This window comes from Harpegnathos saltator, unplaced genomic scaffold, assembly GCF_003227715.2.
Source record: "Harpegnathos saltator strain DR-91 unplaced genomic scaffold, Hsal_v8.6 scaffold169, whole genome shotgun sequence".
Taxonomy (NCBI): Eukaryota; Metazoa; Arthropoda; class Insecta; order Hymenoptera; family Formicidae; genus Harpegnathos; species Harpegnathos saltator.
The window spans coordinates 1-105,000 of record NW_020229949.1 but is presented as its reverse complement, the minus strand read 5'-3'; the positions used below and the strand labels follow the sequence as shown (position 1 = coordinate 105,000).

The 105,000-nt window shown below is 45.9% G+C and overlaps 7 protein-coding genes across 20 annotated transcripts; 2 read left to right on the top strand and 5 right to left on the bottom strand.

Moving 5' to 3' along the window:
• Positions 1 to 5,180: 5,180 nt before the first annotated feature.
• On the bottom strand, positions 5,181 to 11,538 carry LOC105182498 (E3 ubiquitin-protein ligase RNF13). Of its 7 annotated transcripts, none has more exons than XM_019841066.2 (9): positions 10,988 to 11,538; positions 9,636 to 9,990; positions 9,332 to 9,524; positions 9,005 to 9,216; positions 8,692 to 8,875; positions 8,291 to 8,361; positions 7,808 to 7,895; positions 7,498 to 7,701; positions 5,181 to 7,216 (listed from the first exon to the last, which is right to left on the bottom strand). In XM_019841066.2, the coding sequence occupies exons 2-9, from the start codon at positions 9,813 to 9,815 to the stop codon at positions 7,023 to 7,025; spliced, it is 1,326 nt and encodes a 441-aa protein (XP_019696625.1). In that variant the 5' UTR covers positions 9,816 to 9,990; positions 10,988 to 11,538; the 3' UTR covers positions 5,181 to 7,022. The 7 variants fall into 7 exon arrangements, with proteins under 7 accessions (XP_019696625.1, XP_019696630.1, XP_011138262.1 ...); XM_019841071.2 differs by having other exon boundaries at positions 9,636 to 9,985; XM_011139960.3 differs by having other exon boundaries at positions 8,692 to 8,866; positions 10,988 to 11,537.
• A 399-nt stretch (positions 11,539 to 11,937) lies between these two features.
• LOC105182497 (histone-lysine N-methyltransferase, H3 lysine-4 specific) lies at positions 11,938 to 18,297 on the bottom strand. 4 transcript variants are annotated; one of them, XM_019841060.2, is made up of 6 exons: positions 18,046 to 18,297; positions 17,843 to 17,962; positions 13,974 to 15,865; positions 13,675 to 13,845; positions 13,401 to 13,544; positions 11,938 to 13,321 (listed from the first exon to the last, which is right to left on the bottom strand). In XM_019841060.2, the coding sequence occupies exons 3-6, from the start codon at positions 15,849 to 15,851 to the stop codon at positions 13,163 to 13,165; spliced, it is 2,352 nt and encodes a 783-aa protein (XP_019696619.1). In that variant the 5' UTR covers positions 15,852 to 15,865; positions 17,843 to 17,962; positions 18,046 to 18,297; the 3' UTR covers positions 11,938 to 13,162. The 4 variants fall into 4 exon arrangements, with proteins under 4 accessions (XP_019696619.1, XP_011138260.1, XP_011138259.1 ...); XM_011139958.3 differs by lacking the exon at positions 17,843 to 17,962 and adding an exon at positions 17,591 to 17,794; XM_011139957.3 differs by lacking the exon at positions 17,843 to 17,962.
• LOC105182506 (phosphatidate cytidylyltransferase, mitochondrial) lies at positions 16,294 to 17,415 on the bottom strand. Its single transcript, XM_011139982.1, has one exon. The coding sequence runs from the start codon at positions 17,413 to 17,415 to the stop codon at positions 16,294 to 16,296; it is 1,122 nt and encodes a 373-aa protein (XP_011138284.1).
• A 464-nt stretch (positions 18,298 to 18,761) lies between the features above and the next one.
• CSN6 (COP9 signalosome subunit 6) lies at positions 18,762 to 21,018 on the top strand. Of its 2 annotated transcripts, XM_011139954.3 has the most exons (7): positions 18,762 to 18,778; positions 18,862 to 19,122; positions 19,197 to 19,646; positions 19,960 to 20,243; positions 20,333 to 20,498; positions 20,575 to 20,768; positions 20,852 to 21,018. In XM_011139954.3, the coding sequence occupies exons 3-7, from the start codon at positions 19,385 to 19,387 to the stop codon at positions 20,990 to 20,992; spliced, it is 1,047 nt and encodes a 348-aa protein (XP_011138256.1). In that variant the 5' UTR covers positions 18,762 to 18,778; positions 18,862 to 19,122; positions 19,197 to 19,384; the 3' UTR covers positions 20,993 to 21,018. The 2 variants fall into 2 exon arrangements, with proteins under 2 accessions (XP_011138256.1, XP_019696620.1); XM_019841061.2 differs by lacking the exon at positions 18,762 to 18,778 and having other exon boundaries at positions 18,813 to 19,122.
• Positions 21,019 to 22,135: 1,117 nt separating this feature from the next.
• Positions 22,136 to 31,940, bottom strand: LOC105182495 (uncharacterized). 4 transcript variants are annotated; one of them, XM_011139949.3, is made up of 15 exons: positions 31,338 to 31,940; positions 29,885 to 30,022; positions 29,550 to 29,746; positions 29,298 to 29,439; positions 29,084 to 29,180; positions 28,667 to 28,861; positions 27,331 to 27,483; positions 26,954 to 27,221; positions 26,465 to 26,749; positions 26,170 to 26,377; positions 25,696 to 25,883; positions 25,322 to 25,620; positions 24,473 to 24,730; positions 23,542 to 23,724; positions 22,136 to 23,051 (listed from the first exon to the last, which is right to left on the bottom strand). In XM_011139949.3, exons 2-15 carry the CDS (start codon positions 30,013 to 30,015, stop codon positions 22,893 to 22,895), a joined length of 2,763 nt encoding a protein of 920 aa, XP_011138251.1. In that variant the 5' UTR covers positions 30,016 to 30,022; positions 31,338 to 31,940; the 3' UTR covers positions 22,136 to 22,892. The 4 variants fall into 4 exon arrangements, with proteins under 4 accessions (XP_011138251.1, XP_025152885.1, XP_011138253.1 ...); XM_025297100.1 differs by having other exon boundaries at positions 26,465 to 26,713; XM_011139951.3 differs by having other exon boundaries at positions 26,969 to 27,221.
• A 3,403-nt stretch (positions 31,941 to 35,343) lies between these two features.
• Positions 35,344 to 85,270, top strand: jbug (filamin-type immunoglobulin domains fbug). Its single transcript, XM_025297079.1, has 40 exons — positions 35,344 to 35,603; positions 43,711 to 44,090; positions 52,048 to 52,172; positions 52,826 to 52,956; positions 53,603 to 53,816; positions 53,900 to 54,017; positions 54,911 to 55,098; positions 55,366 to 55,521; positions 55,764 to 55,905; positions 56,544 to 56,749; positions 57,138 to 58,719; positions 58,815 to 58,950; positions 59,278 to 59,357; positions 59,431 to 59,598; positions 74,487 to 74,633; positions 74,728 to 74,955; positions 75,040 to 75,354; positions 75,468 to 75,686; positions 75,788 to 76,108; positions 77,844 to 78,065; positions 78,167 to 78,354; positions 78,648 to 78,852; positions 78,951 to 79,088; positions 79,181 to 79,354; positions 79,446 to 79,753; positions 79,859 to 80,087; positions 80,177 to 80,305; positions 80,510 to 80,725; positions 80,816 to 80,992; positions 81,123 to 81,362; positions 81,468 to 81,611; positions 82,216 to 82,374; positions 82,463 to 82,611; positions 82,700 to 82,886; positions 83,335 to 83,597; positions 83,687 to 83,858; positions 83,939 to 84,157; positions 84,368 to 84,564; positions 84,652 to 84,954; positions 85,086 to 85,270. The coding sequence occupies exons 2-40, from the start codon at positions 43,721 to 43,723 to the stop codon at positions 85,152 to 85,154; spliced, it is 8,934 nt and encodes a 2,977-aa protein (XP_025152864.1). The 5' UTR covers positions 35,344 to 35,603; positions 43,711 to 43,720; the 3' UTR covers positions 85,155 to 85,270.
• Positions 85,271 to 85,400: 130 nt separating this feature from the next.
• On the bottom strand, positions 85,401 to 89,800 carry LOC105182493 (ribosome biogenesis protein BMS1 homolog). The gene is given in 7 exon segments (XM_083287581.1): positions 85,401 to 86,358; positions 86,360 to 86,745; positions 86,748 to 87,436; positions 87,472 to 87,933; positions 87,936 to 88,280; positions 88,283 to 88,383; positions 88,725 to 89,800. Coding segments are annotated over 7 exon segments (3,783 nt in total). The 5' UTR covers positions 89,603 to 89,800; the 3' UTR covers positions 85,401 to 85,436.
• Between the last annotated feature and the right edge of the window lie 15,200 nt (positions 89,801 to 105,000).

Sequence of the window (105,000 nt, the reverse complement as noted above, 5' to 3'; positions counted from 1 at the left end):
TACTCTCCCCATCGCTCTCACCCCCGCGGGAAGAGATTTGCAGGGCGGATTCTTTCCACTCGTGGACACGAAAGTCGCGCCACCTGCGTCCTCGTCCTTGCGCCCGGTGGCGATGCGCGGTCCCCTTCTCCAGAGGTACCGACAACGGCATCGAGCAACGGGGGTGGTCCGCTTGACGTATGGTTTATCATCGAGAGTGCGATCATCGTCGCGACATCCCGCGCTCTATGTTCACCCCAAGCAGCTCCCTTCGTCGGGCTGGCGAGCGAGACTCGTCGACGGTGATGACCATCGACGACCACAGGCTGGGCGTTATCGCGCAGGTCGCCATCTTCGTTCTCGCGCCGCTCCCCGTCCGGGGACGAGCGGCGGCTTCGAGCGCTTTCATCCCCCCGACCCTTCCATTCCGCACCCCGTATCCTGCGCCCCTCTTCAATCCCTATTTACCCCGCGTGATCCTTCTCTCTCTCCCACCTCCAAAGATGCTCACCCCTTTCCGCTCGTCGCCTCTTTCTCGTCGCCCCACGGCTCTCTCTCTCTCTCTCTCTCTCTCTCTCTGTCTCTCCTGCGGCGAGTCCTACCTCTTTTGTACCCCGAATCGCACTAACCCCCCGTCATCCTCTCTCTCTCTTTCTCATTCTCCACCCTTCTCTCTCCCTCCCTCTCTCTCTCTCTCTCTCTCTCCCTCTCTCGTTCTTTCCCCTCGATCTCTCCCCCTACGAGCTCCCGCCTACCCTCGGCGCATACGGCGCTACACACACGATCGTCTTCCGCTCCACGCGAACGCTGATTCTTCTACCCACCCTGCCACCCTCTGTCATCCCCCCCGACACCCGAAACCCGCCTCCGCGGAGAGCTCTTCGCCAGCCTCCGTCTTCTTCCCAGTGACTTCCCCGCCGCCCCCTCTTCTTCTTTATCATCCCCGCGTCTCGTTCATCCTCTTCTCGCTCGCGTCCCCGGTGCCGACGAACGCGTTGCTCTCCGAAAAAAAGAGAGGAGAGAAACCGAGAGACCGAGTACGATCCTCGACTCTCGCGCGGCGCAGTATGGATTTGTGCTCGTTCCGAGATTCGAGCGACCGTCCGAACGACCCGAATATATCGGCGGCGGCGGCGGCGGCGGCGGCGGCGGTGGGGTGGTGGCGGCGGCGGCGGCGGCGGCGGCGGCGGCGGCGGTGGCGGCGGCGGTGGAGATGGCGGTGGTGGTGGCGGCAACGGCGGCGGCGGTGACGGCCACGACCGCTCGCCGCGGCGTGCGTTATATACGCTTCGACTTCGATCGGCGTCGACGAGGTCGAGAGGCCGAGTCGAATCGAGATAGCGCGCGCGCGCGCGCGAGAAAGAGAGAGAGAGAGAGAAAGGGAGGGAGGGAGAGAGAGCCAGGAGCTGTGGGAGATCGAGTCGCGCACAGTCTGGGGCTGACGACGCATTCGTCTCGTCTCGACTCGACTTCCGATAGCGAGGAATGATGACGATGCCTCGCACCAGCTCTCTTCTTCAGGGTGCTCTAGAATGATAGAGCTGTCGTTTTAGTGTAGCCTTCCTAGCGATAGACAAAGAATTTCCGCGAAGGCAGCACGAACGAGCGCGCGCGCGCGCGATAACGCTTATCGGCAGGGGGAGAGTGGGTGGGCATCGCCGATTCGGCGATAATAATCAACTGAAATCGTTTGGTCCTTGAGAGAGTCGCGGTGTTCGGGATTGTTGTAGAACGGAACAAGGACGCAGAAAGAAGTTGATGGAGATAAAAGACATTATAGGAGGGATAAGGACGTTATAGGAGGTCCTGTTGCTCTGATGACTGCTTTTCTATATATCCTACATACATAAGAGCGAGGCTAGTCGTGGGGAACTTCTCGCGGGAATTTGGGACGTTTTTATCATCGTTATCGTAATTTCAAGCTGAGAGGTCTGTTCGAAATGAATCAATTTGCCCAACAATTTATTCATTTCCGTCAGCTACAATTTCGTCAGGTACGACGACGTTTGCTTCTCCGCGAAAGCTCTCACTGCGCACGGAGCGTCTCGCGTGTACTTCGAAATTCATCAGTCGAAGACCAGTTTCACCGTGTTCACGAAGCTCGAGGTAAAAGGGTTGCAGCTGAGTGAGATATTTCCACTTACATCCGCCGTGTCTGGCGATACTGACCACCGGACGGAGAGCGAAATCAGTCTCCGAATCCTCTCTCGCGTACGCGCCCTGCCGCGAAAACAGCTGTCCCGTCTGGCTATTTAAATTCCGCAGAGCAGCTGAGAGAGAAAAAGCGAGAAGGAAGCAAGGGAGGATGATACGCTGCGGTGTTCAACAGGAGTCGGGGGATTCAAACGACATCCCGAGCGCGTCTCGCAGGACCGTCTGTTTTACCATCTCTGGTCCAGGCGAAGCCTGAAACCGAAATCAACGGTGCATGCGAGAATTCTTCATACATAAATTCATTATTCATTCATTGCTCATTCAAACAATGCGATCAAGCACGCGAAGAGACACGGGACGCAAAATCGACAGAGTCGCAGAGCTGTCGATTTAGTCTCCCGAGAAACGCGCGACGATCCCGCAAATGATTCTGAATCATTAACGGACAGGTTGCGGCATCCTTCAGTTTGCACATCTCGGCACATCGAGCGCTTCACAAGAGGCCGCGAAGACTACGTCTGAAAAGGATGGCCCGTGCCACAGGCATTTAATCTTCCTCCAGCTTCATTCCTGTTGGAGAAAGCCAGACGAAGATGGAACGTCTGCTCAGGCGGAGGAGAACATCATGATGATACGAAGGAAAAATACCGATAAACGTTCACTCTTTGATCATGATGCAATCATCTTCCTGTCGCTTAGCTATCATCCTGACGTAATCGTTGTTTTTTATTCCGCCTGGATGTAGACAGTGGAAGAGAGAGAGAGAGAGAGAGAGAGAGAGAGAGAGAGAGAGAGAGAGAGAGAGAGAGAGAGAGAGAGAGAGACGCAGCGCTGTCCCTGAAAGCTGTCCTTTTATAAAAATGCTACGGCATACGCGTTCTGATCATCACCGGGTCGCGAGATCCTCTTCTTGGAGAAGCCCGGAGGCTACAACCTCAGCGGGCCCAGAGCGCAGGTAGTCGGTCTTGGGACAGCCTGCGCAGCGAAGCCCGATGCGGCCGCACGCACACACGCACTAATACACGCGCCAGCGACGGCACCTCGTCGGCGGCCACGTTGCGTGCGCGTGACCTGTATTCTCCCGTCAGTATCTCAAGGTGGAAATGGGGCTCGCGCATGACCGTGAGCGAAGAGAAATTTTCGCGAATCGATAATACGCGACCAGCTGTAGCGACGGGTTAGTCACGCGGACAGCTTGCCCGTCTCGTTGTTGCTCGGTCCATCCGCGGCCAACCCCCAAAAGCACCCCATCCTCCTACGTCCACCTCCGCTACTCTCCTCCTCCTCTTCCTCCTTCATCTCCTCCTTCTCCCCCTCCCGTTAGAGCTTTTTGGCACGCCGCACCGCACACGATTCACGAGAGAAATCGCGATACACGTACTCCGCCGGCGCTTCGAGTGCGCCCGTCCCCGTTACATAAGCGATACATCATCTCGAGTACATGTACAGGGTGCCACGGAGAGAGCCGCGTATGCCAGTGGGATTTGATCCCGGGGGAAGGGGGTTAGGTTGGGATCTCCGGACGTTTTTCGCTCGATGTAAATGCTCGCGAGACGTTTATTCTCCTCCATCCCCGTCGTCGTTCCGCGTCGTTACGATCCAGCGAGAAGCCAGGATAAACTCGCCGGGTGATGAGAGAATTCACGCGATCGTGGTCTCAATCGTCGGCGAACGCGACCGCTACGCTCCGCTTATAAAGGCTACAGGGGGACCAGGGGGAGAAAAAGTAGAAGAAGGGGGTGGCGGAGGAGGAGGAGGAGGACGATGAGGACTACAACGTGTCGAGAGGCCGACGTGTGTGATGGAGGAAGGGAGTACGAGTCGTTAGAGGGTCGCATCGGGGTTGCTGCGATAGCGAAGGTGGAGAGGACGACCTCCCTCGCCACGGCGGTGGCGGCGGTGGTGGCCCAGTGGTAGTGGTGGCGATGGCGGTGGCGGTGGAGTGGCCCAGGGAGCGAACTGGCAAAACAGCACAGCCGTCTCTTACCGCCGTGAACGTGTGTACATATTTGCAGGCGGCGGTGGTGGCGGCGACGACGGCAAGGACGCCAACTCCGAGCGGCATTGTGCCGTCACGTGCGGCCACTCCGCGCCGTCCCCCGGCTGCAAAATGTAGAATTAGCCTCACACTACTAGTGCTCCTTCTGCTTCGACGTAGTCGTGTTAGCCAGTCGCGTGGTCCTCCTCCACCTCCGCTTTCTCCCTCCTGTCGCCGATACTGCGCCGTCTTCAGATCTTCGGTTGATTCTCTCTCTCTCTCTCTCTCTCTCTCTCTCTCTCTCTCTCTCTCTCTCTCTCTCTCTCTCTCTCTCTCTCTCTCTCTCTCTCTCTCTCTCTCTCTCTCTCTCTCTCTCTCTCTCTCTCTCTCTCTCTCTCTCTCTCTCTCCCTCTCTCCCTCTCTTCATTCCTCTCGTTGGGTTCATGAGCAAGTCCAATTCGCGAGAGGAACGTTCAGTCGGTCATACGTGGTGACGTTTGCGTAGACAACACGATGCGGCCGAAATCGAAAGAGGTGTCGAGTTCTTAGTTTCAATAGAGAACAGGGATCGTCAATGTCCTCTCGGCTCCTTCTGCGTGGCCTCATTATTTCGAAGATTCTCCCTCGAGCCCTTGTCTTCTACCTCTTCTTCTTCTTCTTCTTCTTGTCTTTATAAACTCGCACGTCCTCGTGTAAGATCCTCGATTCTCTCGCTTCACAATCCTTACATTTTATTGGGCTTTCTTAGGTGCGAAGGTAGTTTCAGAGATTGCCGCGTTTGTTCCTTGTTCTGCCGTTTCGTGAATTTTACTTTGATCGAGCTTATTGGTCGAATGATGAATTTTCTGACCTCGACTCTTCTCGGGCTTCTCTTGAGCATACTTGATGTGACGTGTATTTGGATTCTTCCTGTCTTGCTCCTGGATCCATAACACTCCTTGAGACCTCACGGATGAAAACTTTTCGACCTTGTATAGTCGCGCATGATCCGCAGACACATCATTCCGCGGGTCGTTCGTCACAACGAGTGACCAGGAGATGTGCGAGTCTTATATGGTAGAATAGAAAATATAAATACGTTTTATTTTTATTAGTGTTACATCTATTGTTAAACGATAAGATAATAGCAAATACTTGTGTCCCGATTTGACGATTATAAAAACAAATAAAAATATTTTTCGCGTACCGCGCTTATACAATAGAATCCTCCGCGATGCTATTTACATATCTTTTTACACGCAATCCTACCATGTTTAGCCGTCGCCCTGCGCGTTGCTCTTCATACATCTGATGTGTCGAAGCATTATACTTCCATTTTTCGCGAAATTAAATTGCATGCATGCTCACGTGTGTCTAGAGTTATGAGCAACAAGGTTCGCCGTTCGCCGTTCGCCGTTCGATATGTTCTCGCGGCTCTCATCAATGTCTTCGGACGAGCAGATCTATGCACTTTACGATAAGGTACGAACGGAGCCATGAGCGTCAGCGCCGATGGCTGAGTTTGTTTGATTGAGATGATGTGTGCGATCGCTTTTCGTTAAAACTTCGTGCCAACTTCGTAGTCCCTTCGGCGTTGTTCTGTCACGATTAAAAGTCGAATGGAAATGTCACTCACTGACAGCGAAATTTACGTACGATAATTGTCGACACGTCGCGTATTGTATACAGCCCATTTTATAAGTACTATTCTACCTTTTTTTTTATATATATATAAAACGGTACACAGTGGTAGTAGTATATAGTAGTAGTTCAATAGTATACTTTGGATATAACAGTAAACCTTTCGTAAAACTTAACACTAAAGATTCAACTTGATCAACTTAGTGTCTAAACTTGCGAGTACTTATACCTAAAACATTCACATCTCGGTGCGGCCATCCGCTGCAGCAACGAACGATTGCGCCTTAAGATATCCTACGTCCTGCACTCGAGAGGAATTCTGTGTAGATTTTTGGTCTCTTGATTGTTATATATATTAACAAATAATATTTACAGAGCCGATATATGTAGCCAACAAAGTCACGTTCGTCACACACACTTTGCGATATCACCCAGCGCTCGTCACATGCCGCGCAAACGTAATCGCTGTAAAACTGACTCATAGGTCTATGCATCCTATATCGTGCTTAATGCGGTTTTGTAACTAAACGACGAAGAAAAGAAAAGAAAAGAAAGGAAAACATAATCTCAAGTAAACTTTCAACTTTGTGAAGCGCAAAAATCAAATAGGCCGTGTGGTTCTTAAGCTAAGTATACAAAATAACATAGGTCTTTAAACGGTGAACTAGTGCTCGCAGTCTTACCTACGTAATAACTGAAAACGGTTTCGATCAGGTGTTTGGATGAAAAATCGAGCAGTGACGTACCATCACTGATTGACCTTTTAAGCCGAATCGATGTGTTAAACAACACATCGATTCGCTCTATCTCATCGCAGTATGCTCGTTTTCATATCTCGCGGTTCGATTTTAAAACAAAAGATGGATGTTTTTCTCGAAAGATCTCGAAAGATTTTATTGTCGCGATCGCGACAATAAAAGAGAAAGATCATCGACGATTCGTAACACGTAACAGTCACTGTATGCATCATTCGTCGCAGGACGAAACACGGAAAACAAAAAACAAGAAACGCTGATGCGACATAACGCGTAAATTCGCCGGGTATGCGTTGTTACACCAGACGCAACGTATTACACATCAGCGTGAAGAAATATTTGGCATTAAAGCAAAGTCGTAATAGCGTTATTTGAGAGAAGAAATATGGTGACTCGCGTACGTTAAAAATACTACCTACTTTCGGATTATCCATCCTCATTGTGTGCTTGTCACTTCTATTTAACGTCCACCGACCCGGCAAGACACGCACGGCCTGTAACGTGCAATGCGACGGTCGCAGGTGATGCTGTTGCCATTACGTAACAACGTCGTTCCTGCTGGCATTGGCGGTCGGCATTACGATCGTGTAATCGGGATCCGACGTCGTGGAGTTTAGCGCAGCCCTCGTGTTTCGTGCCGGTCCGATTTGTATAACAGGCGTCGGGTACTCTTGAACGTCAGCGTATAAATTGTTATCGCTGACCGAGCGTTCCAGTTCCTGTGGCTCGCCTAAACAGATCGAACAGGGTGGATAAAGATAGATGGGCAGACAGATAGATAGATAGATAGATAGATAGATAGATAGATAGATAGATAGATAGATAGATAGATAGATAGATAGATAGATAGATAGATAGATAGATAAATAGAGAGAGAGAGAGAGAGAGAGAGAGAGAGAGAGAGAGAGAGAGAGAGAGAGAGATCGATGAGAGAGGAGGAAGAGAGACATTGTGCAGATTTGTCGTACGGCGCATGCGAAACACGCGAGCGAAATTAATGCTGGATCTCACCGTTTATGCTGTGGGTATCGGATACCATAAAAGCGGTGCCGCTGGATGGTTCACCGGCGCTCGTACTAACCCGGTCGTCGGTAGCAAAGGACTGTTCGGAATCGGAGCTATTAACGCTAGAGTTACTATCCTGCCTGTTCTGGGATCTCCTGGCCCTGTTGAAGGGATTCTCCCTCTGTCGCGCGAACGTTCCGCCTTGCGTGCCTGGAAGAACAGTTTGATGGTCACGTAACGTTGTAAATCGCGACACGGACGGTTAGCGTCGATTGTTCGACGTTTTCACTACTTATCCGAGAACATTCGCACGCACCGTGATGACCGTCGCGAATCAGAGGTGTCGTGTCATCGGCGTCTGAATCACTCTCGTCGGTCACCACCTGCTCATCAGCCGTAAAAACCTGCGAGATATGGTAGGAGAGAGTAAGTGTCTTTGTGAGACTAGATCGTCAGGCTTTATTCTCAACAATCTTCGAGCGAGCGAATCTTTTCTCTGCACGGCACGCAGGTCTTACGATACAGCAAACCCCGCATAACTCTGCGCGAAAGTCACGACAGGCCTCGCCTGTACCGCACCATCACCCCGTGTAATGCATACTTAAATACTGAATTTGTACAATCTTAAGAGAATCCGTGCGTTTCTGTTTCGATGAACAACGCATCTTGGATCTCTGTATAAAGTTTTTGTAGCGCATTATATCACATGTAACGAGGAGAACACTTCCCTCGCGTTATATACAGGGGTTTACTGTACTGCTACAAACTCGGAAATAGTCTGCAGTAACCGCCAACGAACCTTTCTCTTGCAGACGGGGCATACTCTTCGATTTTTCGTCAACCATGGGTCGATACACTTTGAATGATAAGCTGAAAGGTTCAACGCACCATTATTAGCAACTGGATAATCCCGCCGGCTGAACCAAATATTCTCATTTTAATAATTCGCCGTTAGTCAACACGCGCGGCGATTGTTTTACTTTCCATCTGCCGAAATATCTCAATTATATTTTTAGACTGTTAAACGTCCAACATCTCTCCAGACATTGTAAGATGTCACAAGCACATCATAATAAATTAGCAGAGAACAATGTTGTATCGCTCGCGCCTATTGCGGCATCATCAATCTCGATGTTGTCCGGTGACAACACGAGATTGATAGATTTGAGAATGACTTATTTTAGGCGGTTACGCGCGTACCATGTGCACACGGTAAAACTCGCAATTTCTCTCCCTCCACATAATCGTCCAAGCAAATAGCACATGTCTCGTACGGATCGCCCTTTGTGTACTTGTGTGTCGGGATCTTCTTCAAGCTGGAACTAGGTAGCCTATGCCGCCGTTGTCGTCTTCTGTCCTTTATGCATCTGACAATCTGCACAGCCCGTAAACCATCGAACGATCGAACGATCAATACAAAAATCGGCGGAACGTTAGGCGCGCGCGCGCGCGCGAACGAGAGAGAGAGAGAGAGAGAGAGAGAGAAATCTTGAGCGTCTTAAATGCAACTTACCATAAAAATAAGCATGACTAGAAAACATATCCCAACAACAATGGCAAAAGGTAGGAGCAGGTGTGTATTAATATTGAACGGCAGATCATCGTTAATTAATACAAAATACTGCTGGTTGTATAAATAATTTTCCTTGATGACTATTCCCGTGACGTCACTGACAAACACAGACGGTATCGCAATTCCTATGGTATTCTTGGCTGACATGGGCTCTGAAAGTGAAGCGGAATGAACGTTCTGTCTACTCCGCTTTCTACCACGGGTAGATTGCAATCTATGTGACACTGCAATCACGTTACACTAACGTCAAGACACACGGCTGCTTACCCAATTCATTGCTGTTGACATTGTGTATAATAGCAGCATCGTATCCAGCTCTCTGCGCCATTCGAACTTTTATCTCAAAGCTACAGTTGTAACGTCGTATTAAAACTATCCAATTACTATTGTTACTGATATTAGTTGGCGGACCCTGTATCTCATGGCACGCATTAGGAGGGTCGGAATAGACCACCATGCCCTGGTACAACGGACACAAGAGAGAAAATCATGAGTGCACGTGTATAAAGGAATTCGTTGGAAATGGTCGTAGCAGAAGGAGGCAAAAAGAAGTTTCAAAGGGGCAACGTACTTTAATCCCATCGGCCGGTATTGAACCTCCGAACTTGGCGGGCATGTCTCGAAACTCCTCCTCGATCTGGTGTCTCGCCTCCGCGGAGAACACCAGGATATCCGCGCGGCTGTACGCAGCGCCCAGGACCAGGCAAAGAAGCCATTGCAAGACCTGATGGTTCACGCAACACTGTCGCATCTTGAATCACTCGGAGAACGTCCACCCTTGGCGTCAACTTCAATCGCGTCGCACACAGCTTTCTCTCAGCTGGCTCATTATACAATCGGCGGATCTACTTTGCGGATATCGCAGGGGGTGCGTCCGAAGTAGACAGAAAGTACATCGCGTAGCGAGGCGCAGCGGGGGGGCTACTCTGCGACAAACAAAATACATTCCACTTGCACACGACCGTCGTGACGATATATATCTACGTACTGTACATTCAAGTAAAACTCTTCACCGCAGCGTATCCGCCGCGCAATCAACTTAGTCATACGTTCGAGACACACAGGCGGGGCACGGGACGCGCAGTAATTTACAGCGCGCATCTGATAACAGAGATAAACAAACAAGCTAGCCTAATGAAAGCAGTCTGCTCCACGCGATCCCAAAGTACCGTCTCGCTCTCTCTCGCGCGCGCGCACACACACTCGCAATCTCGTGTCACACACACACACACACACACACACACACGTTTACCGTACGGTATCTGACCGACTGACTAGTCTCGAGAGACAAAGCGACTTGATCGCGATGCACGAGCGACTGCGAACAATCGTAGTTTTCAAGGTCCACGTCGTTTATTAGCACAGCGATGAAAACCTCGGCCTGATAGCAGCAGTTAATCCGGCGCCGTGGAAGGACGGAGACGGAGAGCGACAAAGAGAGAGAGAGAGAGAGAGAGAGAGAAAGAGAGAGAGAGAGAGACAGACAGACAGACAGACAGACAGGCAGATGATGAAACGCGTAGAAACACCTGTTGTCGCCGCGAGGAACGGCGGATTCCTTCCGCGCGCGCGATAATTTGCTCGCTCGCGAGTCAAGTCGAAGCCGAGCCGAGCCGAGTCGAATCTCCACGGGTGTGGACCTTTGCTCGTTCTCTCTTTTTCTTCCTCTCTCTCTCTCTCTCTCTTTCTCCCCTCCCCCCCCCTCTCTACCTCTCTTGAACAAGAAACGAGATATCCTCGGCATTTTAATTAAAATGACGCGCGCTATATCATATCACGCGCGTGAGACGCGATGATTTCTCGCGAATCTTTGACGCGGTTGTATCGCGTTGACCGATTATCTCGGCAACGACGTGTTACGCATTATTACAGAGTCGCGTAATTTCGGCTCTCACTCGCACAGACAACAATGTCGATACGTACCGAAAGCCGAAAGTGCTCACGATTGTCGGTTCACGCGCTACCATTAGTCGGCCCGTGTCGCGTACGCTCTTTAGCCGGCCATTAATGCACTAACGAGGCGCCGACTCCTCGAGGAGCGCTCCTCTCCTTCCAGCCGTCCGCGTCCGTGTCCGCCCAAGCCACGACGTTCGCTGCTCCGGAAGGAAGCACGCCGGATGTGCCTCTTCCGCGTGATGCGGCCGCTACTCGCGTCGTGCCTCACGACGATAAAGCCCAAGAGAGCAGCCACATTCACGATGTGCCGGACGTCATGACCGTGTACGTCGGTATTACTTTCTTCGAGGTTAGGTGCGTCTTATTTGGACGTCGACCGCTTCGGACGATCGGCTGACGGAATCCCCGTGGGAGCGACGTCGGGTGTATCGGCGGATGCGTCCGTGGAAATCAGTGCGGCTTCGCGGGCGTCTACGACGTTCGCAAGGACGAATTTCGCGGAAAATCTTCAACGTCGACCTGTCAGCCGCTGCCAGCCGTCACACACTTGGACACGCGGGAAGTGCGTAACGCGAAAGAGAGAGAGAGAGAGAGAGAGAGGGACATGCGCGCATGCGCGGACGGGGTCGATTTAATTTTTAAATGGCTCGACGTTCAAACACCGTAAAAGATCAGACTGCTGAGATTTTGAACGGTTCAAGATACTGAAATTTCCCGGTGAAGAACGAGTGCGGTAACGTGCGAGAAATATTCAAGTTCAATTGGAGTCGATCTTCAAATTATACGTGTAACTTTCATTTTGGAACTTTCATATCTTATAATTCGAATCTTTCCATTTTGTCTTGGAATTTAACTTTGAATGGGGAACATTATACACAGTGTTCGTATCTTACAAAAGGATAAGATGATTTAATCTATATAATTTCGAATAGTTCTCACACATATACACAAATTTAACATTACACTTTTACTCTTGCTACAGTTTACGTTTTGTATTCAGATCCAATTGACGTATCGAGAAGGATAATACTATAATATTCGGGACAAAGAGGGACAAACATACACAGTCGGTATTAATTGACATATTCGATCTTTATGTATCGAAATGCAATCAAGTATGCATAATTTCGTGGCGAAATTATGCCCAAATATTGCATGGTATAAATCGTAAGGATAGTTCCTCCCACGTGATGCGAAACATGAAAGCGTAAACGGGTATCAGCGATATCATTTCGTCTCACGCTTAAGAGTACCGTGACCTTATGATCACGCTTGCATTCGCAATGTAATGTGTCTCATGAGGTACGTGTGTACGTACGTTCTGTGCTAAGTAGTATATTACACTATTTTGTACTTGTCTCGCTTAGAAAATACGTGCGACGAACGAATACAACAAGCGGCGTGTCTACTTAACACTCGCACGCGGAAATTGGCCGTACCATCGTTGTGTTGCTGTCATCATTACGTTACGTTACTATCGGTTTTACAGTACAATCACAAGAAGAACGCTATATATACATATGTGTTGCGTGAATGCTATTTATAAAAGATACAATCGTCTGAATCGTGACACACATGTCGCGTCGCGTCGTGTCGCGTGTTACAAAAGACGACTTTATAAGAAAGAGATAATGAGAGATGTTAGGAAAGTTTCATCTAAAACAATACGCTCGGCTCGTGCTTGATACATATATATATATATACATATATATATATATATCTAGATAAATTTACATCAGTACAAGGTGTCCCTGATTACGACTTCGCGCTTCTCCTCGAGAAACCGCGAGAAAACGTCGCGCATTTTAAGAAAGTAAAATCCCGCGCCCGAAACCGCGGCCGTTCGCAAAGATCCGGATCTCGCCGATCAAGAAATAAAATTTCGCGCGCGCATACGATCAGTAGTAGGGTGTCGTGTTAAATTATACGTAGATCACGGTAAAAAAGTATGAATGTAACTAGGCTAAAGTACGTATTCTCCCCCCCCCTCCCCCCGCTCCGTTCTTTCTCTCTCTAAAACATTTACGTAAGACTCTTATTCAATACAAATAAAGAGATAACAGAACTCGCTCCGATTCAAGGCACCAATCTGTACGATGTCGAATATCGATTCGACATCCGCCAATTTCTGAACGCGCTCATCAGCGCAAGAATTCAGCTGCGCGATGTCGCAATTGTCAGGCCGTTTCACGCGGCGAACGTTCAGATTTGTCCGCGTGAGAATCTGTCGTCGAGCATCCGCGCTTTCATGAGAATAGTCTTTTTCTGCGCCTGATCGAGACGATTGACCTGCAGGTCGATGTCTCTGTCGAACGGCCTCCTCGTTGATCCTCCGCTCAACTTCGCCTCCTTCTCCTCATTCTAAAAGGCAAGGAAGGTGTTGTACTATCTTTCGGTATAATCGACGATCGCGCGCGCAGAGGGTGAAGTGCCGACTCACCCTTTTTCTCCTGGCCATTTTGCTTTGGTGCATCTCCAACAGAGACTTTTCGCGCTTGGTGCTCTTGTCCGAGTCCCTCTTGTGACATTCTTTCGCGCGTCTCTTGTCCGACTCCTCCGTACTGCTGCTAAATCTTCTCCGCTCCTGCGCGGAGAACATCACAGAGGCTCAACATTAGCGTCGTCACGTGTGAAGTGAAGTGCTGAAGGATGCGCGCATGAAGCCAGCACGTCCAGCTTCTGCGCTGAATTCCTGACACACCGGGCATACTCACCGAGTCCCTTTGCTTCTGAACTTTCTGCGCGGGCGTGTCGGTCCAACACGATCTATCCGACATATCCGGGCCGTCTCTAATGCGGAACTTGCGTGGGCCCAATCCTAAGTTGGCAGCCTGCGCCGGCGGCAACTCGGTCATCCACTCCTCGCGTTTGTTTCCGACGTCGACCTGAAACACGATCGTTTCCCTCTCTCATCAGTAACACACCCTCGCGTTCTTCCTCTCTTTCTCCCTAGATTTTTTCTCTTTCTCTCCCTCCCAGTCCAAGACCGTCGAAAGCAAGTGCATCGTTTTACCTCCTCCGAGTAGCCTTCGTGCCTGATTCTGCGCGCCCTCAGGTCCAACTGCTCGTGCACGCGGCTGTTCCTCAGGGCCGGATGATCTTCGGGCAAGGGGCCTATCGCGCAGTCGTCGTCGGATTCCGCGTGAAACGTCTCACGCGATGTCTTCTTCAAGCTGTCGGGCAGCACGGGCCCGATAATCTTCTCAGGCGACTTGTCGCACGTTCGTTGTAACAGATGCGGTGGCAGTGCTGGCCCGAAAGCCATGTCCACCACGTCCTCCGCGGCTTCTTTCGGATCATCCGCTCGAGACTCGACGGCACTCTTCGTCTTGTCGCTCGGCGGTAAGCAAGGTCCGACGAGAACCCTCCTCTCGCCGTTATCCACCACACCGTCGTGGTTATCGTCGACGATCGACGTCGTGTTCCTCCGCGACTTGCGATGGTGATTGCTGTCGACACGCCTCGAGGACGACGTCTCGAGTTGCTCGTCGTCAAGCGTTATTTCCGGTATCGGCAGCGGACCGTATATCGAGCTACTTCGCTTCGCGCCTCTCTCGAGAGATCGCGTTTCATCCGAGACGGCAGCGGGGTGTCGCGAGCGTCTCTCTCTCGAGCTTGAACGTTCCGCGTCGCTGTTGTTGTCAGCGAGCGTCGTTCTTTCCTGTCTCGAGCGGCGCTCGAGCCTCTCTCTCGCGGAGTAGTCCGCGCGCGTGTCTCCCGATTTCTCGGCTATCGTCTCGAACGGGACTAGTGAGGAATCTGAAACGGCACTATGATTATTATTACTCGGCCCGGACGCCGGATCGCCGCAGTCCTTGTCGTCGTCGTCGCCGTCCTCGTCGTGGTTCCTCATTTTTACCTGGTGCCTCTCCTGCCGCTCTTCCGCTCGCGCTCGCTTCTTCGGCGGCTCGCGACTCTCGGAGCGATCTCCAGCAGAGTCGTGCTCTCGCATCGGTTTGCTCTCACGGTGACGCAACGGCAAGGCGCGGCACCGCGAGTCCGGGGCGTCGGACGTGTTCTCGTCGGTCTCAGACAGCACGTCGAACTGCGACAGGTCCAGCTCCCTGCAGTCTTGAACGTCCGACGGCGACTCTTTCTTCATGTCCTCGCTCGCGTCGAGACGAATGAGCGTCGAACGACTCTCCGAGCTCCGGCTACACGCCCGCTCGACGCTCTTGGACGAGTAGTCCTTGGAATTCTGCGACTTGTTCTCCTTCACCGACAACTTCCTCGCGGAGTCCGTGGTCTTACCGTGGTCTTCTCGAGACCGCTCGCCGCTCGAGGACTTGAGCTTGCTCGACTGATGAGACCGTTCTCGGCTCCTGTCTCGCGAACGATGCTTGTGCCTGTCGCGAGCCCGGTGCTTGTCGCCCGACGACGACGAGCCTCGCAGCAGTTCGTCCTGGTTCTTCTCGTACGAGTGTTCACGCGATCGTTGCACTCGATGGACGCTCCGATCCCTGTCCGACTGTCGTTTCGAATCCCGCGACCTCTCCCTGGTGTCCCCGCCGCCGCCGCCACAGCAGTGCCTGGGGCCACGGTCGTTCCCGGTGGACGCGTCCCTGTGTAAATTCTTACCGCCCGAGTCCTCTTGCCGCGAGCCACTCCGCGACTCGTGCTGCGACTTCGTGTGCTTGATCAAGTGCCTGAGATCCTTGTCGTCAGTCTTCCTGGTGCTCTCGTACTTGGAGCGCTCCTTCCGCTCGCGATAATGCCTGCTGCTGCTGTCGTCGCGTTGCGACGACTTGTGCTTCGACTTCTTCTTCGGCGACTTTGTCGTCCGGCTGGTCGTGTCCACGGGCGCGACCGGGTCCTTGCGCGTAGCCTCGAAGCGAAACCGCCGGCCCTCATCGCTGTCTTGGCTCTCCGAGTCGGAATCCATCGGTGTCATAATCCGAGCGGTCGCTGAAAACACGACAGAGCTGTGAGCTTCGGGGACTTTTCACCGAACGCGAATATACTTTGTTTTTTTTTTTTTATTTTTGGCAAACGCGACCGGTACGTGAGACTCTCGTGAGGTATCTCTGCGATTTCTAGAACATCGGATAGAGCATAGACTCATGGACAACCGTTCACTCGACGCTTCCTCATCTGGAGACCTCTCAACGAAAGAAAAGCAAAAAGTGAGTCTAATTAGCGCGAGTGGCCGCGCGCGAGTTACACTTACAATGAATGCGTTACACCCTTGAGAATAAGGAGAAACCATTCACTTTATTACTTCTTTTTTTTTTCCCTTTTGCAATACAAGCGTTATGAGAATTTACATGTGAATGTGTATACGTGTCGGGGTGTGTTGAAAATTCACTCTAGGAAGAACGACGGAGACGGTGTAACTACTCGACGCGCTTTTCGGCCCCTTTCGTCTCGGTCTTCTTCACGACCGCCTCGACGATGTTATCGATTTGACTCGAGTTCCGTCGTTGACTAGGCAGGGTGCACTGGTCGGACACGTTCGATCGTAACATCTTAACTATCTTGGCGCCGCTGTACTTAACGGATTTCGTGAGGCCCGCCGTCACGATTCCCTTGAGACTCTGCGTCACACTCGACCGCCAGACGATATCTTTCAGGCACTGCTCCAATATGTCGCAGCATTCCGGGTCGTGCGCGATAGCCCGCAGGCAATCCTCCGTGTCCCGCAACCTCGGACCATAAGACCATGCCTTGATCAGTCTGACTTGCGGCATGCGCGGCAAGTGGTTCAGGTGGTGGACCTTTGTCACCGGGCTGGTGTCCTGGCGACACGTGACCGCCATATTGTCCAATTTCGGTATGTCTACGTAGTTGTCAAAGTGCCTCAGCACCGGCTCGTACAGCTGCTTGAAGTGCTGCAGCTGCGGCAGCACAATGTTGTTGATCTTGTCCTTGTTCTCGCCGAAGATCATGCGGAAGTCACCGTGGTAGGACAGCCCGGTGATCTTCCGGAAGAAGTCGATCTCTGTAAAGTGCTCAGGCAGCAACAACAGGGCAGCGTGCACGGCCGAGTGCAGATTCTGCACCAGAGCAGTGCGCAATTGGGAACTCTCGTCGGGTTCCACCAGCACCTTCACGGGCTTGTGCAGTCGACCCGACAGGTACAAGTGGTTCCAGTCCAGAAGATCCTCCACCAGCAAGACCTCAGAGATCACTCCGTACTTAATGAGCTGTCCCTGATTGGTTCTGATCAGAGTGTTGTAATATATGCCAGCACCCGATTTTTCTTGCATCTTAGTAATCGCTTTCTCACCGAGGAATCTCATCGGTTGGGCGTAATGCCTGGGATTTTTCTGCAGGTTCTCAGCGTGCCACTTGCTAGCGTCACGCACAACGAATATGAGATCCAGCATATTCTCGCTGTTGCTGTTGTCGGTCTGTTTGAACACACCCGACCCATAGGCGAAGCAAAACTTTATGTTGGCGGGGAACTCTCGGAGAAGGTGCCTCAACGGAGACACTACAGCAATTTTCGTCAGCATTTCCGACCGCTCGGGAGTCTCTAATTCGTGTTGGCTTATTAGGAAGGCAGGTAGCCTTACTTCCGTACAGTCTCTACAGTCCAAATTTTTAATTTTGACTCGAACGCGTCGGGGGGATTCGCTGAAAGGCGCGCTTTTACAATCGTAAGAGTACGGTTGTCGTTACGATTCGCACCATGAGGAAGCTCAGGGGCTCGCGATGTGGTCGTGAACGGTGTGCGAGGGCGATCGACAATCCGTGAGAGCAGCCTTCACATGCGTCCCTCGTCGACGTGGAGTCCCCGTGCGATGACTCACGAACGACTTTGCGCCTGCGAGATCACGAATCGTCAGCGAGACCAACGACCGCGCGCTCTCCCGATGCGATCGCCCGCCTAACCTAGAAACGCAGTTGAAGTAAATGTACCTCTATCACGAGTTTACTCACTTGGAGGAGAAGAGGAGGATGATTTCTTTCGTGCCGACGAGAGAAGTATGAGCTGCCGAGCTTGGTCGGAGCACCATGCGAGTCACGAGCGAGCAAACACGTGAAAAAACACGATCAATTCTACAAATACGCTCTCGTTGACATATGTGTCTCGGTCACACACGACGGCTTGAAAATGATCCACGCTAAGCCATTCTTCTTACCTCGACGATTCGCTGACTCGCTCTCGAATGCATTCACGGTCACTCTCGCGCAATCTGGGGGAAATGGTCCTCGGTCGCCAAGATAAAGTGCGTCGGATGTCTCGCTAAACAGGATCAAACGAAAAGTGTGACTATGTATATATAAGTCGAGTGTGAGATTTGCGACAAAGCGAAGCGAGTTATCCTTCGGGTCGCGCCGCGCGTGATGCGTGATTCCATGTGAATCCTTCTCGTGGACTGTTCGAGGTACAGTGTCGCCACATGAAAAAATTAAAAGTTCCTATAATTGATCCCTAATTAAGCAAAAAATTCCTCAATTTTCCAAATTTGACTCTAATGTGCATTTAAACCTTAGAGTATACAGACACAAAAGGAGGAGTAGCTTATTTCTCCCGTAATACAAAAAGTGAAACAAGCATCTGTGCGAGAGAGAATAATATTGATTCCTATTTGTCATCTGGAAAAATGAGGACTCGTCTGCCTTGTCGTCGAGTCGTATCACAGGACAAAGCTTCTCGATTTGTCGGTAAGAAGGTGGCGGCTCGTAACGGAGACTTGGAAACTACACGTTGAAATAGAGATCAACCCGTTAGACCCGTTATTCTATGTTAGTTCTGAAACTTCCGCTACGGGTCGCCACTGTTTTCACCGAGCGAACGGGGAGTACGACTTGATGGCAAGTGAAACGGCTTATTATTTTCCCCTTTTATTTAGCAATATTATGCAGAAACGCGTGAGTTAGGCTTTTCATTTTCACCCGCTACGACTTCGTGGTGTTTTAAATGACTTTTTTTTATTTTTAAATAATGCGTCAAGGTATCAAGAGTCAGAGAGGTTTTTATTTCCGAGTAGCATGATTCAAGGACGCATATATTCTTTGGCGGCATGACCGAACAACATGTCGGATCAACTTCATCTTCGCTCGTTAACGAGGAGGAGTGAACGTTTTACGGATCTGTCGCACAAACAGGAGTCATACGAGCGGTACAATTTATTAACGAAATCGGCTAAAGTATCGACATTTTTATAGAATTATCGACATAAAGATCAGCCGAATTTAAAAGAGTCACCGAGAAGGTAAAGCATCGATCCTGTGGCAAAAAAGGAAGAGTCGAACATCGATTCAACGGTCGATCATTGTCCATTTTCAGAGGAGACGCTTGTCATTTCGTGCTGATTGTCCAGGTCGACAGGTGCACGACGAAGGTGTTGACTCAAAGAAAAAACTGCACTGTCAGTCGTTACGTCTAGCCCCCCTCTTCTGGGTCTGCTCGAACGGAGGAGTCGGCCAAGTCCGCGGTAAACGAACGAACGACAGTAACGACGGCTGGCAGACGACATGGAGGTCGACGAAAACAACGCAACCAACTCCAATAATAAGGAGACCCCGGTAACAGCCTCCGGGGAAACGCCGATGGAGATCGACGAGGATACTTCTGAGAGGAACCCTGCTATGTCTGCGACCCCTACGAGCGCGATCAAGGTCATGGCATCCTCTGGCACCGTTGGCTCGGTGTCCATCAGTCTGCATCCGTTAGTAATCATGAACATCAGCGAGCACTGGACTAGGCTCAGGGCTCAGGAAGGCACTGACCAGTTGGGTAAGATCTCACGAATCTTGTTTAAACATCTTTCACTAAAGCTACTCATGACCTCAATATATAATCAGTACTTTATCTCAATATGATCATCATTTGTTATATTTAGCAAGAACAGTCAGCACATATACATATATATATATATATATGAGACTGATGGTGATAAGCAGGACGATTGCTTGTGTCAAAATTCAGACTATATAGTATCTGAGACAATAATACATTTAAATCATAATGTGGTCAAGTTTCTAGGAACAAAAGTTCCTAACAATATTTGGTATTGTTTAATTTGTGATAAAATTGTTGATATTTTTAGTATACGGCGCTCTGATTGGTAAGCAGAAGGGTCGTAACATAGAAATAATGAATTCCTTTGAATTGGTGTTCACTTGCATCGGCGATGATGTGATAATTGATAAAGATTACTACAATACAAAGGAGGAGCAATTCAAGCAAGTCTTTAGCGATATGGACTTTTTGGGCTGGTACACTACCGGCGATATGCCCAACGAGAGAGACATCAGAGTGCACAAGCAGCTCTGTGAAATAAATGAAAGCCCTGTGTTCCTGAAGTTAGATCCAAGACCGAAGAATACAGATGTAAGTTCAGTAATAATGTGTATCTGGTTGAAGGTAAGGTTGTCTTTGTTAATTGCACCTGAGGTAATTTTTTACTTGATTGTTTACAGCAATTGTCGGTTTCCATGTACGAATCAGTAATCGACCTAGTCGGTGGTCAAGCCACCATGTTATTTGTTCCATTAACTTATACATTAGCCACTGAGGAAGCTGAGAGAATCGGTGTCGATCATGTCGCAAGGATGTGTAACATTGATCAGGGTGAAAGTTCATTAGGTAATTTTAACAACAAATACTTGTGTATTTTTACAAAGTAGCAAGATCAGGGTATGAACCGAATGTTGCATTTCAGTGGCGGAACATTTAACAGCACAACACAGCGCTATCAAAATGTTGCACTCAAGAGTGAAACTTGTCTTGAGATATATGCAGGCTGTGCAGAATGGAGAGTTGAAAGGAAACCATGAAGTACTTCGAGCGGCTTGTTCCTTAAGTCATCGACTGCCTGTTCTAAATAATCCAAAATTTAGAGCTGACTTTTATAATGTCAGTATAATGATAGTTTTGAAAAAATATAGTCGGTTTATCGTAACAATGATCTATAATTTATTTCTTCTTTTCTGTTTCAGCAATGCAACGATTTCAGTTTGATGACGTATCTCGGTATCATAACTAAGGGCTGTAATAATATAAATCAGTTTGTAAACAAATTTAATATCTTGTACGATAGGCAAGGCGTGGGGCGGCGTCTACGAAGCCTCTTCTTCTGATATGTGAATACAATCTGTTGTTTTTATACGCGTCTTTTTTTACTTTCTAGATAAGTACCGAGCTCAGGATTTAATGAGAGAAATTACACATACACACACACATATACACACAGCCAACTTAATCGCGAGGTAGTTTGAATACTACTTTAGATAATGTATCGAGCATAACAATAAAACTAAAGAAGTAACAAAAATTCCGCAGCAATCACTTGAAATAGAATGTAACAAGGAATACGATCGGAATAACCACGAGAAGCATTCGTTTTCTCGTCAGCAATATTGTTCGGAAATAATATTTATTGAATGCTAACTTATACACACATATATATATATATATATATATACAGATGGTATGTTTAAGATATTTCTAATTAATAATAACGTGTGATATTAATAAAAGGAAAAACTGTGATGCGTGTTGCAAGATACGTTTTGTTTTGTGTTGTGAGTTTGCTTTTAAATTTAGTCGAATCGTAAGAAATATAGAAAAAGATATAATTTGTATGCACATCGAAAGAAAATGAATCACGATGGACAGGAAGATCTCAAACAGAAGCAAAATTTCATCTGCTTTTTTTGTGACATAAATTTATTAATATATACTCTACGTATATATATATACTTTTTCTGCACATATATAGTGTGCATATATATATATATATATATATATACATACATATATATATATATATAGATTGAAACATTCCTATCATTACTTAGAATGTGATAGAATGGGATAAAACTTCTCATTGAGAATGAGAAGTTTATCTGGAGTATATATAAGTCGTAAAACAAATACTTTCACATGTTTCGCTTTAATAATGGAAGACCTCATTTCTCTTTAATTGATTTACACACTAGCAAACATATTCCACATTAGGTCGTGCCACCCATTCTTCATATCCGAATTTGCGGTTTTATATAGAAGCAGTTTACATGTATATGTTTTATTTTTATAAAAAGTGTGATTTATGCATATATATATATACATTAATATTTTATTAGAAAATACTACTAAAACTTTTTTCTCTAAAAATCTATTCGCATATTACGTATATATATTTTTTTGACTTAAAATATATAGCGACTTATATATATATATATATATATATATATATATATATATAAATAAATATTTATTGTACAAAATATAGTTTAATATATTGTGCCTCAGTAATTATTGCATGTAACTGCGTCCAGTTACTCGTTTCGTATATAAAGTAAAATCAGAATTGACCTCTCGTACATACACCGACTAGACCGTTATCGCGCAGAAATTATAAAGAACTTCTCACGCTCTCTCACCATGACAATGATATTAACCGACAACTGAACTTCCGGTATTATAGTATATAATCTCCGTCGCCCATCGCTTGTTGGAGGAACGCGGGAGCGATTCTAGGCGTGCGAATCGCATCGACAGACAAACGCTTCTACATTTATAGTCTAGAAAATATCGCAGCGACACTACGCTAGCGTCTCTCTATTTGATATATTGCCTTGTACGATGAATTGTGCAAGTTTACCTGATATCATTTTGATATGCTAGACGAGTAAACAGTACAAACAAAAGAATGACTGCAGAGAGAGAGAGAGAGAGAGGGAGAGGGGAAGACTCTCCCTCTCCGTCTTTCTACGAAAACAAGGCTCTCTAAAGACTCGATATCTGTTATGAGTAATCGTTTAAACTCGTTTATATAACACGTTTCATCTAAAGCTACGCTTGTACGAGTTAGAATAGTTTCCTCGATTCTGCGTCGCTACAGTTAAATACCCGTTCTGTTTTTGTGTTTCTCCCCGCGAAGGAGATACATTGTGATATACATTGTTAGGTTCGCAATAGGCCGTCCTCGATCATAGTAGCCAGCATGTCCACCAGAACGGACAGCATCGTGTCGGGCTAAGGACTCGGCTTATCCATGCCGATTATCTCCTCGAAGAGGCTGTTTTTGCCCTCGACTCGCTCCTCGATCGCCTGCACGGCGAACCTGAGAGTCGCGGCCGCCAGGTCACCCACTGACCAACGTCTGTCCATCAGAACTCTGCTCACGGTGTCCAGCTGGAATGTCAGCGTCGATTACTGAACGACTGCACGCTGTTCAACTCTCAAACAGCGAGTGTCTGTACACCAACACGCACACACAGTAACATTTTGTACTTTTATTTATATGGGAAAACACTTATTGTTTCTTTCACACGGGATTTAACTAGAATTGAGATGAAAAGACTAGCAGAGAAATGCTTATCGCTCGTTTGGTTAGCTCGTCGGTTGATATCTTGGAGAGGAACCCTCCAATGATATCCATGGAACAATTGATATATCAATAATATTGTTGGGAATTTATCAATCAGACAGCACTGAATATCCAGAATGTACTGGAGAATACTTTAGGACACCCTGAGTACAGACTTCAAGGTCAGGACTCAGGATGTCTTGTGCTGTGGGTGTTTCGGTTGTTGAGGGATCACAATTATCCGTGGAGTAATCAGATTCTCAATATCGATTCGCGAACAACGGGCGTTAAGCAGCTGCTAACATTGTTTCTCACCTTAGACAGACTGGCGTTGCCCGAAGTGTAGTAGATCAGTCTGGGCGCGCCCGCCAACGAGCATGCGAGCCACTGGATGACCAACTTGAGCTGCGGGTCACCCTTCAATCTAGTCCCGCATCCCCAGTTACCGGTAGCCACCGGCAGCATCCCTCCGCCTTGAGGACTGTTCTCGCGCGGCAACTACGCACACAGGTAACGCGTGATCTGTAAACGATTATCTCGCCCCTACACGTCGCTACGTGTATTCTCTCCCTGATATACACAGGGAACACTGCGGTTAGTAAAGACGACGAGATATTTCGAATCGTCGCTGGCGATGCGATTATCGAACGGTATTAAAGTCGACAGAGGAGAAGCTGAGCCACATGTTATTTCTGTTTTAGTCTCGCACGAAGGAAGGACACCGGGTGGACACCGCGTCGCAGTCAGCCCGAAGAGAGCGACCCGAACGGCGGCGGTTAACATCGAGAAGAACGAAGAAGCGCGAGACATGAGCGCGGAGAGAATTGTCAAAGTCGAGCGGGCCGAAAGACAGGCAACAAGATGTGTAGTGTATAAAGATGATTAGTCGCGAGGATCTTGAAATGTGTCAGATGAGAGACAAGCTGATACCACTCGTCCGGCATGCACCGAGTCGAAGAAAGAAGGAAAGAGCGGTCATCGCAGCGGTGAGAGTCTCGCAGCGGAGGGAACAATTCTCAAGTCTCGAAGAGCATGTTCACATCCGACAGACGCGGAGACATTCCAGAAAATCGGACACTCGGGTGCTCTCTTTCTCTCCCTCTCTCCCCCCTCTCGTCCTTCGAGCTCCTCTCTCAGATACAGATGACAGCGGCGGAGAAAGAAGAGAACAGGAAAAAAAAACACAGTCGCCGCCTCATGCAATCGCGATTACACGTGATATATACGGGTGAAGTTTCAGAATCACCTCGGCACCGAGTGCACCCGGAGCGCATTTCGCGCTCGCCGCTCGGCTCGAGGCGTCGACGAGGCTCGACGCGTTCGCGCCGGGAGCCGCCGGTCCCGGCGGGCACAGGAGGACGGTGGTCTGATCATCGACCAATGTTTGGAACACTTCCGACGTGAGCGTAACGGCCCAAAGTTTCCTACGTTGGGAGTCCCTCGCCTCTCTTACCGTGTCGCACGAGGCGTCCTCGTAGCGATCTACACCCTCCGACTCAGACACCTGTATAATATAGCATGTCGCGCCTGTAGTCTCAGAGACTCAGAATCCCGGCGTTCGTTTCGTTCGCCGATTAGCCCGCGTTTTGAGAGACCAGTTTTGCTTCGTTTTTGCTAGCTCTCTCGAGCGAAGCCACCCGGGTTGTCTCTCATTCCATCTTAATACGCGCTACGAGTGCTCGAGGATATCTGTTCGCGTGTATTGACGAGGAAACGCTCGTCAACGCTCGTCAACGCTTTAGTAAGCGAGTAAAGCGTGCAAGTGAAGACTATTGACTCGCTTGTCATTTTCTGGCTCCGGAAAAGTAAGCAACCGGAAGGGAAGCAACGAATTCGTCACGTGTTACCGCCTATTGTCATATTTTGAAGCGCATATCTAATTATCGTTGAGCGATTGAAAATAAGCGAGACTCTCTCCGGCTCTCTTCAAGAGTCTCTCCACTTTGTGCTTTTCCAGAGTCAGGAAATGATACCTCGAGCGCGAATGGTTCGCCGCGAATTGAGAGCTCAGTATCTCCCTCTAATTCAGCCGTTCTGTCGCCGTGAGACACGCCGTGAGCTGACGCTTCCATAAGAATCTGCTGAATGTCCTTACTGATTGCTGCCTTCGGTTCTTTTGGCGAGCGAGCTCCAGGCTGAGACTCCTCACGGCCAATGCCAGCTTGTGCCGTTGATTCACGTCGTTGGAGTCAATGAACGGCTGAGGCTCTCCTTCCTGGACCGGCACACCGGCGAACGACTCGCTCAGGGCACGTTTGAGGAGCGAACCGGCGAATCGCACCACCGCTCGGTCCCTCGCGTCCAGCTCCCGACCGCCGCTCTCGTCCGCCACTATCGGGTCCTCCAGCCACTTGGACAGCTGCTCGTAGACCTCCTCCAGCTCGGAGCAGAAATCTACAAGGTTCGGCCGTAAGTTCCCTCTGTTGCGATTAACTCGAGAGCGCGAGCGCCGCTCGCTCGAATACTCGCCGGAGTTGTACTCCGTGCTGAAGCTGTATTTGCTGCTCGCACTTGTGTCCTTCCGCTGAAACATAGGCCCCTGACTCTGCCGGAACCGGCCGAGCCACTTTTGCTCGGCCTCCAAGGATTCCTTCAGAAACTCCTCGTCCACCGTCTCGTCGCGAAGGACGAAGCCCCTCGAGCCCCCTCTCTTCACCCTGCAACACGTCGCGCTCATTGGTAAAATCCAGTTTCGATGACGACCGCAAGTAAGTGTCGTAAGGAAGAGAGGAAGGACATCCTTATTGTTTTAGTCCGGAAAATCGGGATCAAGCGATAAGAATGTCCAGAATCAACACTTTGATCTCACAGAATTTATCCCATATGATGAAACGCGTTACAAAAGTGCACGTTATTCAGGAATCGTTTGATTTGCGAGAGGATAACGCGAGCGTCCTCGCGAATCCCGCAAAGGGGGACTCCTTTAGTACTCGACCGACTCACTTGATGTCCTGATCGCAGACGTGGCTACCGCTGACGCTGATGCCCACTGCGTAGCTGCTCTCGCCGGACGAGGTGTTGGAAGAAGTCGCGCCAGTCGCCGTGCTCTCCCGCTTCAGGGCGTCCTTCAGCCGCTGCGCGAAGGTCCCTCGCCTCTCGGGTGTGTCCAGCTGTGCGCTGTAACGTTTCGTTAATTTGTGCTCCTCCTCCCCTGAAAAGTGTTTATCTCGTGAACGTATTTGCTTTCAGCGCGAGACGTATTTTGCTTTTCACCGTACAAAACGCGCGTGTGCCGCACCGGGTTCCTCGTCGATGGTCTCCTTAGCGCTGTGGAAGCTGTCGGTGCTCTGGCTGTTGCAGCTGCTGTAGACCGACATCTGGCCGAGGGACTGGCGCGTCACCGGCAGCACTTCGCCGCTCGAGCCTAGCACGATGAAGCGATTCCTGCGGTTGTTGGTGCAGCTCGCGTCCTTGCACATCTTGTGCGGGCTCGGCGGTCTCATCGATTTACCGTTAGGCCTGCTGCGCGTCTCCTGCGTCGCGCCGTCTAATTTGCCGCAGTCGTCGCGCGGGGGTTGCTTGTCTGTTTACCGGATGGGAAAGAAGGAAGAAGAAGAGAGAGAGAGAGAGAGAAAGAAAAAATGGAGGTAATATACAATATCACAAGACGAGCGTGCGAAATGTAGCTCGAGCGAATCACACGTGAGTCGCACGAGTCTCTCTCTCTCTCTCTTTCTCTCTCTCTCTCTCTCTCTCTCTCTCTGTCCTCTTCCGCGTTATTCCCCACCTTTCTTGATATTACCGTAGACTTTGTCCTCGCCCTCCGTTTCCGGCGGCGTACTGCTAAAGCTTTCGCCGATTGGCGATAGTCTACGTGAACCTAGGCCGATCTCCGCCTCCGAGTCCGTCTTGATCGGATCCGTAGGGCTGCTGGGTACGTGCCGCTGACGGAAACCCAGCAGCGACTTGTTCATCTCGCGCAAAATGTTGTCCTCCTCGAACTGCGTCAGCGGTAACTGCGAGTAGTCCTCAGGGTCTATGCAGCAGACCGTGACCTGCGCTCGGGAAACTGTACGATTGTTCACCCCTCTCGTTTTCCAAGCGTGTCGCCGACGCGAACGGCACATGGCTCCGTCGCGCACACGCGCGCACGCGGCTACTCACCACGTTCGGCTTCGGGATACCCTCGAAGATCGCCTTGTGCCGCGGATCGTTTATCCTCGACATGTGCCTCACACCTTCGACTATCAGTACTTCGTTGTCTTCTAAGGCCTCGACGGACAATATCGCGGCGAGCATCTCGGGATGCGTCGCCACCTGAGAGAAGTTATTTATTTTATGCTTTAATCTTATTCTCTCTTATATTAAAATCTTATCTCATAATTATTTTATTCATCTACTTATTTTTTTATTTATTTGTTTATTTATATTGGTCAGAGGGGGGGCGATTTCGCGCAATTTCCTCGTCGGCAGAATACGAAAGAAACGATGAGATAAAAGAAAGAGGAAAAGAACGTAATCGAACAATCATATTTAATTTTAGATTCTTCAAAGAGGAAAAGCGAAGCTAAAGTAGAACGGACGATCCACGAAGCCACCGAGTAGCGTCGTAGCTGTAGAAATAGATGATTAAACGTTCTATCAATTTCCATGTTGATCATAAACGCAGCGCGCAGGACAGAGAGGTAGTTATCCATCTCCACTTTCGTCCTTCCAACCTTTTATACACTAAGGGCCGGCTTTTCAATCGTGATTTAAACTAAAGATTATCTGATCCTTCCTTGATCCACAAACCTAGTTTTACATCTTGTGTGTTTTTCAAGCATACGCTGAAGACAGTTTAGATAAACTTTTGTTGTTCTTAAGTTGGCAACGAAAAGTTATCGCTGTGCGGGTCACTTTTAGACACGTGGAGATTTAATTTTAATATGAGTGCAGTCTAGAGCACTCACACAATGTGGAAATCTCGCAATATTGTAAAACTTTTCTTGCAGTCTTTGAATATCTTCTTCTGTATTCAAAAATTTTACATATGCAGATCTAAGTTGAGCAATTGCCCTTGAAATTTTATTAATTACTTTGCTGGCTACATTTTTATGAACACTAATAAAATCACCTACGCTTATCAAGATCCATTAGCATAAAATTTTAATGTTAGTAATGTCATTTCATACATACTAAAAAAGCCTGATTTCTGAAAAAAATAAAAAGATACAATATAAATAAATTTTATATTATTCGTATAATATTCATTATAAACACCATATTTTGCAACTAGTTAATTAGATAAAACTAATATAATTGAAAAATATTCTATGTGTCATTTAATTTATATGACATATATCAACATTACAGTAAAGTACAGTACATAACATTTCAGTTGGTGATTGAACAGTCTAATGCTTTTGAACAGAATTTGAACTTCGATCGACTAAGTTTAAACCATTATTGAAAAACCGGCCCACAGTCACACATCTAAATGTTTATGATGATTGCTTACATGCACAGTTTCCTGCGTGACATCCCCATCGAGCACTCCACCGCCGATTCTAGCGTTCGCAAAGCAAACCTGCAGCATCTTCGACTCCGTCTCCATCCTCTCCAACCGTCCCTCGTGGCGTATCGTTAACGGACACAGAGGTACGTTACTTTCCAACCAATCCTCGATAGTCAACCATTGTTTGGACGTCATCACCTGCGAATTGCAGGCACTGAGATACCGTTGACTCGATCGAGGGCGTTTTCCGCGCGATACCGAAATCCAAATTCGCTCGATCGCGAAAAAACGTACGGAGTTTCGATAAGTAACTCAGAGTAACGCGCGACTACTATCGGACGAAAATTCGACAAGATTTCTCGTCGTAGCGATTATTAGAAATTAACTGTTGAAATTAAAGCGTCGAATCATCACGAGTACCTGTCTGGAAATTATCAGGCGGCCATCGAGCGCATGCTCCGTCTCGAGATAATTGTAATAGTGAAAGATGCTTTTGAGCTTAGCTCTCTGTGCGTTTCTGGAAAAGGAGAAAGTACGAAAACTTGCGACTTCTTGCTTCCTCTTATTCCTCTTTCTTATACGCATTCGCTAGGCTTTCCCCTTGAGTATTCGGTCCAATCGATAAGCTACTCACTTGTGAAGGTGTCTGAAGAAATTGGTGAAATTGAAGTCGCGCAACGTGGGGTGGGTTTTGGTGGTTCTCTTGGGGTACGTCGAGAAGAACGCGTTCGCTATTAAGGAGGAGACGAAGGCGTAACTGTACTCGACGCTATCACCTGCGCGACAAATAAACAAACTCTCGAGTACACGTTGATTGCGCGATTCTTCGGGACATCTCGCGACATCTCGCCGCGGAACTTGTCCGGGGAATCTCGCAGAGGCTAACCTTGCTGCTGTAAGCTAAAGTGTAAACCTTGCGGCGGTTTCGTAGTTCTCAGAGCCTTCGCCCTCTCCACCATCCGCGGTATTGTCTTCGTGAACACCTGCTCCCTCTCCGCGAGCTCGAGATCTTTGTCTAGGAAGCTCGCCAGTTCAGCGAACAGGTCGGGGTCCTGCACGTCTTCCTCGGGATCGAGGCTTATGCTGAAGAGATTCAAACAATTATTCCTCCATCAAAAAAATGCCAGAGCACAGATCGCGCCGATCTGTCCTGTCATCTCGCTGCAAAGTAACTTGCAACTCCACAACAACGATGACAGATAACGCGGCCTGATAACGTACTTGCACATGTCATGTAGCCGTTGCATCGCGTCTATCAGTTCCTCGGACTTCCTGGCTGCGGCGGCCTTGTCCAGCTGCTTCACTACGGCCGGCCACCAGGGCAAGTCGCACGGTAACATCACGAGAGCCATCGTGAACCTGCGGAGCAAGCGTGCAGAGATGTTTCGTGTTTCCGAAGAATTCAAGTGGCGGTCGAACCTGCTCGCGAAGCGCGCGTCGCGTCGGTTTATCGCGAGGAAAGCCGAGGAATAGCCGGTGTGACGAGCGATTTTTGATGCATTCAGTCCGAGCGAACCGAAGAGCACTTTGAAAGCTCGCTGATCGATTTGAATTTATAGTTGGCGTGATATGTCAAAGATATGGACGCGTGATGGACGTGCCGAAGTGGCGCGATCGTAAAATAAATCCAATCGGAGGAGCCTAATCATTCTCTCCCCCGCCCCCCTCCTCTCTCTCTTTCTCTCTCTCCTGCCCATAAATCGTGGGTCGCGGTACGTTCGCGTACATCACGACACACAACTGAGACTCGCTCGTCCCGATCGCTACTACTTTGCAATCTGTTGATCGTCGGAGTCCACGCGGTTGATCGAATCGAAATGAATGCGTTGTCAATCGTATTAGCGATTATTATCCTCCGGTAATGTCTTTAGATTATACGGACAGTTATTACCTCTGGATAATAAATTGCGACCTATCATTGGAGTGACCGATCGAACGAGTCGAACGAACGCGTTATCGATGTCGCAGAGACGATTCTTATCTCTAATAACATTTTCGGATCGCGTCGAGGGTTAACGTCTTCGTATAACGATTGTTAACGCAATCAGTATTACTGATCGCGTGGAATCTCTCGGTGGAATGTCCAAGTTGCCAATCTTTGAATCACTTCAGATTCTTCACGGTCCCGGATTGGACTTTAATTACTAAAGTTCTCTATGCTCGATTCAGGTCGCGGTCTTTTGGATTTGACTTGGGAATCTCGATTCAACATCGTCCAAGTTTCAAAGTTCGAATCTTCGCTGCTAATATATCTCGGCGGCGAGATCTACTTGGAAGCCGGGGATATGGCCTATAACAGATTGTTCACAGAGTGACCGAGAGACCGGCGAACCGCGACTCGTCGAGTCTTTCGACGTCGATCCAACGACAAGAGTTCCGCTTCTCGCGAGTCGAACGTTATTCGCATTCGTATTCCCTCCCTCGGGGAGACACTCAGTCTATACACGCAGGCGCAGGCCGGAGGGTTGGCTGGTTAGTAACCTCGTCGCACACGCGAATATAATTAGTCTCTCTTTAAGAGCCGGGGAGGGAATCCACCGGTCTGGCCATGAACGGTACGACGAATGTAAGACGACGACGACGACAACGACGACGACGACGACGACGGAGAAGAACAAACAAGCAGCTGGATCCGCTTCTGCGGATCTCCAGCTCGCTCCGTTTATATAATCACCTCTTTCCGCCTTTGTCTCCCGCGACCTCGTCGGGTCAGCTGACGCGTGAACGGAGTCACGTCTTGCGTTCCGTCGCGACGATGCCGCGCACAATCACCGGCGACGATCCCAGCAGCCGGATACCCTCGAGACGCCGGCACATAGTCGAGGCACGACGAATCTCGCACTCCTAAACCGCCGGTACCCCGATGACCACCCCGAAGAACCTCCAACTCGGCTGCCGTTCACCCTGGAGGACTCGAGAGCGCAGCCTCCTCTTACGACAGCGCCGCGAGTTCTCGAGCAAAATCCTCAAGCCGGAGACTCTGTCGCCTCTCGGTAGCCGTCGTGACGCCTCGTCGACGTCTCCTGTCGTCCGACGGCTGTCGTCGTCCTCCTGCACCTCCTCCTGCCGATCCTGCCCCGGTCCTCCCCTCTCCGGCTTGCTCGTCGTCCACCGTCCGACCCGGCGCATTTACGCGATCTCCGCGAATTCCCCAGGTTCCCCGGAGAGCGAGTCCGAGGTAGTTCCGAGCGAACGACGCGCTGCTCCTCGCGTGCTTCGCGTCGTGCCTCTCTCTCTCTCTCTCTCTCTCTCTCTCTCTCTCTCTCTCTCTCTCTCTCTCGCCGGCTCGATTGATCGTCCGGAGCGCGCGCGGAAGGGTCGCGCGCGCGAGGAGTAGCCAGCCAGCCAGCCGTTTACTACTACCGGCCGCGAGACTACTATCCGTTACTACTGCCGCGCCGCCTCGCCGTTCGTAACCACTGCCACAGCCACCCACTCTCGCCCCCTCGAGCACCCTCCCCTCGCGCACCCTCGGCCAGCCTGAGGCTGTCCTCGCGCTCTCGGCGCGGCTTGCGCGGCTGGCACCCGCTATTTATAGAGCGCGGCGCCGGCGCCCTGCCAAACCCTATATAGAAACTGATACGGTGCGTAAGTCAAAAAGCAAGTGACCGAGCCACCCTGGCCGGAGACGATCGGTCGGGGAAACGCCGGAGACGGAGAAAGCCCGCACACCCGTCGCGCGCCGGCCACGCGTCCCTCGTCGTGGCCGACCTTTGTTTGCGCGAGCGGCCGCTCGCGCTTCTCGGAGCTTTCCCGCGACAAGTTGAGAGCAAGCGGCGAGCGTGCGCGAAACGTCCGAGACGTTTCGCATGGCTCTCTCTCTCTCTCTCTCTCTCTCTCTCTCTCTCTCCTTCGTCTACGCCGCACGTAAACTATTTTAGATCCCCGTCCGGCTCTCCGTGACTAGACGAGTTTTTCTCGGATATGATGCACCGTCCGCGAAGTCGACTTCTTTAAGCCTGGGAACGCGATCAATCATCGATCGGTGTATTTCGGTTCCTCTCATGCTCGTCCTCTCCGGATATTTTTTAGCATTCTGGACTGGAAGTCCTGGTTGACTTTCCTCGAGGAGACGCGGTGCGTCGCGGGTCAGTTAACTTTCCGAAATAAACGCTCCCGCGCGAGGCGAATCGCGAGCCGCATCCGAGGGTCGCGCGTGTGATCGTATAGTCATGAATGATTGTGACATTTATCAGAAAAGTGATTGTACGAAACGAACATGTATGCGATATAAGCGGGGTGGGCCCGATTTAGCACAGGACGACGACGACGACGACGAATCGACTGGCCTCATTAGAGCCGAGGGATACGGCAGATGTACGGGATGTCACAGGAACCGTCTTGAAGACGACTTGAAGGGTCCAAGTACCCGAGAGCCCCGAATCTTCAAAGCTCATCGGTGCGGACGAGAGCTGCTGTACCTACTGATGGTAGGTCGCAGAGAGACAAACTCACAATCAGGTACTCGAGATAAAGATAAACAGGAGACACTCTCGTTGTCTCGGCTCTCTCTTCGGCGCGCGACGCGACGCGACGCGTAGCGGCGGCGCGGTTTGAAAGGCGGTGTAGAGCGGCGCGATCAGCGCGCTTCCATTAGCCGGGGATCAATCTTCGCGAAATGACGTGTACGACGCGTTGACTTGGCGAGAAAAGCCAGTAACACGATACTAAACTCACAGTGGCAAGCCGCGCTGGCAGCCCGCCACTCGCAACCTTGTGCCAGATTTACTCGACCAGCTTTACTCATAACTATTTATACACGTTGTACGTTTGTATTAACTTTTAACGCGGCTTCATCGAGCGGCAAATCGACCGCTCGATTTAATTTAATTATATTCAAGTATCTTCACGGCGATCACAAGGCGCCGCCGAGCCGAGAGCGCGATGTCGCAGCGGGATGTCCACGTCGGGAAGCTCGCGCGAATCCGCCGGCCGGGGTCTTCCTTCCCCGACGATTGCAGCGTAGCGATGCAAAATACCGTTCTCGTGTCGCAACGTATTTCCCCCGCGCCAGCCGAGCCACCGGCCGGGCATTGTGTCCGTCATCGCGTCGCTACAAAGGCGGGCGAATTAGAGCGTTTCGACACGTGCCGAGAGCGTGGGCTGCGCTTTTGGTCCGGCGCGTCCGCCTGCGCCTGCGGAGATATCAACGCCCGATCGAGGGAGATCACTCGCGAAATTGCGTGGATAGGAGGTTGAAGTCTCCGGCAGCGAGCGTCACGAATTCTCGGGCGCGACCTTACGCGTTGCGGTTCAGGCTGGAGGATTGAACGAACTCGACTCGATAAAGGACAGGATGTTCCAACTTCTTGGTGAGTTAACTAATGGTTAAATCATTTGTTTGTCTTTGTCCCAAGTTGAAGGAGGAATTAAGGAGGACAAACGTATGACTTAACCATCAGTCAACTTATCAACAAGTTGGAACAACCGACCCTGACCCGGCCCTATATTTGTCTTTGTCCAAGTTGAAGGAGAAACAAAGACAAACGTATGACTTAACCATCGGTTAATTTACCAAGAAGTCGGAACAACCGGGCCCTAAGGGGTGGTTAAGTTAACTGATAGTTAAAATCATCACGTCTGTCTTTGTCCAAGTTGAAGGAAAGACAAAGACAAACACATGATTTAACTATCAGTTAACTTACCAAGAAGTTGGAACAACCGGGCCTAAGTCCTGTCCGAGGATCCACTTTGCCGATCCGACTGCTAGGGACTAGTGTAGCTGAACGGGGAAAGGATTAACCAACGGCGAATCAGCGCGCGATCGTGAGCTTCACTCCCGCGGAATTCTGAAGGGTCTGACTGAAGGGGGTCGCTCGGCAAAAGCCGGCGACGCGCGTCCATCTTCTTGCGGTGACGGATAAACGGCTCTTACGATTTGACACGCCGTTACGTTAGCGCGCTATTATGGTGTCGCGCTACTGACGAGCAGGACGAGCTACTCTCGTCCGATTAGAGTAGCCATGACGTCACGAACGCGCGCGCGCGCGCGCGCGAGGCAAACACCGGCGCATTCATTAACGCAGTTAGCCTCGCCAGGTGCGGACGCCTGTCCCTATGCAACACGACGATTTTGCTTCCGACAGGTGCCACCACCTTGCGGAACGAGCCTTCGCTCGCTGCTGTTGCCTAGGATTCAGGGAAGTACCACGCGAGGAGACCTGCGAGAGACTCACGAACTCGCGTTGTTTTGGCCGCGTCGCTCCGTCACACACAGCCGAGACGAGGAAGAAGGGACGCATTTGCGCGAATCTCAATTGCGCAGCGCATTTCAGTCAGGATCAATGACGGTGTCTTCATGTCCGCGCCTTTGTAATTGACGCCTTTTGCGAGGATGATTAACGACTGTACGACGCTTCGTGTGCCATTAGACGGCGCATCCATCTTCGTCAGGCGGTGTTGCTTCACCTCTTCAGGGCTCGTGAGAGTCTTAACCAGCCGAGACTCGCGATTCGCATCGCGCCTTGAACAGTTGATCAACGATCGCATGAAGGGACCGCCTCTCTGTGAGGGGAAAAGGATTGCCAGGATCGTCTCGCGTTCGCACTCTCGCGATTCGCGCTGAGACCAGGGGGATCCACCTGCAAGCGCCATGTTGCCCGCTGTTACGTCCCTGGTCCTATTACAATCGCGGCGGACCCCACGGTCCCACAAGGCGATCGTATCGAGCTGCCGGGAAGGCAGCGGCAGAAGGAGAGGGCTCTCCATGTCGGTTCAGTGAGCTCACGCACGTCGAACACTCATCAACGCAACGGAGCCGCGGCGCGGTACCCGTCGACGTCCAAAAATGGCGTTCCCCGCGGCGTAGCTCGCCGACGACCGCCAAGTCCGCGCAGCCGGTGCCCGCCGACGTCGTCGTGATCCGCGCTCTCGAGCCCGCCGAGCGACCTGCTGCATCCGGTGGACCTGGCAGCGGCCGCCACTACGAGGAAGAACCGACGTAAATATAGCAGAGCCGCGCGTGCCGTGCGTTCCTGCTTTACGTGGGTTGATGGTGCATGTGTGTGTGTGTGTGTGTGTGTGTGTGTGTGTGTGTTGGTTGCGTCCACGCGATATCCCGCGAACGAAGACGACGTCGTGGATCTGTACGTGGACTCGACACTGCGTGGTCGAGTGGATGCACGACGAGGCTTCGCTCGTCAGGAGGATCCACGAGAGGTGAAAACGATGAAAGGTCGTCGTGAGTGCCGAAGCGATCGCGAAACGGAGGATGCTCGGTGTCGGACGCGGTAGTCGACGAGAGCGAACGGTTGCGCGGTCAGGAATTTACGGTGTCGAAGGGTCGTGAAGCATGAAATAGGCGGCAGGACTCGCTGAGACGAGGAGCTCTTCGACTCGAGAGTCCGTGGGATTGAGACACCGTACTGCTTGTGAAACTTGCGACGCAAAGACCCACAGGATCCACGGTGCCGACGATCCTTGAGTTGGATGACTCGCGAGATCGAGGATCCCCGAGTTGAAAATTCCTCGGCGTCTAAGACAACGAAGTGACTTCACGTGACTGGGAATTTACGGTACCGCGGATCAAGGACGACCTGAGAAACGCGCTTTTCCAAGGGTCTTCCAAACTCGGACTCCGTAAAATTAAGAGACTCCGACATAACGGAGATCTCCAGGTAGAACAGAAAATCATGATGACGTCAAAATGACATTAAAATGACGAGAGAATAATCGAATCATGGTGAAAAAATCCTTCTTATTTTGACGTCATTTTGATGTCATCATGATTTTCTGTTCTGTCCGGGTCTCGAGCTGTCATCTTGCATAAAGAACTCGGTTTTTTCTCAGTCGTTTTTTTTTCTCTCTGAAAAGTCGCAGTGCGAAGAGCTCTCGGCGACTAGTGGAATTCAAAGGTTAATCTGTGGTTAATCTGATCGAACTTTCATGCCGCGAGTCAAGGATTCGTAAAACCGCAGAGATCCGCAAGGCAAGATGCACCTCGTAAATTCGTCTCGACGTTTCCCAATGAAAGCGGATTCTGATGAATGGAGTTCTCTCTTCGCCTCGGACGGCAGAAATTCCCGAAGGATGTCCCGAAAATGTCTGAAGACGTCTGAAAGACGTCTTACGTCTTCTTCTTTCAGAAAACTTTCGACATTTCTAGGAAACGTCTTTAAGATACTTGAAACGTCTCTTAGGCATCTTGATGACATCCTTAAGACGCTTTCACCAAATTTGTGCATTGTCTGGCGCCATGTCTTCTTCTTCTTCTTCTTCTTCTTCTTCTTCTTCTTCTTCTTCTTCTTCTTCTTCTTCTTCTTCTTCTTCTCTTTCGAGCGAATCTGCACCAAAACGCGCTGTCCGTGATCTCGATCGCGATCCATCGATCGTGCAAAATTCCGTCGTCTCTCCGAGTTAATGAATGGAATACGGTCGGCTGTGGAGATCAATCGCGAGATTTCCGCCGACGTTCACCCGGACTCTCGTGAATGACGCGAACGGGATCCGCGAGCGAGCGAGCGCGCTCGCTTGTGCGTGCGCGCGTGCGTGCGTGCGTGCGTGCGTCCTGAGACAATTTTGAGAGCGAGGTGAAAGTTGCTCACGCTGACTTGTGTGTGTGTGTGTGTGTGTGTCGTCGAGTGAATTTGATTCTCGCGGGTGTCGTTCGAGCGCGCCAAGGTGATCCTTGTTGTGACTTGTCTGGCCTCCGATAAACCCCTTGCATTGACGTTCAGCTGACACTCGTTCACGTTTGAGACACGCACGCGGGGAAAAGCATTTATTCCGTCCGACTGATTTTCCGCTGTCCGGACCAGATGATAAAATCTGCTTGGTCAGCTCGTTCTCCGCTGTCTCGAGCGAACATTTCGTGCGAATGTTCCCCCCGTCGCGATAACAGAGATGATATTGTCTCTCGTGTTCTCTTCTCTCCTCCTGCTTCACTTTCTGCTTTGTGATAGAAACTGAGATTTTTCCAGCGTGCCACACGTCTGTTGAGATTGACGTTTGAATAAGACGAAGGCGTGCATGATATTATCGCATCAAGCGTGTAATAGAGACGGGCGATTTGAACGCGTAAACAGAAGATCGTCCAGGAGACGCGACTCCGACGGAAGGGGTTAAGCATCTTTCCTTCTACTCCGCATGATCCTTGCCGCTTAATCCTACGCGCGATATCTCAATCGACACGACCGGCCGACAGCGAGCTTCTGCGTCAAACCGAATCTTCCCACATCGGCTTCGTTGCACTTTGACTCTGCACTGCGGCTCTTCTCTCACGTCGAATTGCTACTTATCTTTATTTATATATTCATGATCGTATCGGCTTCTCGCTACGCTACGCTTTCCTCTCGCAATTTCAAGTCGAGATTTAAGATCGCGTACGACGCGATCGGCCTCACACCCGTCTCGCGCATTGTTGCGCAACGTGCAGGAGAATCGGTCCTCCTCCCGTCCGGCGGTTAATTAATAGCCGGCCTTTCAATGGCTTAATTAGGTCCTTAATTGCTGCCCGAGGGCGAGAGAGAGAGAGAGAGAGAGAGAGAGAGAGAGAGAGATCTCAGAAGAAGCCGCCGCGTTAATGCATCCGAGGCCTCTGAGCGCTGGGCCGCCGGAAATTTTTGCGCTCTTACGCAAGCTTCACCGGTCGGGCGAGCCTCTGAGACAACAGTGATGTCATGCTACGATGGATCGTAATGAAATAATCCTGTCGCCGCCGCCGCCGCCGCTCGTGCCGCGAATTACGCATAAATGGTACATCGAGGCGCGCGTGTCCATAGAGGTGTCTCCTTCCTGTCCTCCCTCCCACCCCGAGTGAAAAATTGATAGGGTCTTTTTCATGAAACATAAGGCCTCGATAAGGCTGAAAGTAGGATGCCCCAAAAAGGGATGCTTCATTATTACCACATCAGACCCCCCCGAGATGGATTTTTTAGAGATACTTTAGATTTTACGAAACAAGGCTTTGGATAAGGAAAACTGATGAGGGCCTTAGAAGGATTTATTAGGGCTGCCTTAGATTTAATAAATGAGGCTTCGATAGGGAAAGCTGAGAAGGGCCTTGGAAGGATTTATTAGGAATGCCTTAGATCTAATAAATAATAAGGCTTTGATAGGAAAAGCTGAGAAGGACCTTGAAAGGATTTTTTTTAGAAATGCCTTCGATTTTACGAAATAACGCTTTAACATGGAAAACTGATGTGAGCTTTAGAAGGATCTTTTAAGGATGCTTTAGATATACAAAGTCAAGTTTTGTTATAGAAAACGTGTAATAAAATTGTCATAGATTAGTATTGTTTTAGTAGGTATGCTTTATCTGGTTCTTTTAAAGATTTTTTAATTATACCGCAATTAAAAATGAACTTTATTAGTTTTATTAGTTGCCATATTCATTAGCCTCTTTCAAAGATTTTTCTAGTATTACCTTCATTTTGAAGTGCAGCAAATTTTAATAAAAATAGTAGCAGGATTTTTATGTGTAAAGGAGGCTATATTTTATTGTAAAATATGTTATATTTTTAAAATAAAAAATTCTTGTATACTAACAAGATTATAAAAAAATAAAGAAATTACAATCTAAATTTCTTGGAATGAAAAGAACGAATATTTTTATTCAAGCAATAATAAAAATATTTCGATTACAAGAGTGAATGTCTCAACTCAAACTTAGAATGGATTTTAACTTCATATCTTGATATTATCCTATGAGGTCCTCTTGATATTGCCTCATAAAACCCTTGTTAATATTTTCTTATAAAGCCCTTATAATATTGCCTTGTAAGGATCCGTTAAACCATTTGTTACACATCTTGTAGGGCCTTTGTCTTTCTATCCCTATTAGGGTCCGATTAATGTTAGAGAAAAATAATCAGGCCCTTAGCAGAGCCCTATTAATTATTTTCTACTCGGGTTACCGCCAACCCGGTGTTCGCGATCGCATCGGAAAGTTCGCATCGGATCGCGGTTTTCAGTCGCATTGTTTATCGCTATCACAGAGTTCAATCCTTGAAGCCCTGATTCTTCGAGATCAGAGCGACAGAGCACATGTACCCTGAATTCCCTCGTAAAATAACATTTTTTTCTTTTTTTTATAAATTACTTGGTGGATGATTAGAACAATGGTCGATGTACATGTGACTTTTAGATTTTGCGGATTACACATATTCCGAGTGAGTATCCCGTTATGGCGGAATAACGGGATTGGAAGGGTTAAGCGGTTCACAGGTGGACAGCCGGAGCGTCGAAAGCGAAAGCGACATTTTCCACGCAGACGCTTCAGCGCGAAGAAGCGACCGAAGAAAGCACCGGAGAAAGAAAAAAGTAGATCGCGGAAAAAGGAAAGAGTAGACCGCGGGCGTTTGATAAAATTCCACTCGGTCGTTGCTTGAAGATAAATGCGCGGGCATTCGCGAGATGCATCGCGAGTGCTCGTGCCGTCGTGATTGGCGTGATTCCGTTTCAACGCTTTCTTACGCCGTTTCTCCACTTAAATAACTAATGTTACCGAGGGTTTTGGTGATCTCTCGCGCGAGTCGCCAAATTTTATCGCACGAGGCAGCGACGACAACTTTACTGCGGACAATTGTCGCTGATTGCCAAAGTTGTCGCGAGCTCGTGACGCTCTTCGACAAAGCGCTTCTCGAAACATTCTCGAATATAGCTTCTAAGAACGTCTATCAGCTGGGTTGGCTGGGGGGAAAAGAAGGGGCGATGTTTGGCCCCTTTCGACGTTAATGATTATTTTGATGCTCAAGCGCCAGTAAGCGTGCCAGTAATCATTGCGCGACGCGTCGCGTCACATTGCGCCTCGGGCTGACGGGACACACTTTAATCAGCCGAGAGTGGGACTTTATCGAGGAACACGCGCGACGATAAACGCACCTCGCGTGCGCTCTCGGTGCGTGCGTCGCGCATCGGCATTTAAGGTATTAGGTGTACAAATGAAAAATCCAATTTTTTCAGCTACATTCAAGGTTTATTTTAAAAGAAAGTAAATTGAATTGTTCAATCAAAGTATTCGCCGTTGCTTTCTATAACTTTAAGCCATCTTTCAGGCAGCTGATGAATTCCATCTCGGAAAAATGTTACGTCTTTGGACACGATAAAGTGGTCAAGCCATTTTCGGATCTCATCCACTGATTGGAAGTGCATGATCGGATAAGGCGTGTTGCATCGACCGGAACAAGTGATAATCGGATGGAGCAATGTCTGGTGAATACGCCGCAAGTGCTGCAAGACGTCCCAGCCAAGACTCATTTATGGTGTCTTTTGTATTGGAAGCAATGTGTGGCCTGGCGTTGTCATGCAACAATTTCACTGGACGTTCTCCTGTGCCAGTATACGGGCGTTTTCCAATTCTCCAATTCTTGACTCAAGCAGATTAATTGACGTTGGTAGCAGTCCGCAGTAACTGCCGGGTTTCACCCGGTTCCAACAACTCATAATAAAGCACGCTCTTGATATCCCACCAAATGCAGAGAAGAACCTTCTTCTTTCCGAAGCGATTTTGATGATTCGCCGGGATTTACCCATGACTTTCTGCGTTTCGGATTGTCATAGAGTATCCATTTCTCATCGCCCGTAACGATTTTCCACAAGAAAGCTGCTTTCGACGCTGCTTATCGAGAAGAGAAAGACACGCTGCCACTCGTTGATTTTTGTTGGTTTCAGTGAGTTCATGCGGTTAGGCACCCATTTTCCTTCTTTCTGGATCTTTCCCATCTCATGTAGGCGTTTAGAAATCGTTTGCTGCGTTACTCCCAACTATTCTGCAAGCTCTTTTGTGTTTGTGCCGAATTCTCAGCGAGCGGTTGTTCCAAATCATCATTATCGCACTTCGGTGGGCCTCCAGGGCGTTGTTTGTCGATTAGACTGAATTTTTTTAAACCGCTTTTAAACAGCTTAAACCAAAGTGCGCACACATCGTACGATACAACAGCTTCGCCGAGAAAGGAACAAATCGATTCGCACGTTTTTGCAGTATTTTTTCCTTGCTGGAATTCGTAAAGAATGCAGTATCGGATATGCACCTTATCTGTTGCCATTTTCGACTGTACTGAACTGAATACTTTTGAAGATTATGTCGGGCCTTTCGCCAAACTGTATGTTCTTTTTAATAGCTGCATGTCAACATTGCATAATCACAAAAGAGCGGGAAAATCTATTCAATTTAAAATTGATTTCATAATTGCTTAAACTAATTTGGATTATTCATTTGTACACCTAATAAATGTCCCAGTAATCGGACGTTTAAGCGTAGGTCGTCAGAAAAAAATACAATATATAATATTAAGAATAGTTTTGATAAAAATATTTGCTCGACAACTTCAGATTCCCTTAAGTAGAGAAAAATTATTTAAACCAATATATATATATATATATCTATTATTAATAAAATATTTATACAAACAATGAAGCGCATTAATGTACCAATGTGACCGGACAGTTGAAACAGGTTATGGCCCAGTATATTCGAAGATAATTTGTCTCAGTGTCTGACCGCATTAGAAAATTATATGCTAACGGAGAATAATACAAATATGGATGCCATCTCTTAATGGATTTATTAACAATTGACCATTATTTTGCCAAACCATAGGTGCCTACTTATTTAATTAATTTTTATTTTAACACAAAAGTATCAAATTGAGCATATTTTTTTCCAACTAATCGTCAAATATCGGAGTTTCTTTTACAATAATTATTACTTTCATTCATTATTATTAAAATAGATAGTAAATATTTTTTCTTAAAGTGGTCGGATACTGAAACGTGTCCGGCCATTGGGATAAAGTTGCCAGATGACCGAGATTTCCGGGAATGTCCCGGAATTCTTAAGCTTGTCCCGTGTCCAGGGAATTTAAGTTTTCTGAACCCGGAAAATCAGAATTCAACAAAATCATAATCATAACATTCATGTTTCTAACTGGCACCAGAGAAAAATCTGAGAGCGGTCACCGCGATTTATAAGGTCGAATTTTTCAATGTACCACCTGAGAAAATTTATGTCAACCAAGCCATTCGCGTGATAAAAAATATAATCACACCGTTCATGTCGAAACTTCTCTCTGCTGTTTCACGCATTTGTCTGTTGCGAGTGCACAGCGGCATCTCTTAGCCGTCTTACCCCCCCCCCTCTATCTCTCAAATTTAACTAAGATTCTCCAACAACCTATTTTTCACCTAAAAAATGTCCCGGTCATTTCGCATCTGGCAACCCTACATTCGGACGTTTACCTTACGGGCCTCGAGACAGACGCGGAAACAAATTACGCGGGTCGGCGGATTATCAGGTATGCATAGCCGCAGGTGTACGTATCTATGCGCCGGCACTTTCACCCGCGCGAAATTCTACCGCTGCTCCTCCTCCTCCTCTTCCTCCTCCGTAACAATCGCGCGCGAACGGCTTCGTAATATGCACAATACATAAGGGCGGCAAGGCTTCTTTCAGCTCGTAGAGCAGATTGAGTTCCTCTCCCGGGGGAGGGGAGGGGCGGCGGTGCGACCCCAAAGGTCGCGCTCTCGCGGCGGCTCGCACGCGGCTGAGAGCGGCCGGTTAAATATCTCATAATTAATCGCTCGCCATTTGACGTTCGCGTGCGTGCTTTAATCGGGACGATCCGTTACAAATCGTGGATGTTGAGGTGAACGAAAGTCGCGGCCACGCCGCTGCTTCTTCGCGATCTCGAGTCGATCTCGAAATTCAGTTTTACGTGACAGCTCGCGTGGAACCGATAATTATCAGGCTTATCCACAAGTGAGTCAGTCGAGTTTCTTAAAATGGAACACATATTTACAGGTCTGTAAACGACACTTTTGTTTAGCAAGAATAAGAATACGAGTCTCGCAGATAGAGATAGTCTCTCATAGATATCTGATCATTTATGGCTAGCTCCAGTAATTTAATTAATTACTACGTAACGACATGATGAGAATCGTTTCGTGTCTCATATGGCGAAAATCAAATTGGTTCGGTCGAACCCACAAAGAGAAATCGTCGATGCGAATTTCGAGATCCGAGACCGGAGCAAGTAGCGGCGGTGGAAACGTAGAAAGGTTTAACGAGCCCGGGCTCGCTCGACTCTGCACGCTTTGCGCTTTTCCAACAGGTACTCGAGAATGCAGTCGACCGAACAGCTGCGACCAGAGCAGCTGGTGGGCCTGGTGGCCCGCTCGGCTGAGGGAACGGCCGCCAAGGGGATGCCGATCAAGGGCCACGAGGATCTCTGGGTGGAGATTCAGGCCAACACGTTCCGCAACTGGGTGAACGAACACCTGAAACACGCCGGCGACATAGGCGGCGGCCCCGTGCTAGACCTCGCCGAGGACTTCAGGGACGGCACTCGTCTCTGCGCCTTGGTCGAGGTGCTCACGCAACGCCGACTGCCGCGATGGAACCCGAGACCGGCGAACCAGCACCACCACCTGGAGAACGTGTCCACGGCGCTGCAGGCCATCGAAGCCGACGGCGTGAAGCTCGTCAATATCGGTGAGATACCTCGAGTTCTGTTTCCGCGTGCTCCTTCGTCCTTCGCTGAAAGTAGGATCGCCAGGACACCGCAGTTGATTTCCAATTCAAGCGAGCCGGAAGTAACTCTAATATTTCCACCGTGAGATCGACATTAATTACGGCGCTTAATTAAGACGGCGACATTAATCAAAAGATTTAAATAACACGGCTAAATGAGAACTTCCGCTGTGGCGCATCTGAGAAAAGAACTTTCTTTCGCGCTTCGGCCGCGGTCAAAAGCGCGATGAAAGTTCCTAATAAGTTGCGATTCGAGCCAAAGCAGAGGAAGAAGAAAAAAACGAGCACGAGTATGTTCGCGAGTTGACTTTGTCGGCGGCTGTGAGTGTCTTTGGGGATCCAGCGGATTCGACGGCAAACCTGCTCCAGCTGTATCTATAATTGACGTTAAATTCGTGTTAGGAGTATTAATTACTTCGGCTTGCTCGAATATTCTCTCTCTCTCTCTCTCTCTCTCTCTCTCTCTCTCTCTCTCTCTCTCTCTGCCCGTGCGACTGGATATTTGGACCTTGCGGTATCTCGGAGGATCGCGCGACCGACACGTGCCGAAGAGAAATTGAGTCTGTTCGAGCGATTTTACACGATCTGTAATATAGGAAAAACCACCGCGTGCTTTTTCGCAGCGCAGTGCGCGAGAATGTATCACGAGACGAAGGCCGAGCGACGTCCATGGCCGCGCAAAACCAACAAGGTGTTGCACGCGCTCAACGTCCAATTACTCCTCATAATTAGAATGACGGGCGAGATCGTCACGTGTCCACGGGCACAATATGTCCCGAAGCGTCCAGTTCTCCGTAATTCTCGTCATTACTGGCTAATCTAGCCGAGTTTCCACGTTCGCGAACTTCCTGCTCCTCTTGGGAGCCGCGAATTTTGTCAGGTTCCTCTGACGCTCGACTCACGACGCTGTTGTCTCATTAACCTCTTGCGCTGGAAATTTATTGACCGACGCCCGTGACGAACCCGTCCAAAACAATTGGAAACGAGCGGTTACTTGAAATCGTTTCTATATATGACTTACTGATTTTTGGAAATTTCAAAATCATCAAATTAACAAAAATCAGGGCGCTACTGGAACAATATATTCTTGAGACTAAATAGAGCAAAAAAGTCTAGTACCTCTTTTCCTTTTGACAAATAGTTAGCGAGATATCGTAAGTTAAATATGGAAAAAGTTATCAAGTTTTCCTTAAATATCTAAAAAAATAAATATTAGACAAATAAAAAAATGTCTTAGACAGAAGTTGTTCAAATTAATTGGTGGAAGAAGACGGTGTAATAAAAAATTGGCGTTTCCATTTAAGATTTTTTATGTTGATCTTGACTGAGCTTTTCAAGGTCATCTCAAGGTAAAATTCATAGTATCAATAAATAAACCCTACAACTTTTGTCTGAAATATTTTTCTCTAAAATGTCGCGTTTACGAACAAATCGAGTGACCCGGGTGGTCTGAAACTCATACATCCATCCATCCACACTTCCTTTTTTCCTTTTTCCTCCTCATTATCCTATTCGGTATTCTATTCTACTTTTGTTCTAATCCTGTCACACTTGTCTGTCTTTTTTCCTTTCCCTCAATCTCCTATCCCTTTCTTTCCATAACTTTATTAATGTCCTTCTTTTTTCTTCCTTTTTTCTTCTTAATTCCTCTCTCCATATCTTTTTCTTTATCTGCGCCATTTGTTCCCTAACTTTTCAAACCTAACCTTTATCTTACTACACACTTCTGTATAATGATCCGTATTAGATATCTAGATGTGCTTCACAAAATATACATTTTCTTTCTTCTGTTCCTATCTATGTATCTGGTAGTACTTGTTACCTTCCTCCATATTACCGCATCTTAATCTCATCATTGCCCTAATTCCATTTTCCCTATCTAACCTAAATATCTTGCCTTTTAACAAATATTCTGGACATTTCCCAAAAATCATTTCTATATAAATCTTAAACAGATTGCGTGTAAAAAATGCACATATTCACACTATCTAGATCAATGTTGACAGGCAATGTTAATAGCGTATTAACCTTTTAGCTGCAGCGATTTCAATTGAGAATCGTCCGCCGTGTACGGCGTGATATTCATTTCGTACCGAACCAGGTGTTTGAATAATTCGCGCGCTTCATATAAAGCATTGAATATATCATATAATAAATAAATAAAATATACAAAGTGTATTATATATATACGCGATAATAAATACTAAACAGATACTAAATACTAAAACAATAAATAAAAAATATATAAAAGGCGTATATACGCTTGTAGCACTTAAAAGATTAAAGATTTTTATTAATAACTTTATGCAGTATGATAAATTTCGAAACAATGTGGAATATATAACACGTAGGTTTTTACAAACAAAATTTATTATCTTTTTCAAGATACATGTGTGTGTGTAAAAATATAAAACTTAGCTTTTTAAACAAAAAGGTAAAAAGGGCGTCGAGGCGCGCAACACGTATTGTATTATTTTTAGAAATCTCAAATACAAATTTTTTTTTCAAGATATATATGAACGTAACATAAGTTTTTACAAGTAAAATTTATAACTATAACAGAACTCTACAAAAAAACACTGTTCTACTGTACAAAAGAAGTGATATATTAAAACAATAGCGCCAACTGGCTACGAAAGTATTACATCGTTTGCAGAAGAGAATGTTCGCCGCGAGAATGTCGTCGAAAAAGATGATTAAAAGAGATCGAAAGGAACATCGCCAGTTCTCTCCTCATACTAATAGGCGCGCGCGTGACACGTTTCTCTGTTCTTTTTTGCTAATTTTGACCTCGACGACGTTGTTGCGTTTCGCAAGTGGATCGCGGTATATCCCTCCTCCCCTCCGCGCCTCGTCATTAATCGCTGGCGAGCCAGCCATATGGGAGAAAGAAGAGCAGACTCATGTTCATTAACTCTCTCTCTCTCTCTCTCTCTCTCTCCCTCTCCTCTCCCCCCCCCCTCTCTCTCTCTCTCTCTCTCTCTGGCCGTGGCGTACCGAGACGAGTTATTAATAATGATATGCAATCAAAGTACGAAGAAGCCGCGACGCATTCCTCGACTAATGAGCAATCGCTGGAAACGCGCCTCACGCGTCGTCGAGGAAGAGGAACGTGCTGCGAGGCGTACTCGCTCGTGAATCCATACGCGCGTCGATCGCGCTTCCCGTCGTCTTTTTCCTTTCTTTTCCTTCGCCGCGAACTGTCTGCTGCTATCTCGTCCGTGGCATTAGATAACCCGTTCGTTATCCCGATTGTGCGCTCGCGCACACGCGGGTACGGCCGCAAATTGGCCGACCCTGGCGGACATAATGAGCGCGATTTTTCCACAAAGTCCTCCTTCATCCGAGTTCCTCGGATTCCCCTCGCTCTCCGCGATTTTTCCGACGATTCTCCGCGCCGCTCATACTCGGGAGAACCGCCTCACGACGTCGACATCCGCTTCAGGAAGGGGGCGATGTACTCCGCTCGCGTGTGCGCACGCAGCGATCCAAATTGCCATTACCCGCATAAAAGAACCTCCGCAAAAAGTTTTTCAGTCCCCGGTTTTTAAATTAAATTTTATGCGAAATGATAAGACGCATGATAAGATACATTAATCACAAGAAAGTTTTACATTGAGCATACAATTGGTTTCAGAGATATAGAGGATCAAAGTAGTCGCTACTTACTAAGGAAGTTTGACACTAATAACATTTTACCGCACTTTTGCGAAATTCGGTATCTATGGGTGCTTTGAGTTGCTTATTACGAATTCGATGTCAGATTCAAAAAGTTCAAGATGGCGGGTGTAATATAGCGGACACAAATAGTGAAACGGTTATTTACTTTTATTAGAACTGTTATGTTGTGGTGTTTTCGGTTAGCTGATTGCGAATTTTCTATCAGATTTACATTTACCTTCGGTGTAGGGAAGATGAAAAAGTTATCCAGTCAAGGAAGGCACGATAAAAATGTTATCCAGCCAGTGAAGACAAGATGAGAAAGTTATCCAGCTAATGAAGGCAAGATGAAAATTTTATCCAACCATTGAAGGCAAGATGAAAAAGTTATCCAGCTAATGAAGGCAAGATAAGCTTCTGAATATAACAAATAAAACTATCCTTTATATATCATGTAACGTATCAATTTGAATTTGATATTTTTTTTTATGAAAAAACAATAAAACAATAAAAACAATACTTTTTCCACTCAAAAATTGTCGTTGAAAAGATTACTTTCGAAAACCTAGTAGAAAATTCGCAATCAGCTAGCCAAAAAACCACAATATAACAGTTCCAATAAAAGTAAATGATTGTTCCACTATGTGCGTCCGCCATGTTGCACCTGCCATCTTGAATTTTTACAATCTAACAGCAGATTCACAATCAGCAACTCAAAGAACCAAAGACCCATAGATAGCGAATTTTGCAAAAATTCGTGCGATAAAGCGTTATCAGTGTCACACTTCCTTAGTAGGTAGTGACCACTTTGACCCTCTACATCTTGGAAACCAATCGTACGGTCAACGTAAAACTTTTCTGTAATTAATGTCTCATCATGAACGATCTTTTGGCATAAAATTCGATTCCAAACTCGAAAAACCGGCAAAAAATTGACCCTTTTTGCGGAAATTCTTTATTTTTAATTTTCGCTGCTGACGCGGCGCAATTGTCGGCTCGTGTTTGCGTTATCGCGCGAGGAGGACGCGAGATCGCATCGATTAGATCGCGAAAGTGCTCCTCGCTCCGAAAGGATGAGTTCTTTTTTCCCCCACTCGGAAGTATCGACGGCGATCCGGGCCATTACCTGCCACACGCCGCGCCAGAGGATGCCTGCTCTCCTGCGGGCTGGCCGCGGCCGCGGCGATAATAACGCGCGCGCTGCGTTATCCTCCTCGCCTCACTTCGTGAGTCAGCACGCGACAACCGAGACGTAATCGTTCCGAACATGCGGGTCATCGTTGAGCAAGCGTTTTTCAACGACGCCCGAAGGTCTACGGGTTCGCTCGCGGATCCGTCGCGGTATGAGTGCCTTCGATATTTCTCGACGCACGGCGTCGCCGACCGTCATCGTTGTCGTCGAACATCACGTTCGAAAGATAACAAATTATCCTCGCGTCCGAGTGTTGATATGTTCCTCGGTCGTTACAAAGTTTCACGCGGTAACGTTTACCGTAAGACTCTCTCTGCGTAAGGATCGAGGAAGCTATCGAAGAAACGGAGCGAAGGAGAAACGATTTCTCGATCGCGCGCGCAGAGTTAAATAACTTTCCTGAAGAAATCCACCGCAGGAAGAGAAGGAGAAGGTCGTGACACGGTGGGCGAAGGATCGAGAGAGAGAGAGAGAGAGAGAGAGAGAGAAAAGTCCCGAACATCGCGATTTACAGCATATCCCGTCTACGTTTTGACGTGCGCACTTTACGTCACGCCCTGCAAATCGGAACTTCGAGGTCGTTGCCTTTCTTGTGTCGCACCGCTGGCGCCTACGAGGCCGCTGAAAGCCGCCGTCGCCGTCGTCGTTATTGTGCATGCGCACGCTCGTTACCGTGCGATTCAATTCACGATGGTGTGCTGATGATATCGGGACAGAGAGAAAGAGAGACCCTGAGATATGTGAGAGTGCACCTATCTGAGGGAGAGAGAGAGAGAGAGAGAGAGAAAGAGAGAGAGAGAGAGAGAGAGAGAGAGAGAGAGAGAGAGAGAGAGAGAGAGAGAGAGAGCATCGCGGAATGACACACAGTAGGCGCGACGAGCGTGAGCGCGATTACTCTTTGAGTTTCACCCTAATTAATCGCGCTGGGCGTCAACCTCGTCCCCCTCCTCTCGCGCAGCTACAGATAAAACGGCGCGATAAAGCGAATCTTACGGACTCGAGTCCGCGGAATTCGCGGGCGGTGTATGGTAAGGCTTCTTACCATTTCAAATCTGCGGAACCGCTAGCACCGTTGAAGATAACGAAGGGGGGGAAATGTGGAGATAATGCGAAGATAATGACGGTGAGGATGAAACTAACGCGAATCGTGCGGTACCTTCGCGCCGTTGCCGTTCTTTCCCCCGATTCGCAGAAATCTTTCTTCAACGGAGCCAGGACTCAAGGATCTATGTTTACTGCATCAGGACTGTGAATTTGTCGTGTTAGAAAAAACACACTCGTCGGAAGTATCGAAAACTGTGCCTGTGCTCTCTTCTCGCATATCGACGCGCTTTCTGCAAACACGCGGCAGAGGCGCGAAGGTCCGGGGCGACGCGTGACGTACAGCCGTGGAAAATGAAATATCCAGCGGCTCGTTCCGCGTCGAGTCGTCGTAAATCCTTCCCGTGCACAGTGAGCCAGAAGTCCACTGTGGTTGGCCAAAATTCCGTTTCTTGAACTTGCATGAAGTCATCAAGCATATGTGATATTATATATTTATATACATTTTCCTACATCAAATATTGTTGCTGAAATATTGTTTCTTTATGTTAATTGTTATCACTTGTGGAAGGACGCGAATGTAAAAAGCTATGTTTGCAAATTTAAACGTTCTATGACTTTCATACACCATTTGCTATGAGTCTTATCTTATCAGATGTCATAGCAGTACATTTATACTTTTAAATTGAACAAATAAAGTTACCTTTATCAATACATGAAGTTCTTCATGACATACACATTGACTTTGTTTCGTCTGATAAAACTAATAATTTCGAATCTTATAGTGCACTTGTTCAATTTGAAATGAAACCTTCTCTGAGCTTCCACTCTGAAATCAATCATATGATACGTCAAATTGGTCGTAAGGATGTACACTATAACTTGAATATACGCCTTTTGATTTGACAATGCCAGAGAGAAATCATATTTGATGCCATAAGTTGCACTTACTTGAATACATGATAAGATAGAAAATCTTAAAAAACTATCGAGAATTCGAGATTTTGTCAAATTTGTTTCCAAACTGATAAGAATAGTGTTTCGAAGTTGCCGATTTTGAATTCATTCATCGCAGTGCGATGTCATATCTCAAGATGAAAGTCTTGAGCTCATATTTTCTTTTACGTGAGTCTTGTAGGGAGAGGATTACAATAGGATACTTACAACTAACTAATTCATGTTTTATGTTTCATCATTTCTTTTCTGTGTTATTGTATTACATATATACATTATATGTCAATTTACCATTTTTTACTTTATTCTAAGAAAATGAAGTTCAGCAAACGAGAGATTCTTGAGTTGCTTTCAAAATCATCAGACATAGATGTAGTCCTCACATACATTTATTATTGTTTACATCGTTCGTAGACAATTTTGCAAATTAATAATAATACTGAATCTCCCATGTTCAATTAAAAAATTTTTACTTCAGCAAAGTCGAAATAATCGTCCGCCATATTGGATTAACTATTTTTTGGATTTTGCAATATTTAATACAGATTCGTAATTAGCATCCTCAAAAAGCCCCGTATGCTACGTTTAGAGTATATCCAATAATTCTTTTTATAAATAATCTTTCGCCGTATTGGATTCGTCGTTTGAAATTTTGAAATTTTGACTCTAAAATTGGAATCAGCAACCTAAAAAACCACATATTAGCACAATTGCAATTTATTTCTGTATATTTTAATGGGTTCGCCGACTTTTCGCTACGAAACCGAGTCTCCCGGCCTACTGCGCCTCTCCTCTACTTTCCTCTCCTTCTTTCTCCTGCTCTCTCTCTCTCTCTCTCTCTCTCTCTCTCTCTCTCTCTCTCTCGCGAATCCCCGCAATTCGCAAATTTAATCACTCGTCCGACGCGGGCGCGCGAGCGTTCTCTCCCGAGCTCGGAAGCGCTCGGGAATTCTCAGGCCGGCGATATAAATCAAACTGATCCTTTCTTCCCGCTCGCCGTACCGTTCGGCGCGCGTTGCAGCCGGGCGAGCGAAGCTCCATCAATCAAGGCGACTTCCTCTCGGCTTTCAGGTAACGTGGACATCGTGAACGGCAACCTGAAGCTGATCCTCGGTCTGATATGGTCGCTCATTGTGCGCTATCAAATAGGCAAATCCAAGTTCCCGCCGAGGAAGCTCATGCTCGCATGGCTCAAGGTCAGTACGCCGCGTAATCGCATCGCGCGCGCGCGCGACCTCGCGGCGCGGCCGCTGCACATCGCGGACCGTAAAACGAAATCTAGTAACGCCGCGGCGATTACCTCGCTCGGAGCTTGTAATCACCGCTGCGTGCGTATATTATATTACGTATGTTTCCGCTCGCGGAGAGCTCAGAGAGAGAGAGAGAGAGAGAGAGAGAGAGAGAGGGAGGGAGAGAGAGAGAGAGAGAGGGAGGGAGAGACTTCGGTCTCTCACGCGCTCGCTCCGATCGCTCGCATCGATGCGGCGCGACGTGTCACATAAGACCTCGTTTCTTTTACTTCTCTCGGCTGAGCCGACGTAGCTGGTGCGCCTCGTCGACGACGCTAGATTACACGCTTGTTTCATTTTAAGGGCAAAAAGCGCAACCTAGTTGAGCCGAAGAGAGAACAGAGCTGCTGTAAATCGTGGGAAACGGTCGTTTTATAGTATAATTTGTACGCGCCAACAAACTCGCCTCGATCGTTATATATCGTTCTTCGATTTGCATCGCGCGCATATCCTTCCTCCGAGTCGTATTAATTACGCCGCTAATAACCGGCGGGAGGTTCGCGTGCGGGAGGGTAATTTGCAGGCCGCGTTTTAACATCCAAGAGCTATTCCGTTTTCAGGCTGTCCTGCCGGAATGCAGAGTCAACAACTTCACGACCGACTGGAACTCCGGCGTGTACCTGAGCGCGCTTCTGGACTACTGCAAGCCGGGTCTGTTCCCTCACTGGCGACAGCTCGATCCGAACGACAGGTGAGAGACGACACGCGAAATATCCCGACGGACCACCGGCAAACGTTCGCGAACGTCACTCAGTCGGAGAGAGCGAGAAATAACGAGAAATAACGAGACTCGCGAGACGAATGTGTGGCGAGGCCGTTGATAGTTGAGAGATTATCTAACGGCGATGCTTGAAGAATCCCTGCGCGGCAATTAAGTGATCGCGTACGAGGACATGAATGAGTAAGTGGCTATCTGATTCGAGACTCCGAGACTCCCAAGATGTTCGATAGCCAAGTCCTGTTCAAGAGAATCAGCTCGCGAACGCGCGCGTGGAATTCTCGCGGGAGCGCACCTTCCGATGCGGTTTGAGCGATTTTTTTCTCCGTTGCAATTCAGAAAGCAATCGGCGCCCAGCGAGAGATCTTATCTTGTGGGAATGATGGAAAGAAAAGCTGGTTGAAATCGCGTTGGAAACGCGGAATACAGAGAGAGAGAGAGAGAGAGAGAATCAGATAATATGCCGTTACTTCGTTCAGCCGCGGCCTGATGATTTTTCCTTCTTCTTCTTCTTCTTCTTCTTCCTTTCTTTTTCCTTTCTTTGTGTAATTCGTATTGAACGTTATCGAGTCTGGACGTTATCGCGATCGCTCTACGTCGCGGCGTATCCTGCTTGCAGCGTGTACAACTGCCGCAAGGCCATGGAGATGTCGAAACGGGAGTTCGACATTCCCATAGTGCTAGAGCCGGACTACCTCGCTTCGCCGTACCTGGACGAGCTCTCGGGAATGACCTACTTGTCGTACTTTATGAAGGAGGGCTCGCCGGGCTTCCATGCAACACTACGATGGGTCAATTCGCAATTATCACATACCTCGATACGGAACTTCACGGTGGGTGGAGCCGAGGCGTCCCGGCTTAACAGTACTACGCGGCCGCGATCAATCACGGTGATACTCAATTATTCCGCTTGCAGACGGACTGGAACGACGGCAGAGCTCTGTGCGGTGTTGTCCGAAACTTGGGCGGCCCGGCGCCACCCTACGAGAAACTCGACATCGACCCTTCCGCTTGGGAACACAATTTACAAATGGGTAAAGCAGCTCTCATGATGAGCGTCACGAGTGTCCTTCGCGATCAGGAAGACAATCAGGAAGGATATCGTGAAGGAGAGATCGCATAGATCTCTTTCTTAATAATGTTTACATTAATTCTAACAAGTTCCCTCGGTGTACAAGGTGCTAAATTTCGAACGTGACAGGTAAAAATTCTCGAGAACTATGAAAGATATTGGAAAAAGCTGAAATACGTGTTCCATGATTTCGAAGGGGAAAGAGAATGGCATTGTCAGTTTTTCAGTTTGGGGGACATTGCGTGTATCGACCTTCGGAAATTTCAAAATTATTAGATTAACAAAAGTTAGAGCACTATTATAGTAATATAATCTTGATAGTAAATAAAGTAAAAAAGTCTAATACTATTTTTTTCCTTTCGACGAACAGTTAGCGAGATATCGTAAGTTAAATGTTGAAAAAGTTACCAAGTTTTTCTCAAATATTTCGAAAAATATTAGGCAAATAAAAAAATGTCTCAGACAAAACTAATTTGTTAAAACTAATTGGTAGAAGATATAATAAAAAGTTGGGCTTTCTATGTTAAAAAATTAAGTTGACCTTCAACTGACCTTGAAAATGTCCTCCAAATAAAAAAACCGACAAAAAAGCTCTCTTCTCTTTCCCCTCCCCGAAATCATGGATCGTGTGTTTTAGCTTTTTCTAATATCTTCCATAGTTTTCGAGATTTTTTACCTGTTACGTTTGAAATTTAGCACCCTGTATAAAAGCGTGCGTGGCACAGCCTACTTCGATCAATTTGATAGCGCAAGAGAATCCTGAAGAAGGAGGTGCCAGCTTGTTGCAAACTGACGCGTCAACGGGACCCGCTCGATCCGCCGTGAGCTAATCGAACTCGTATTCTCCTCTCGCAGGTATCGACGGCGGCAAGAAACTGGGCGTGGAGCCTATTCTGAAAGCGAAAGATATGGCGGACCAGAATGTAGAGCATTTAGGCGTAATGGCATACGCCGCGTACTTTCAGTGGGTGAAGCCTCGCCCTCAGGCGAGCCAGCAGATTGCCGTGCACATCGACAGCACATCCGCTCGGGCGCAACAGCCGGTTGGTTAAGTCATTGTTTGTTAATTACTCCTTCGCACGGCTAATCAGCGCTCACGAATTTTCGCCACGTCGTAATCGCTCGCTCGCTCGCTCGCTCACTCGCCTTAGAAACCTCAGCGATTCACTCAGTCGACGGTTCGCCTCATTCACGAAGCTTTCGACAGCGCGACCGTGTCTGTTCCGCCGATCGGGTCTGTTTTGTGTGTATCACGCTCCACTCTCCCCCGTCTCAGCTGTGCTGAGGGAGATTATACGGTTCTGTTGCAGGCACACTTCAAGCTAGAGATGCTGACCAAAGATGTAAACGCAAGGGAGGTGCGCGGCGAGATCATCAGCCCCAGCGGACGCGTCGAGTGCAGGCTCGCGTGGAACGGAGTGCACGGCAAAGGCACCTTCGTGCCTGCGGAAGTCGGCATGCACAAGGTCCGTGGCAGTAGCGTAGTCGCGAGATTTTTAACTTATTTCACTTTCATCTATCGCGTACTAGTATTCCAGAGTGTCTCGGGACAGTGTCTTTGTACAGAGGGTAGAGAATTTCTCATGCAGACAAATTGCTGAAATGTCGGCGGAATTTCAGACGAAAAAATTCTCGCGGAGAATCTTGTACGATAGAATTCAAATGTTTCCTATGGTATTCATCTATGGTTACGTACTATTGTTCGCAGCTAATGGTGTACAACGACGGCGAGCTGGTGAACGGGTGCCCCTATTACTTCAGGGTTTTACCGCCGCTAACGAAAATCAAATCTCCGGGCATGGATCCTTGCGCCATAGGATCTATCGTCGAGGTTCTAGTCAATAGTTACGGTACGTGTTGTCGCACACATCGGCGCGAAAGCGCTCCTTCTCTTGCGCAATGAACACGCTCGAGATGTGAAAATTTTATTCTCAGGAACTAGTAGAGATGTGCGAACTATTCGAGCTCGAATCGAATCGAATCGAATCTAATGTAATTCGACTCGATTCGAATCCGAATCCCTATGATTCGAATCCGAATAATTCGAAAATCTCGAATCGCGAAGATTCGAATACGAATCAAATATATTAGCGTTTGTGCGTATCAGTTATGAAATAACGGGCCATCTGGGCCTGTATATTTGAACCCTTAACTTATTTTTAATTAATTATTAATTAATAATGTTTAATTACCGTAATTAGCCTAACTAATAATTAATAACTTAATTATAAATTACTATAAATATTTAAATATATATTTTATTTTATTTTAAGATAATATTACAATATTAATATTCCCTTTCAAATTAAAATCTTCCATCATTATTTGCACGTTTGATATTCATGTTACATTTTTTAATGGTTCGATTCGATTTGATTCGAATTCGAATGAAATTTCATAGATTCGATTCGATTCGAATTCGAATTTGAAAAATGAGATTCGATTCGATTTGATTCGACATAAAAATTCTTGATTCGCACATCTTTAGGAACTAGTCATGATGGTATCGACGTGACCGCGTGGTCACCCACCGGCAGGTCACTGCCGTGTCCTGTCAAGGAAAACGACGGTGTGCACACGGCAACTTTTCAGCCCGACGAGACGGGGGAGTGGAGCATCGCGATAACGCACAAAGGAAATCACATACAAGGCGGCCCCTTCACCTGCTTCGTGTTCGACCCGAACGGAATCAAGGTATTGCGAATTAATATAGCACGATTCCATATAGCTCGTCAGCCTTGGCGATTTATAAGTAGAGCCACGGAAATTTTTCTCTTATATATATATATATATATATATATATGGTATATCTATCACAAAATTTCTGTAAATTCAGCAATCTCATAAAAAAGTCCAGTATTTCCATGAAACATGACATTAGAATTCACATTTCACAGACATTTCGCTACGCGAAGAACCCCGAGATGTTTTATTAAAAGAACTGAAAATTTTTTGATATCTCCTTTCATTTATAACCAATGTGCATTTATTTATATACAACAATAACGAGCTTCCATTTCCACGAATTACATTGCGATTTGCGCCACGATTGTTTTTCAGCGTATTCAAATTATATTTGCAGCTCTTGGACACCGACGGCGCCATGCCCGGACAGCCATTTTCCTTCATCGTCGACGCGAGAGGGACTGGCGGGCTTGGTGATGTGATCATCGACATAGTGCACGACAAGCAGTCAGTGGCCTATAGAATGGAAGACTTTGGTCACATGCAATATCGCGTCTCCTTCGTTCCCGGCGACGCCGGCAAGTACAGGGTGTACGTGTACTTCAACGGCTCGGATGTCCGCGGTTCGCCGTTCTCCATACGAGTGGGCACGCAGAAGGGCTCCAGGCGATCGAAGGAGTCCACGTCTAGCCTGGAGCGATCCAAGGTGTCGTCTCTGGAGCGACGAATGAACGGGCTGAACATCTCCGCGACGGAGAGGTCCAGTCCGACCCAAAAGATCTACACGTCCACCGCGTACAAGTCCATCAGCCCGACGCAGCGCGGTTATTCGCCCGTCCATCAGACCAGCCCGACCTATAAGACGTCCAGTACTACCAATTACGTCAACGAGAACTCTAGCAGCTCGATGTACCACAGCAGCAGTTCCCTCAACCGCACCCGTTCGCCAAACCTCACTCACAGCCCTGTGCAAAGAAACGTGCATAGCCCGTCGGTACTGAAGGAGACGAAAGAGATATATAGTGGCAACAGCAACTCGTACAATCAGCACTCGAGATCACCGAATCTGCAGAGTCCCAGCTTCATCAAGGAGTCCAAGGACATCTACTCGTCCAGCACGCTCAACAGATCACGTTCGCCGACCATGAGCCCGACCGCGGCGCTTGGCTCGCGTCATTCGCCCATCATCAAGGAGTCCAGGAACATCTACAGTTCAGGATCCCTCCAGAGATCGCGCTCGCCGACCCGCAGCCCGATGATGTACCGAAGCGCTACGCAGAGCCCGGTGAATCGCAGCTTCAGTCCGCGCAGCGGCGACAAAGACAACGGCGTCGTGGACACCAGCAGCAACGTGCGAGTGTCGTCGATGGTCGGCGGCACTTCCAGGCGAGACTCCTGGGACGCGATCGCTAAGACGCGCTCGTTGCTGTCGTACGGCAGTTTGGAATCCTTGGCGAATCTGACGAACAATTCGCCGACCGGTGACAACATCGGCGCCGGCGCCGGCAGCCCGAATAACTTCCTTAACAATAATTACAAGAACGCACAGAGCTATTCCTCCTCCACCGCCACGACTACCACCGCCACCACCACCACTGCTGTCAGCAGCAGCACGAAGAACACGACGTCGCACACTGCGACGAGTTACTCGACCCTCCAGAAATCATCGAGTCCCGACTATGGCGCCGGACAAAAGTACAGCAACGATGGTCAGCAGAATACACGCACGCATGGTATCTTGAAGAACAAGAACAACAACTACTACAGCAACAACAAGAGCGTGGACACGACGGACGCGGCCGTGCACGATCGCTATCTGAATAACGGCGGTTCCGTTTACGTGTCGACGCCTGTATCGTCCGGCAAAAGTCCGCTTGTCGCCACCGGAAGCGCGCTGGAGACGCTGCCGGTGCACCGGCCGACCACTTTCAGCATCGCCTCCGCCGTGGATCCCAATAAGGTGTCCGTCACCGTGACCGGTGAGTGCCGATCCAATGATGATACTCCTCGCTCAATGACGCGCGACAACGAGCGTGTCGCGAATGCTTGATCGGTTCCTCGTTCATTTACGCAGGTCCGAGCGGCAAGAGCGTGCCGGTGCAAAGGTCGAAGCTGCGAGGCTTGACGTACACGATCACCGCCGAAGAAGTCGGCGAGCACGTGATCCAAGTCTTGGTGAACGGCCAGCATATCAAGGGATCCCCCTTCAGGTACGTATATGTACATCGCGAACGCAACCCTCGTCTCGTCCCGTCTCATCTCGATGTGAATCTCAATTAACGCGACACATTCGTTTGTTTGTTTGTTTGTTTGTTTGTGTGTTTCGTCATCTTTCATTCTCTGTGTTGCGAAAACACACATTTTTCAAAGTGGAATTAAGAAAAAATCTATTTCTGTAAAGTTAAATCCAAAAGTTCTCTCGAGGTGAATCTTTTTTATCGTATTAGGCATGTCGTCGAGACGTCGAACTGCTCGGGAACCAAATTAGTTGTGTATAATTATTGTATCTGTGTTAACTATTTTTACGTGGATTCCAGGTCGCAGGCGTACAACGCCCGAGCTATACAAGTTGGGAATATCCCGAACGGAGTGGTGAACCAGCCGGTGGAATTCGAAAGTACGTATCTATGACTGTGCGTTGTAAAAGTCGTGTAAGTGCACCGAATAATGAGAATCATTCTGTTCGTCAGTCGACGGGTCGAGAGCCGGCTCCGGGAACTTGGAGATCCTCGTGAACGGAGGACATGTTACCAGTTTCGTGAGAGCGCTAGGCAGTCAGCGTTTCTTGGCATCGTTCGTGCCACATGAAGCGGTCACACATTTAGTGGAAATGACGTTCAACGGCGAAGTCATTCCTGGTGAGTCACTTTCTAATCAGCGTTCACAACCCGAAGTCTTCTAACGAAGACTGGCAAACGCTTCTCCAAGCAGCGTTCGAACTTGACATTCCATCACGGATTGCCCGATGATTCCATGCCGTTGCGAATAAATTATGAATCTCTCGGGCCTGGTGTACTTTCCTCGCGCGTTGAATCTTCAATGTTTAATTCGTTCGATCGAAGGATAGATCAAACTCGAAATATACGAGGATACACGCGAGAAACGCGTGACACGAAAATCGCGCGTTTCATTCCACTCGGATTAATATGACGTCGGTCATATTAAAATGCGGGAATTTTTTAGAAGACTTCTCTCAAAATTTCGATTGTATTTCTGTGGATTCAGACCGAAATACGAGTCGCTCCGACAGTTAGAGAACACCGTTAGACTCCGATCGTTCACTTCGTTACGTCGTTCGCGCGCCGCTCCGCGCTATCTCTCGCATCCGGCCGTACATTCGCAGCTGCCGCTACTTTCCGCCGTAAAGATCTTCATTTCCACGGTGCTTTCAGCGCGCCTTTCTTTTGTCAAATACCGATGCCACAGCGTGAGCGCCCCTCTCTCTCTCTCTCCCCCCCCTCTCTCTCTGATGCGGCGGCTGGAATAAATTCCTAGCCGTGTGCGCGCACGCGACGCACGTGTGCACGTGTACACGCACACGTGGACACACGTAGCGCGCGGAATGCGCGATAGTCTTTGCCGTCGCCATTAAGGAAGCTGGAATGCATACCCAACGTTGAAATGTCCTTTCCTTTCTTTTTTTTTCTTTCTTTTTTTTATTATCTTTTACAGAGCGCGTCGTTTACGCGACGATCAAACGACCTCGAAGCGGCCGGTTAAAGTCGATATTATATATATACGCGCGGATTTAGAATCGGGCACCTCGGTAAATCGTCAAGCTCGATCAAGAGCAAGTCGGAATCTCGCTCGATCGACGATTCCGCGACACATGCGACATCTCGCTCATAAATAATCCCCCGGTGAAAGTGAATCATTGATCTTGCGTTTCGTGGTTCTGGTACTACCGTGATATTAATTCCGCATCAGTCTGTTATTTCCTAGCGAAGTGGGGAAAAATATGCCGGACTAATACGAGGTTGTTGTTGTGTATTTCGTTAACCTCATATCATGATTTATCGTTGTTACGTACTCGGCGCGGTACGGAGCACCATCGATCAATATCACGTCGAATGTGTCGAGTTCTCTTGTAAGTACGTATCATCTTTTTCCTTTTCGCGAGTGAAACTTATGCGGTATCGACACGTACATTTCCAATCTCGACATATCGTCGGCTGCCAATATATCACCCATGATACACTCGCATAAATAATTTAGGAATAAATCACCCGTGGGTAGGGTTGCCAACTGCTCGGTTTTGACCCGGACTGTCTGGTTTTCAAAAATCTTGTCCAGTGTCCGGTCAACAAGTCAAACCGGACGTCATACGTCCGGTTTTTAAGTTAAACCCAATCAATGGAATGAGAGTTCAGATTTCAGCAACGTTTCTCCGTTTCAAGCGCCTGCAAACGATCGCGAGCGCCACGAAAAGCCATCTAGTGGATGATCTGCCGATCCATCATTCCATATATATTAAGAAAGTAATAGTTTATTATTTTATTCAATCAAAGCTTGTTTGTAAAATTGTTTGGAAATTGATATTGTAAATAAATTCTTGTATCTTGTGTCATATTTTGCGGTTAATGTAACGTTATGATTATTATTTCTGTCCGGTTTGGGTTTGGGTTTTACCAAAGAAGAAATGTCCGGTAATTTTAACTTTCGGACTTGGCAGCCCTACCCGTGGAGTGATGGTACTTGAAATCACGTGAAAAGAAGATATCTCTGTCGAATGAGCATTATTGGCTCGCTCGGTTGTTTCTCGAGAAAGAGACGATACTTTTCGGCTCTCCCATGGCACTTATTTGTCAAAAGGCCGACAAATCGACGCGCATCGTGTCGAACTTGAGCGTCAGACTTCTATTTCCAATCGCGATACATACGTTCGCTAAATGGCACGCCATCGGCGTGAATCCACCTTGAGTTCCGTCATGCCTCGCCACTTCAACTGTATACACAAGTAATATCTCGTCTCTCACGCGCGAGCGCAATTCACCATGTAGATACGGCGCTCGTGCCGATCTTATCGCGAAAATCATTCACTCTTTACAATTACATCGCGCCGCGTTGTTTCTTCCCCCGTGACCTTTAGCAGCATCGGTAACGCGAGGCTATCAGCGTCTCGATTTCCGAAGACTATCGGACGAGAGCACGAGGAACGGGGGAGAAAGGTGTCGCAAGAACGACTTCCGGTGTAAGGGGGAACGGCCACCGGTCGCCCCCTCGCCCATCTGCTTCACGCTTCGTGGTAACTTTTAAAAACGGCCGTCTGCAATCCGAACGACACAGCCTTGCAAAATCCCCGCGTTATCTTGCTCAATGCGCACCATGAGGCAACGCTGTGCTCGCTCGGATATATACCGCGCCGGTGTATCCTCGATGAGCGAGTAACTTCCTCGCGAGTAATCTCCTCTTTTTCTTTTTCTATCTTTGGGAAAATTTCAATTTTTTTATTTTAATCTCAATCTTTATCGTTATCTTTAGAATTGTAATATGCAGAGCCCTCGGAATCTGATGAGTGCAACCTTTCCTTTCCTTTCGTTCATATTTATCACTTTTCCCCTTTTCCTTCGGCTAAATTCTCGACTTTCCTCTCCAAGTTTCCACGATGTGAAACACGTTGGTGTATCCCTCCTCTCGCCTCCAAGCTGTTTCTCTCGTCAAATTCTCCGCGAAGACGCGGCATAATTAATCGTGCCCTCCCGCGTTTTCCTCGCCGCTTTTCCACACCTTGTATGCTTTTCCGTTGGGCAAAGAGTCTCTCCTCCCGTTGATATACAGGGTGATCGAGTTCATCCGCGCGTCCTACAGACGCGCGAGCAAGCGTGTCTCTAAGTCAGCGGGTCATCGGGTAGGTCGTTGACTTGCGATTTCACGCATTCACGCGACGTCCCACTGACCCATATGCGACGTCATCGTTCTCTTCGGCTACCTGAGCGAATTTTTCCGCCGTCGCGCTTGTACCTCACGTCGTATACGTCACGCGTCACACAATGGCATCGCGAGGCCGTGTGCCGTGAACCGTACAGTCGAATGACACGGACCTTCGTCGTCTCTCGTTTAGGTAAATCGCTGTCTCACACACACCTTGACGGCCAAGACGGGGACGCGTCTCGACCCCGTCTCAGAATGCGATTATCCGCGCCTCTCAAAAATGTCGGCGCGAGAGAGCGGTCGAACGTGTCGGATGCCTCGCGGAAACCCGCATAATTAGAGAGAAGTATCTCGCGTGCGGAATATCGACTCGCGATTCTTCGCACGCCGGAGAGAGTCAGCTCCGAAAACAACTCGGATCTGTGAACATTTCCATCTAGAGAATATGAACTGAGCTCCGAAAGTTTGTTGATTTTTTTCTTTCGTTCGAAGAGAGTTGAGGAAATCGAAGGCAGCGAAGAAACGAAATCGAAAGGCGAAATCGCTCGATCAGAAGGAGAGAGAGAGAGAGAGAGAGAGAGAGAGAGAGAGAGAGAGAGAGGGAGAGACCCGAGGATGTAACTCCGCTACGCCACTGCGTGTGCGTGAATAATATTATTTAGATGCCGTATACAGAGTGCAGTTCGCAACCATGACTGTGTACTCGCGCACAGGGAAGTAGTAATACGCGCGGTAACCACGTTATTATCTACCTTTTTCCTCTTGCGCTATCCTCGAGAAAAGGCGGCGGATTCCTCCGCCGCATTTCTCAACGGCGAATTTTTTCTCTTTTTTTTTTCTTTTTCAAGCGTTGGGCCGTTTTGCATCAGCGCGAATCTCCTCTCCCGAGACGTCGTCGTCTTGTTCGGCGAATTTTCACACGAATTTCAACGATTTCCACTCGACTCAATCGAGAAATGTCCTAACCTAACCCGAACTTTTTCCTACAACGAAATCATTTTCTAATCTCGTTTCTTTCTTTTTTTGTTTTTTTTTTTGTTAAATCGGTGTCATCGGGAGTTGCGTGCGCTGCGCAAAGCGCCGAAATCGCCGCAGGAAAGACACACGCGTTACGCAATTAGGCGACGCGTTTCGGTGCATTCCTCCGATCGATATTTCGCCCGCGTACGCGCATGGAAATTGTTCATGGAATATGAGCATGTAACGAATACCGTGTACGACCTGTAGGTGTGGCTACGGAGCCGCCGATGTCAGCGTGCAGACGTATTTGGTTACGGATGAGGATACGCAGCCGCTACCTACGTGGCCGCGAACATAATTCAGCGACGTGGTCGTACCTTGCGACACCGTCTCGCTAATTCTTGCATTAACCCCTGCTGCCCGAATCCATCTCCGCGAAGGTCAACGTTCTCCTCGGCACTTTGACCCGACAGTCGTCTCGTCCGCGTCCGATTACAACAGAAATATAAGGATTGCGCTTGAAACTTACTGAAACTGGATAACTAGCGGCTCGCCGAACCGAGCCGAAGTTGACGTTAAAACTACCGACGGTTCACGATCTACGGTTCCGCCGCGCCGCGGTCAGCAGTCAAATCGACGAGGTTTCGCAGACAAATGCACGGGATGCACGAAAAAGAGATTACTCGTCGGGAAAGCCGTCTCGCGATTGTTACGTCTGCGATTGTAACTCGTGCTCGCACTTTTATTCGCCGCTTCCTTCCGCATGTAATCATACAGCGGAATGAACACGCGCGGCACCGTTGTTATCGAACGAGGGAGAAAATGCGGGGGATAAAAATCAAACGGCTGTTTTCCGCGCGACGACACCCCACAGGAGCGGACACTCCGCGTGGAATGCGTTCTTGAGAGCGTTTCTTGTGCACGCCCCGAGGAAGTTCTATCGTCGATCTCTGGCCTCGCATAACTCATTGCCAGCGCTAATTTTTCCAAATCCTTCGTTGCACAATTATTATCCCTGTCGAACATCGCGCAGCCGAGCACAAGTCACGACCGCCGCCGAATCGGTCAGGCGGAAACGGGAACGGGACAAACGGGAAACCGTCGAAATGCGCGATTTAGCCGAACGAGATAGAATCCTCCCCGCCGGGGAGGGTCTTCCTCTTTCCCTCGTGATCCCTCTGCAGGAGGCGGAGAACGGCTCGAGGCTGCGAAAATCGGGGCGGGACGCTCGCTTATCGCGGAGCTTATCCGGAATCCGGGCGGTTTCGCGGTCGCGGTTTGGTGTGTGACTTTCAATTTTTCAGGACATCTCGCGCGTCGAGTGTGTTGCGAAAGAGACACACACGCACACACGAGGATCGCAGATTCCTTCGGGTCACTCGACACGCGGTTGAAATCGCGATCGAACGATCGCCCCTCGCCCCCCCTCGCCTGACCACTGCGGCCGTCATCGCGGCCGGTAGCACCGTAATTTTTCGTCGTACGCGGGTTTTATTGCGCGACAAGCGCTACCGTACGCGCGCACCGGTGCTGGAAACCGTATACAGAGGAACACGCGTTCAATAAGAGCAATCGTGATCGTCGTGCATTCAAGCGAGGTCTCTATTTGACCGTGACGCTACCGATATCGTATGCACACAGCACGCCGATAAAGGAGGAGATGGTTCGCTCGCAATGATGGATTCACGCATTGATCATCGCCGTGACGCGACGTGCGCGCTTGACACCGTAAATTTTACGACTCTTTATTAAGGAGTCAATTAGCCCGGCAGAAAGATAATTGAGCCGTCAGCTTTTCGCCTTGCGCGCCTTAAATAACAGCCATCCAAGAAAAAGTAATTTCAGAACAAGCGGAATCATCTAAATTTTTGGGAATTTTATTCTTATACACGACCTCAAGAGGGTTCTCCTCTAAGATTAAGAGGGAAATATTATAATCACATTATTCTTAAAGTTAGAGGGATTATATATGTCATGTGTGTAATGCAAATCTTACCGATTTTAATATAAATTTCCTCTTATGCACAGATTATTTAATCTTTTTTTTAAGAGGATTATTATTTATTCTCACTGTACTTTATTATTACTGGTTATACTAATTAATTTGAAAACATTATTATAATATGCAGCAAAAAGTAATATACACCCAAGAAAGGAATTTCAGAACAAGCGGAATCATCTAAATTTTTAAGGATTTTATTCTTATATATGACTTCAAGAGGATTCCTCTAAAGTTAAAAGAAAAATATTACAAACACATTATTCTTAAAGTTAGAGGGATTATATGTTATATGTGTAATAAAAATCTTTTTGTTTTTAATATAAATTTCCTCTTATACACAGATTATTTAATCTTTTTTTAAGAAGATTATTATTTATTCTCATTGTACTTTATTCTTACTAGTTATATTAGTTAATTTGAAAAAATTATTATAATGTATATAGCGAAAAATAATATATGTATATAAATGTATTGATACTTCTGGCTCCAGTTCTACAATAAATAGACACGAATGAAATAAGATCATCGTAACAAAGAAATCTCCAATCAGTTTTGTTATAGACTTCATGGTTACAAAGATGTTCATCATAACTAACTGTATGAAACATAGTTAAAAAGAAGAACATATTATTCAACTTCTTGCTCAATAGATTATAAACTGTATATGATCAAATATAGGTAAATCATCTTCGTTATGTGTTACAGTGACACATATATCCTTTTTAAAAAGCGTTCCAAATATTTTGACTCACGAGCATATGGTTGTTTTTTCGTTCATATCTGGACGTAGAGCATGACTGAACAAAAGAAGCCGACATTCAAATCAACATATTCCTCTTCATACAAGAGGAAAATTAATTGATACAAGAGGAAATCTTCTCTTGAAATAAGAGGAAAACAGAATAATATCTAGTAAATTTTCGACGAATGGTTCATTTTAATCGCTTGATCGAAAGAGGAATCCTTTTTCTGTAAAAGACTCCGCTTGGAACACGAGACTATGGGAAAAATCACTTCACAAATAGAATACTTTTTTTGGGGTGAGTGATCTTCTCTCTCCCTCTTTTCTTCTCTAAACTAGAAAATAAGCTAGAAAACGCATGTCAAGGGGAACAGTGTATCAGAGGGCGAAGGGACGGGGATGTTGGGATGATCGAGCGGGATTATCGATCCCCGAGTCGGCAATCGCGGGTTTCGCAAGAGATGAAGCGGAAGTAAACGCACGCACTCTCTAGGGCGGCGCGCAATTTTTCAATCGCGGCTCACTCCATAGACTTTCATCTTAACTTGAGCACCTCGATAATGAGCCGCAACTTTAGCATATAATCTCGCCTGTAATTAACCGACCGATGCCTGAGTGCTCGCTCGCTCGCTCGCGAGTGCATTTAACTCGCTTGAGCGACCGCCAAGTGAATTTACCTCGAGACGCGTTTTTCCTCCCGTCCTCTGCCCCCTTCTCGGGGGCCCTCCGGTCGCGCTCTTCCGACGACGCATTTTGCCTCGCCCAAGGATCGCCGCGAATCAAGGATCCAGAAAAAAGATTCGCGGATACGGTTACTCCGGGCGCACGGATATCGGCCCAAGGCTGACCCGAATAAATCCCTGAGTCTCGCCGCGCGAGATTTATCGGAGATCCGCGTGTACGCGACGTCTGTGCATTGGTGCGTGTATGTGCGTATGTATGTGTGTGTGTGTGTGTGTGCATATAATTTAACTTCGTCGTCGATATGTAACTTCGTTCCGGTGAAACTCGTCGGGTAGGTGCATGAAACTCGCCGTGCGAGACGAGCTGCTGGTAGCTGAAGTTTCACAGGGCGGACGTGAAAAGTCCGAGGAAAGACGCGGAGAAGATTTCCACGGTCAGCCACGTCGTCGTCGGTGATTTCAACGGCCGGCAGCTGCGTGGACGCGTGAGCGCGCGATGTCAGCGCTTCGTCAGCGCGACGTTTTTAATAACAATAACGGTTGGCCGGGCAATCGATCGATCGATCGATCGTATGACGCAGAGTTGGCCTGTCCCCGAGATTGATTGGGCTTTATTGCCTCATGAACGCGTGTTGGAAACACAGCAGAGATTGCGTCGAGGAAAGAAGCAGTACGCTGCGAAACATTCAAGTTGCAAGCATTTCCTCCCGAGAGAGAGAGAGAGAGAGAGAGAGAGAGAGAGAGAATTCGGGTTTATCCAAAATTCAGAATCATTTAGAAAAATTACTAGGGGAGTACTTCGAATTTCTCTGATTAAAATTCCTCGCGTTAGGAATATCTTATTTTTAGAATTTCGTTACACTTCCTTAGATTTAAATTTCATTAGGGACGTTCATTAGGCGATTTCTGTATGCCCGCCGGTATACGCGAATGAATTTACTTTATTTTTAACTATTCGTATATTAATGAACGACCGCGCGCGCGGTCGATTTATTCGCGACGATTTGCAAATATCGCAGACGGGTCGTTTCTGATAGAGCGAAATTTTCGACGATTTTGGAGCCGTGACTCGCACGCTCGCGGCGATCCGTTATGTCTGGGAATGCAGCACGATTCACCGTGCACGGTCGCTTCGACGTGACTTCTGTCGCCAAGAATGTAGCGTACGCCCGCGATTCAACGGTGAAAAAGAAAAAAAGAGGAGAGGAAAAGAAGAGCGAGCGAGAGAGAGAGAGAGAGAGAGAGAGAGAGAGAGAGAGAAAGAGAGAGAAAGAGAGAGAGAGAGAGAGAAGACACGAGAGAACGTCGGGTACCTCCAGTGGCATAATCGAAATCTCGATCGTGCTTCGATCAATACATACACACACACACACTTGGCCCGACACTTTGGAAAGCGGGCCACTCTTTGGGCTGACGAAACGTCGGCCGAAATTCGCGCGGACTTTTCGCACGGCCAAGTTAGATGCGAGACCGTCTGTTACAATCAACGGGACACAATCCGACGATCGAGTGGTCGTGGATCTCACATGTCTCCTCGTCGCGCGAACCATCGCTGCTTGGAGCAGCTTGGAGAGACTTTTCGGCGATGCAGTGGAATGTTTATGGCCAAAAAGTTGGCCAAAATTATTTTTTGACGAATTTCAGTGCTATTAATTATATATATGATCATTATAACGATTTCGTATAAGTTTTTCATGAAATAAAGTGCAAATATATGTGTAAAAATATTTTAATAATTAAGAAAGCATAATACTTATTGCACATCAATAAGTATTCGACTAGACAAACTCCAAATTTCTTCATCCAATGAGTGTATTCCATCCTCAGAATCAACATCATTTTCATCTATTGAAATATCTCCTTCTTGGCGTGGGATTAGTGAGAAGGAGCATCTGCAATATTTCCTTTAAAAATAGTTTAGATTTCTTTCTTGGTACGGGTCTTATATTTGTTAGTAACGGATCAGAACTTAATAGAAGTCTGTTGATTATGTCCATATTATAAAAGGAAACAAAAAGAAACTTCGTGTCTAAATAACCGTCGGGCAAAACTTAATTTACGTCTAGGGAAACAAAAATAATTACTAAAACTACATTCCGCGGTTCTCCGCGGTTAATTCTTTCTGATATTTTATCCGAAGAGATTACTCTTTCATTTCATCCGAGAATTCATTACGAGAAACGTAATAGAGATAGACCCTGAAGTATAACTAAATCCTTCGAGTTTGACATCGAGAATGCAAAAAGATACATTATTGAATGCTATTTTCAAAATCGTATATCTACGTGAATAACAATTCAATTGTAATAAATATAGTCTGAAATGTTCCTTCACACCTTTCTCGGAACAATCCGTAACGAAACATTTCGCGCTGCTGCTTTTAAGAACTTTAAAATTCCGATCGAAGACCGTGCGTTATAAAACGCGGAGAATTGATGCGTGCAATAACATGGAAATTCCGGCTTCAACCAAACCGCTTCGTGTTATCACGGACGAACAAAAGCATAGCGGCCCATTATTCCACAGATATTTAATTGCCTAGGACAGTCACTCATGTAGAGCAGGAATGATTTTAAGAAAATTTACTTTTGACCAGCTTTTCAGGCCAAACATTCCACAGTGCGACGACTCGTCGGGAATACCACTGAATTTTTGCGCGAATTGTCTTGCATACGATCACTCGTAGCACCGTCGCGACGATTAATTCGCCGTTGATCAATTTCTTATCATCGATCCATTCCTTACCCACCGCAACCCGTCTTCCGACGTCCTCGCCAGCTGCGACTCGAAGCAAGAGTCGAATAACAGCTGTTGGAATCTTCGCGTGATATTCTTGATACGACGCGAAGGTTGAGGCGAATTGTCATATCAATCAGATCACGATGTCAGCTAATTTAATATTGACCAATTTTTCGTTTATCTCTCTCTCTCTCTTTCTCTCTCTCCTTTTCTTTCTCTTTCTCTCACGACGTATCGCCTTCGACAATCACCACTTGCGATTCGCCAAATTGAAGGAACAATCATATGGGCTATAATGTTACGCGCTATAATTACACCTTGAATGGACGGAATCGTAATCTTCGCGTGGCGCTTATTAAAACGTCGCATTGCGCAACAGCTGCGTAAGGAGTGACGCTGTCGCAGGTGTCAAAGGATTCGCTTAATCATAGCTCGCGTACAGGTCAACCGCATGTCGCGGTGTGTCTATCTGTTTCTCCCTCCTCGCGAAATTATGTCAAGTCGTAACGTTAGACACGGATGCGCCCGCGAAATCTCATTAGTCGCCGACTGGCTGTCTCTTACTGGTTGTTACTTGTCGTCCTCTTATTAGTTTATTATCGTCGTTGCACGCGTCATACTTCCTAATGGTTCCTGCTTTGACTTATTGATCGAAAGAACCAGTCGCACTATTTACACTCATTATGCGCGACCTGACTCTCTGGCTCGTGCCGAGAATTTGCATTCCCGTCCGATAACAGCGTATTCATACACGGACTCAGGGTAATTATGCCGAATTTTAATATCGCATCCGACATATCGGGGAAGCCCCGTGAGCAATCATACTTGATACGAGTCGGTAATATCGCAAAACTTGGCATGGACAATTTCTTTTCATTTGTTTTCCGATTTTCCGCGTCGCACGCGCGAAGTAATGAGTCAACTCAGAACAAAAGTCGCGAATTCCATCTTCATTGACGGTCATTGTTGAATGCGAAGCAGCTGGCGTCGGTTGCGCGTCCGGTTTATGCGGTGTATTTTTCAAATTTACCGCAGAGAGTCCAGTTTCTTTGTTAAGACTTGCATCGGTTCTTTCACGAGCGAGACGCGCGGCATTGGGAAATGATAGTTTTCGGACCGAAAAGGGGGACCCTTGCGTGAAAGGAACGAGAGGATTTTCTATTCATGCCCAACCTTAAGGTATCGAAATACGCAGATCACAGGTGGGTATCCCTCGAGATCGTACGGCCCGCAGCCAGTCAGGCGAGCGAGAACCGTCGGACGTATCACGCGATTTCAAGGCCCCGTGGCTAAGCTTGCCCCTTCCTACGTGTATTCTTTTCACGATTGGAAATAGGCTGTAATGATGGATAGATACATCGTGCTTGTCCGCGGCATAAACTTTCAAAATGCGGTTTCGAGCACATCGGTCTTCGGTGCACCATGTGAAAAAGTATGCTATTATGTAGAAAATGTAAATGAACAGCCAATTGCCGCGGCTAGAGAGAAAGTGAAGACAATTCGATCGATCAATCGACTGACCGATCGTTGACTCTCAGACGCGTACTGATTGATGGAGGTGTAATCCGCGCTTAATGTGAGAAATTTATTAAATGAAATTTAATCAAATGAAATTTAATAAATGAAATTTAATCAAATGAAATTTAATCAAATGAAATTTAATAAAATGAAATTTAACTGAATGAAATTTAACAAATGAAATTTAATTAAATGAAATTTCATTAAATGAAATTTAATAAATTTCTACAATTTATTGATTGAAAATTTATTAAATGAAAGATCTCTTCTTGGCTGAACTAGTTTGTACCTTTTGTTGTTAGAATGATACAAATATATATATATATGAACAAATGTGTATATATATATATATAACTTGAAAGGAATATAACTTGAATGTAACTGACAAAGAAAAAAGGAACGAGGGTCCAGTGCAACACTGGTTGAATCCTTTGGAGAACGGGCCTAATATCAACGTCAGGCAAAAATCGAACGGCCACGCTCAATATTCCTCGGTGGGAACGACAAGATCGTATCGATACACTGCGCCCGAAAACTTTCACCGTTGACTTTGAATTCTTCATATAGTCGCACGTGAAATCTATCCATCAAAATGAGACTCCGGTGTATCCTCCCGTATACGTCGACGTTTCGAATCTTCTGAGGATCTCGAAATTTCGACCCGGAAACTCCCGGAACCGCGAATGGAAGCGGGGACGACTTCGAGTCACGCGTATATCACGCGAGGCGAAGTCGCGCGAATCTCCGATCGGATTTCTCACCGTTGAACCCGCGAGATCTCCGCGCCTTGATTCAGAAGAGATCCAGAACTGCGATCTCCCGCGCGATACGACGTCTGTTTCTTTCAGCCGCGTGCTGCATTGTACTTTCCGGTCTTGAAACGAGATAGACGACGCGGCGTTTTCAATTCAGCCCAAGAGAAACGGACATAGAACCAGATCGACAGAGATAGAAAGAGAGACAGATGAAGAGAGAGAGAGAGAGAGAGAGAGAGAGAGAGAGAGAGAGAGAGAGAGAGAGCGAGAGAGAGAGAGGGAAAATATCACAAAATAAAGTTGAAAACGCACATTCTCACAATTATGCGATGATACATCTGCAAGGGTCGTTCCAACTTTTCGGTAAGTTAACTGATAGTTAAATCATACGTTTATCTTTGTTTTCTGTTCAATTTAAACGAAGACAGACACACGACCGAAGTATCAGTTAACTTTCCAAGAAGGGTTGGAACAACCGGGCCCAAGCAAGTGTGCAGCGATCGACCGATTCTTCCCCCCCGTAAAAATCGACGACGGGCGCGCGTCGTCCAGGTGTGCACGCGTCACCAGCCGGCCGTACGGCCCTGAGTTTGGGCCCGAGCGGCGGTGGCTCTCGGCACGGGCACACACGCTCGTCCCGTCGTTCGGCTCGGTCGAGTCCGCCGCGGTACCTGTGTCGGATTGTGCGCGGATCCAGCGCTCGCGTACGGAGAGCGTACGTACACGGTGTGACCGCCGCAGCCGTAGTTCGTGCTTCTCGAGTGTTCTCCGGGCGTCCGCCGGGCGCCGGGCGCCGTTCCGTGCTCCAGCCGCGGAGCCGCTTCGCGCCTCCTCGTCGCGTGATGCAGCTGCGGGAAGCTGCGACGTCGTCGTCGTCGTCGTCGTCGTCGTCGTCGTCGTCATCGTCGTTGTCGTTATTCGTCACAGCGTGCGGCGTCGCTCGCTACGGCCAGGCCGATCTCGTGCGCGCGGCCTCGGCAGCCGAAGGTGGAACTCCTTCTCGCCGCGTTCCTCTCGTCAGGCCCGTTTAAGGCACGGCTCAACAGCGAGATCGACGCGCGCGCGCACGCGCGCGCGCGTGTGCGAGCGAGTGTCAGTGAGAGAGAAGAAGCAGCGTGTGTGATCATCGTGAGCTGATCTCGTAGAGACGCGCCGGATCGATCGCGAGATCGCCGCCACGTCCTCCGAATCCGCCGCCGTCGACCTCGCCCCGCGCCCGTCTCTTCCTCGTCCCCCTTCCCGCCCCGCCCCGGTCGTTTTCTCCTTTCGATTCTCTAGGTTCCTCTTCCAGCGTCTTTTTCCAGGTCTCTTCTGTGCGCTCAGTGCGACCGCCGAGGTAAAAAAACGCGATCGTGCGGTAGTAGCCGTCGTCCTGAGCCGACGGCGACCTGAGATCGAAACAGCCGGCGGGACGAGAGAGGATGATCTCGCGAGAGAATGATCCCCGTGGAATGTTGTTTATTTGTTTGTTCCGCGCCGCGTCCGCGCGGATCTCTCGTGTTTGCTACTTGAAAATCCGAACGGCTCTCTCACGCGATCGCTTCAATTTCGACCTCTCGAAGTGAACGCGCGCGACACAACCTTCCGCGCGTCTAATCGCGCGAATTTGGCCGCCGCGAGGTGAATTTGCCCGACAATCGCGGCGGCGCGGCCGCGCGTGCGCGTGCGCGCGCGCGCGCGTCGTGCGCGTGGCAGGAAGGTTAGGTGGTAGTGGTAGCGCGCTCGGTGTCGCGCGTTCGAATCACGTTGCACTTCCGGGAATTCTCTGGAATTCGATTCGCGATGCGCGGCCGCTCGGCGAAGATACGCGTCGCGGCCTATATATCGGCGAGCGCCGAGTACTGTTATTATAATCGAAGAAGAGGCCGCGCGCATCTCGCCGTGCATAACGGTGCCACGCGAAAGGGTGGCGCGGAGCGTAAGCGCGTATGCACGCGTTGTTTACGCACGAAAACGAGCGTGGGAAGCGAGATTATGAGAGTTCTCCCGAGATCGCCGCATTAATCGGCCGACCATTTGATCGGCGCGCTCGCACGTGCCACTCCGGCTCAGCTTCGTTAAATCGAGCGTTTCCCCGACCGAATGAAATTGCTTGTAAATCGGCGCCGCGAGAAACGCTTGCACGAATCAATCCGCCGAGAATCTCCCTTCTCCCCCCCCCGCCTACCCCGTTGGGAACCGATACGGATAGCCGCGACGTCTGGAAAAGTTCTGGAAAGAAGTTCGCGTGTCGGATATTATCGCGGGAAATTTGAGTGTCGAGTTGAAGTTTGACGAGAAGAGAAATGTAGTGTCGGTATTGTGAGAATCGAGTGACGTCAACAGGATGTTAGAGGATATGCGTCTTTTAATTTTATTTTAATTTTATCTCAAGTTTATCAGTTGTTTCGTCCTCGCGACACCACCCGTGAATGCGTTGAATGTATTACGTTGAATGGTTAAAGCGGCGAATATTAATTCAGCAAGTTTTCTTCAGGATCACCTTGGCGAGTCGGCATAATGCCTGCACCGAAGATGTCAGTGATCGGTGACTCCATCAGGCTGGTCCCTGCTGGTAGCCCTGCCCTCTTCGAGTTGTCCGCGTTAGGTTTCAGGAGCAATGAGATCGACGTGCAGATTATAAGTGAGTAATGTCCATTGAAATTTCCGGCTGATCGTTGAAAAGTCCTCTCTCGAGAACAAGCGAACAGGAGTGTGACTTTTGCAATGAATTGCAGCACCCTCGAAGAGGCATATTCCCGCGAGGATCGACGAGGAGCCAGGACGATCCGGCGAATTTCGTGTCGAGTTCACGCCGACCGAAGTAGGCAGTCACCTCGTGGAAGTCAGCATCGCGGGACAAAAGCTACCGGCGGGACCACTCGTCGCCAAGGTTTACAACAGCAGTTTGATCCAGGTTACTGACGTACCTAGCGCCGTGGTCGGTCATGCCTGTCAATTCAGAGGTGAGTCTCTCGTCTTACGGTTTATATTTTACTCGTAATCTCGTGCATCGCTCTCAATTCTCTCTGCCTGTAATTCTCTCGCAGTGGATGCTAGCGCTGCTGGGGAAGGCCAGCTGGAGATCTCCATAAACGAGGGCGAAGTGCCCAATCACGTGCAAGTAGTGGGTGGTGGCCGTTGCCTCGTATCCTTTACGCCCGAAGTCGCAAAATCACATTATATCGACATCAAGTTCAACGGAGAAGCGGTACGCGGGTGTCCGTTCGTCTGCAATGTCTCGGACACGAGCAGAGTCACGTTGAGTTTGAATCATCTGGAACTGATCCCCGTCGATCAGCCCGCCAGCTTTCACATGGGAGTCGATGGAAGCGGAAGCGCGGAGCTCGCGGTTTCCGTAAGGGGTGAGTTACATCCCTTCTTGACTCTTAGTGCGAGTTCCTTACCATGTTTTCGGGCCATTATAACTGTAACTGTTGTTCCTTGGTTGTACAAATTCAAGCCGATATCCTTTCAGGACCGAGCAGCGAACTGCCGGTTAAAGTGACCGGTGATATAAGCAGCGGCTTCACCGCGGAATTCATACCGAGGGACGTAGGCGTACACTCAATTAGCGTGGAATATAACGGCTATCCCGTGAACGGCACACCATTCTTAGCTAAGGCTTTTAACGCGGACAAAGTGTTAATTGGACCAGTAGCCAGAGGCAGTGTCGGCCAACCAACTCACTTTACTGGTAGGTAACAACATCGGGAATACAAAGTACACGAAAATACAGAGAAGTACGTCGAGTTTACACGTAACATTCCCGAAAATTTGCATCTTCCTATTCCATAGTCGACGCGAGTCAAGCTGGTGAAGGGAACCTGGAGATCACGATATCGGCTCGCGGCCAGAATATACCAACGCAAGTGACGCCGCAAGGAAACGCACGCTTCTCCGTCAGCTTTGTGCCGTTCGAGGCGTGCGAGCATGTTATCAACATCGCCTTCAACAAGAAGACGGTGCCAGGCTGCCCCATAGTGACGCGCGTGGGTAGCGATAGCCATGTAACTGTGAGTGGACAGGCATTAAGCAGCGCTGGATTAGGACGGCAAAGCTATCTTACCGTCAGTAACGTTGCCGGTAGCTTGGAGGATTTAGAAGTTAACGTTGAAGGTACGTATCGGTGCGTTAACCGCGAACACGCGCCAATTCTACTCGACCGGCTAACTCCATTTGTCATCCGACGGATTTGTCACTTGCGTTCGCTCCCTGTGAAGCCGACTCTCGCCGACACGTTAAGTCACCCTTCGGCGACGCGTTGTCCGGACGACAAGAATCTTCCCGACCGATATACCTTCTCGATGCTTCTTACCGTATCTCCGAGTGGAACGTTCATGTATAATGCACGCACCCACACACACACACACCAGTTGTACAATGTGTCACCGACAAACATGCACGGAAGCATCACAGTGTGTTAATTCACCATGTACTTAATACTGGAGGGAATCCTCTCTCTCTCTCTCTCTCTCTCTCTCTCTCTCTCTCTCTCTCTCTCTCTCTCTCTCCCTCTCTCTCTCTCTCTCTCGCTCTCGCTCTCTCGCTCTTTCTCCCTCTCTCTCTCTCTCTTTCGCTCTTTCTCCCTCTCTCTCTTTCTCTCTCTCTCTCTCTCTCTCTCTCTCTTCTCTCTCTCTCTCTCTCTCTCTCTCTCTTTCTTCCTGTTCTGTACTTAACGTCACAGATAAGTGTGTACGTAATCGTCGTGGATACCTGTACGGAATCATTCATCTCTCGTTGTTCACGTTAATCTACAGCTTGAGAGCAAATTTTTCTCTCTGTCTGTTGCAGGTCGGCCAGCTTTCAGACTACGACATTACTAGACCTCTCTCAAAACGAAAAAAAAAGAAAAAAACAAAAACATAATACACGCAAAAAAAGAAAAGAAATAAGAAAAATACTAATATCTCGCTCTTAGCTATAATTATGCGGACTGTAACAAAATACGCGCGGTGATGGTGGTGGGTACCTAACTCGATCTGCTGAAGATCTTTCGCGTAAGGATAGTCTAATTAAACCGACCCGCTCCTCGCACTCACACATCCCTCTCTTGCGCTCGTTGTTAGTTACCACTCCGGGAGTATTACGAGCGCTTCACCTCTCTCGAGCTTCTCTTTCTCATCCACTGTGGGAGAGCTGTGGAAGGCATGTCTAACGCACACCTCGTAACATCTCTTGCCTTTGCGTGCTCGCGAGTTGCATTTCTTCACCTCTGTGTGTCGGGGCCATTTTTACGGTGCTATATACGTTTACGTTTACGTTTAAGTGAGTCGCGCGATCGTTCCGACGCGGCGGAGATCCGTTTGGACACGATGTGCCTTAACAAGTGTGCCAATATTTCGTCCACTAGTAACTTAGTACGTACACGCCCGCGTTTAATATCGCGGACAAACGAAGCCATTACAAGATAGTTTCTCTCTATCTGATAACACTTTAGCGCATCATCTTTCTAATATGCCTGTGCCTCGCGCTTGGCGACCGTGTTTCGTACGTTTCTCGCTAACCCAGCATGCCGCGAACCCGGCGAATCACCCGGGAAGTGATTTTAGTTTAAGCGTATTTCCAACGCGAGCAGTCGATATACCGCGGCTTTCTCTTTCCGCATCATAGTCACGTAACAATTTCGACTTACCGTAGGCATCCACGCGCGTAATCAGCTTTGCGACTCCTTAACTCGTCGCTTGTTGCGCGAGTTTTTTTTTTCCAAGTACTGATGCAACAATAGTCGAAGCGCATAGATCAGACGTACGCGAACCTCTTCTCTTCGCTGGCCTCCGGTGTTCCCTGTGATCCCACCCGAGTAGATGGCCCAACTAAATGATAATAAACAACTAACCGCCGGACTTGATAGGGCCCAATGGACAGGCCGTACCCGCTCAGGTCACTGACAACAAAGACACAACATGCAGCGTGGCCTTCACACCGAGAGTCGTCGGAGAGCACCGTATATCGGTGAGCCATCGGAATATTCCGGTGGTTGGCAGCCCCTTCAGCTGTAAAGTGTACGACGTCACCGCGATCAAGGTGAAGGATGCTAAACGAGGCGTCATTGGTATGCCCGTGACTTTCTTGGGTATGTATTCCCTTGGATTTTCATGCGCGCTTCGTCGTGCGGCGAACGACGACGGTGAGCGCGACATGTTCAGCATCTAATTCCTTCACCTCTGTCCACAGTCGAGACTAGTCAGGCGGGACCAGGAAACCTCGAGGTCACCGTGAACGGCGGACGAGTACCAACGTCGGCACAGGCTCAGGGTCCTCATACCTACGCAATCTCGTTCACCCCGCGCGAACCGATCGTGCACACTGTGGACTTGCGGTTCAACGGGGAGGACGTGCCTGGCAGTCCGTTCAGTTGTCAGGTACTTTGTAGTTTCTCCCCAGGTGACAAACTTTTACAAGACATTCGAGACGTCTAAAAAATATCCGAAAAATCCGGATGTCTTTGAAATGTCTTTGAGATGTTTTTTTTTTTAATGTTCTACTATTTGGGTTAAATATTATATACATATTTTTGTTTGTGTGACTACAAAGAGAAAAATGATCGCTGTCGCATAAGTATGGTACAAAAGTGGTAATGAACGTGTTGAAATTAAGATCATTGACACTATATATAATGGCACACGTAGTTATGAGTCTCCATTTCTACATTTAGGTCAGCGATACCGCGAAAGTACTGATAACCGAGGGACTCGAGAAAGTATCTGTGAATCGTGTCGCGACCTTTACAATAGAGGCTGACGCGTCTCTGGGGACACCGGTTGTCGAGGTGCTCTCTCCTACCAGAGAGAGTTTACCTGTGCACATCAAGCAAAATAGTCACGGCACCTATACCGCTGGATTTACACCGAAAGACGTCGGTATGTATACGTGTGTGTTAATTATTATGTGTGTTAATTAAAAAATGCGGGACATGAATGTAAAGTCAACGTTGCGCTAAACGATATTGATGATGCAGGCGATCACAGTGTCGAGGTGAAACTTAACGGCTCACACGTGGAAGGAAGCCCGTTCCTCGTCAAAGCCTACAACGCTGACAAAGTTAAGGTGACGGATATAAACAGCGGGATTGTTGGAAAGCCTGTATTTTTCAGCAGTAAGATACCTTTCTCCATGTTAACCGCGACGATAAAACCGATGTAGCTAAACGTGAAATATATAATATAACCCCTGTTTTTGTTGTTGCAGTCAATGCCAGTCAAGCTGGAGCTGGGAACTTAGAAATCATAGTCGCGGTGAACGGCAAGAATGTTCCAAATTATGTGCAAAGCGAGGGCAACGCTAAGTTTAGGGTCAACTTCAAGCCGCAAGAAGCTGCTGTGCACAGTCTCAGCGTTCGCTTTAACGGAGAGCCGGTTCCTGGTATGAAGCAAGATCGAACCTGATCGCCAACCCAGCATGTTCGGCAAGATACCCAGCGTGTTCAATGTTAACATTTTGTCCGAATGTCCAGGTTCACCGTTCAGCTGCAAAGTAGTGAGCGCTGGTCAAGCGGTGCTCTCTGGACACAACTTGAAGATGAACGCTGTGAAGCGACTGGTGTCCTTCACTGTGGATCCACAGTCTCCGTCAACAAACTGTGACGTCATCGCAACGCCGCCGTCGGGTATCGCTCTACCCATCACTATCGAGCCCATCGACGGCAAGTACAACGTGAGCTTTGTGCCTACGGAGGTCGGCAGACACAACATCAGCGTCTTGATAGACGGCGAATCGATCAAAGGGTCTCCGTTCGCGTGTAATATTTATGACGTGACAAAGGTAAGTTTCTTTTTTTTAATTATCTTTAGGATTTTTACCTCTATCTCTTTTTATGATTCTTTGGGATTTTCAAAGAATAACGTTATTACATTGTTACGATTGTAGGTCCACGTGTCAGGTCTCATGGAAGCGTTACTAGGTCAAGCGACCACGTTCACCGTCGACGCCGCGGAAGCCGGCGAAGGAACTCTCGAACTAGTGGTGAGCACGGAGAACAACACGGTTAAAGCCGAGGTCGTGGCCTGCGCGCGTGGACTGTACGATGTCACGTTTGTGCCGCAAACGACGAGCGCTCACTACGTTAACATCAGCTTCAACGACGACAATGTTCCAGGTTTGTGAATTTTGAAAGGAAACTTTAATCTCAACATCTTTGAAAGATTTATTTAACTGATCCCTTTTCCTCTCTTTCTTTCCTTCCAGGGAGCCCGTTCAAATGTCCTGTTATTAGTGGTATGTTACATGGTCCATCGATGGTTCGAGTTGGTAATACGGCTTATATCGACCTGGATATGTCCGACTTGAATGGTCCTGTAGCGGCGGAAGTCACCGGTAAAGTATTCTCTGGCATTTGTCATGAGAATTATCACTTAAAATTTCAGTACTGTACTTTCAATTCGAATATCTTGAAAGAATTTTTATATACTTTAAAGTTCATTTATTATTTAAAAAATTCTAATATTATTTTAAAATTCAATTAAACACGGTCAGATTTGTTTTCTGCCGGTTATCATAGTGCCTCGCTTTCGTTTTCAGGCCCGGACGGTATAATCATTCCATGCACGTTAACGAAATTGTCGTCCAGTTTGTACCGCGTGGAAGTTCGAACGCGGCAAGTAGGGACTTACAGCATAATATTCAACGACGGGCACAAGATGGTCAGTTCGCAGACGCTTCAAGCTTTCGATCCGAGCAAAGTTTCCATCAAGGAAGTAGCAGACGTAGTTTGCCATCGACCCGGAACTATTTTGGGTAACTATGCAATCGATACACAGAGACATATGAACTATTTGTGCAAATTCAAATATACAAATGACATCGTCGTGTTTCTTCATTGCGCAGTCGTCGCGTCGAAGGAAGCCGGTCCCGGCAAATTGGCCGTTAACGTGCGCGCCGGTGGTGCTGACGTGGACAGTTTGGTGAGGGAGGGAGACAACGGTGTCTACGAGATTGTGTTCCATCCTACACGCGCCGCGCCTCATAGAGTTCACATCAAGTACAACGAGGTCCATATCCCAGGTACAATTAATTATCCGTTGTATTCTGTTAATGCGCTAAATTGTTAGAGATATTCGTATCATAGAATATATCATAATCATCTATCACACGATTTATCACAATTATCAATCTTAATATACCCTGCTTCCAGGGAGTCCATTGGACGTGACAGTGCGCGGTCCTACCGGAGGGCGAGAAGTTACGGCAACAGGACTAGGCTTGTATCAGTCATGCGTCGGGAAAGTGACGTCGTTCACGATCGAGACCCTTGGACGCCCTGGCAAGGAGTTCGACGTCGTCATCAGCGGTCCGCAGGGTAACGCCGTGCCTGTACGTTGCTATCAGCATCGCGACGGCAACCTGCTCGCCGAGTTCACGACGAATTCCGTCGGTGAGTCTCTCAACGACCAGTTCATTAATCTCCGCGATTAAAGCCTACGCACAAACTGTCTCGCATGAGAGATCTAAAATATTCGATTCTTCTCTCGCACCTCAGGCACATATAAGATCGACGTGTTGCAAGGGGCAAAGCCTGTGTTGGGTTCGCCGTTCTTTTGCCAGGCCTTCGACGCCGCCAAGGTGAAGCTTCAAGAGTTGGGCCCCATGACGATTTCAGTTCATGACCACATCGCCTTCAAACGTGAGTGTCAATTCGCGATCACTTCGCTTCCGCGCTTCCGCGTTCCGCGAGATCGTTCTCGCGTGCGCAAAGAAAAAGCCCGCATGACCTGAATCGACGACACGGGCACGATTGAAAAGTCCAGTTATCCGGCTAAGGGAACTGTGCTAATCGCCATGTAATCGCCTGATAGCGGTGAGCAAACGGCCGATGCGTAATATCGTATGCACCTGGCGTATACACATGCTTCTCGCATTGTATCCTATGGTTATGTAAATGTATAAAAGGCACGCTCGTGTGTAGAAGGCGCGTTCCATGCATACGATCGGGAGAAAGTAGCGAGCGTTTTCTAGTGCAGCGCGTCTCAAGGCTGCACCTGGAATATAATTGCAGCAGATAGCACAAACATAACGCCACTTTCAAATAGTCTTGCTCGCTCACGCGTCACGAAGTGAAGTCACGATCCACCGACACATCGCACCGCCGCGTTCGCGATATCGCTTCAAGAGCGCGAACGTCATTTCTCTTCATTGCCAGCATCGGCGCGCGTCCAGCAACATCAGTCTGTCATTATTGGATTACCGCTCGCTCCATTGTGCGATATATGTCGCGTTGTTCTGTACAGTGATGAAAGCCGACGCCGGCATGGCCGATTTGGACGTGACGGCGACGAGTCCAACGGGCCAGGAGATTCCACTACAAGTGACTCCGCTCAACGACGGTGCCGAGATGATCGAGTTCTCACCCAGCGTGCCCGGTACTTACATGATCAACGTCACCTACGGTAATTATTCCCGGCGAAATAAGCAGTTTGTTTTCTTCGTTCCTGTTGCTTATTATTGTCCACCGGTTTTTTTCCTTTGGATGATCAGGCGGATGCTCTGTGCCTGGAAGTCCAGTGGTATGCACCGTCGACGCAGCGGGGCAGGCGCGCGCGAAAGGCGAGGGCTTGCTAAGCGGTCACGTGGGCAAACCGGCGCATTTCATCGTTACCGGGACGAGGAGTCCTCCGGCAGTTCAGGTATTCGCGCAATATAATAACAACGTACGCTTAATGCGTGTAGGACGTACCGGTTGGTTTGACTGGATTGTTATATATGTGTCTACAGGTGGATGGGCCGGACAGCGTTTCCAAAGCTACTATCGAAGCTGGCGCTAATCCGGGTACGTGGAACGTGTCGTATGTGCCTACCGAAGTGGGTGTCTTCGATGTGAGAGTCGTCTCGGCTGGACAACAACTGCCGGGATCGCCGTGGCATCCCAAGATCATAGATACGCGGAATCTGCGTGTTATCGGTGAGTTATCTTTCAAAATGTGTGTCTATACAGCATATCTCCATCGAAGAGGAATTAAAGTTAAAAAATCGGAGTTGATGAGAAAATTTAAAAAGTATATATAAATCAAAGTAATCTTTCTAGAAATTAAGATCCAAGGAATTGTGCACTTTAACTGTATTTTAATCATTATAGTTTGATAATAAAGAAATATTTCTCTAGAATTTCTTTTATGATAAAAAAAAACTTTTATTACAATTTCTATAGAAATTATCTATAGAAATTTTTCTTCATCAAGGTCAGTTGCCAGTCCCAATTTTAGTTTTAATTTTTCTCCAGCAAAAATATTAAAATAACTTATTTTAATATAAAAAAATATTTGAAACTACAAATTTTTCTACAGAAAAATATTTCTCTCATTAATTTTATTGAGTTTACAATATACTCAGTGAGATTTTTTTAATTGCAGGTGGATGGTCTGCTGTGTGCGACGATATCGGTCGCTTGAAGCTACACCCCACCAACAAGATCAGCTTCGACACCGCGGAGGCCGGACCCGGCGAGATCAGCGGCACCATCGGCGATCATTCGCTGAGCTTCGAAATGACGTCTAACAACCGGCTGAAGCTTGTTCCGCCTCAAATCAGCGGGGGCGAGCATCGACTGGAAATACTCTTCAACGGGACACCGTTTCCCGGTGCGCCAAAACTCGCAGTCGTGCAGGATTTGGAGGTTTCTCGCCGCATTTCACTCTTTATTATTTTAATATTGCTAGCACTTGTGTATCATGCAACTATATATCCTGTTTATTCGTTCAACAGCCACCAGTGCAGGACACAAGCAGAGTGCTGCTGAAAGGGCGGGGGCTCACGTCGGCCAAATGTGGCGAAGAAGTCAGTTTTACCATAGACGGCTCTCAAGCCGGCAACGGAACCCCAAAGGTTCAACTGTTCTCACCTACGAGCGAGCTCAACGTCATGTTACAACATCTAGGTGAGAAAACAAAGATTCTAATAAACGCAAGTTCGTAGGAGAAACTGCAGTTTTGACGATAACTTTTTGTGAATGCACAGGCGACAGTGTTTATCGCGCTAGTTACATACCGTTAACGCCGGACCCACTACTAATGACTGTCTCGTGGAACGGAAGGCAGCTGAAGGGTTGTCCCCTGCAGATTAACGTTACGAGCGCGGCCGACGCGTCCAGAGTCATCTGTTCTGGGGACGGACTGAAGCATGGCGTTGTCGGCCAAGAGATTCGGAGCTTCATCGACACGAGAAGAGCTGGACCAGGTAAGAACACTTCTTCTCTTCATGCTGAGAGGAATATCCGTCTCCCGTCTTGGATATTTCTCTCTGTATCAGAGATCTTTTTATCCGAATTTGTTATGTATTTTTAAATGTTAATTTTAATTATTTTCTCAATTCCTAACTCTAATTATATTTTCTTAATTCTTAATTTTAATTTCGCTCTTTAAATTCTTAATCGATTGTGTTTCGTAGGCGAGTTAACAGCGCATTGCGTCGGACCGCACAAAGTAGCGTACTGCGAGTTGTACGATCATGGCGATGCCACGTTCACATTGAATGTAAAGCCTCAGGAAGCAGGTCGGCATGCGTTGACGATCAAATACGCCGGCGAGCATGTTCCCGGATCGCCATTCACGCTGCGGGTTTCTGGCGCTCCGGACGCTTCGAAGGTATCAAACTAATTTCAAGAGTATTATTGGTCATTATTGGGATTGGGATGTTATTGATAATAATCGATGTAATATAAAAAATTACAGGTACGTGTTTACGGGCCTGGAATCGAGCACGGTGTATTGGCGACCTTCCAGTCGCGATTCATCTGCGACACCCGAGGCGCCGGCGCTGGCCAACTTACGGTGAGGGTGCGAGGACCTAAGGGAGCGTTCAGAGTGGAGATGCAGAGAGAAACGCAAAAGGATCGGATCATCCTCTGCCGATACGACCCGACGGAACCCGGCGATTACAGAGTGGAGGTTCGCTGGGCCGGCGTGCTTGTGCCGGGCTCACCGTTCCCGGTGAAGATCGTCGACACGCAGGATGAATTATTAATGCTCGCGCAGGTGAGAACGATCACATTGTTAGATTGGTATTTATTACGAATATTATCGTAGAAGATTAATCACGTGTGATCGACGTACGGTTGATGCTGCGCGACCGGTAACTAAGTAGAAATCGATCATTTCCGTTTCAGAGTGGAGACAATTATTCGACAGGCCATCATACTATCACATCGTGGCGTGGATCGCAAGCTATACTGTAGAGACGCCGCGTCTAACATTGTTATTTTGTATGGACTAATATATTTGGTAATATATATATAATAATTATTGTAACTTATGCAAACACATTTCCAATAAACACAACTTTCAGCAGTTACCTCCTTCCTTTTTTCCTCCCCTCTCATCTCTTATTTCAAGGTAGTGTATCTTTCATTAGAATTTATAAATTTATTGGAAATTATTAGAATTTATTAAAAAATTTTTATATACATATAAATTATTCAACCAACGTTCATTATGTACACTCCTTTTCTCCAAACACTTTACTTTTTTACACGTTTTGTCTTTTTCTCCAGCTTGCTAAGATTCCTGAATATCTCTTTCTTCATTTCCCTTTGCTTCTTCAATCTCTTGGCTCCTTCCGCCGCAACTCGCGCTTGATATTCCGTGATTCTCTTTGTCATCGCCTGCTTGGTCTGCTGCTGCTTGCGCGCGTAACTCGTCCTGATCATTCTCATGAGACGCGCGACCTTTCGCTCCTCGGGCTCGCGCACCACGGCGACTCTGCCCTTGCCGAACTTGGGATTGCGATTGGGCGGCAGGGCTTGCTTCGGCTTGTCCCTGTATGGCAACTCCTTCTGCAACTTCCGCGGTATGTAGAGCGGTTTGAATACCTTAGGCTCTCGGTGAATCGCCGTGTACATGGAATCTCTGTTGGCCTCGACGCGGATGTTCCTCTCTCGCTTCAGTTGCCCCGTGGTCTTCATGCCTCGCCATTGATTCTTCTCGGCCGGTGGCAAGAGCAGCGATGTCACCAGGTTGTAGAAGCGTGGCACGTCGATCTTGTATGACGTGCGACAGAACACTATGTCGCTCAGCAGTATCTTATCTTCGAATGTAGCACGGAAGCAACCTTCCGGCTTGGCCGCCGCCTTCTTAATCTGCCCACGGATACCCGACACTGTTTTAATCCTAGCACCCTCGAACTTGGCGACCTCGAGTGTGCTGTTGAACATATCTTTGATGAACGCGGTCTTGCGATAGATATTCATGGCTACACCGGTCAGTTTGAGCTTCTTCACTACCTGCGTGCTCTTGTCCATCTCTACAACCGAACCGGTCGCCGCGATGCGGAAGCCTGGCTCTCTGCTTGCAACGTCTTGCACCGCCAATATTCCGGTGCCTTGTGGTGTGATAGGGCTCCACAAGTGACTCATACAAGCCACGTGTTCCGGCGTGTACTGAGCGCAGGTTATCCTTCAGCTTGGAGTAGATCGGCAATGACTGGAAACGCCGCCAGCCCACAGAAAAAATGAGCGGATTGCGGCTCTTAAGGATCCGCGAGTACCAACGATGTTTCTTCACGCGCGCCTGCACGTAGCCGATGTTCTCTTCGCCGTGCAGCAGGCCACCGATGATGAGCGGATAAGTCGGGTCCAGATGAGTGATCAGTTCGCACGGTACCGTCTCGATCTCCATACGCACGTACATCCCCGGCCGATAGCCCTCCAGCTGTACCCTCATGTCATCGTCCAGACCTTCAAACTCTGACTTGTTGATACCCGCCTGTCTCTCGACTTCGGCCTTCAGCTGGTCGTAGTACGTCTTTGTCTCCGAGTTATCGTACTCCGCTGTTCAAACTGTTCTTTCAGCTTTCTCTTCTTCTCCAACAACTTCTTTTTCTCATACATCTCGTCCTCCGCTAGCAACTCTTCGGATGCCGGCCGAATTGCCTCGTACTTCTGCCCAGTCTCCAAGTCCTCGAAGTCGCCATATATCTCCTCCTCATCGTCGTTCATGTCATCCAACTTCAGAAGCTCCTCAGCATCCTCCGATTCCTTCCACTTGCCTGTCACAAAACGGTTCATCAATAGCGCTTTGTTCACTTCCTCTAACCAATCACGCGGGTCCTCCGTTGTAAAGAAAACTGATTCCTCCTGATTCTGCAATTCTCGCTCTTGAATTTTTTGCTTCTGCTTCTCTTGAACCGTGCGCAGTATCTTACCTATATCTTCGCCGACCTCTTCATCCTCTTCCTCTTCTTTCTTCGTTTCCTTGTTGGTCGACGAGTTGTTCTTATGCAACACATCGTACACTAGCTTCATCAGATTTTTGTTTTGCTGGCGATTAATGAACGCCTGTTTCGCCTTCTCGGCTAAGTTCACCTTCCACTTTAATTCATCCGCCAGTTCTTCTTTGCTTTCGTCCATCTCATCGTCTTTTTTGTTCGTTTTTACTTTCTTCTCCTCCTCTTCCTCCCCTTTCTCTTCTTCCACCTCTTTTTCTTCTTCTTTTTCTTCTTCCTCTTCTTCATCTTCATCTTCTTGTTTGTCTTAAGTTCTTCCTCCTCGAAATCACTAACCTGATCCGAATCGTCCATCTCTAACCTCGCGCGCGAATCTCCGTCACTAAATTCGTCAAAACTTTCATCGTCGCCGTTTTGTTTCGCGTTCTTCTTGGCTGCCTCGAGAAAACTTAGTGCTTCCGAGACCTTATTCTTGATCAGTACGTCTGATTCTTTACTTAGAGAATGGTATACTCCTGTATTCTCTTGGAGAACTTGCTTCCTCTTATCTTTCATCAATTCAATCTCATCAAGATTCATATCATTTTCAACTTTAGTAGCCGACATTTTCTTCTTTTTATTCTGTGTATCGTCTTCTTCAGTTCTTTTCCTCTTGGCACCGTTCTCACTTTCAAGTTCCACAGTATCCTCATCACTCGATTCAACCTCAGGATCATCGTCACTGTCGACATTATCGTCGTCGTCGTCGTCGTTCTCATTGTTTTCATTTTTATTTTGATCGACATCTTCAGATCATCGACAGATTTATCATCATTAAATACCACTTTCCGACGAACTCTCCCGTTCTCCGTCACCAATTTGCCTATATAAGATGCCATGATCTCGTTTACATCCTGTGATTTGATCGGTGCAGCGTCGCTGAACAATTGCAGCTCACTGCGTTGAAGTTTCTGGTCAAGCGTCTCCTGCGTGTTTATTAACACACCAGCTATCCCAGTGTCTTTTTGTTTATAGGAATGACTACCACCCAGTTCCACGTAGACAGCGTCCTTATCATAGACTATCCCGCCGACGTCGGAAAACGATGCGTAGATAAGCCGTTCCTTCTCCACCAGGGCACGTTTCTTGATCTGCTCCGGAAGGGGCAGGGATCTGGTAAAAAGCTCACGTCCTTGATCTTCATGTCTCCGCAGCCGGGTATATGTACAGACGTCTCTTTATTCAGAGAAATTTCTCTGACATACCTGAAGATCAGTTATATATTTTATTAATATATAAATTACAAATACATAAATTGTAAATGAGATCTTATATATAAATCTTTATAAACAATAATATTTGAAAAATACTTGAGAAAAATGAAAATTATTAAAAATGTTATCAAAAAAATTGTTATCATACATCATGCAGGATGTTCTCCAAGATTTAAAAATGTTTGCAAAGTACATATTTGGTAAAATTCTAAAAATAATTGTTTTTATCTATAATAATATCTATATCTTTGCACTGTTCTGACGTAATTGATACATGTGTGTACATAGATTAGACAAAGATACAATATTTTTATTCCATTTTCTGTGCTTACCCATATAAACTGATTGTTCTATCGATTTTTGGATTCTGCCTGATTAATTCTGATGATATCAGGTCCTCTATTCTATCAGCAAGAATGTAAGGATGAGTGGTTCGCCAAGTCAAGAGCCTGAATTTCATTACAGATATGAAGCGTGCTAGATTCTTAATTTCCATACGCAGGTACTCGTCGTGCAGCAAGCCAGAGAGATAGAAAAGTTTTGCGCCAGCATATACCTCTGTCCAGAAACGATGCTTCAGTGTCTTCTTTGTTTTTCTCATTTGTTTGGAGTTTTTGATCAAGTCCAGATGAGTGAGTACACCCATTACCCTAGGCATACCATGCACCTGACATATATTTAGAAACTCGAATATCTCCATCTCAAATCCAAAGGATGCATCCACCAGTAACAGTATCAGATCTGCCACATTGGCGATATCTATCATGCTGTTGATGTCATTGTTGCATTCCATAAAAGTAATTCTTCGCTTTTTACCAGATACAATAGTGACTAGACCAAGTATGCTGATCAAAGGCTGCTTCACATAGTTTTTGATTAAACATTGAATAACCAGAGATTTGCCCACTTTTGGTGGTCCCACTACAGCCACCAAGATCGGTGGAGGTTCTAAAGGCGTTCTATCAACTAAAGGTTGATAATATGAAATATGCTGCTTTTTAGTTTCAATATCCTGTTTACGCCTGAATCTCTTCTCGGCTTTTACCGCGGAGTTGAATGTGAACGCCTTTGGATTCCTCTGCTTATCTGTTAATTCCTGAACATGCTTTTTCTTTGCTTTCTTCTTTTCTGCCTTACGTCCCGCATTAGGGTCTCTGTGAGTTTTGTGTTTAGCCGTTGAGTCTTGTGTATCGTCCGCTGCAGACGACATTCCGCTAGCTGTAGCTTGTATTTTTATATTATCTGAAAAATTCGTGTCTCAATAAATTGTTATCCATAAATCAATAAGTTGAATGTTCAGCACTAGTCAAGTGGCGCGCGACATTAATTTGTTCTTTGTAGCTGCACTGCTGAACTGGTGTAATAAGCTAGAGCAGCTAGAGTGAGAAATATTGGCCGCGTTCAGTAGAACAAAGTGATCATTGAGCACTTAGTGATTATTGTCTGTGATTGGAGCATTCTTTTAGATTCTCCATAGACCCAGAAGAATTTACCAATCAGGAGCGAAAATCACTAAGCGCTCACTGATCACTTTGTTCTGCTGAACGCAGCCGTTTTGTTTGTTCTTTGTAGCTGTACTATTGAACTGGTACAATAAGTTAAAGTGAGACAAATATAGGTTTCCTCACTCTAGCTTATTGCACCAGTTCAGCAGTGCAGCTACAAAGAACAGAACAATTGTCTTACTTTAACTTATTGCACCAGTTCAACAGTGCAGCTACAAAGAACAGACCAATAGTTATACCAGAGAGAAGCCTGAGAGCGGGCATGGCTGCATTTACAGCATTATGGAAAAGTTGGCTGATTCGAAGCGCCAACTGGGTCCATTTTTCATGGATATGAACTACTAAGCCAATGTCCACGATTTGTTGGTACTATTCCGTGCTATGTCCATAATTATTTGGTTCTGTTCTGTGCTATGTTCACGAACGAGCTAGATTAGTTAGATAAAAACGAAGAATCGGTCTTTGTCTCACCACCAGCGAATAGACAATCGCGACGAAGCGAGCCAGCAGCGATGTTATCGTAAGGTAGACGTCGCCGTCTCCCCTTTCACTCTCTTGTTTTCCTTTCCACATTGTTTTATATTCATAATTCGGGAAAAAAATAATTTCGAGAATTCGGACGACTTCTAGCAATGACGCGACAGAGATAACACGCGGCCACATTAATTTGTCATGACTTTTATATTACTTATAATTACATAAACGCCCATATATGCAAATTATAGATAATTATTGCGCGTATGTTTTAATATTGTACAATATGGTATATAATAACAACTTCATTTCTTGCAGTAATTTTTTTAAGATCTTCGTTGAGGTCGTGAATTAATTTTTTTCTTTATCAATCAGTTTTCTGCAAAAATTACGATTTTTTAAATAAAATATAAAATGTTTCTCTTCTCTTCTCTCCGAAGAGTTAATTAAAAAATATGTACTCCACAGAGTCAACTAACAAATGTGTAGTCAGAAAAGTCAATTTAAAAGTGTACTCCGAAAAGTCAATTTAATAGCGTATTCCGAAGAGTCAATTTGAAAGCGTACTCTGAAAAATCAAATTAATATTGTAATCCGAAAAGTCAATTTATAATAGAATATTTACTTCGATGATTCAGCTAAAGAAGAAAACATTTATTTATTATTATATTCAGAGAATAATATTTAATTTATTATTTATACTTATCTTACTTATGTTTACCCTACATATGCTTCTTTGAATGAGAAATTTAATTTGTTGACTGATTCAGATTCAGATTTGTTAAAATATCTCTTATGCGCAACTCTTGAACAGGTAGGTAGTAAAATAATTTTCATTCTTTACTTTTTATATTTTATAAACTTTTCACGAACATAAAAATTGAAAGATTCTCAGAGAACAAATAACTTTCCTTGAACATTTAAACCAAAGGAAAATCTTTTCCCATTAATAAAGAATGAATAATTAATATCTCATACAAGAGGAATCTCCATCCTTGAAATCACCGCGCGATTTTGCTTTTAGAAAAGTATAATATTAATGTAATAGTAACAAATGCTATCCAAAAACGGTGCAAATCTTAAACGTTTTTGAGAAATGCAGTTTGAAGTTTAGTCTTTTCTGTTAATATCGTTATAGCAGAAGAATTACCAATTTGCATCAGTAGCGCAGTGGATCAGGCTTTGTGATATGAGAGTAGAGGTTGTTTTTGCTATCACAGGAAAAACTATGTAGCATGTATAATAATACGCAGACAAATTCTTTACATAATCATACTTATTTCTTTTAGCATGAATAAAAATGATCAATGCTAACATGATAAGTGTATATCGCAATTGTACGTGCACGTGTACACATACATACACACATACACACGTATACCAATGATGTCAAAACCGAACAATTCGTGAAAATTTTTTATTGATCGCAGTTGTACGCAAAGACGAAAGAGAAGTACACGGGTCTCCGCGGGTATCTCGTCATATTAATTGTCTATGAGCTGATAAACAGTTGATCTCCGATATTTACAAGTTACGCTTGTCCGCAGCTTGTTCGGTTTTGACAACATTGGTATCAGTGAATTTGGTGACGGGCTTGCACGAAGATTCTCCCCCTTTCCCCTCCCTCTCATGCACGCACACAGCCAGCTCGGTCAATCCGTGTGAGCTACGCGATCGGCAATTGTCGACGCGCCGAGCGAGCGAGCGAGAGAGAGAGAGAGAGAGAGAGTGAGAGAGAGAGAGAGAGAGAGAGAGAGAGAGAGAGAGAGAGAGAGAGAGAGAGAGAGAGAGGGAGAGAGAGAGAGAGAGAGAGAGAGAGAGAGAGAGAGAGAGAGAGGGAGAGAGGGAGAGAGGGAGAGAGGGAGAGAGGGAGAGAGGGAGAGAGGGAGAGAGGGAGAGAGGGAGAGAGGGAGAGAGGGAGAGAGGGAGAGAGGGAGAGAGGGAGAGAGGGAGAGAGGGAGAGAGGGAGAGAGGGAGAGAGGGAGAGAGGGAGAGAGCGAGAGAGCGAGAGAGCGAGAGAGCGAGAGAGCGAGAGAGCGAGAGAGCGAGAGAGCGAGAGAGAGAGAGAGAGAGAGAGAGAGAGAGAGAGAATATCATTCCCTCCTTGTCGCTCTCGTTCTCGTTCAGCCAGCCTAATTCTTTCTTGCCCATAATTTGAATCGCAGGCGCGACTGTCTCTCTCTCTCTCTCTCTCTCGAGTAGACAATACTGAAAGTTTTGTCTACTCGGCGCACCGAAATTATTACAAATAATATTTTATTATTAAAAATATTATTATTTGTAATATATATTATTTGTAATATTATTATTTGTAATATATATTATTTATAATATTATTATTTGTAATTTTATTTGCAATTGTATAATAATGTTACAAATAATACAAATTTTTACAAATTTTATTATTTATCAAAATTTATATCATTTGTGATATTATTTGTAATAGTATTAATAATATCCGGCGCCAAGAAAATGAAATATGTTTTATTAATTATTTTGCGGAGTCGGGCAGGTTCACAGGTTTGATTATTGGATTGTTTAATAATATTTTAAGAATAATTTTAAGTTATACAAGGATATAGTATGAAATATAAAAGAATATTGTAACAGAATCAAGAAGTACGAAATGAACAATACAGGATATTACAATATCCTGTAAGTTAATAAATATTTTTCATACAGTATTAAATAATCTCCAAAAACAATTACATCCGTGAAATTTTCTATCTGCGCGAAAAAAAATTCATAATATATATTTTTTTCGTCGCTCTAAATGAGAAAACTCTCAGAACAATGTCAGTGTTCAGTTGTTCAGTGCACTACTCAATAAAAATATAATAATACTATGTTTGTATGTGTGAAGAATATTTGTTAACTTACAGGATATTGTAATAAAAGCAAGGAGGTTTTATTTCGTACTTCGTAAGGCCAAGTCTTATTAACGGCTAAAGACATATTCGAATCGATCTTGCCTTAATTGGTCGGATTAGTGATCGGTCTTGTCTTAACTTCCAAGCCTCATAACTCGGAAAATACTCAATGAAATGTAACTTTGTTAAAGTGTTTTGGAAAGCTCTCGAGATAAGCTACAAGAATATGTAATAAAAAATTGCAGTTTCTATTTAAAAAAACATTAATGACCTTGGCCTGATTTTGACAAGGTCACTCAAGGTCAAGTCCATATTTCCGTCATGTGTCGTCCTTCAAGCCATGCAACTTTCGTTCGAAAAATTTTTTAATAAAATCATCGATAATGGACCATATCACTTTAGTTAGAAAAGTCTGGAAACGGTCAAATATCTCGAAAACGGAACATTTTAAAGAAAAATGTTTCCAACTAAAGTTGTACGGGTTTTAAAAGTTCTATTGAATGATCATATCTGGTTGACCTTGAGTGGAGGAGTCAAGGCGAGGTCAATGCCAACATGATTTTTTAAAATGGAATATCCCATTTTTTATCACACAGTGTTAAAGATGACGTTAAAGCGAGACGTTTCCAAAACACTACTTGATGACTTATTTTTATTGAGAATTGTCTGGGTTATGAGCTTTAGAATTTACGGTGCCGCTAGCATTATTATGTATTATTCAGGATGTACCACGTGGAGGTTGCATGGTCGGACTTTACACCTCCCTGTGTGTAAGTGTGTGTGTGTGTATGTCAGCAGAGATAAGGACTATGCAGTAAGAGTGCGTCAATTTTTAATTGATACTTTCCCAAACCGATGGGTAACAAGATGTGGAGAAATAGAGTGGCCCTCTAGATCACCAGATCTTTCTCTATTGGACTATTTCTTATGCGGATATGTTAAAAACAATGTGTACGTAACGAAAACTGCTAACTTGGCAGACCTTAGGGAATGCATACTGCACCAAGTAAAACTTATTTCACCAGAAATGAGACGAAACGTTTTAAATGAATTTCATCTACGATAAGGTTATTGGCAAGCAGCAGACGGAAGACAAATTGAACACTTAATTCAATAAAAACCCGTCTACACACTCACGCGCGCGCGCACACACACATAGCACAGAGGGTTTGGAGTCATTAAATACTGCGGTAATGACAAACCTCGCGGAGCTTGGTACTGGCACCAAATTAAAATCCTCTCAAAACCATACATTTTCGACTACATGGACGACTCTCTACTCCCAGTAGAAGCGGCGATATCAACGGAGGAAGCCTGGATATCGACGGAGAAAGGCTGGAAAATTTTAACCTTCGATATCTCCTAAACGGCTCAAGATACAGGAACGCGGTTTTGCCTCAATATAGTCCTGTATCAACCCTATCACCACCATAAATTTCGACTCTCAATTCCCAGTAGAAGCGGAGATATGAACATTTAAATTCAAATTTCAATTAAAATTAACGTAAAATTTAAAAATGTAACCTTCGATATCTCCTAAACGGTTCAAGATACAGGAACGCGCTTTTGCCTCAATATAGTCCTGTATCAACCCTATCCCCACCATAAATTTCGACTCTCAATTCCCAGTAGAAGCGGAGATATGAACATTTAAATTCAAATTTCAATTAAAATTAACGTAAAATTTAAAAATGTAACCTTCGATATCTCCTAAACGGCTCAAGATACAGGAACGCGCTTTTGCCTCAATATAGTCCTGTATCAACCCTATCCCCACCATAAATTTCGACTCTCAATTCCCAGTAGAAGCGGAGATATGAACATTTAAATTCAAATTTCAATTAAAATTAACGTAAAATTTAAAAATGTAACCTTCGGTATCTCCTAAACGGCTCAAGATACAGGAACGCGCTTTTGCCTCAATATAGTCCTGTATCAACCCTATCCCACCATAAATTTCGACTCTCAATTCCCAGTAGAAGCGGAGATATGAACATTTAAATTCAAATTTCAATTAAAATTAACGTAAAATTTAAAAATGTAACCTTCGGTATCTCCTAAACGGCTCAAGATACAGGAACGCGCTTTTGCCTCAATATAGTCCTGTATCAACCCTATCCCACCATAAATTTCGACTCTCAATTCCCAGTAGAAGCGGAGATATGAACATTTAAATTCAAATTTCAATTAAAATTAACTTAAAATTTAAAAATGTAACCTTCGGTATCTCCTAAACGGCTCAAGATACAGGAACGCGCTTTTGCCTCAATATAGTCCTGTATCAACCCTATTCCCACCATAAATTTCGACTCTCAATTCCCAGTAGAAGCGGAGATATGAACATTTAAATTCAAATTTCAATTAAAATTAACTTAAAATTTAAAAATGTAACCTTCGGTATCTCCTAAACGGCTCAAGATACAGGAACGCGCTTTTGCCTCAATATAGTCCTGTATCAACCCTATTCCCACCATAAATTTCGACTCTCAATTCCCAGTAGAAGCGGAGATATGAACATTTAAATTCAAATTTCAATTAAAATTAACGTAAAATTTAAAAATGTAACCTTCGGTATCTCCTAAACGGCTCAAGATACAGGAACGCGCTTTTGCCTCAATATAGTCCTGTATCAACCCTATCTCACCATAAATTTCGACTCTCAATTCCCAGTAGAAGCGGAGATATGAACATTTAAATTCAAATTTCAATTAAAATTAACTTAAAATTTAAAAATGTAACCTTCGGTATCTCCTAAACGGCTCAAGATACAGGAACGCGCTTTTGCCTCAATATAGTCCTGTATCAACCCTATTCTCACCATAAATTTCGACTCTCAATTCCCAGTAGAAGCGGAGATATGAACATTTAAATTCAAATTTCAATTAAAATTAACTTAAAATTTAAAAATGTAACCTTCGGTATCTCCTAAACGGCTCAAGATACAGGAACGCGCTTTTGCCTCAATATAGTCCTGTATCAACCCTATTCTCACCATAAATTTCGACTCTCAATTCCCAGTAGAAGCGGAGATATGAACATTTAAATTCAAATTTCAATTAAAATTAACTTAAAATTTAAAAATGTAACCTTCGGTATCTCCTAAACGGCTCAAGATACAGGAACGCGCTTTTGCCTCAATATAGTCCTGTATCAACCCTATTCCCACCATAAATTTCGACTCTCAATTCCCAGTAGAAGCGGAGATATGAACATTTAAATTCAAATTTCAATTAAAATTAACTTAAAATTTAAAAATGTAACCTTCGGTATCTCCTAAACGGCTCAAGATACAGGAACGCGCTTTTGCCTCAATATAGTCCTGTATCAACCCTATTCTCACCATAAATTTCGACTCTCAATTCCCAGTAGAAGCGGAGATATGAACATTTAAATTCAAATTTCAATTAAAATTAACTTAAAATTTAAAAATGTAACCTTCGGTATCTCCTAAACGGCTCAAGATACAGGAACGCGCTTTTGCCTCAATATAGTCCTGTATCAACCCTATTCCACCATAAATTTCGACTCTCAATTCCCAGTAGAAGCGGAGATATGAACATTTAAATTCAAATTTCAATTAAAATTAACTTAAAATTTAAAAATGTAACCTTCGGTATCTCCTAAACGGCTCAAGATACAGGAACGCGCTTTTGCCTCAATATAGTCCTGTATCAACCCTACCCCACCATAAATTTCGACTCTCAATTCCCAGTAGAAGCGGAGATATGAACATTTAAATTCAAATTTCAATTAAAATTAACTTAAAATTTAAAAATGTAACCTTCGGTATCTCCTAAACGGCTCAAGATACAGGAACGCGCTTTTGCCTCAATATAGTCCTGTATCAACCCTATCTCACCATAAATTTCGACTCTCAATTCCCAGTAGAAGCGGAGATATGAACATTTAAATTCAAATTTCAATTAAAATTAACGTAAAATTTAAAAATGTAACCTTCGGTATCTCCTAAACGGCTCAAGATACAGGAACGCGCTTTTGCCTCAATATAGTCCTGTATCAACCCTATTCCCACCATAAATTTCGACTCTCAATTCCCAGTAGAAGCGGAGATATGAACATTTAAATTCAAATTTCAATTAAAATTAACTTAAAATTTAAAAATGTAACCTTCGGTATCTCCTAAACGGCTCAAGATACAGGAACGCGCTTTTGCCTCAATATAGTCCTGTATCAACCCTATTCCCACCATAAATTTCGACTCTCAATTCCCAGTAGAAGCGGAGATATGAACATTTAAATTCAAATTTCAATTAAAATTAACTTAAAATTTAAAAATGTAACCTTCGGTATCTCCTAAACGGCTCAAGATACAGGAACGCGCTTTTGCCTCAATATAGTCCTGTATCAACCCTATTCCCACCATAAATTTCGACTCTCAATTCCCAGTAGAAGCGGAGATATGAACATTTAAATTCAAATTTCAATTAAAATTAACTTAAAATTTAAAAATGTAACCTTCGGTATCTCCTAAACGGCTCAAGATACAGGAACGCGCTTTTGCCTCAATATAGTCCTGTATCAACCCTATTCCACCATAAATTTCGACTCTCAATTCCCAGTAGAAGCGGAGATATGAACATTTAAATTCAAATTTCAATTAAAATTAACTTAAAATTTAAAAATGTAACCTTCGTATCTCCTAAACGGCTCAAGATACAGGAACGCGCTTTTGCCTCAATATAGTCCTGTATCAACCCTATTCTCACCATAAATTTCGACTCTCAATTCCCAGTAGAAGCGGAGATATGAACATTTAAATTCAAATTTCAATTAAAATTAACTTAAAATTTAAAAATGTAACCTTCGGTATCTCCTAAACGGCTCAAGATACAGGAACGCGCTTTTGCCTCAATATAGTCCTGTATCAACCCTATTCTCACCATAAATTTCGACTCTCAATTCCCAGTAGAAGCGGAGATATGAACATTTAAATTCAAATTTCAATTAAAATTAACTTAAAATTTAAAAATGTAACCTTCGGTATCTCCTAAACGGCTCAAGATACAGGAACGCGCTTTTGCCTCAATATAGTCCTGTATCAACCCTATTCTCACCATAAATTTCGACTCTCAATTCCCAGTAGAAGCGGAGATATGAACATTTAAATTCAAATTTCAATTAAAATTAACTTAAAATTTAAAAATGTAACCTTCGGTATCTCCTAAACGGCTCAAGATACAGGAACGCGCTTTTGCCTCAATATAGTCCTGTATCAACCCTATCCCCACCATAAATTTCGACTCTCAATTCCCAGTAGAAGCGGAGATATGAACATTTAAATTCAAATTTCAATTAAAATTAACGTAAAATTTAAAAATGTAACCTTCGATATCTCCTAAACGGCTCAAGATACAGGAACGCGCTTTTGCCTCAATATAGTCCTGTATCAACCCTATCCCACCATAAATTTCGACTCTCAATTCCCAGTAGAAGCGGAGATATGAACATTTAAATTCAAATTTCAATTAAAATTAACTTAAAATTTAAAAATGTAACCTTCGGTATCTCCTAAACGGCTCAAGATACAGGAACGCGCTTTTGCCTCAATATAGTCCTGTATCAACCCTATCTCCACCATAAATTTCGACTCTCAATTCCCAGTAGAAGCGGAGATATGAACATTTAAATTCAAATTTCAATTAAAATTAACGTAAAATTTAAAAATGTAACCTTCGATATCTCCTAAACGGCTCAAGATACAGGAACGCGCTTTTGCCTCAATATAGTCCTGTATCAACCCTATCCGCACCATAAATTTCGACTCTCAATTCCCAGTAGAAGCGGAGATATGAACATTTAAATTCAAATTTCAATTAAAATTAACTTAAAATTTAAAAATGTAACCTTCGGTATCTCCTAAACGGCTCAACAGATAGATACAGGAACGCGCTTTTGCCCTCAATATAGTTGTTATCAACCCTATCCCGACATAAATTTCGTCTCTTAATTCCAGTAGAAGGAAGATATGAACATTTTTAAATTCAAAATTTCAAATTAAAATTACGTAAAATTTAAAAATGTAACCTTCGATATCTCCTAAACGGCTCAGGGAGATACAGGGAACAGGCTTTTGCCTCATATAGTCCTGTATCAACCTATCCCCACCATAAATTTCGACACTCAAATTCCAGTAGGAAGCGGACCCCGATATGAACATTTAAATTCAAATTTCTTAAAATTAACGTAAAAATTTAAAAAATGTAACCTTCGATATTACTAAACCTCAAATACAGGAACGCGCTTTTGCCTCATATAGTCTGTACAACCCTAATCCCACATAATTTCGAAATCTCAATTCCCAGTAGAAAGCGGAGATATGAACATTTTTAATTCAATTTCATTAAAAATTAACGTAAAAGTTTAAAAATGTAACCTTCGATATTCTAAACGGCTCCAGATACAGGAACGCGCTTTTGCCTCAATATAGTCCTGTATCAACCCTATCCCCACCCGACTCTCAATTCCCAGTAGAAGCGGAGATATGAACATTTTAAATTCCCAAATTTCAATTAAAATTAACGTAAAATTTAAAAATGTAACCTTCGATATATCCTAAACGGCTCAAGATACAGGAAACGCGCTTTTGCCTCAATTAGTCCTGTAATCAAACCTATCCCTACCATAAATTTTCGACACTCAATTCCCCAGTAGATAGCGGAGATATGAACTTTAAATTCAAATTTCAATTAAAATTAAAGTAACGATTTAAAAATGGTAACCTTCGATATTCCTAAACGGCTCAAGAACAGGAACGCGCTTTTGCCTCAATTATAGTCCTGCATCAACCCTATCCCACCATAATTTTCGACTTCTCAATTCCCAGTAAGAAGCGGAGATATGAACATTTAAATTCCAAATTTTCAATTAATTAACGTAAAATTTAAAAATGTAACCTTCGGGTATCTCCGTAAATGGCTCAAGATCAGGAACGCGCTTTTGCCTCAATATAGTCCGTATCAACCTATTCTCACCATAAATTTCGACTCTCACTTCCAGTAGACAGCGGAGATTGAACATTTAAATTCAAATTTCAATTTAAAATTAACGTAAATTTAAAAAATGTACCTTCGATATCTCCTAAACCGGCTCTAAGATAACAGGAACTTGCTTTTGCCTCAATATAGTCTTGTTATCAACCCTATCCCACCATAAATTTCGACTCTCAATTCCAGTAAGAAGCGGAAGATCATGGAACATTTAAATTCAAATTTCAATTAAATTAACGTAAAATTTAAAAATGTAACTTCGATTATCTCCTAAACGGCTCAAGATTACAGGAAGCGCTTTTGGCTCATATAGTCCTGTATCAACCCTATCACCAACCATAAATTTCACCTCAAATCCCAGTAGAAGCGGAGATAATGAACATTTAAATTCAAATTTGCAATTAAAATAACGATAAAATTTAAAATGTAACCTTCGGTAATCTCCTAAACGGTCAGATACAGGACGCCTTTTGCCTCAATATACACTGTAGAGAACTAGTACCCACCATAAATTCAGACTCTCAATTCCCAGTTAGAAGCGGAGATATGAACATTTTAAAATTCAAATTTCAATTAAAATTAAACGTAAAATTTAAAAGTAACCTTGATATCCCTAAACGGCTCAAGATACAGGAACGCGCTTTTGCCTCAATATAGTCCTGTCCTCAACCTATCCCCACCTATAAATTTCGACTCGTGCAATTCCCCAAGTAGAAGCGGAGATTATGAACATTTAAATTCAAATTTCAATTAAAAATTAACGTAAAATTTAAAAAATTGTAACCTTCGAGTATCTCCTAAACTGCCTAAGATTTACGGTGAACGCGTTTTGCTAAATATAGTCCTGTTGTCAACCCTATTCCACCATAAATTTCGACCGCCATTCCAGTAGAAGTCGGAGGATATGAACATTTAAATTCAAATTTCAATTAAAATTAACGTAAAATTAAAAAATGTACCTTTCGTAATCTCCTAACGGCTCACAGATACAGGAAGCCTTTTGCCTCACTAGAGTCCTTTCTACAACCTATCTCTCACCATAAATTTCGACTCTCAATTCCAGTAGAGCGGAGTATGAAACATTTAATTCAATTTCAAGTAAAAATAACTTAAAATTTAAAAATGAACCCTTTGGATAGTCTCCTAAACTGCTCAAGATACAGGAAACGCTCGACTTGCCTCAATATAGTCCTGTATCAACCCTATCTCACATAAATATTCGACCTCATTGCCCAGTAGAAGCGGAGATATTGAGACATTTTAAATTCAAATTTCAATTAAAATTAACCGTAAAATTTTTAAAAAATGTAACCTTCGATATCTCCTAAACGGTCAAAGATACAGGAACGGCGCTTTGCCTCAATATAGTCCTGTTCACCCTATCCCACCATAAATTTCGAGACTCTCAGATTCCAGTAGAAGCGGAGATATGACACATTTAAATTCAAATTTCAAATTAAAATTAACGTAAAATTTAGAAAAATGTAAACTTTTATCTCCCTAAACGTGCACCAAATACAGGAACGCGCTTTTGCCTAATATAAGTCTGTATCAACCCTACTCCACCATAAAATTTTCGACTCTCAATTCTCCAGTAGAAGCGGAGATATGAACATTTAAATTCAAATTTCAATTAAAATTTAACGTGTAAAAATCTTACAAAACATGTAACCTTCGTATCCTTCCTAAACGGGTCAAGATACAGGAACGCGGCTTTTGCCTCAATATAGTCCTCTGATCAACCCTATCTCACCATTTTTTTAAATTTCACTCTCAATTCCAGTAGAAGCGGAGATATGAACATTTAAATTCACAAATTTTCAATTAAAATTAACGTAAATTTAAAAAATGTAACCTTCGGTATCTCCTAAACGGCTCGAAGATACAGGAACGCCTTTTGGCCTCAATATAAGTCCTGTATCACCCTATCCACGCATAAATTTGACTCTCAATTCCCTAGTAGAAGCGGAGATCTGAACATTTAAAATTCAATATTCAATTAAAAATTAACGTAAAATTTAAAAAATGTAACCTTCGGTATCTCCTAAACTGGCTTCAAGAACAGAGAACGCGCTTTTGCCTCACTATAGTCCTCTATGCAACTCTATTCTGCCATAAATTTCGACTCTCAAATTCCCAGTAGAGAGCGGAGATAATGTAAACATTTAAATCAAATTTCAATTAAATTAACTATCTTAAAAATTATAAAATGTAACCTTCCGTATCTCCTAAATGGCTTCAGATACAAGGGAAACGCGCTTTTGCCTTCAATATAGTCCTGTATCAACCTATTCTCTCACCATAAATTTGTACATCTCAATTTCTCAGTAGAAGCGGAAGATATACATTTAAATTCAAATTTTCAATAAAATTACGTAAAATTTAAAAATGTTAACCTTCGATATCTCCTAAAGGAGGGCAAGATACAGGAAAAACGCGGCTTTTGCCTCAATATAAGTCCTGTATCAACCCTATCCCACCATAAATTTCGACTCTCAATTCCCAGTAGAAAGCGGAGATATGAACATTTAAATTCAAATTTCAATTAAAATTAACGGTAAATTTAAAAATGTTAACTTCGATATCTCCTAAACGGCCCAAGAATCAGGAACCGCGCTTTGCTCAATATAGTCCTGTATCAACCCTATTCCCCACATAACTTTCGACTCTCCAATTCCCAGTAGAAGAGCGAGATATGAAACATGTTAAATTCAAATTTCAATTAAAAATTAACGTAAAATTTAAAAATGTAACTTCGGTATCTCCTAAAGTGGACTCAAGATAACAGGAACGCGTTTTGCCTCATATAGTCCTGTATCAACCCATATCCTCACCATAAATTTCGTAACTCTTTAATTCCCGTAGAAGCGGGATATGAACATTTAAATTCAAATTTCAATTAAAATTAACGTAAAATTTAAAAATGTTAAACTTCGAGTATTCCTAAACGGCTCAAAGATAAGGAACGCGCTTTTGCCCTCACTATTAGTCTGCTATCAACCTATCCTTCCACCCTTAAATTTCGACATCTCATTCCAGTGAAGGCGGAGATATGAACATTTAAATTCAATTTCAATTAAATTAACTAAAATTTAAAAGTTAACCTTGGATATCTGCTAAAACGGCTCAAGAACAGGAACGCGCTTTTGCTTCCAATATAGTCTGTATACAAAAACCCATATCTCACCCTAATTTCGACTCAATTCCCAGTAGAAGCGGAGATATGAACATTTAAATTCAAATTCAATTAAAATTAACGTTAAAATTTAAAATATGTAAACCCTTCGCTATCCCTAAACGAACTGCAAAGATACAGAGAACGGCGACTTTCTCTGCTCAATATATGTCCCTGTATCCAACGCCTACCACCATAAATTTGAACTCTCAATCCCAGTAGAAGCGAATTTGAGCATTTAAATTCAATTTCCAATTAAATTAACGTAAAATTTAAAAATGTAAACCTTCGATATCTCCTAACGGCTTCAAGATCAGGAAACGCGGTTTTGCTCAATATAGTCCTGTATCAACCCTATCCCCACCATAAATTTCGACACTCAATTCCCAGTAGAAGCGGAGATATGAACATTTAAATTCCAAATTCAATTAAAATTAACTAAATTTAAAAAGTAACCTCGATTATTCGTCCTAAAACGGCTCAAGATACAGGAACAGCGGCTTTTGCCTCAATATAGTCCTGATCAACCCTAATCCCACCATAAATTTCGGACTTCAATTCCAGTAGAAGCGGAGATTATGAACATGTTAAATTCAAATTTTCCAATTAAAATTAACGTATTAAATAAAAATGGATAACCTTCGGATATCTTAAATGGCTTCAAGATACAGGACGCGCTTTTGCCTCAATATAGTCCTGTATCAACCCCTTCCACATAAATTCGACTCTCAATTCCCAGTAGAAAGCGGAGATAATGAACAATTTAATTCAAATTTCAATTAAAATTAACGTAAAATTTAAAAAATGTAACTTCGTATTCCTAACGGCTCAAGATACAGAAACTGCGTTTTGCTCAATATAGTCCTGTATCACCCTATCCCACCATACATTTTCGGACTGCTCACATTTCCAAGTAGAAGCGGAGATTGAACATTTAAATTTCAAATTTTCAATTAAAAATTAACGTAAATTTAAAAATCTAACTATCGATTTCTCCTAAACGGCTCAAGAACAGGAGCGCTTTTTGCCCAATATAGTCCCTGTTATCAACCCTAATCCCACCATAATTTCGACATCTCAATTCCCAGTAGAAGCGGAGATATGAACATTTAAATTCACATATTCCAATTAAAATTAACGTAAAATTTACCAAATGGTAACCTTCGGTATCTCCTCACGGCTAAGATACAGGAACGCGGGAGTGCGCGCTTTTGCCTCAATATAGTCCTGTATCAACCCTATCCCCACCATAATTTCGCTCTCAATTCCCCAGTAGAAGCGGAGATATGAACATTTAAATTACAAATTCAAATTAAAATTAACCGTAAAATTTAAAAATGTAACCTTCGATATTTTCCTAAAACGGGCTCAAAGATACAGGGAAACGGCTGCGCTTTCGCTCAATATAGGTCCTTGTATCAACCCTTATCCCCACACATAAATTTCGATCTCAATTCCAGTAGAAAAGCGGAGATATTGAGACATTTAAAAATTTCAAATTTCCAATTAAAATTATCTTTAACATTTGAAAAATTTAACGTTCGGTTATCTCCTAAATGGCTCAGATACAGGAACGG

Bases quoted from the DNA above. Each gene is read 5' to 3' on its own strand.
- LOC105182506 (XM_011139982.1), bottom strand. From the start codon at position 17,415: ATGCTGACGAAAATTGCTGTAGTGTCTCCGTTGAGGCACCTTCTCCGA.
- CSN6 (XM_011139954.3), top strand. From the start codon at position 19,385: ATGGAGGTCGACGAAAACAACGCAACCAACTCCAATAATAAGGAGACC. The intron at 20,244-20,332 runs GTAAGTTCAGTA...GATTGTTTACAG, and splicing joins CAAGACCGAAGAATACAGAT to CAATTGTCGGTTTCCATGTA. The intron at 20,499-20,574 runs GTAATTTTAACA...GTTGCATTTCAG, and splicing joins TCAGGGTGAAAGTTCATTAG to TGGCGGAACATTTAACAGCA.
- jbug (XM_025297079.1), top strand. From the start codon at position 43,721: ATGCAGTCGACCGAACAGCTGCGACCAGAGCAGCTGGTGGGCCTGGTG. The intron at 75,687-75,787 runs GTAGGTAACAAC...CCTATTCCATAG, and splicing joins CCAACCAACTCACTTTACTG to TCGACGCGAGTCAAGCTGGT. The intron at 79,355-79,445 runs GTATGAAGCAAG...CCGAATGTCCAG, and splicing joins TAACGGAGAGCCGGTTCCTG to GTTCACCGTTCAGCTGCAAA.
- LOC105182498 (XM_019841066.2), bottom strand. From the start codon at position 9,815: ATGCGACAGTGTTGCGTGAACCATCAGGTCTTGCAATGGCTTCTTTGC. The intron at 9,217-9,331 runs GTAAGCAGCCGT...CTTCACTTTCAG, and splicing joins TGTCAACAGCAATGAATTGG to AGCCCATGTCAGCCAAGAAT. The intron at 8,362-8,691 runs GTACGCGCGTAA...TGAACCTTTCAG, and splicing joins AGTTTTACCGTGTGCACATG to CTTATCATTCAAAGTGTATC.
- LOC105182495 (XM_011139949.3), bottom strand. From the start codon at position 30,015: ATGGCTCTCGTGATGTTACCGTGCGACTTGCCCTGGTGGCCGGCCGTA. The intron at 25,884-26,169 runs GTGAGTCGGTCG...GACGTGTTGCAG, and splicing joins GTCTGCGATCAGGACATCAA to GGTGAAGAGAGGGGGCTCGA. The intron at 23,725-24,472 runs GTGATTCTGAAA...CTGTGTGCGTAG, and splicing joins CGGGTGCACTCGGTGCCGAG to TTGCCGCGCGAGAACAGTCC.
- LOC105182497 (XM_019841060.2), bottom strand. From the start codon at position 15,851: ATGACACCGATGGATTCCGACTCGGAGAGCCAAGACAGCGATGAGGGC. The intron at 13,846-13,973 runs GTAAAACGATGC...ATCGTGTTTCAG, and splicing joins ACGAAGGCTACTCGGAGGAG to GTCGACGTCGGAAACAAACG. The intron at 13,322-13,400 runs GTGAGTCGGCAC...CTTGCCTTTTAG, and splicing joins AAATGGCCAGGAGAAAAAGG to AATGAGGAGAAGGAGGCGAA.